Source organism: Melospiza melodia, chromosome 19 (assembly GCF_035770615.1).
Source record: "Melospiza melodia melodia isolate bMelMel2 chromosome 19, bMelMel2.pri, whole genome shotgun sequence".
Taxonomy (NCBI): Eukaryota; Metazoa; Chordata; class Aves; order Passeriformes; family Passerellidae; genus Melospiza; species Melospiza melodia.
Window position 1 is genome coordinate 1,283,646 of NC_086212.1, and position 140,061 is coordinate 1,423,706.

General features: G+C 57.3%; 2 protein-coding genes across 17 annotated transcripts; both read right to left on the reverse strand.

The window, feature by feature from the left end:
• Positions 1-21,728: 21,728 nt before the first annotated feature.
• Positions 21,729-28,728, reverse strand: AAR2 (AAR2 splicing factor). Its single transcript, XM_063172105.1, has 3 exons — positions 27,966-28,728; positions 26,525-26,754; positions 21,729-23,678 (listed from the first exon to the last, which is right to left on the reverse strand). Exons 1-3 carry the CDS (start codon positions 28,711-28,713, stop codon positions 23,511-23,513), a joined length of 1,146 nt encoding a protein of 381 aa, XP_063028175.1. The 5' UTR covers positions 28,714-28,728; the 3' UTR covers positions 21,729-23,510.
• Positions 28,729-30,020: 1,292 nt separating this feature from the next.
• Positions 30,021-96,124, reverse strand: EPB41L1 (erythrocyte membrane protein band 4.1 like 1). Of its 16 annotated transcripts, none has more exons than XM_063172109.1 (26): positions 96,041-96,124; positions 87,505-87,554; positions 58,658-58,848; positions 57,897-58,061; positions 57,079-57,183; positions 56,960-57,002; positions 56,243-56,318; positions 55,543-55,761; positions 55,364-55,451; positions 54,958-55,110; positions 54,166-54,263; positions 53,842-54,017; positions 52,622-52,770; positions 52,073-52,108; positions 50,188-50,379; positions 48,935-49,033; positions 41,515-44,100; positions 40,898-41,005; positions 39,382-39,780; positions 37,968-38,036; positions 37,473-37,559; positions 37,223-37,285; positions 36,228-36,323; positions 34,899-34,979; positions 33,923-34,039; positions 30,021-32,833 (listed from the first exon to the last, which is right to left on the reverse strand). In XM_063172109.1, the coding sequence occupies exons 3-26, from the start codon at positions 58,829-58,831 to the stop codon at positions 32,825-32,827; spliced, it is 5,388 nt and encodes a 1,795-aa protein (XP_063028179.1). In that variant the 5' UTR covers positions 58,832-58,848; positions 87,505-87,554; positions 96,041-96,124; the 3' UTR covers positions 30,021-32,824. The 16 variants fall into 16 exon arrangements, with proteins under 16 accessions (XP_063028179.1, XP_063028177.1, XP_063028180.1 ...); XM_063172107.1 differs by having other exon boundaries at positions 37,944-38,036; XM_063172110.1 differs by lacking the exon at positions 52,073-52,108 and having other exon boundaries at positions 37,944-38,036.
• Positions 96,125-140,061: the final 43,937 nt, after the last annotated feature.

The following is a 140,061-nucleotide window of genomic DNA, read 5'->3' on the forward strand; positions in this document are numbered from 1 at the left end:
CTTTGAAACAATAAACCTTTTATATTCCATATCTTGGTGCTTGGAAAGAGGGCACAGGACTCTGAAGGAGAACACAGAACTCTGGATCTTCCCCACTTGGCCTTGGCTGGCTCCTGCACCAGGAGGGTTTAGGTGGCCAGACCACAGCGTCTGTGGCAGGGCAAGGAGCAGGGGGGTGCAATAAAATGGCCTCAGGCCACTCTGATGCAGGTGACAGCCCCCTGAGTGCCCCTCTGGCACTGCACAGGCTCCACCAACCCCTGGTGTGTCACAGCTCGCACCATGGAGGGAAAGCCTGGCAGCACCAGGAGGAGCAGGAGGAACATCTCCTGCTCATGTAAGAACAAACTCTGCTCTGCAGCAGCTCAGGCTGGGCCACCTGCCCCCGTGCCATGGCTCTGGGGACATCCTGGGGGAACTGGTGCCACTTACAGCCCCTCCTGGGCCTAGGGAGCTTATTGAAAAGAGAGACAGGGTTTTTACAAGGGCAATGGCTTCAGATGGAAACTGAGTAGGTTTAGATACAATACTGGGCAGGAATTGTTCCCTGTGAGCGTGGGCAGCCCTGGCACAGGGTGCCCAGAGCAGCTGTGGCTGCCCCTGGATCCCTGGCAGTGCCCAAGGCCAGGCTGGACAGGGCTGGGAGCAGCCTGGGACAGTGGGAGGTGTCCCTGCCATGGCAGGGTGAACCAGGATGGTCTCCGGGGTCGCCTGCAGCCCAGCTGGGCTCTGGGGCTGTGTCCGTGTGTCCATGTGTCTGTGTGTCCCTGTGTCCGTGTGTCTGTATGTCCGTGTGTCCATGTGCCTGTGTGCCCGTGTGTCCGTGTGTCTGTGTCCGTGTGTCCATGTGCCCGTGTGTCATGTGTCTGTGTGTCCCTGTGTCCGTGTGTCCCTGTGTCCATGCGCCTGTGTGTCTGTGCCTGTGTGTCCGTGTGTCTGTGCCTGTGTGTCCGTGTGCCTGTGTGTCCGTGTGCCTGTGTGTCCGTGTGCCCGTGTGTCTGTGTGTCCGTGTGCCCGTGTGTCCGTGTGTCTGTGTGTCCATGCCCAGCCTGGGCAGCGGCTGCAGCGCTGTGTGGGCTCCAGGCTCTGTGCAGGGGCTGCCGCCCGCCCAGGGAGGGGAGGGTGACCTTGGCCTAGATTTTAAAGGCCACTTCTCATCTCCAGCAAGCAGCCAAAGGAGGGCAGCAGCAGGGAGGAGAGGATGAAGATGCAGCGAGGCACGGCAGGGCTGGCACGGGCTGCCCCAGCCCCGCTCCCCCCTGCCCTGAGCACAGCCCTGGGGGTGGGACAGCCCTGGGTGGGGGTGACCGTGTTCACAGGGGTCCGAGGATGAGAGAAGAGACAGGATCTGACTCCATGTTTCAGAAGGCTGATTTATTATTTTATGATATATATTACATTAAAACTATACTAAAAGAATAGAAGAAAGGATTTCATCAGAAGGCTAGCTAAGAATAGAAAAAGAAAGAATGATAACAAAGGCTTGTGTCTGGGACAGAGAGTCCAAGCCAGCTGACTGTGATTGGCCATTAATTAGAAACAACCCCATGAGACCAATCCCAGATGCACCTGTTGCATTCCACAGCAGCAGATAACCATTGGTTACATTTTGTTCCTGAGCCCTCCAGCTTCTCAGGAGGAAAAATCCTAAGGAAAGGATTTTTCAGAAAATACCACGGCTACAGGTGGGGGTCCCTGAGCTGCTCCCACCAGGGTTGGTGCAGCTCCCCCAACACAGCAGCCACAGCCTTTGGCCTGGCCCTGCCCTGGCTCTCAGCCCCTGGGAGATCCAAACCCTGCCAGGAATGTAAAGCAGGATCCCAGCATGTCCCACAGACATCCTGCACCCTGACCATCCTTATTTCCTCAGGGAAAGGTAAGAATTCTCTGCAAGGGACCCCAGCAGCACCATCACACTCCAGACATGTCCCTCAGCCTGTTCAGAACCTCAGGACACCAATGGAGAAGCCCAAGTCAGCTTTGGCAGGGCAGAAGTGATGGTGGCACACAGAACCTCCCTTGGCGGTGCCAAGGGCCCTCCAGGGCCTGTCCTGTCCCTGTGAGCAGCCCTGGCCCAGGGGGAGCAGGCATTGTCCTTGTCCCTGTCTGTCCAGGCCTGTCTGTCCCATCTGCTGGGGATGGGAGCTCCTCCAGGCATCTTGTGCTGCAGCTGGGAGCTCTCACTTCCCCTCTGGAAAGCAGCTCAGAGATATTCTTCAGCATTTTGCTGCTTCAGGGCTTTAATGACAAGTGCAGGGCTTGGCTGGCAGGAGCTGAAGCTCCCCTCCTCCCCAGGAAGCATTAGCAGAGGAAAGGAAAGCTGTGTGAGGGGCTGATGGCCTCCATGAGGGGCTGATGGCCTCCATGAGGGGCTGTGTGAGGGGCTGATGGCCTCCATGAGGGCCTGCATGAGGGGCTGATGGCCTCCATGAGGGGCTGTGTGAGGGGCTGATGGCCTCCGTGAGGGGCTGTGTGAGGGGCTGATGGCCTCTGTGAGGGGCTGTGTGAGGGGCTGATGGCCTCTGTGAGGGGCTGTGTGAGGGGCTGATGGCCTCCATGAGGGGCTGTGTGAGGGGCTGATGGCCTCTGTGAGGGGCTGTGTGAGGGGCTGATGGCCTCCATGAGGGGCTGATGGCCTCCGTGAGGGGCTGTGTGAGGGGCTGATGGCCTCTGTGAGGGGCTGTGTGAGGGGCTGATGGCCTCCATGAGGGGCTGTGTGAGGGGCTGATGGCCTCCATGAGGGGCTGTGTGAGGGGCTGATGGCCTCCACGAGGGGCTGCATGAGGGGCTGATGGCCTCCATGAGGGGCTGCGTGAGGGGCTGATGGCCTCCACTGCATGAGGGGCTGATGGCCTCCTCGAGGGGCTGCATGAGGGGCTGATGGCCTCCATACAGTCTCCATATTCTGGGAGGAAGGATTGCTCAAGTGCAGCCATTAGGGAGGAAACAGGCCCTGCCTCCCAGCCCTAAAATTGGAAGGTTTGCTCTGGTTAAACAATTCAAGAATTCCTGGGAAAAAAGGCTGAGGTGTCTGCAGAGGAAAGGACGGGAAAGGTCAGAGCAGGGGTGCCAAGGGGACACAATTGTGTCCTTGAATCAGAGGCCAAGCCTTGCTCTGCACACAGGGCTCTGCTACAGCCCAGCCTGGGCTCTGCAGGGCCCTGCCTGCCCCATGTGCAGGTGTGACACAACCTGGCACCGCCAGCCTGGGATGGCACTGCCCTCATCCCCCAGTGCCTCCCTGCCAGCCCCTCACAGAGCCCAGGGTGCCATGGTGTGTGCCTCGGTGGGTGCCACGGTGGGTGCCATGGTGGGTGCCACTGTGGGTGCCATGGTGGATGACACAGTGGGTGCCACCTGTCCCTGTTGGAAGCCTCAAACCCTGGGGATGAGGGTGTGAAAACCACAATTGTTTTTAAAATTTTTAAAAGTTTAATGAGAATAAGATGGTTATAAAAATAGCAATATAATTAGAGTAATAATAATTTGGACAGTTTGGATTAGGATAATATGAGACAATACAAAGAAAGAGTTATGGACAGTCCAGGTACCTTTTCTGGGCAAGATAAGCTCAAAAAAAGACGTCCGTTAACAGAGGATTAACCCTTAAAAACAACAGCCTGTTGCATATTCATACACCTCATCCATGATGCATAAATTACATTCAAATACAGGATTCTGTCTGGGCAGTGTCAGCTTCTTCCTCTGAATCCTGACAGTGTCTTCATGACTGAGCAAGGCAGGAAGAAGTTAATTTCTTCTGGTAATGGAGCAATAAATTCTCTTTCTCTGAAAGATTCAGGTGTCCTGTGGCTGCTATCTCTCTGTGAGTCCTTTCCTTGAAAAAGTATCTTCCATAGCATTGTTTCTATTTTAACATTGTGTTATAACTTAAAACTATATTTAACACACTACTTAAGAAAATTAATCCAGCATAACTTTCTATCACAACACATATAATATTCATTTTAATATTTGCGAAAAGCCAATCATAAAATACACATTTTTCACAAGGGGGATGCTTGGGAATGTTCCCCACACTCCTGGCTGCTGCTCTCAGGTGCAGCAGGGGCTCAGCCCCTGAGGCTGTGGCTGCTCAGAGCTCCAGGCTCCCTGGAGATGCTCTCAGATGTTTTTGCCTCCAACAGTAGGCACAATTTGAAGTAAAAAAAGGAGGTTTTAGACAGATGGGGCTCGGGGTTCTCCCAGTAATGAGTGAGAGGAGAAGAGAAACAGCCTCAAGTTGCAGCAGGGGAAATCTAGGCTGGAAGTTAGGGACAAGTTCTTTCCTGAAGGGGTGGTCAGGCACTGGCACAGCTGCCCAGGGCACGGTGCAGTCACTGTCCCTAGGGGGGTGGCACCTGGGGACAGGGGGCAGTGGTGCCCTTGCAAGTGCTGGGGGAGCAGCTGAACTCCACGATCCTGAAGGCTTTCCCAGCCAAAAGGAGGGGCTCTGTGCCCTTGGTGGCACAGCTCTGGGGTCAGACCCAGGCTCCGTGGCCAGGGTTCAGCTCCTCTGGGGTGAGCTCGGGGCTGCAGCCCATGGATGGTGCCAAAGGTGGGCATGGAGCCTCCCAGCCCTGCTGGTGCTGCTGTGCCAGCCCAGGCTGCACGGGCACTGGGCAGGAACACAGGAGGAAAGGGTTTTATGGTTTTTTTTTTTTTAGGTTTGGATTAAATTGAGAGATGGTATGTTTTGTTTATTTAGATGTTTATTAGTTTTTATTTATATTCTATTATATTATAATATAAATAATATATTGTATTATGATTATTTATTTATTTATTATTATATTATATTCTGGTTTATACTCTATTTCTATATTGTATGATATGATATGATATAATATATATACCAGTCTTCTGAGAACTTGGAGTCAATTCTCATCTCTCACTTCATCCTTGGGACCCTCACAACACCACAACACTCTCTGGTTTCTCAGTCTCAGCAGTGCCTGTGGTGCCCGGGACACAGGCACAGCCCAAAATCCCCCTGTGCCCCCCACAGCCCCAGGGTCACTGCAGAGCAGCAGCCGGGACACTGGCACACACACGACACTGGCACACCTGGGACACTGGCACACATGAGGACACTGGCACACACGGGGGACACCACCACACGTGGGGACACTACCACACATGGGGGACACTGGCACACCTGGGACACTGGCACAGACACAGGGCACTGGCACACACGGGACACCACCACACATGGGGGACACTGGCACACACGGGACACTGGCACACATGGGACACTGGCACACACACAGGGGACACTGGCACACACACAGGACACTGGCACACCTGGGACACTGGCACACACAGGGGACACTGGCACACACGGGGGACACCACCACACATGGGGACACTGGCACACACAGGGGACACTGGCACACACAGGACACTGGCACACACATGGGACACTGGCACACACAGGGGACACTGGCACACACGGGACACCACCACACATGGGGGACACTGGCACACCTGGGACACTGGCACACACAGGACACTGGCACACACAGGGGACACCACCACACATGGGGGACACTGGCACACCTGGGACACTGGCACACACAGGACACTGGCACACACACAGGACACCACCACACATGGGGGACACTGGCACACACGGGACACTGGCACACCTGGGACACTGGCACACACAGGGCACTGGCACACACGGGACACTGGCACACACACGGGACACTGGCACACACAGGGGACACTGGCACACACGGGACACCACCACACATGGGGGACACTGGCACACCTGGGACACTGGCACACACACAGGACACTGGCACACACAGGGGACACCACCACACATGGGGGACACTGGCACACCTGGGACACTGGCACACACACAGGACACTGGCACACACGGGACACTGGCACACACACGGGACACCACCACACATGGGGGACACTGGCACACACGGGACACTGGCACACCTGGGACACTGGCACACACAGGGCACTGGCACACCTGGGACACTGGCACACACAGGGGACACTGGCACACACAGGACACTGGCACACACGGGCTCCCCGAGGGCACACAGACAGACTGACAGCCCTGAGGGCACCGTCCAGGCCGGCTGGGTTCCCTGGCCAGCTGTGGCCATGGCAGGTCCCCTCCGGCCCCGCGGGTGCCCTGCTGTCCCTGCAGCCCGGGCACAGGGGGACACGGAGCCCCGGCCCTGCCCACGGCCCCCGAGGAGCAGTGAGTCAGTGCTGCGGGGCCGCTCGTGCGCCGCGCGGGTGGAGCAGAGCTGCGATTCCTTCCCAGCAGGTCACACTCCGTGCAAAGGCTCCGTGTTTATTTCTCCTTTTGGAACTCAGCAACCGCTGACTCGCCCACTCCCCCGCAGCCGGGGCTGCCACGCGTGGGCAGGGGACACTGCCAGCCTGCAGAGTGCCAGGCTGGCACCACAGCACAGCCACACATGGGCAGGGGACACTCAGAGCCTGCAGAGTGCCAGGCTGGCACCACGGCACAGCCACACATGGGCAGGGGACACTCAGAGCCTGCAGAGTGCCAGGCTGGCACCATGGCACAGCCACACATGGGCAGGGGACACTCAGAGCCTGCAGAGTGCCAGGCTGGCACCACGGCACAGCCACACATAGGCAGGGGACACGCAGAGCCTGCAGAGTGCCAGGCTGGCACCATGGCACAGCCACAGTGTGGGCAGGGGACACTCAGAGCCTGCAGAGTGCCAGGCTGGCACCACAGCACAGCCACACATGGGCAGGGGACACTCAGAGTCTGCAGAGCGCCAGGCTGGCACCATGGCACAGCCACAGTGTGGGCAGGGGACACTCAGAGCCTGCAGAGTGCCAGGCTGGCACCATGGCACAGCCACAGGCTCCCCTGGGACCCATGTGACACGAGGGGTCAGGAAGGGAGCAGCAGCTTCACTGCTGGGCCACAGGACACCTGCAGCCCCACGGGCACCCCCGTCCTGAGTGGGACACGGGGTGTGGCACCCGGCAGTCAGACACAGCAGTGCTGGGACAGAGGCAGGAGGAGCTGGGACGATGCTGGAAGGAGCCTCAGGCTCCTCCTGGCTCTGTGACGGTGTGTGCAAGCTGAGATGGTGACACCCCGTGTCCCCAGAGACATGCAGGTGTAACTCAGTGCCAGCTGCACACAAACAGAGCCTTCAGTGCTGGGGACACTCCACACCACTTCCCAGGTGTAAGAGCCAAAATGAGGGATGTGGGACTCCAGGGGCTCTCCAAAATGCAGTTTGTTGTATCCAAAATGCAGTTTATTGTATCCAAAATGCAGTTTATTGTATCCAAGGTGTTACAGCAACCCAGGGTGGTGGGTGACAGAGCTGTGCCCACAGCTGTCAGCTCCAGCTGCAGGCAGGCCTGGAGACCCTTTGGGTTTGGTTACAATTCATTACAGACTTTTCTTTGCTGAGCATCTTCATACAGTAGAACCAATCTATACCTTAACTATTATCTCTAGCCTATCATAACTACTATAATTACCATATTTATGTTACTGTTCTCCAATCACTAAAAGTCAGTACATTACAATTTAAGGTAGAAGATGTTTTTCAGTTTTCTTGCAGTAGAAAATTCTTTTTTCTACTTGCCACATTTGCTGACTTGTTTGCCCGTACTGTCTTTCCGCTTGGTAAAAACATCTTGTTTGGGGTGGGTTTATCCTTTGCTCTAAGCCATAAAACCCCTTCTAACTAACACACCCTTTGCCTCCTTGGTTATCCAGTAAGACTGGCCCAGCAATTCTTTTCTTCTATATCAAAACTTGCTTCCATCTCTATTCCTTCTTCAGATTCTACATTCAAAAATCTCTCTGCTAAGCACACATACCTGTGAGACTTTCTTGTCAAATTCTCATCCTTCCTAACACCCAGGCACAGCTGCAAGGTCCCTGCTCTGAGCAGAGCCCCGGGGCTGCTGGTGGCCCTGAAGGAGCCCTGTCCCAGCCCGGTCCCAGCCCTGTCCCTGTCCCAGCCCTGCGGGGTGGCCCCACCTCCCCCAGCTCAGCAGCGCTGGGTCCTGCCCTGCCCGGCCCCGGGGCTCAGGGAAATGAGGGAGCTGCTGAAGGGCTGTGCATGGGGAAGCGTTCCTTTAATCTTCATTCCTTTAATGGTTTCATTGCTTTAATTTTCTTTATTACAGCTCTCAGATTAGTCCGTGGTTCAACCTCCAGGTGATGATCCTGTATCCAGAATCTGATGCTCGTTCTCAGCAAAGGAGCTGATTTATCCGTGCTGATTCGTGCTCCTGGTTCTTGAAGGAAATTGCACACAGAGTGGTTAAGTGTGTTAAGTTGAGGAGTGTTTGGGTGACAGAGAAGGAGCTCATCCATATCAGCAAAAGTCCCAACATGGAAGAGGCTGCTGCTGATTTCAGCTGTGAGGGCAGCAGAGAAGGGATAGAGGAGAGAAGGGCTGGGAGAGACTCCCATTGCAGCTTTCCTAAAATAGCAGAGGCATTCTTTGTCAGACGTAGCAAGCCTGCTCCCACTAGCTGGGTTAATAGGAACATGATAAGAAGCCTGAGATAAGTCCAAAGAAATCCTGGGCATCCCTGTGGGCAATATACCACAAAATGTGGTGAGATTTGGGCCCGATATTTTGGAAACAGCACAGAGTTCTTTCCTCTGGAGAGCTGAGAGAAATCCACCACAGGCTGAGCACGAGCCAGGCTGTCCTTTGGGGAGGGGACAGGGCTGGGGACAGCACCCAGCACAGCTCACATTCAAATATCAGAGCTGCCTTCAGTCAGCCTCACCAGAGCTCAGGGCTCCTCTGGGAGCAGCTTCAGGCACTGCAGGGAGAGACAGAAAATCCACCAGACATTGTCCAGGCAGGATGGAAGGAAAGCAGAAGCACTCCAGGAAAGGTCACCGGAAGGAAAAGCTGCTCCTGTTGTCCTCTCCTTGAGCTCTCCTTGCTGAAGGGCTGAAGTGTTCCCAGCCCATGGCCAGCACTGCCTGAGCCTCTGCTGCCCACAGGAGGGCACAGGGCAGCAGCAATGCCCCCTTGTCCTGCCAGGAGGTGCCCCCAGGGCAGCCTGCACCCCCCAGACCCAGCCCGTGGCACTGCTGGGCTGCCCCTGCCCTGCACCCGATTCCTGCCCAGCACAGAGTCCAGGGCAGCAGGAGGTGTCCCCTGGTGTTGAAGATTGCAATGCAAGATGTTTTCCATTGCCATCTGTTTGGCAGATTACCTTTGTCAAGTGGGCAGTTTGCCTTATCTCTCTCTCTGAGTGACCACAATCACACCTCCCTCAGGAGGGGACACTGCTGATAACAGCTATTGAATGTCCCTGCATGGCTGATAAGAACTACAGCATCCCATTGGGAGATGTGAGCCCAGAGGGAGGAGCCAAGCATTCCTACCCAGATATAATCCAGAGGTTTTGAGACACCAGCACGGCTTCTGCACTGGATTCCCCAGAGGAACAGCAGCTGCCTCTCCTTCCCCTGCATCTTCAGAGGAAGAATCCATCCTTCTCTACAGGATCCCTGCTCCAGCAGAACCAGCCCTGACACTGCAGGAGGGCTGAGCCACAATTCCAATGGGACTGCTGCCAACACCCTGACCCACAGGGTGTCAGGTTGGGTTCTGACTCTGGCAGTGTTGTTCTAGTGTACTGCATTGTTTATTTTATCCTTTTATTTTTTTCCCTTTCCCTATGAAAGAACTGTTATTTCCTTCTCCCATATTTTTGCCTGAGAGCCCCTTAATTTAAAATTCATAGCAATTGGGAGGGGTGGGGAGGGTTTACATTCTCCATTTCAGGGGAGGCTCCTGCCTTCCTTAGCAGACTCCTGTCTGTCCAAAACAAGACACCTGGGCAGGGTCACTCCTTACCCACGTGTCACTCCTGCTCACAGCACACCCAGCTGGCACAGGGATGTCCCTGTGGCTCTGCCCCAGCCCTGGCATGGGCTCCCAGCCCCCTCACTCGGTGTGCTCTCCCCATCATCTCCCACCAGCATATTCCTCATCCCAGTGTGGAGCTGGGGCCTCCCCTGGCTCCTGGCCCTGCTGCAGGGACCTTTCCCTGGCTGCTCCCAGCCCTGGTGCTGAGCCTGTCCCAGCACATCCCAGGGAGGAAGAGCTGTGGGGCTGGAGGCAGAGGTCCCCTTGTTCAGCCCTGTCAGGTTTTGCTGTTCTTCCTCATGCCAGACACCCCTGTCTGACCTCTCCCAGATCCCACTGCCCACACAGGACCCCATCCCACCTCACCCCCTCAGACACCCCCCAAAACTGCCTTCCTTGTGTCTCCTTGCTAAATCCAAGCATCTGCATTCCTCAAACCTCCTCCAGCCCACTCCTGCCCCAAGTCCTGGTGCCACCATCCCCATCTGGGGCACTGCTCTGCTCCCCAGAGCCGCAGGGGCTCTGCTCTCCTGGAGATCCCTCTGGGTGTTTCCTTGGCTGCTGGTGCCACACAGGGCTGGGAGGGAGCAGAACACCTCCAGCACCTCCTCAGGCAGCCCTGGTGCCTCTGGTGCTCAGCACTCCCCACACTCACCCCACAGTGAGCCAGGTCTGATGTGTGCCCCCATCCCTGCCTCGGCCTCCATGGGCTCTCCAGGGCAAATTGCCCTTGCAGGGACGCTGTGGCACCAAGCTGGTCACACATCTGTGCCCCATCTCACAGGACAGCCTCCTGGCACCAGGAGTGTGCTGGGGCCAGGTCTCTGCAGCCACCATGCCACTGTCACATTTTCTGGAAAAATCCCCTTGCCCAGGATTCTTCTCTTGGGAAGCTGAGAAGCCTCAGAGAAAAATGAAAACAATATTTTCTCATTTGCTTCTCCCGTGTTTTGCTGCTTTGGAATATGTTTGGAGATTGTTTACCCACAGGTGATTATTTAATTGGTTTCATGTGAGTTGCTTTCACTCTTTGGCCAATCAGGGCCAAGCTGTGTCAGGACTCTGGAAAGAGTAATGAGTTTTCATTGTTATTTTTTAGCTTTCTGTAAGTATCCTTTCTGTATTCTTTAGTATAGTTTAGTATAGCATTCTTTAATATAATATAGTATCTTAAAATAATAAATTAGCCTTCTGAGAACATGGAGTCAGATTCATCATTCCACACTTTGGGAACCCCACAAATCCAAGAGCACCACACCAGCAGGGCCAGTGGATGGGGACAGGTACCTTGGACAGCCTCCGTCTCATTCCTGTTCCAGGCCAGTGGGAAAAAAATGATCCTCACTTCCAAGAGTTTAAAAGGTTTATTAAAACCTAATCAAAAATCACAACAGAGGACTGAATAGAGACAACATTACAGTGCCAGGAGCAGAGGATCTTTCCCACCATGTGCTCACCCACACAATGGAGGTTTCACCTTTTAACCCTTTAGCTCCTCTCCAAGCTCTGTCCATCGACTCCTTTGCTGTCCAGTGGCGGAGATCACTGCCTTAAATCCTGATTGGAGCTCAGGTGCTGCCACAGTGACAAACTGACCCTCCCAAAGGTCCCAAACCCAGGTTACCCCTGAAAATAACACAAGGGGGTAAAACATAACTATAAATCTATAAAACTTGACATGTATACAGGATATTTGCCCTTTAATTGTGCGAGTCAGCCATGGCATTGCTCACCTGTCACACGGGAAGGGGGGGACACACAGAGCTCTCCTGCATCTCCCATCAGGCACAGAGCAGCAGAGGCCAGGATGAGCAGAGAGAGAAACCAGGGCCGTGGGGAGGAGGAGGAGCAGCTTTGGAAGCGGGGCAGCCCCAGAGTATGGGGCACAGCAGCCCCAGGGATGGGGCACAGCAGTGCCCAGGGGATGGGGGCACAGCAGTGGTCAGGGTATGGGGCACAGCAGCCCCAGGTATGGGGGCACAGCAGTGCCCAGGGATGGGGCACAGCAGGGTTCAGGGTATGGGGGCACAGCAGTGCCCAGGGATGGGGCACAGCAGCCCCAGGGATGGGGGCACAGCAGTGCCCAGGGACGGGGGCACAGCAGCCCCAGGGATGGGGGCACAGCAGCCCCAGGGATGGGGCACAGCAGTGCCCAGGGATGGGGGCACAGCAGTGCCCAGGGATGTGGCACAGCAGTGCCAGGGATGGGGGCACAGCAGTGCCCAGGGATGGGGGCACAGCAGTGATCAGGGGATGTGGGCACAGCAGTGCCCAGGGATGGGGGCACAGCAGTGCCCAGGGATGGGGTACAGCAGCCCCAGGGGATGGGGCACAGCAGTGCCCAGGGACGGGGGCACAGCAGCCCCAGGGGATGGGGCACAGCAGTGCCCAGGGACGGGGGCACAGCAGCCCCAGGGATGGGGCACAGCAGTGCCCAGGGATGTGGCACAGCAGTGCCAGGGATGGGGGCACAGCAGTGCTCAGGGTATGGGGCACAGCAGTGCCCAGGGATGGGGCACAGCAGTGCCCAGGGATGGGGGCACAGCAGTGATCAGGGGATGTGGGCACAGCAGTGCCCAGGGATGGGGCACAGCAGGGTTCAGCAGCTGCTGCCCAGGACATCCCGCCCCTGTTCCCTCAGCCGCTCCCTGCAGCACACGCGGGGTCGCTGCTGGTGTCCCTTGGGGCCACAGGGCTCTGTCCCCACGGGCACAGGGAGCTGAGCAGGCGCTGTCCCTGCAGCCTGGCTGGGTGGGTGCTCCAGCCCCGCTCACAGCCTGGGGCAGCGCTGGGCAGGGACACCCGGGCACATCACCCTGAGCCCTGCACAGCTGCTCTCCTTTGGACAGGAATCCCCAGAGCCCTTCCCAGGGATTCCTCTCTCCATCACCTCCCCTTCCACCCTGCAGAGCAGAAACCACTGGAGCCCCTCCTCACCCATGTGAAAAACACGTTCACTCTCCTGTGGAAATGTAAAATGTTCAATAAAGGACAGTGGGAGCCCAGGAGCACAGAGCAAAGGTTATCACAGCCAGGTGCATCTTGGCAGAGCCAGGAGCACCCTGTTACCTTTGGGGTACCCCTGAAATACCTTGAATTACATCAGCCTCTTGCATATTCGTGGAACCTCATGCATAGTAAACCTTTCCCCAAACTAGTTCACATGTTCCAAGAATTGTTTAGCCTGGCTCCTTCTTGGGTTCACCTTTCTAGAGCATGGGCATTCCTTGGGTGTGGTTTGAGTCCATTATCATCCCCTCCAGTTCTGGGCCCTGGCCCTCACTGCCTTCAGGGGTGAGTGCTGATGGTTGGCACATCTGCCCAGGTGTGCTCAGCCTGTGTCCATTGTTGTTTTCCCATCCCAGCAGGCATTGGAACACAGCACACTGATATCAGCTAGTGCACTGAGATCATGAACAACAGAAATAAAAACTGTATCTTTACAGCAAAGTTACTTTAACACTACACAGATACAATCCATTTTAATAGTTGCAAAAAGCCAATATTATAATGTGTATCTATAACATCCACCAGGCACAGGAGGGAGAGGGGAGGTTCTGAGGGCACTGGGCAGAACCAGGGGCGGAAGCTGAGCCCAAACCCCACTGCCTGCCCAGGCCCTCAGCTGAGTGATGCACACACAGGGGCTGCCCTTCCTGATGAGAGGAAGAGCAGATTTGTCTTTACAAACAAGCTGTGGGTCTGCTGGGAGATAAAACCAGCACTGGGAAATAAAAGAAACAATGGGAAGGATTCCACTGATTGATGAATGGAAAAGAGATATTTGCCTTCACAAATAAACTTTAAGTTTGCTGATAAATGAAATTAGACATTGAAAGATGAAAGAAACAGTGAGGAAGAAAAATCCCTAAATTCCATAAGAATTAAAAATGAAAAGGGAGGGTTATACTTTAGAGGGAAATCTCTGGTATCAGGCAATTTGGGAAGTCTGAACCTCTCAAGTACCTCAGCCAATGGGGAAAGAGAGAAGAGAAATGTGGCTGGAAATTGGGATAAAAAGGAGGCTGTGTCCTCCAAATATTGGAGAGATCCCAGGGGAATGCCCCATGGCCTCTCCCTTTATTGGAATAATCTAAAAGGGCTCCTCTGTCTCCTTTTTGCACATAAACCTCTGATGCTTGTGGATTAATTTTCCTGGCTCTGAGCACCTTGGGCTTCAGCTCTGAGGGACCCTCCTGGGTGCACACCTGAAGATGCTTTCACTGTTTTGGAAAATACACCAAGTTTAAATTGTTTTATTTTATAGCTGTAGTCAGTTTTGTTCGTCCTTGGCATGGGGGAAGGGAATTGAACTTTATTTTCAGAGGATTGGTCCAGCAAGGTCTGGTGAGCTTCAAACTCAACAGAGTGGGAGTGGCACAGAAGGTACACAAAGGATAATGACCATTAACAGCCATTAGCGACCATCAACACCAAACATCACCCCTGGCTTGGTCAGAGAGACCTGGTCTGGGAAAAGAGGGATAAAAATGAGAACCTAATTAACATTGAAAGTGAAGAGATTGATAAGCAGTAGGAAACCAAACACTGAGAACTGAGCAACGTGGGACCAATGTACATGGAACCAATGAATTTCTATGGGTTGTGACAGTGTAAGTAAGTAAAAATTCTGGTAAAGTTTATATGTGATGGAATGATTTTCTCTGCACACCTGTGCAATGTGTGGATGCAATGATTTCTGTTGCACATCCTGGCCAGCATGAAGTATAGCCTTGATTCTCTTACACTGAAAATGTTGGAGAGATTTTGTTTTTCCTGCAGCTTTGGTGACAACTGGGTGGTGACCATGGGGGGAAAAATGGTTTATTGCTGATGCATGACAAAACCTTCCATCTCCTTCCATCTCCTTCCACATCCTCCCACTCCTCAGGTGTGGGCAGGCTGATGGTTGAGCCTCACTGGAGCTGGGTGAGGACCCCAGCCACAATCAGAGGAGTTGTCTCATCCTTTGAAGCAGCAATAAATGTTTTGCCACTGAAGAAGAAAAGGGAGAGGAAGGAAAAATAATGTAAATCAAAGGTGGCTTTTCCCTTGGGAGTTTAAAAGAATCTTTGCAGGGAACAGTGGATAATAAGGAAGGTAGAACATCTTTTGCTAATGCAGGAGAGCTCTTGACCTCCCCGATTCTGCTGAGGAATGAAACGAGTGCGAGCCCCGGAGGAACACTGGGTACACTGCTTATGGGGCTTGTTAAGAAATTCAGTGCATTAAATGAGCACTCCTGGGCAGTGAGGAGCTCCAGCAGTGCTGAGCATGCAGAGCCCTCCCCAGCGAGCTGGTGCTAATGAAATGAAGCCATTAGAGCCCCCAAGTGACCAGCAGCACAGCTGGGTGACGTGGCTAACTGCTCCCTGCTGCACTGCCTGCCTGCCAAGGTCTCTCACAAGTCTGTGGAGCTCAGCAGACTCTCAAGTGATGCTTTTTAAATCCTGAAGAGGCTGTCTGACAAACAAAACAAAAATACCCCCAGACAGGAGGCTGTGCTTCACACAAAGGGGAAAATGGAGCCCAAGGGGCTGCCCAGCAATTCTGCCTGACTCTTCTCCCAAAGGTTTGCCAGCTCATCCTGCTCCAGCCCCAGCTGCCAGGAATTCACCCCAGGGACATTTGTGTCTCCCACAGGGGCGCTCAGGCAGTCCCTGTGGCATTGCCCTGCCCTGGAGCTGGGTGGCAGAGCAGGGATCCCATCCCATCCCATGGATGTGTGTGAGCAGCTCACACCCCTCTGGAGGGCCCAAGAACCTTCCCAGAGAAGGATTTCAGCACGGAGTGAATACATATTAATGTGGCCCCATCAAATCCTCCATCAAACCTTATTAAAGGATAATTCACTCCTGTCACTGGGAGCAGCCGGGCTCTGCCTGGAGGGAGCAGCTGACCCAAAATCAGCTTCTGCCAGGGCTGTGGTGCAGAGCCTGCCCTGCTGTTGGATTATACTCCTTTCTGACCCACAGATGGGGCAACTGAGAGGCATTTAAAAACTTTTATTCTATTTTTAGTCTCATGAGGTTTCTTGTATTTTGATGTTGAAATTTCCAATCCAGCATTTTGAGCTCCATTGATGATGCTGTCTTATGATCTCAGGTGTGATCCAACACTCTGGTGCTCCATGGACCAGGCATTCCTGGGGGATTCCTTCCACACCAGCAGGAACTGGGGCATGTGGGAAGAACCAGCTGCCAGCTGGGATAGGACTGGACAGCCCAGGATGTGTCACAGCACTGCCAGGATAATCCTGGGATAACAATTCCTTGGAATGGCTGCAGTGAAACAGCAATCAGGCTGGATAATAATTGATATAGACTTGGGAAGGATGAAAGTTTGACAAGAAAGTCTCACAGATATGTGTGCTTGGCAGAACAATTATTGAATGTAGAACCTGAAGAAGGAATAGAGATGGAAGCAAGTTTTGATATAGAAGAAAAGAATTGCTGGGCCAGTCTTACTGGATAATCAGAGAGGCAAAGGGTGTGTTAGTTAGAAGGGGTTTTTATGGCTTAGAGCAAAGGATAAACCCACCCCAGACAAGAAGATGTTTTTACCAAGCAGAAAGAGAGCACAGGCAAACAAGTCAGCAAATGTGGCAAGTAGGAAAAAGGTCTCAGAATTTTCCACTGCAAGAAAACTGAAAAACAACTTCTAGCTTAAACTGTAATGTACTGACTTTTACTGATTGGAGAATTGTAACATGAATATGGTAATTATAGCAGTTATGATAGGCTAGAGATAAAAGTTAAGGCATAGATTGGTTCTGCTGTATCAAGGTGCTCAGCAAAGTACAGAATGTCTTGTAACCAAAAGAAAAGTCTATGATGCATTGTAACCAAACCCAAAGGGTCTCCAGGCCTGCCTGCAGCTGGAGCTGACAGCTGTGGGCACAGCTCTGTCACCCACCACCCTGGACTGCTGTAACACCTTGGATACAATAAACTGCATTTTGGATACAATAAACTGCATTTTGCAGAGCCCCTGGAGTCCCACATCTCTCATATCAGCTCTTACAATAGACTCCATGTATTACAGAAGGCTGATCAATAATGATAACCTTTATTAAGAAACCCATACTTTTATACCTCAGTTTCCTACAGGTAGACCTAATTGATCCTCCAATCCAAACCCCATCACCATTGGCTAATTAAGAAACCACCCTTTGGTAAACAAATCTCCATAACACATTCACGTGTTCACAATAGCAGGTGCAGCAGGTTAAGATAAGAATTGTTTCTCATTCTTTTCTCTGATCTTCTCACAGCCTCTCCCTGGCATCGTTCTGGGAATGTTTTCTGTTTGTCTCTGTGGCCAGAGAGATGCAGAGGGGTTGTCTCTGCCAGCTGTGCTGGGCAGCACCAGATTCCTGCTGAGCACGGGGACAGAGCAGGAGCACAGAGACGTTCCTGCAGCGCAGATTCACAAATCCCAACATCCACTGCCAAACCCGTGAGGATGGAGCCACCCAGAGGTCCCTCTCCTGCTCTGCCACAGCAGCTCTCCCTCTCTGCAGCCAAATTTCACCAGCCAGGTTGGATCTGCAGCCCCTGAGGATGCTGCTCACGGGAACCCTCCCAAAAGGCAGCACAGACAGCCCCTCCCTCCCTCCCAGCACACACGGAAAGGGATTTTTGGGAACAGGAGGAATTCCCAGCACTGACAGCACTTCTCCTGGGATATTTGAGCTTCTAGCCACTGACTCCTGAGAAACAATCTCTGGGATTCCCACTGGTTAGAATCCCAGGATGGTTTGGGTTGGAGGGACCTTAAAGATCAAACCTGCCATGGCAGGGACACCTCCCACCATCCCAGGGAGCTCCAGCCCATCCAGCCTGGCCCTGGGCACTGCCAGGGATCCAGGGGCAGCCACGGCTGCTCTGGGCACCTGTGCCAGGGCCTGCCCACCCTCATGGGAAGAATCCCTTCCCAGTATCCCATCCATCCCTGCCCTCTGGCACTGGGAAATCATTCCCCCTTGTCCTGTCACTTCATGCCTTTGTTTAAACAAAGATAATTTAATTTAAAAAGAAATTTTAAAAAAGAGGAAAAAAAAACTTGACAGGATGAAACAGGTCAGATTCTCAAGGGAATTCCTGTCCCCCAGAGATCCTTTCCCAACAGACATGGCCACCTTTTTGCTTGCTCAAGTGCAAAGAAAGAATCCCCAGTTCTGTCCGATCAAAAGAAACAGCTCCTGTTTTGTGCATCATCTGAAACCTCCACAAACCCACATCTGCTGGGAAGGGATCTCTTCCAAACCCAGCTTTTTCAATATTATCCATGACATACCTCTTTTCCAAACCTCTGCAGCCTCCTCCACAGCTACACCCAGGTTAAGCTTTCCTGGGGGCTCCAACTGTTCCTTGCACTTCCAGCTGCTCCTCACTGAGGGAGAAATCAGGGATTTTTGAATAAAACCAAAGAAAACTTCCTCTTATTTAATTTATTTATTTATAAGTTTGAAACCTGCTTTTGTACTTACTGTAATGGATAAAAACCACAGCAATCCTCTCTATGCTGCCCTCCCCCGAAAGGGGGCAGAGCCATCACAGCTGAGGGGGGAGAAGCAGCTTTTGCTACTAAAAATCAACAAATGTGGCTAAACCTGCCCTTGGGAGGAGGAAAAATACTAAAAAATGCTAAAAATCCGTTAGCATAGGACAGAACTACACCTGTTCTGGGGAGCCCCCATGTACCAGGAGCAACCAGCTTGTGCAGGACACAGGAGTGTGGTCACCAATTGTTGTGGTGTCAATGTGAGGGTCCCCAGGACGAGGTGAGAGAGGAGAATTTACTCCAAGTTCTCAGAAGGCTGATATGTATAAATATAATATAATATAATATAATATAATATAATATAATATAATATAATATAATATAATATAATATAATATAATATAATATAATATAATATAATATAATATAACATAACATAATATAATATAATATAATATAATATAATATAATATATGATATATTACATTATATCGATATACTAAAACTATACTAAAGAAAGAGAAAGGAGACATCAGAAGGCTTAACAAGAATGAATAATAAAAAAAACTGTGACTGACCAGAGAGTCCTGACACAGCTGGACTGGGATTGGTCATTCATTAGAAATAATTCACATGGAACCAATCAAAGATGCACCTGTTGGTAGCAACCTCCAGACCACATCCCAAGCAATCAGGTAATTATTGTTTACATTTCATTTCTGAGGCTTCTCAGCTTCTCAGGAGGAAAATCCTGGCGAAGGGATTTTTCATAAAACATGACAGTGACATGGGGGCACTGCCCAGGATGGAGCCAGGGAAGGGAGACTTGTTCTGTCCCCTGTCCCCTCCTGCCAGGCAGGGGCTCAGGGTTTGGTTCCCAGTCCATGGGGACAGTGGAGATGCAGGGAAGACGCCAGCCCTGCATAAAATATATACATTAAAATATATACATTAAAAGTGCATATTATATGGCTCTGTGCAGATATTTACTGTATCTATTTTGTTGTATAGATTAGTAGTGCTGCATTAACATTTTAACAGTATGGTAAATGCAGTTTTGTAGTTAAAAGGTAACTTTTGTAGTTAAAATAGGAACTATGTATGTGGGATTTCTTTAAAGAAAGGAATGAGGTACTTGTACCAGATGGCAGCCACAGGACAGTGACATCTTTCAGAGAAAATGAATTTATTCTCCATTATCAGAAGAAACGAACTTCTTCCTGCCTTGCTCAGCCATGAAGACAGTGATAGGATTGAGAGGAAGAAGCTGACACAGACCAGACAGAATGCTGTGTTTGAGTGGAATTTATGCATCATGTATGAGGTGTATGAATATGCAACAGGCTGTTGCTTTTAAGGGTTAATCCTCTGTTAACGTGGGTCCTTTTTCAGGCTTATTTTGCCCAGAAAGAGGTACCCGGACTGTCCATAACTCTTTGTTTGTATTGTCTCATATTGTCCTAAATCAAATTGTCCAAAATTTTTATTATTCTAATTATATTGCTATTTTTATGACCATTTTATTACACTATTAAAATTTTACAAACCAGTGCTTGGCGTTTCTCACGCAGGGCACTCCTGCTGCAGCTGCCCGGGCAGGGCAGGCCCAGGGCAGCCCCGGGGATTTTTCCTGCCATCGACTGACCCACATGGGGCTCATTTGCATGGAGGCTGCCGTGCAGCTCATTAGCGCTGCCCTAATGAGGCCCCTGCAGTGGAGCCTCCTGGGCTCTGTGGATGGAGCATCCCCAGCCCTGATTTGCTGAACCAAACAAACTCCACAACTTGTGAAAGCTGTAAAGCTGCTGTGTTTATTACAGCGCTGGACACAGGTGGGAATTGTTCCCTTAAAATGACACGGGCACCTCTGGGAACTCCAGATCCTTTTTTAATCCCCTCTCAAACACATCTGCATGCAATTTCACAATAGGTTCATAGATATTCATTCTACTGACTTTGTGTGATATTTGCCACTAGTTCTTCTTTATCAGAAAGAATTCCTGGGTCAGGCTGCCCTCTCTCTTTAACAATCTCTGTCTGCTCCCCCTTATCTCTGTCCTTTGGCAGAAGCAGTTTCTCCCAGCATAAGCTTTTTATGAGGACAGGCAGTCAGACTAAACAGCTGTCAGCAAGCTACAGACTTAGCTCAAAGACGTACATTTCACCTAAATCAAAATGGATTTTTACTCTGGATAATTTCTGCTCTGTCTGACCCCAGCCTGGCCGGTGTCCCCTTGTCCCCAGGGCAACTCCCAGACCCAGCAGAGCAGCACAGGAGCTCCTGAGGGAGCAGGGCAGGAAGGAATGGCCAGAGCCAGCACATCCCTCCTGCCCAAGGAGCACTGACAATGCTTGACAATCCCAGCAGTACCAGCAGTAAATGATTTCCCTCTCAGAAAGGGGAATCAAGGAGCTCCACTCCATCTTTTTCCATATTCCAGGAGCTCAGTGCCAGCCAGTCCATCTGCAGCAGCTGGGGCAGGCCCTGTCCAGCTGCCAAGGCACAGCAGATATAAACAGTGCTCCAAACAAAGGTGGTGTGTGTCTGAGAGACCCTGGAAAACCTCTCCCTCCTGGGAGCTGTTGGAGGCACAAATGGATTTCTATTGTGTTATTTCTGAAGAAAAATGAGGGTACAATAACAGCAAACACCAGAAAAACCTAATAAAACCTGAAAATACTGGAACTGGTGCACAGTGGACAGACACAGGCAGGATTGCCACAGCAAAACACTGAGCAAAGAACAGAAATTCAACTTGCCCTTAAACAGGACAAGAGAATGCTCCAAGGAAGAATTGCTGGTTCAAAAAAAATTTAACCCTGAGCTAACTTCAGATTCCAAACCACAGCACTGCCAAGCTTCCTGCACCTTCCCACCTGCTCCCTTCCCCTTCAGTTTGGTTTTGGAGAGCAGGAACCTCCCTGGCTCACACCTGACACCCCACAAACCCCACAAACCCGAGCTGCCACGGGGCTGCACAAACCCAGCCTGGGCTGCAGAAGCACCCCAAGAGAATCCCAGTGCCAGGGTGGAACCAGGGGCACCAACCCACCCCAGAGGGGACACAGGTGCCCTGCCTGGTGCCCTGGCAGGGGGCAGGAGGGGGTGGCACCAACAGGGAAGTCACCATTGGAGTAACAATGGCCCTGCATGCACAGCTCAAACATTGGCCACATTTCTGATGGACTGGGGTGGTTGCCACACTCTTGGAAATCCCCATTCCCTCACAAGTCAGGCAATGGTTGGAAGGACACGCCACACTCTGAAACACATTCTATCTACATCAACAGAAATGGGTAGTGGCCCAAGCAACACCTCAGATGAGGTTGAGCAAAGCTTTCTATGTCTTTAATTTTTTTTATTTCTCTCCATTGTGAGAAATTATACTCACTTTGAAAACATTTAAAAGGTTTATTAAAACCTTATGAAAAATACAACAGAAGATTGAATGGAGACAATATTACAGTGCCAGGAGCAGAGGATCTTCCCCACCATGTGCTCACCCACACAATGGAGGTTTCACCTTTTAACCCTTTAGCTCCTCTCCAAGCTCTGTCCATCGACTCCTTTGCTGTCCAGTGGTGGAGATCACTGCCTTAAATCCTGATTGGAGCTCAGGTGCTGCCATAGTGACAAACTGACCCTCCCAAAGGTCCCAAACCCAGGTGATCCCTGATAACATCACAAGGGGGTAAAACACAACTATAAATCTACAAAACCTTTCTTAACATATACACAGGATGTTTGCCCTTTAATTGTGAGTCAGCCATGACATTGCTCACCTGTCACACCAATACAAAGGGAGTTGTGCCACACTGTAACAGGAGGGCAGCACATTCCTCATGCCTGGATTTGCAGGTGGATGGGACAAGTGGCAGCAATCCATGGTGCAGGACAAGGCAGAGGCCCCACACCAGGAAACTGTCCCTGAGACTGAAAACTCTGATCTGTCCAGCACCAGAGAGCCTGTGGAGCAGGGAGAAGGAATGAAGAGCAGTTTGGGGGTTGGATTCAGTCCGGGATTGTAAGATGTGTGTGTGCTCTACTTGCCATCAGTCAGAGGTCGGGCAGTTATCCTCTGTTCATGGGGCAGTTTTATCTCTCCCACAGTCAACCCTCCCTGCAGGAGATCTCTGCTGTCCATGGCCACTGAGTGTCCCTGCAGGGCTGATCCAATCCCAGCATCCCATGGGGAGCTGCTCCGCCCAGGGGAGGAGCCAAGCATTCCTGCCTGGATCCAATCTGGGCCTGGCACAGCACAGCAGCCTTTGCCCCCTGCACTGCCAGAGGAGCAGCTTTCTGCTGCCCTGCATGGCCAGAGGGAGCCCAGGCCCATCTGCAGCAGCCCTGGAGCTGCAGAGGAAAACTCCCCCCTTGTGCAGGATCCCTGCTGCAGCAGAGCCACAGCTGGCACTGCAGGAGGGCTGAGCCCCCCTGGGATGGGGCTGGGACACCCCCTGACACACAGGGGCCAGGGCCTGTGATCACTCTGTGCTTTGTTTTCTTTTTTTGTACTATTACATTTGTATTTTTAATTTTCCTAGTATAGAACTGTTATTCCTGCTCCCATATCTTTGCCTGAGAGCCCCTTAATTTCAAAATTATAATAATTCAGAGGAAAGGGGTTTACATTTTCCATTTCAGGAGAGGTACCTCCTGCCTTCCTCAGCAGACACCTGGCTGTTCAAACCCAGACACCCCTAAAGCAGAGGTGCTCCCCCAGCAGGGATCAGCTCCAGCCCAGCAGGAGAGGGGAGCAGGGATGAGAGGACAGCTGAGTGCAGGAGGATTGTGGCAGTGTCAGCTTTAGGGTTGAACTCCATGATATCCAAAAGGTCTTTTGGATCTTTAATGACTCTGTGACTTTGTCTGTGGCTTGTGTTCCAGGAGGAGACACTGCAGGAGGGCTGGGAAAGCCCAACCGGTCCAAAGGTGCCACATGGCAACGCTCAAACTCCCCCAACACCTCTGGGCTCCTCACAGAGCTCAGCACCTTCCTGGGTTTCCCACATCTGCTTCTCCAGCAGAGAGAGGATCAGCTTCGGACACAGCCCTCAAGAAGCTGGCAGGGCTGGAGAAGAGAAGGAAAGGTCATTTTAGAAGCTGTTTGCTCCTAAGGGGCCCTTGGCTCAGTCCACCTGCACACCCTCAGGCAGCTCCACCACCACAGGGGCACAGTCCTCAGGCTCTGCCTCAAAGTCCCATCTGAATTTCTTTGTCAGGTGAGCCTTGAACTTCTCAGCCTTGTTCCTCAGAGCCTCATCCACAGCAGAGCTGCAGGTGCAGGAGAACAGCACCTGAAACAAAGAGCAGAGGTCAGGCAGAGCCCAGCCATGGCCCCAGCTGGGCAGCTCCTCCCTGCAGGGACACCAGGCTGGGATCCACACCCTGGCACTCGTGCAGCTCTGGGGGGACCCAGCCCAAGCCCACAGCTCTCACCTCCCAGCCCAAGCCCATGCTGCCTTCCCAGCACCACACACATCTCACTCAGGGCAGAGCTTGGTCTGAGGCAGGAGGTGTTTGTAACTGAATTTGTACTGTGCAATTCTGAAATGGGGCCAAAGGTGAGCTCAGGACAACATCCTGACAGAAGGCATTTAAAAAATTCAAATATGAGTAGGCAAACTTCCAGCAAGTGTCTAAAGGCCAGAAAATACTTGCACCCCTCATTTCCATGGGTAGAGATCTCCCAAAGTATTTCTGTAACAAGGTATTACCAACACTCCAGGACACAGAGGAAACTTAATGAAAATACCTTGAATGTCAGAAAGGAATGGGAGCTCCCTGGAAAAGCTTGGTTATCCTTAGTACAGCCATCCCCCTGTGCACAGGGTGCTGCAGTGTGGGGGAACCCCTGCCTTCCATCCCCAAACACAAATCTACTGCCATGTCACAAACTCAGCCTCTGCTGGACTCAGGGGAAAGCACCTGAGTGTGATGAACAGGGCACTGAGCCCAGAGCCCAGCCCAGCTCTGCTCCTCCTGAGCTGATCCAGAAATAATTGCCATAAAAAGAAATCTCCTCTGGGAAAACACAGCCTCTTATTTACTGGGAGCTGGATAAAGCACTGACAATGAGCAGCAAAGTTCTCTGCTTTGTGGATGAACACTTGCCTTTTTCTTGCTCATTCTACTGGAAAACTGCCTCTTTCTAACAGAATTCTTACACAGAAATGCTGCTGGTAGGGAAAAATTACTAGAAGATTTTACTTCCTACTTCTTCTCAATGAACTGCACATAAAATTAGTTATTTCACCAAGCTGTTTTGTCTTTTCTTTAAGCACTGGTAGGGCTGCAGAGTCACTGGTGGCTGTGCTCCTCTTGCCTTGGCTCAAACCCCAAAAATGAAGCTGCTGCTTCCAGAGCTGAGCAGGAGCTGCAGAGACAATGCCCTCCCCACAGCTCTGCAGTCTGTGTGTGCAGTGGGTAAGGCAAGGCCCAGAGCTTCCCTGGCTCCATTGAGGAAACCCACAGGAGCAGAGCATGGAGAGCTCAGTCTGCAAGGGCAATGTGGTGAGTCCTGCAGGGCCTAGGGGTGATCCTGAACCAGCACAGCTCCTGCTGAGGGGGTGAAACACACACTGAGGGAGCCCAGGCATGGACAAGACTCAGGCAGCCAAAAGGGTTTCCCAAATTCTGGGTACTGCTGGGAACTGACAGCACTGCTCTGATCATGCTGCAAACACAGCTGGGCTGTCCTGTACTAGGATGGAAAAAATCCACCAACAGAAATAAAATGTAAATTAAAACCCTCCTGAGACTTGTAAGAATCACAACTGAAAAATCTGAAAGCCACTTGATTAAAGCAATGCTTCCCAGAACATTTTACCCAGCAATTAAACCCAAATACCTTCACCTTCCCCAGAAGGACAGCAAGGACTTGGGGTCACCAAGGAGAGGAATGGAACCACACCTGCAGCACAGCTTCCTGCTGGGCTGCTTCCCATTGCTCAGCTTTGTCAGTGCCTGATTTGGGCTCTTTTTTGTAAACTAAGCCAGTTTGCTGCACTGCCAGCATGAGCACCAGCAGTGGGTGTTGGGGAGGATGGAACAGGAAAGCCTTATCAATATGATTGCCTGGCAAAAGATTTTGAGAATATGGAAACTGTAAGTGAGATTGAAATGAAAGCAAGCTTTGAGATCCCTCAGTTACTGAACAATGGGAAAACAATGGCGTGGCCAGCTGAAGGTGATCCCCTTTTGATGGAACAACACCCTCTGCTTGCAGACAGGCCCAAGGGTCAGAGCAGACCCTACAGCTTGGCAGAAGGGACCCAAAGAGGAGTTTTTAGGGTTTAAAATGTAACACAGTATCGTAATTTAATGATTCTTATAGGCTGTACGTAAATACTATAAGATTTGTATATTGTACTAGATTGGTTAGTGAGAATTAGAATATTCAGCACAGAAGAAGATTTATTGTATTGTAATGGGAACTTCGCTCTCTTACCCTCTCATCCTCTTTCCCACTCTCAGCCTGCCCTGAGCTGTGTTTGGCAGCTCCCAGCAGGGCCCTGCCCCCAGGCCCTTGGCAATAAACCCCAAGTTCCAGCCCTGGCTGCAGAGATCTCTTGTGTCCGTCTGTCCTGACTGTCCCACCCCCTTTGCTCCTACAGTGGGTAACTGCTGACACTGGGCTGAGGAACACACCTGCCCCACCTGTCCCAGCAGAGGCAGCACCTTTTGCATTTTAGAATAACCATAAATTCCCTCTGGATAAGAACCTGATGGCAGGAAATCCTCAGCTGTGCTAAGCAATGGAAAAGCTTCTTAAACACCATCACTGCCCTTGTCTCAACAAAGCTTTGCTGCAGCTTCCCTGCACACTGAGCAAACCATTCCAAAAATCAGCATCATCAGTCCTTCATGCCAAAGCTTTGTGTGTTGTTTTTTCTTTTGAAAAATGAAAGGCACTTTGGAAAAATTAAACAAACAGATACCCTGGCTGCAGTTGCCCAGCCTCTCTGGTATCTGCTGAGCTGAATTTCTCACTGAATAACAGAGGGAAAAAGTCAAAGTAAAGCCTTGTGTGCTCAAACAGGCTCCCATCTCCCACACAGCTGAACTCCTCTGGCAGCTCCTCCCCAGATTTGCTGATGCCCTCCCTCCCACCCCATTTCCCAGGGAACAGCCCCCAACACACCTGCAAGGTGCTGGTTAAGAAGTTGTCCTGGGAGACAATGTCCACAAAAAAATCTGCTGGGATCTCGTTGAGCTGGTGATAGAGCACGGAAATGAGGTTGATGTAAAGGTCCTGGTACTTGCCCATGGCCTCCTCTGAGCGGCACAGGATGTTCAGGAGCCTCTTCCAGTGCTCAAAGGCATCATACACGTTCCCAATCAGGAAACAGATGAAGGCAAACTGCAACTCAGCTGTGTGGGTTCAGAGAAGGGAAACAAAACAAAACACATAAGACTAACAGATATCCTGGGAATGTGTCCTCCCCAAAGCTCTGCAAACGATTTCTAAACTCTGGTTTGGCTTTTGCATAGGGCATTCATACCTCAAACACTGACCCTGTGCTGCTCTTCAGCTGGAGCAAAGCAGAATGGGGCAGGTCACCTGTAACTGTGGTTATCAGCACTGCAGAGGGACTCTACAAACAGTAAATAACACCAAACAACAAGGCAGAGCCTGCTGTTATTCTGTTATGGGACTGCAAACAGCACTGTCCTGGAATTCTGGGAGAGGCCAGCAGTGCCTCAACGAGTGTGTTTGCCTTGTTGAACTAAGAGCCAGGGTTCATCACACTGGATGCTTGGTATCAGCTGCTTTGCCACCATTCCCTAAGGTTCTCTCTACATCCTACAGTTGTCTTTGGTAATTTTGAAAAAATAATAAGTTGTATAATGTTAATGTACAAAAAAATGAAAGAAAAACAAAGGCTTATTCCAAATCTGGGTTTCAGTTGGGAGGGCTTCTCCCTCCATCCTGCAACAAAACAAAACCCTGCTCCAGGACCTCCACAAACCCAGCACTTATTTGTATCTGTAAGTCCTGGGAGGTTCCTCAAGAGGTTCCCTGAACAGGGAAGGTGCCAGACACCAGGGCCACCTCTGACGGCTGCTTTTGACTTCACCTGGGGCAACCTGGGCTGCAGCAGCATGTTCCCACACCAGAGTCACAGAACAGAATGACAGAATATCCTGAGTCAGGAAGGACCCACAAGAATCACCCAGCCCAGCCCCATTCCCGCACAGACAACCCAAAAACCCCACCCTGGGCATCCCTGGCAGCGCTGTCCAAACCCTCCTGGAGCTCTGGCAGCCTCGGGGCCGTGCCCATTCCCTGGGGAGCCTGGGCAGTGCCAGCACCCTCTGGGGAAGAACCTTTTCCTAATATCCAACCTAAATTTGCCCTGACAGCTCCAGCCGTTCCCTCGGGTGCTCTCCCTGGTCACACAGAAGGGAGATCGCAGCTGCCCCCGGGGAGGAGCTGCAGCTCCGGCCTCAGCCTCCTCCAGGCCACGGGAACAGCCCCTATGGCTGCTATAAACGCCACAAACTCCCGTCCCGCACTGAAGAGGCGCCTCGGCACAGGCTGCACCCCGAGCACAAAACGCCGTTTCCCGGGCGGGGCTCACCGAGCAGGCCCAGGGGCTGGCCGGGGTAGCGCTGCTCCATCACCCGCTGCAGGGCGTAGCTCAGGTCCATGCTGTGCCGGGTGATCTCCTCGGGGCTGGCCCCGTCGGGGAAGGCCTGCCGGGGCAGCTCGGAGAAGCGGATCTGGGTGCCGGCCCGCGGCCGCATGCGGGGCAGCCGGGCCAGGCCCTCGGCGTAGCTGCGGCACTCGGCGCCCAGCGGCGGCCGGCGCTGCCCGGCGCGGTCCCGCGTGTGCCGCCCCGCCGCCTCGGGCAGCACCTCGGCGAAGGCGCAGATCTGGCCGCTCTCGGGCTGCAGCTCCTCGGCCGCCGCCTCGCTGATGAAGTTGCTCAGCGACACCCACTTCTTCAGCGTCTCGTAGGGGTAGGGCCCCAGGAAGGGGTCCAGCTCCCGCAGGCCGTCCCGCAGCGCCTCGCCCTGCTCGGGCGGCTCGGGCCGCACGGCCTCGCCCGCGGGGTCCCAGCGCAGCACCCGCACCTCGCGGCGCCGCAGGCTGAGGAAGCGGCCGGAGCGCGGCCCCGCGTCCCGCCCGCCGCCGCCGGCCGCGCTGCAGTGCACGAAGTGCAGCCCCGGCGGCACCATCTTCACGCCGCGGAACCGCGGCCCCACGGCCCACGCGCTGTAGTCGATGCCGAACTCGGTGCCCTCAGGCACGTCCAGCACCACCACGGTCGCGCCCTCGAAGAAGAGCTGCCGGGCCAGCTCCGGGTCCGAGCGCAGCGCCGCCATGGCACCGAGCACCGAGCGGCCCTGCCCGGATATCCGGGCTCGGCGGTTCCGGGGACGGCGGCGGGAGGAGCCTGTGCCCGGCAGGCCCCGGCACCGCACCCGGGCGGGGCTGGCTGGGCTGCTCGGGCTACGGTGCGGCGGTGCCCGGGCAACAGCGGGAATTGTCCCCGATCGCCCCGGCTCGGTCCCTGCTCGCTCGCTGTCCCCTCCGCTCATCCCCGGCTCGCTCCCCGCTCGCTCGCTGTCCCCTCCGCCCGGACCCAGCCCCGGCCCGGCGCTGCTCCCCTCAGCCTCTCCGTGGCTGGCGGCTGCTCCCCGCTGACCCATTGTCCCCAAATCCGGCCCGCAGTCCCCCCCGGCTGCCTCCTGCCATCCCTCTGGGCCCCGCGCTTCCATCCCCCAGCGGGACAGACGGACAAGAGCCGTGCCTGAGACTGATGGATCGAGAGGGCCCCCCGGACAGACACACGGGACTCTCACTGTGACACACAGACACTGTCCCAGCACCACGTCCTCCCTCCCAGGACAGCAGACGGGCTCGGGGTCCCCAGAGAGGGGCAGTTCCAGCCCTCCCCGCAGCCCGGGCACTCTCACAAGCACCTTCGCTGCCCCGCGCTGTGCCCCAGGCTCAGCCCCTGTCATGAAGCCGCTCCCGGCTCCGGCAGCCGCAGTTCCCGACCTGGCAACATCTTCATCTGCCCTTGGGGCGCTGAGAGCCCACCCGAGAACTGCGCCAGCTCTGGGCTCTGCAGCTCTGCACGGGTGGGGAGATGTTGGAGTCCGGAGGTGCCCGTGGAGATGCTCCGAGGGCTGGAGCCCTCTGCTCTGGGACAGGCTGGGGGTGCTCACCTGGAGGAGGCTCCAGGAAGAGCTCAGAGCCCCTTGCAGGGCCTAAAGGGGCTCCAGGAGAGCTGGAGAGGGACTGGGGACAAGGGGGAATGGCTTCCCAGTGCCAGAGTACAGGGTTAGATGGGATATTGGGCAGGAATTGTTCCCTGTGAGGGTGGGCGGGCCCTGGCACAGGGTGCCCAGAGCAGCTGCGGCTGCCCCTGGATCCCTGGCAGTGCCCAAGGCCAGGCTGGATGGGGCATCCTGGTCTAGCCAAAGGTGTCCCTGGTTATGGCAGGGGATGGAAGAGGATGAGGTTTATATTCCCTTCCAGCCCAAGCCATTCTGGGGTTCTGTGATTTCTATGATCTTCTTTTTACACAAAGCCTGGTATTTCCATGTGCAGTGCTCCCATTGCAAGGTTCTCCCTTCCCTTCTCCATCCTCTCAGTAAGGAAAGAGTCCACCGAGGCCCCTGGGTGATTTAGCATCAAACACATTTATTTCACTTTTATTGAATACAAGAACAGTGAGCACACACGCGTACACCACCGAGCACTGAAAAGAAGTATGACCAAAGGGGGAGAGGGAGAACAAGGGAAGAGAAAAGGAGAGTTAGTGAAGGAACAACAGAGCGTTGCAGTTGGTTGGTAAGGTGCTTCTCAAAGAAAAATAAATATTATTATTATTATTATTATTGTTACTGTTATTATTACTCATGCAATCGCAGGCCAGGTTCAGAATGAATTTGTGGGATTGGGTAAAAACAGGCACTCATGTCTCCCACCCCTTTCCACAGAAAAGGCCCCTGGAAGAAAACAAGCAGTGGCCAGCTATCTGAAACAGTGTGGTGATGGGCAGGCTGGGGCTGAGCAGCAGTAAGCCACACCTTGCCAAGAAAACAAGCAGTGAGCTTTTTTCTTTCCTTTTTTTCTTAATTTAAGGAAAAAAAGGTTTTGACAGTGCCATCCATGAACACGCTGCGGGAGCCAGGGGCTGCTCACTGCAAACAGAACTCGCAGCAGCCCAAGCACAGGGAGCCCCACTCTGTAAAGCTGCTCAATCCCGGGGCAGCCTTCGCTTCCCGGGCTGGGCACCACACTGAGAGCAACTCTGCAGGCTCACAGCAGCCTCGGGTGGGCTGTGGAGGTGCCCCAGCCAGGTGGGCTCTGACCCTGAACTGTGCCATGGTGAACACCCTCCACCACCCCTGGCAGTGCCTCTGTTGGGCACGGCTGGCTTGGGTGCATTGGGAAAACAAAGGAGACAAAAGGAGCCTCTTTGCAGCTGCCCTAAGTGCTGTGAGGCTGGGGCTGTGCTCCCTGGAGGTGTGTGGCTGGCACCTGGGCATGGGCACTGGCAGCAGCCCCTGTGCTCCTGCCTTCCACGCCTCTCTGCCAGAGAACAGAGTCACTGGGGAGCAGCTGCCAGGGAGCAGCTCCCTGCTGGGCAGTGCAGGTGGGAGCAGGGGCTGCCCACGGCATCCTCGCGGCTCAGGAGCTCCTGCTCGGGCATCCTGCGAGCCCTGGCAGGGCCTGGCACAGCACACCCGGTCCTGGGCACAGCCTGTGTCAGGGGTGGGAGACTAAAGGCAAAATGGTGCAGAATCATGGGCCCTTCTGTTTCTGTAGGAGCTAGACATAATTCCAAGAAGGAAACCCATTTCTTTCCTTTCCTTTCTGATTTTGGTTGGGAGCCTACCTGAACTGCCTGTTCACAGTGTTCGGGGCCCTGGGCTTGGCCCACGGTCCCCTTCCAAAGGCAGCCCCGGAGGAGCCTCGGCTGAAGGCTGAGCTGGGAGCAGCTCCACTGACACCTCCTGGGCTCCCCCATCCAGCCTGGCACGCTGGGGACACCGCAGGGATGGGCACAGCACGCTCCCTGCACTGCCCATCCCATGGCAGACAGGGCAGCGCTGCCAGCACTGTCCCCAGCCTTTGCCATCACACCCCTGGCAGTGGGGGAGGCAGGGCACAAGCAGCCCCTCTGCCTCTGACCCTACTACAAAACTCAAGTACGTCCATTATTGGGATCCAGAAACAAAGCAAACCCACCCCACGCAGGGGCAGGGCTCCTGCAGGGGAGCCCCGAGCCCTGCAGCTCCCACCTCGCTCCCAGCCGAGCCCGAGCTCTGGGGCTGGGAGCCCCTCCTGCTGTTGGAGCTGGAGCCTTCCCTGCCCCTCCAGGTGATGCTGCCCCTCCAAACCTCACCACCACACACTGCACATCACCAGCAGGACACTCCTGTCCCTGTCCCTCTCCCCTTCCCCCCCAGCCAGCAGCAGCCAAAACCTTTCCCATTCCTTCCTGCAGGACTCACAGTCCCACGGGTGATCTAAGAGTCTCCAAGTACACCAACCACAGTCAATCCAAGAGTTAACCATTTAAACATGTTGGCATCGTCTGTACCAGCACTGTTGAATTATTTCAGCATTGTTCCCTCCCTCCCCCTCTGTTATATAGAATAATATACAGAACTGAAATGCACATCCATATGAAACCCCACAGGCTGCTCGTCAGAGATGAGAAACCATGTACATATCATTTGCTTTGTTTGAAATGAAACCCATTCCTAAATACCTTCAGAGAACAAGAGGTTGGACAAGTGCACAGAGAAGATAAGGAAGGGAAGGGGAAGAGTTAACAGAACCCCCAAAAAATGCAAAAAACCAGCATGGAATGAGGAGAAGGGCGAAACGACACTTGTGAATTGGAAAATAACTCTAAGGTCATAACTTGAATGTTTTTCTCTCTTCTTTCCAGAGGTGGGGAATGGTTTTGCTTCTGCTTGTGGTTTTTTACTTCAGTTTGCTTACTTGCTTTGTTGCAAAGCAGTTTTCCTTTTCATTCAGTGTGCAACAAATGAACTCATGATTGTGTGTCCTTTCATGTAACATGCAAGATGGTGGCTTATTGTATTGTTACCAAGATTATTGTTATTATTATGACTTTTAAAATCTGATTTGATCACCAATCCAGGAAATTCTTCAATTTATCTGCAGAGGGTTGGCTTTGTTTGTTGGTGGTGTTGTTTGCTATTCGTTTCCAGCATATAGCAGCAGTGCAAGGATGCATTTTGTTTCCTGTTTATATATATATATATATATGTATGTATGTATATATATATATAATATATTTGCTATTCCTTTTTTAAAAATTTTTGTCTCTTGCCATGAACATTGCAGCCAGGATGTCTATGTCTTGCTGATAAATCCAGCATGAAGGCTCCTTCTCCCCTGTTCTCCAGGTTGGAATACAGATGTTGGCTTCCAGGAACATGTTGGTCAAGATTCCTGTGCAAGGCAGATGGAAAGGACCAGGTCATGGAGTGCCAGTCCATGGAGGCTCCTCTCTGGATGAGGGCACTGGATAGAAACTTTGCAAACATTTGGGGCCACGGTTTGCATTTAATTAGCAGGAGCTTTGGTAATTAGCAGGAATTCAGGCACTGGGCTGGTGCTGGTGCATGAAGGACATGAGGGGAGCTGTCACTCCCTCACTTTAAGCCATTCAACTAAAACTGGGTGGATCCTATGGGATGCAGGAATGTCCGGACTCGTTTGTACTGTGGGACAGGGTGAGGCAGCTCCACCAGCCTCTCATGGCCTCCCCAGCTGCACTGCTGGCCACTTTTCCAGGCTTAAAAGCTGCCAATCAGAACCTTCATATGATAAAGAAATGGAAAACCCCAGTTCTGAGGAGCCTCTCCAAAGGCACCTGCAGCCTGGCTCTGCCAGAGCCCCCAGAACTGTTCCCTCTCCTCTGCACCTCTGTCCCCAGTGCTCCCACACAGGGCTCTGGTGGCTGTGCCAGCCCAGGGGAGCTGCATCTCCAGGCTGACAGGGGCAATGGGTTCAAAGGGGGTTCTCTAGGTTCAAGCCCTGGAGAAGTGTCTGGGACTGTGACAGCTTTGGGGTGTCTGCAGGGAGGTGCAAACCTTGTGTGCTGCTGCCTTCACCTGTGTGTGTATAAAAACTAAACCTGGGCATGAGTGGGACTGAAAGCCTGTACGGTTTTTGTAAAGCAAATATAATTTGTGCCAATGTTGTTCTGACATTTTGGCTTTGCATAACCTGTAGCCAAGTGCCTCAGCCTACCCAAAATCCTGAGATCCCTCATTCCCTTCCCACCTCAGGGGGATGAACAGGTCCTTTCCAGGTCCTTTCATTTTTACATCAAATGCCTCTGAGCCCTGTGCTGAGCAGGACAGCAGGGTGACATCCACAGCATTGCTTTCAGTGGCATGGTAGTGACTTCCTGACCACAACCAGGTGGCTGAGCCCAGAGCCACCATGCCACCCTCTGTGGGGACCAGAGACCGTGACCTGTGACACCGCCATCACCAGCAGGAGTAAATCACACCTGGCAGCTTCTCCACCTACCTGAGGTTTCTTGTCCCTTTCCTCTGGAGAGGGCTCTGTTTCTCTGTACACCACAGCTTTGGTTACCAGCATGTCAGGGTGCTGGAGTTTTGCCTCTTTGATTGCTAAAGCCAGTGCCTGGAAAGCAGAAGGGTGAGAGAGAGCATTTATCCTCCCTCTCCTGCAATCAGGCACCCTGACTGCAGCCAGAAAGCAGCTGAGCAGCATTCCAGGGAGCAGAGTGGGATTCCAGGAGGATAGGAATGCAGGGGTTCACAGCTGAACCCACAGCAGCCTGGCAGAAGAGGCTGAAGCCCAGCATGAGAATCCAGCATGATTGGGAATTCATCCATGACTCAGAGCCCCCACAAGCTGCCTTTCTCTGCTGTTTTTCTGTACAGAGGTGCTACTGAAACCTGGGCAGAGGAAAACACTAGAAAAATCTACAGGAATTATCAAATTCATTATTATAATTCTAAAAATTATTTCAGAGCCTTTTAATTACTTTATCTCTTTATTTCTTTTTCTTAAGTAATGAATCCCTGTGAGGCCACAGGGAAGTGACCTTGTGGACCTAAAGACTTGTGTCAGTCTTTGTGATTTCATCCCAAAAGTGTGTCACTTTTGTCCTCTGACACTGAGGCACCGTCACCTGGAGGCTCAATCTGTAGTGAGATAGTGCTGGAAGAGAGAGGTGACCTGGGTCACTCTGGAGTATTTCAACAGAGAAAGGACACGTAGAAATGTGTTTATGACTGTAAGAAAGTGATGCCATCACTCTGTTCTGTACTGGGATGTGGCCTTTGCCATGGCTTCATGGTGGGAGATGGCCCGAGGGTCACTGCACCTGTGGGAACCCGCCCTGCTGGACAGGTCTGGGCCCAGGCAGTCAGGTTTTGGCCAAAAGCAGTAAACAGGCTCAGGCAGAAGCAGAAACATGCAGTGCTGCATCCAGGGACAGCCAGAAGTGGGCAAAGGCAGAGCATCCTGCTCCTACCTGGTCCTGGTCCACATCTTCATCTCCCGTGATGATGATGCGCTTCTCTATCCGGGTCTCGGAGAACCCTCCTTTCACAGTCTGCGTGAGGAGAGGAGAGCTCTCAGCCCTGCCCCAGCAGCCAGCTCCAGGCAGGGGAGGGAACTCTGCCACAGGAGCAGGAACAGCACCAGCATCCCCTCAGAAGTGCCCTGTAATCCAGCAGAGCTCCCACTGCCCCTGGCTCAGGGAGGAGGAAGGCACAGAGCAGCCCCAGGGGAAGGAGAGGGGCTGGGGCAGGTGCCAAACACCCTCCTGCTGCTCAGCTCCTTCACAGAGCTGCTGCTGTCCCTACAGAACCACAGAATCACTGAGGCTGGCAAAGCTCTCTGAGATCACCCAGCCCAACTGTTTCCTAACACTGCCAAAGCCACCACTGACCATGTCCCCACGTGGCACAGCTACACATCTTTGAAACCCCTCCAGAGATGGGACTCCACCACTGTCACAGACATCTTTTATGAAAAATCCTTTCCTTAGGATTTTTTCCTCCTGAGAAGCTAAGAGGCCTCAGGAAAAAAATGTAACCAATGGTTATCTGCTGCTGTGGAATGCAACAGGTGCATCTGTGATTGGTCTCATGTGGTTGTTTCTAATTAATGGCCAGTCACAGCCCAGCTGGCTCAGACTCTCTGTCCCAGACACAAGCCTTTGTTATCATTCTTTCTTTTTCTATTCTTAGCTAGCCTTCTGATGAAATCCTTTCTTCTATTCTTTTAGTATAGTTTTAATGTAATATATACCATAAAATAATAAATCAAGCCTTCTGAAACATGGAGTCAGATCCTCAACTCTTCTCTCATCCTAAGACCCCTGTGAACACTGTCACACACCACTGCCCTGGGCAGCCTGTGCCAGTGCCTGACCACCCTTTCTGTGAGGAAATTTTCCCTTTTATCCAATCTAAACCTCCCCTGGTACAACTTGAGGCCATTTCCTCCCATCCTGTGCCTTGCTCCCTGGAAGAAAAGTGTGTATTTAATCTGGGGATGCAACAGCCATGCGTGAGACCCTCTGCTGCAGCCTTGTCTCCTTCACTTCCCACCCCTGGCCTGTCCCTGGCTGAATGCTCACCCCTGGCTGTGCCTGCCTGCTGTGGTCACACCTGGCTGGATGGCACAGGCAGCACCCAGGGCACACAGCACTCTGTGGGATTGCCATTCCATGGGACAGCACTCAGCTCTTGGCTTGCTGGAAGGAGAGGGGCCCTTTCTGCTGTACCTGGCACAACATAAATCCACCCATCCCCTAATTCCAGTGGCCTTCAGGAAGCCCTGGAGCTGCTCTCACCTTGGTGACGTGGGTGGTGGTGGAGGTGGAGAGTGTTTCTGCAGTGGCACTGAATATGCTGGTGAGCACCTCCTTGCCAGCGGAGCCGCCCGAGATCTGTGGGACACGAACAGGGGACACCATGGTCAGGGGACATCCTGGAGCCTTCTGCTCCTGGGGAGCTCAGCCCAGCCCCAGCCAGCCAGGACCTCCCTCTGGGATGTACCTCCTCAGCCCAGCAGGGAGGGGAGAGCACAGCAAGGGAAAAAGGCAATGAGCTGTGCTTCCAACTGCACCAAGAGCTTCGGGGGACCAGGGAGAGGTTTCCACAGGTATCCAGGCCCACAGCAGCTGCAGAGGGCAGAGGGTATCATGGCTGCTTTTGGCTTTTCTCTACCCACCCTCAGGGCCACTCTAGCACAGAGTTCTCAGGCTGCCTCTGTCTCTGTCCATGCCACTTTGCAAGCCAAAGGGAAGGCTGGGAAGGATGCACTGGTACCTCAGCCCCAGGGCTGCTCTCCCTGCAGCACAAAGGATGAGCCTGGGGCAGCACCTGGTGTTTGGCCAGGCTGCACTCCATCAAAACGAAGGGGTGGAGTAAGAAATCCCTTTCCAGAGGAAAGGCTGTGTTGGGCAGGATGGTTGGTGGCCACCACCTCCACTGGGAGTCAGGAGACTTTGTGGGTGGCCTTGGGTGACCCCACAGGACACCCAGAGCTAAATGCATCTCAGCCCAATGCAGCAGGGACTGGGGTGTTTTTGGGAATTATCCTCCTCAGGCAGATGCTCAAGGTATGGATCTGGCACAGGAAGAACCCCACAGCTTGGGGCCTCCTGACTTCTTGCTCCCCAACCTTCTGAGCATCTTTTTTCCCTTCCCAGTACCAACATATCAGCTGGGTGCCAGTCCTGGGAACACAGCATAGGGCCCAGTGGGACCAATCCCACCCACTTCCAGCCCCACAGGGTTGCCTTTCCCAGCTTGGCCTTGCTGGTGGCACCAGGTCCCCCCTCACCGGTGACAGGGAGCGAAGGTCTGTGGTGGGAGCGGCCCCTTTGCCAGCCTTGGTGCCGTGATCCTGTAAGAAGAGCAGATGGCACGTTGGCTCATGTTGGCATAGGGCAAACATGGCAGGTGCCACTCTCCAAAGACACCCCCAGCGGGGCAGGGTCCCCCCAGCACAGCTGACCCCGGTCACTCCCACAGGAGCAGAGGGACCGCAGGGGACAGTGGCTGCCCCTCCCTCGAGGGCCAGCCCCGCTTACTGAGGTCACCAGCGCTGTCTCTGTGGTGCCAGCCTGGCCAGTGCTGGTGGTGGTGCTGTCCCTGCTGCCCGGGGTGCCTCCGTCCACCTGCCAGGGCAAAGGAAACCAGGTGAGCCTGGAGGTGCCACCAGGGAGTGGGTGACACTTGCAGGGACAATGTGGCCATATCCTGCTGCCAGAGGAAGCCAGGGAGGGCAGTGAAGCTACAGCCAGCTGGTGGCTGTCACCCACTAGGGATGTTCCTGTGTGCCAGCACTGCCCAGCAGCGTGGCAGGTGGGGCCAGGGACCCTCAGACAATATCCCTTTAGCTTGTGTTTTTGGAGGACTTCACCACGCCAAGGGTGAGCAGAGGCCCCCAGCCACCCCACAAAGCCACTGCCCTCCCAGAGCTGCTGCCAGGGACAGGCTTTGGTGGGCTGAGGCTTTGGGGAGCCTCAGGGCTCAGGCTCTCTGGGGAGCCACCGTGTCACCTGGGCCGTGTCTGTGGCGCTGACCCGATGGGGAGCGGAGCCTTCTGCTTCGGGCTTCTTCACAGTCACAGCGTCTGCCTTGGGGGCTGAGGGCTGCAGGAGGAACAGCAGAGAGTCAGCAGAGCCTGGGGCACGATGCCAACAGTCCTGAGTGCTCTGTCCATGGCACAATGCTGGAAAGAGATGACCTTTAAGGTCCCTTCCAGCCCAGCCACTCGAATTCTGTGCTCCTTGTGCAGCAGCCCCTGGCAAAGCATCCCTGCCCTGCTCCTTCGCAGGTGCCACACACACAATGGCACACAATGTTCTATGAGTGTCACACTGAGTCCTGCCTGGGCAAACTGCAGGGCTGGGATGCTGCCCTGGGCAGACAGGCACCACCCACAGTGCCCTGTGACCCACACACCCCAAATCAGCCCTGCTGCTCTGTCCCTGGGATTTTTTGGATAGATTTATAGACACCATGGATAAGGACAAACTAGTCTTCAAAAGCCAAGTGAGAGCCACCAAACCAGTTTCATGCCTATGCTGCAGTCATTTTGTGATCTGTACCAGCTCCTGGTGGCTCTGGGTACACCTGGGGTGGCAGAACCTGGGGGGAATGGACACAGGCTGGCAGCACTGCCCTGCTGCAGGAAACTGGAGCTGCCAAGGGCTCCTGCATGGGAGATGCTTCACCAGTGCTCAGAATTCCTGAGCCAACAGCCCTGGAGTGGATCCCCCACAGCCACAGCTACACACCAGGGTTTCCAGGCTGGCTCAGAGACAGCTCCCTCTAATTCTGCAGCTCCTTCCTGGCTTTAGGTCTGGACTAACCTCGGCAGCTCTGGCCAGCACTGGGGACTTACCTGCAGGGCTGGAGGCTGCCCTAGGTGGGAGGGCCAGAGATGGCCCTGCCCAGCACAGAGACAAGGCCACACAGATGCTGTTCCATCCCCATGAGTGCACTCAGCCCCACACACATGCACATGCAATTTTGTTAGCCCTGCTATGACCCCTCCCAGCACAGAGTGACCCTCCATGAGCTCCAGGGCGGTTCCACGAGGCCAATCCCCCCCAGCCCCAGCCCCAGCATGACCAGAGAGGTTAGCGGGCAGCACATGGCTCTGCACTACACAGACTGGTCACTGGATTCATGCAGGACACGAGGACAGCTCCCATGGTTAGTGCCACGTGCCCTCCCTGTGGCGCACATGCTGCTGTGGGCTGTGCTGGGGCAGCCACACGCAGGGACACAGGTGACAGTGACTTCTCCTGGTTAGCAGATGCACCAAGCACGCGACAGAGCCATGCAACACAGACACAGCGTGCACCGGGCAGGAACGAGGGGTGGCAGCCAGCATGCTCCCCAAAACCAGCCGGGAGCACAACGCAGGCACGAGGGACACGGAGGCACGACGGCACCGGGCCGGTCTCAGTGAATGGTGTCCCTCTGTACCTCTGCCTGGGAGACATCTGGGCTGGGCTGGGAGACCTTATCCCGGCCTTTGACATCCTCTTCCAGTCTGGGAACTACTTTGTCAGCGTGCTGCAAGGAAACCAGGCCTTCATCTTCTGTTTCGCTCTTGTCCTTGTCCAGCTCGGGCAGGCTGCGGGAGATGTCCTCGAAGGCCGTGCCGTGGAAGTCCCCGATGACGGTGAAGTCCACCTCTGCCTCCAGGCTGGAGGTTGAGCTGACGGTGATGCTGGAGCACTTGCGCTCGATGGCCAGGTGGTTGTCCTTCAGGAACACCGAGTCCTTCTCCTGGTCGGGCTCCTCGTCGCCGGTGTCGCTCTCGGGGGCCCTGTGCCGGGGCGGTTTCACCCTCTCCTCGGGGCCCTCCCTCGCCCCCGCTCTCTGAGGGAGACACAATCGTGGAGAGAGAGACGGGGCCGTGAGCACCGCGGGGCAGCGCCGGCGGGACACGGCAGCAGCACGAGGAGGAGGAGGAGGAGGAAGGCTGCAGCAAACATCACAGAGTAGAGTCAAACACAACTCAAGCATGGAGACCGAAACCTTTCTGACAGCAGTGGCTTTGCTGCGGGAGAGAAGGCGACTCCATTGGATTGTGCCAAAAGTTTGTTGGCAATGAATCATCTCAAAAAGGCTCGGTCAGACAAAAAACAAGCTCGGCCAGCTTGGAGGCACTTCAGTGCACCGGTGGAAGCAGATGGATGCAAAACAATGGGTCTGACAGGAGACATTCAGAAAGAGCTCAGACGAAGGGCTATCGGATGTCAGTGACTCAAAAAAAAACAAACAAGGGAAAGAAAGAGAGAAGAGTTTGAAAGGAAAGGGCCCATCGGCCAGGCACGGTGAGGGAGAAGCAAAGGAAGGTGCCAATTCCACTGAGGAGGAATGAGCCAATTCCACTGAGCATCCTGTGAAGCATCACCCTGGGGGGAGGTCCAGCCCAACAGCTGCCCCGGGGTGAGTCTGCCCCACTGACACCACCTGCCCCTCCAGAGGCCTCAGGTGAGTCTCAGGGTGACCTGGTCAGTGTAATTGACAGCACAGCCAGAGCCAAAGGATGACCTCCCTCCATCCACTCTTCTCCAGACACAGACATACCTCTCAACTCTGCCATCGGAGGGGACATGTCCCATTGCCACACTTTGCCATGAAGCCATGGGAAATCTGCACCCAGTTGTCCCTTAGGAACAGCTCTAAGCTCATCGATGCCAGAGGAAACCCCACCTCCTGGCCTCTGCTCCAGGCGTTACAGCCAGGGCCATCCCCCACGGGCCGGGCCTGGCAGCACACCCCTCCCTCGGCACTGTGGGAGGTTGAGAGGTATGGACGACACACAGGGTGTCCAGCAGCACCGGGGAACACGCTGCAGACACGTGTGGGGGTGTGTCTGACCAATACATACAGAGAGCCCTGCAAGGGGAGCGGAGGGGCAGCACAGCCCGGGCTGCGGGGCGAGCGCTCACACTGCCGGGAGAAGCACTTATCAAAACAGCACTGAGACCTGCGAGACCACTGGAACAGCAGCCTTTACATTCTCTTCTTTCAGGCTGGATTTTACTGATGGGTCACATAAATCCTTCTCTTCCCCACTTGGTTGCTGAGATTTGCTCTGGATTAGAGAAAAGGGTTAGTCGGAAGGAAATGAACTCTGCAGGAGCTGCTCAGGCGCTCACGAGAGCGAGGGAAGCTGCTCCATCAGCCGGCCACCAGCTTGCTGAAGGCAGGAAGGGTGGCAGCTAAGCAAGAAGGGGTAATCAACCAACGTAGGAAATGCAGGGGTGAAGCTGGAAGCGTGGGCCGCGTGTCCGTGACAGTCCCAGCTGCTCCAGCCACCCCCCGGCGCCCTGTCCTGCTCCCGGCCACGGAGCTCGGGTGCCCCTCCTGGGTTCAGCATTCTCCAGGGAGCCAAAATGTTGGGGGGCGCAAAACAAAAGCTGATGAACCGACTGGGCAGCGGCTGCGCATGCAGCCAGTGAAGCCTGACCACACACACAGACAGAGAGGACAGGGATGCAAAGCGCCTGCTGCCAGTCAATGGAGTGTGAGGAGCCACTGGACACGGGCAGAGCCACAGAACATGCGCACGAACGGCCCGTCCGGACGGCTCGGTGCGGTTACCACGGCCTCGGCCAGGGTGAGCTCACAGCCGGAGTCGGGCGAGGCCAGATCGGCACTGTCTTCTTCGTGCTCGGGCTCGGCAGAGACTCCTTCCTTCAGGGACTGAGGCTGGGAGGTGCCTCCTGAACCAGCCCCTTGCCTGAGGGCCAAGGAGCCCACGCTGGACACAGGTCCCACTGCAGAGGGTGAGGCGAGGCCGGTGCTCCAAGGCAGATCCTGGGCCACATTTGCCTTCCCCATGGCTGTCACCAATGTCTCAGCTTCAGGCACGTGCTCCTGTCCCTCCTGGCCCGCCCTTCGCTCCGCTTCACCTTGCTCAAACATCTTGATCTTGGAGGCCACGGAAGTTTCCCTGTAGCTCTTGCTGTCCTCCTGGCTTCCTGGGGCCAGGGCAGCATCCCTGTGCTCCTGGGCCACAGCTCCTGCCAGCCCAGCCATGCACACCGACAGCCCAGGCCCTGCTGGATGTGTCTCACCACCTGACTGCCCTGTCCTGCCTTCATTCACCACGGCAGAGAGCTGGGATGCCTCGCTTCCTTGGCACAATCCTGCTGCAGGGGACTGGAAGGGAAGGATGTCAGCAGCTGCTTTAGGGACAGAGTCATCCTGTGGTGGCTGCCCCGGAGCCAGGTCACTGTCCCTGGTGCTTTCTGGGACTCTCCAGCTCCCACCCTGCAGATCTTGTCCAACACTGAACTCTGAGTCCTGCTGTGGCTCTTGTGCTTTGGGATCTGCATTGGGGAGGGGCAAGTCCCTCAGGATTGTCTCAGTCTGCTGTTCTGCTTCTTCTCCCTCGGGGGGCACCTCAGCCATGCCAAGGCTTTTGTCATGGGACAGTTCTTCCATCCCAGAACCTTCATCTCTGGTCGGCTTCCCTGACCCTGAGCCCTGGAAGAGCTCTTTGATCATGGGCTTCTCTCCCTGCACTGGCTCTTCAGTGGCAGGCACGTTGTTGTTCTGCACTGTGTCCATGTCCTGGGCCACCTCGCTGGTGGCCAAGTCTCTGACCTGGACTGACTCTGCTGCAGGGTCTGTGTTTTGGGGTGGTTCTCTTGTAACAGGACTTTTCACCTCACGGGGTTTCCATGAGGCAAATCCCACATTTTGGGATTGCTCTTCAGCTTCAGGATTAGTGCCCATGGGCAATGCCACCTCCTTAGAGGGACTCCCACGCTCGGGCATGGCCACCTCTCTGGCAGGGCTGGTGCCCAGGGACAGGTCTGTGCCCGGAGGCTCCGTACCTGGAGATGGCTCCGTACCTGCAGATGGCTCCACAGGGACTGGCCTGGGTTTCTGGGGAAGGGGTGGAGGGACAGGAGCACTGGGTTTGTCCCTCTCCAGCCCCGCGGTGTGAGTGTGGCCCTGCCAAGACCCAGCTGATGATGGTGGTGACTTGGGCTCTATCTCTTCCATCTGAAGAACCACTCTGGTACTTTCCTCCCTGTCACTGTCTGCTCCAACCCTTCCCGAGAGCCCCTCCAGGGCTGGGCAGATGTCTGGGGACTGTTCTGGGCTCCCTCTGTGCTCCTCAGCCCTGGGGCCATCCCCTGCCAGGCCACATGGCTTCAAGCCTCCCACCGAGCTCTGCAGCTCCATCTCCTCTGGTCCCACCTCCTGGGAACACAGCAGGGCTTCACTTTCCATGGATGCTCCTCCAGGCACCCCAGCACCAGGTGCTTTCTCTGGCTGCAGGGACAGCTCTTCCCACCCTGAGAGGGGATGTCCCTCCAGGCTGGTCCCATCACAGCTCATCCCAGGTGGCTCTGGTGCTCCAGTGGGTTTTTCAGACACTGTCCTGTGTTGGTGACTTGCTGAGGAGGGGGCTTGGAACCCTTCTGCCACAGGTGTGACATGCTCGGATCCCTGCCTGGATGTGTTTACTGGGGCTTCTGGTCTCTCCTCCAAGCCAAGGCACCCACCAGTGTCCAAGACCAGGTGTGCTTTACTGTCCTTCTCCTCCCCCTCTGGATCTCCTAAGTAGATGATCCTCTGGGTTGCAGAAGTCTCTGAGCTGTCGTCACCAGCCTTCACTTTAATTTTCAGGACCTCTGGGGCCGTGGCTGCCACTCTGGCCTCCTGCTTCCTGAAGGCTGCAGAAGCACGGTCCTTGGAGAGCACCTCACCTTCTCCCTGGGGAGGCTCTGGCTCCAAAATCTTGGTCCTTTGCCTCTCTTCAGGCTGCTGACAGGGCTTGGGCAGCCCTGGCTCCCTGGTGGCTGCGCCTCTGCCCAGCTCTTGGGGCTCCCCCTCTGCATTCTCGGCGGGTGGATGTGCCTCCCCTGGGCTGGACTCACCCCTGCTTTCCTTCTCATAGAGCTCATCCTCCCACACAGACTCAAAATCCTCGGGACTAGCAATCATTTTGGCTCTCTTCCTCGTCTCCAAGGCTGCAGCTGCCGGCTCTTCCTGGCCTGCCCCGTCCTTGGCTTTCCCTACTGTCACCACCACTTTGGTCAGGCTGCCACTCGTGCTCCCCTCCGAGGTCCCTGCACGTGCTTCTTCTGTCTTGGCTCTCAGAGTTTTCCTCAGAGCTACAGCTTCCAGCCTAGGGGCTTCTCTCTCTATAAATACCCAGTGCTCCGAGCCCTGCATTGCAATTGGAGCAAGAAGAGTTAAACGCATCAGACACCCGGCCCCGAGTGCTGCTGGCACGACTGGCACAGCTGCTCAGCCTGGCACAGGGCTGCCTACATCATCATCACCATCATCACTGTCGTTATTATTATTATTATCATTATTATTATTATTATTACTATTACTATTGTTCTTATCAAGGCCAGAGTTGAGGCTCTGCACAGAGCCCAGCCGCTCATTGATGGGGAGAGGGGCTGGAAATAAGGGGCTGATGCCACACTGGGGATCAAGCCAGTGTCCTCTCTGGGGACAGTGCTCTGCTCTGGGTGGTGGCCCCCTGACACACCTGCAATACCTGGGGCTCTGCTGGTGGCACAGAGTGGGAGTGGAGCTCCCAGCACACACAAGAACACCACCAGGGTCTCTCTGGAGGCAGGGGAACACAGCTGGCTGCCCCCTTGTTTGCAGCTGGCTCTGGCAACTCCCAGGGGTGAGATTTCATTGGAAGCAAGGCCCTGGGTTCTGGGTAGCTTCACTCTCAGTGTCATCCATGTGCCCTAAGAATTTGTCAGAGTGCCAAGAGCACGAGCAGGGAAAGAAACCACTGCAAGCCATCAGCAAGGCCCTGTCCCTTTCCTACCAGCTGCTGCAGCTCAGATTCCCCAAAAGGCCATCCCTCCTTTCCAGCTCACCAGGGACATCTCCTCAGAACCCAGCCATGCTGAAAACAAGTGTTCAGCAAGTGTCACCTGAGAAAGGCTCCCTGGGAAGTGTAAAAGATCACAGGTTCAGCAGCAGGACCGAGCAAAGGCCACGGAGCATCCTGCAGCACGGCCACAGCGGGAATGTCACCGTGCTGCTGGCAGGGGACACCAGGTCACTGCTGCCAGGGACACCTTGTACATCCATGTGCTCATCCTGCACGTCAGCTGAAGGCCTCATGAGGGCACAGAACAAAGCACTGCTAGAATCCAGCCACTTTTGGAACAGCAGGTAGGAAATAACTCATGGGAAGAGAGTTTCAGGAGAACATCTGCACCATGGGGCAGCTCAGCCACCCCTGGCAGCACATGAGGAGGGCAGTGCTGGGGCTCCCCTGGGGCTGGCACTGCCCATGGCACAGCCTGCAGCAGGGGCAGGGATGGCCCTCGAGGGCACCAGGATGCACTCCAGGCCCAGGGAGGGGCTGCCTGGCCGTGCCCCCTCCAGCCAGGAACAGCTGGAAATGTGAGCCTTGCCCCATGCAGGGCACTGGGGGAATGTTTGGAGCAGTTGCACCAAAATGCAAACCTAGTGACTGATACTGAAGAAAGGGAAAGAGGGGCAGAGGGGAGCAGAGCCAGAGAGAGGAAGGGAAGATAATATTAGAGAGAAAGAAAGGAGGAAAACCAGTTACTAGTGGAAGAGCTCCCACAAGGAAATGAGAAGTCAGTGAAAGCCCCCAGCAGAAGAATGCCATTCCCAGCTGCTCCTTTCTCTGCCAGGTGTCAAAGGAAGCAGAGCTCCCTCGGCACAGTGCTGCAGGCCCTGCCCTTGCCCTCACTGCAGCCCCCCACCTGCCCCTGCCCCAGGCTCTGCCAAGATTCCCTCTGCCCCCAGAAACCCCCAGGAGCCTGCAGGGAAGCACCTGGGGGCTGTGCTGTGGTGCAGCCCATGGGCACCCCAGGAGCACACCCCACCCCTGAGGGCAGGAAAGTACCAACTCCTTGCAGTGCCAGGGCATCCACAGGGATGGGCAGCAAGGCAGCCTCCTCCTCTGGTGCCAGAGGGATCCTTGGCAAGGACTATGCCCTGGCCAGGCAGCCCCAGTGAGCAGCAGGGGCTGCAGGAAACCTGACCCCCAGCCCCCTCCAGCAGGAGCCTCTCCCACAGCCCCTTCCCCTGCACCAGCTGCTCTCCAGCTCCCTTCCTCCACTCCTGCCTCCAGGGCAGCTTTTGTTCCTTCCCAGTCCATGGCACTGGGAACAGAGCCCACCAGTGCCTGCCCCGGGGCTGTTCCCAGCTGGGTGTGACCCATGGCAGCACCATCCCCCCTGCCTGGGAGCTCCCTGGGCTGCCCTGCTGCTCTCTGGCCCTCAGTCCCTGAGTCCCTGTGCTGCTGTGTGACCCTCAGTCCCTGTGCTCTCTCTGTCCCTCAGTCCCTGTGCTCTCTGTCCCTCAGTCTCTGTGCTCTCTCTGTCCCTCAGTCCCTGTGCTGCTCTCTCTGTCCCTCAGTCCCTGTGCTGCTGTGTGACCCTCAGTCCCTGTGCTCTCTCTGTCCCTCAGTCCCTGTGCTCTCTCTGTCCCTCAGTCCCTGTGCTCTCTGTCCCTCAGTCCCTGTGCTCTCTCTGTCCCTCAGTCCCGGTGCTCTCTCTGTCCCTCAGTCCCTGTGCTCTCTCTGTCCCTCAGTCCCTGTGCTGCTCTCTCTGTCCCTCAGTCCCTGTGCTCTCTCTGTCCCTCAGTCCCTGTGCTCTCTCTGTCCCTCAGTCCCTGTGCTCTCTCTGTCCCTCAGTCCCTGTGCTGCTCTCTCTGCCCCTCAGTCCCTGTGCTCTCTCTGTCCCTCAGTCCCGGTGCTCTCTCTGTCCCTCAGTCCCTGTGCTCTCTCTGTCCCTCAGTCCCTGTGCTCTCTCTGTCCCTCAGTCCCGGTGCTCTCTCTGTCCCTCAGTCCCTGTGCACTCCCTGCTGTCCAGCAGCCACGCTCAGTCAGGACACCGCTCACTTTCCTGAGGGTGCAGCAGCTTCTCTCCTGCTCCTGCCCTGCTGTCCCACTGCTGAAAGCATTCTCAGCCAGGACAAGGATAGGCAGCTTGTGGGCACCTGTACAAATCTCCTCAGCAAAGCCCTCTCACCCCTCTTCTCTGGCTTCAAACCAGAGTCCTTCAGAGGAGATCTTCCCTGAGCAAAGGGGATGATTTTCTTCAGGCTCCTCTTCTGAACTAAGGCCCAAGATAAATGTAGATCAAAAAGTCTGACCCCTGGAACATCTTCATCCATGACAGGACCTCTTCACCAGTCAGGAAAACCCCAAAGTTTCAGATTTATTCCCAAACCAGCTTCTTCCCTCTCCCCAGGCTCTCGAGGTGGGCACAGCCCAAGGGGCATCCAGCTCCTCCTTGGTGTGGTGCACACTCTGCTCTGGAGGGCTCTGGCCACAGCCCACAGCTCAGGGCAGCCCTTTTGTGTCCAGAGCCTCAGGGCTCTGGGGGATGCTTGGAGCAAATCCCTGGACCCTGGGGCACATCCCCCAGGGAAGTAGGAGCTCGTGAGGAGCTGTCAGTGGGCTGGGGGATGGAGCCACAGCAAAGCTGCCTCTGAAGGGCTGATGCTGGGAAGGCTCTGTCCAGAGACCAGTCCTGACCTCCCAAGGGATAAGTGACTTTCACATTCCTGCCTTCCCTCCCCGTGCAGCACCTGCTCTAGGGACAGAAGCAACTGGGAAGGGCATTCCCACTGTGGCCTTCAGCACAAGAGACAGAAAGGAAAGAGGAGAGCAGGGAGTAGAGACAGCCTCTGCTGCTGCCAAGGGGGGCCACAGCCTTGGAGAGGCACACGGGGGCTTCTCCCCTGAGCATCCTTCAGTGCCCCTGCTGCCCTTCTCTGCTCTGAGGGAGACCCAGCTCACCTGAGAGGAAAGCACAGCCTCAGGCAAGGATAATGAGGGAATCAGATGTTGGGACAAAACAGGGGGCTGGAGAGGCTCCTGGCACTGCCCAGTCCAGTGTTCTTGCCCTCCAGCAGGAGTGGGGCCAGAGGGCTGGAAGAGACAGACCACCCAACCCCATGGGCACCAGGGGACCTCCTGGCAGTGATGAGAGCTCCAGGCTCTGCAGATGTGCTGTCCTTGTGCCATCACCCCCTTGGGGCCATGACTCTCTCAGGGAGACCTCAGGCTCTGGCCTGTGGGGACACATGGGGACACGTCAGGGCTGTCTCAGTCACAGATGCCTGTAGAGAAACCACTGGTGAGGCACCTCAGCACCTGCACCCCAGCTCAGGCTGGGCACACCGAGGGCAAGACTGACTCAGGAGATGTGTGTGTGCACCTCACACCTGCTGTTTCTGTCCTCCAGCTCCCAAATCCTGGACTGGGGAGGGTGCCAGCATGGACCAGGAGATGCTGCTCCTCCGTTGAAGGTGCCATATCCTTGCTGAAGCCCAGGCTGTGCCCCAGCCCTCCCTGACCCCCATCCTGCCTCCTGGGGATTGCTTCAGCCAGCCCAGGTTCAGGCTCCTGCCCATGCTAGTGACTCTGCATGGTCTAAGGGACATCCACATCGAGCAAGAGTGTGCCCAGCCTGTCCCCCACCCCTCTGCCTCCCCTGGGGTGCTCAGGCAGGACAAGTGTCCCAGCATTGCACATCCCTGGGGCCAACCATGCCAGAACCAAGGCTCAAACCCCAGGCTGCTTTTGCTCAGTGAAGGCACCACTCCCGGCTGTCCCCTAAACCCACACACAGGGGGTGCTGGGAGCTCACAGCCCTCACACTGATGGAGCATGATGTGCACAGGCATGGCTCCAAGGGTGCCCTTTGTCAGGGTGCCTGGGCCTAGGGAACCCCAGCTGCAGCCAGGACAGCCTGAGGCTGCTGGAGCAGCCACCCAGGTGTCCAGGCCATCAGGTCACCCCTGCCTTGGGACCCTCAGTACTGAGCTCCAGCACTGGCAACTCTCTCCAGGAACACAGAGCCCTGCAGGAACAGCCAGGGGAGAGGTCCCACCAACAGCCCTGTCCTGGGAGGGTCCTGCCTATCACCAGGGAGGGCACCCAGCCATGGGCAGCTCTGCGCAGAGGGCACAAGACCCCTTGGCAGGCTGGGGACCCCCATGGTGGGAGTGAGAGGTGGGGGAGAAAGGGGATGGTGACAACCTCAGGAGAGGAGACAAGGCTTTTCTGTGTGAAAGATTCCATGCTTAGGGAAGCTCCATGCTCAGATGCAAAATCCTCTAAGGTGTCCTCTTCCATCGTCTGTGCCAGCACGGAAACCCCAGCACCCACAGGGAGAGAGAGAGAGGGAGACAGAGACAGAGAGACAGAGACAAAGAGAGAGAGAGAGAGAGAGAGAGAGAGAAAGGGAGAATTTGAGAAGGAATGAAGGAACAAAGGGTGAGCAGGTGGGTGAGCTGATGGATGAATGGATGGAAGGATGGATAGATAGATGGACAGAGGTCACAGCAGTGCCAGCTCTAGATGCTCCAATCACATCTCTGCACCTGATAAATTCCATGGTAAAAGCAATGTGGGGGAAAGCCCCCCTTCCTCTGAGCACTGTGAGGGGCCACAGCCCCCCCTGCAGCCCCCATCTCCAGGCAGTGCTGGGGCCCACTGGGAACACAGGCACATCCCAAACTCCCCACAGAGCCCATGGCCTCTCCCTGACAGGGGCAGCCAGGGCAGAGCAGCCCCACGGGTGGCACCCACCCTCCTGGAGCCACGTCCCCTGCTGCGGGCACAGCACACACCGAGGGACAGCAGGCAGGGAAGGTCCCTGGCAGGGACAGGGCATCCAGGCTGGCAGGGGGACACTCCTGTCACATGCTGCCTGCACTGAGCCCAGCAGGGACCCAGGCCACAGAGCTGTGTCACATCCACACCCCTCCAGCACGGGGGCTCTGTCCTGGCACCCCACTCCAGCACTCTCCTGTTGCCCCCCTGGTCCCAGTGCAAAGCCAGTGTGCACAATGCCCAGAAGGGTGGATGTGGCTGTGGGATCCAGCACGGCACCACCCATCTTCCACCTCCTCCCACCACCCAGGTTCCACTGCTGAGAGCACCACAGGGCACCCCTGCACAGGAGCCTGGTCCTGCCCTGCTGGGGACAGCCCTGGGCAGGAGCTGCACTGGCCCTGCCCCACAGGCTGCTCCTGAGAAGAGCAAGCAAAACCCCACCCCATGGACCACCAGAGCCACAGCCCACCTCTCTGGTAGCCCCCAAACCCCTCCAGACAAGGGCTGCTCAGTCTCCTGCAGTGCCCAGGGAGACCCCCCCACCAGCAGTAAAAATGGTTCAAAAACATAGAAACAACACCCATGTCCCCAGCATGCACAGGGCAGCACAGGAGCTGAAGGACTGCTCCCCAACAGATCCTGATCCTCTCTGGAAGAGAAGCAGCAGAACAAACCTCAGTGGCCTTTTCAGGGGTTCCCTTTGGTGTTTCATCCTCGTGCTTGGGTGAGGAAGAGGCTGGTGAGGAAGGCAGCCTCCTGTCCCGGTCCCTGTGAACCAGTTTGCTGTTGGGCTCCTTCAGGGTCCGCTTCAGCTCATTGATGCTGGCCTGGTGCTTCAGCAAAACGTCCTCTGGCTTGTCTAAAAACTTGGGAAGGAGAGAGGAAGAGGGAGATGCAGCAGCAGCCCAGTCCAAAGGGATGAGGAGGGGCACTGGGAGGGCTGGTGTCACACTGGGCTGGACTTGAGGGGCTCAGGTGCCAAATGAAGAGCAGAATGGAGCACCATGGTCTGCAGGTCCCACTGTAGGACAGGGAGCAGCTCCTTCACTGCAGGCAGCAGCACAACGTGGGCAGCAGGTGAAGGGCACAGCATGGCCTGGTGGCATCTCCAGGGCTCTGTGTCCTCCTGGCTGGGGACATGCTAAAGCTTCCTGGAGGGGAGAGCTGGCTCTCCTTTGGGACCAGCAAGGAATGGGGCCCTGCTGGAAACACCAGCAGCCTCTGCTGTTGGCTGGTGCCAGGCACAAGGGAGCCCAGGCTCTCTCACAAAGGCACTTCCAGCAGAGCTCCCCCAGAGCAGGCTCTGACAAAGGGCTGGAGGTCCATGGCTGGGCAGGGATGTCCAGCATGGATCCAAGACTGGATCCCTGTGGATCAGCCCAGGGTGGGGTGAGTCTGATCTGCTCTGGAGAGAGGACAGCTCAGAGTGCTCAGGGAGAAGAGTGTCAGGGCACGGCGCCGGGGTGCCCCCTCATCCTGCCACAGAGGTGGGCAAACCAGGAGGAACCCGGCTTCTGCCTCCAACCCAAACCCAAAGCTCTCCTCAGGTTCAAAAGGAGGCCCCCAAACACCTCCCCAGCACCTTCTGGGCAACAGAGCAGAGACCCGTGAGAGTCCCAGCAAAAGCCCCACTGAATTTTCCAGACCAGAGGGCTCAGCAGCGCTCAGGAAAGTCCCGGCCTGGCCCCGCATGCCCGAGCTGAGGGGGGCTCAGGTGTGCCCACCTCTGGGCTGGGCGCAGCACATGCACATGCAGGGGGCAAGCGATGAGGCGGGCAGGGTCGGGGCGGTGCCCACCCCGCTGGGGCTGCACAGGGAGCCTGGGCGGGGTCAGGGCAGTGCCCACCCCATCCCCTGGCAGTGCTTGCTCCCATTGGCAGCTCCAGCTGGGATCTCTGCTCACAGAGGGGATCCCCCGGGGAGCACCCCTGGATTTGAGGCCAGGATGAATCGTTCCTGACGGGGCCATCACAGGCACAATTTGTGCAGGGAGGGTCCAGCCTCCTTCTCTGCTCAGGCCCCCTCAGGGTGGGCAGGCACAGGGCTGGTGTGAGCGCTGGCCCCCCCAGGCAGCTGAGAGCCTCTTGGCCCCTGTGGGGTGGGATGGCAGCCACAGTGCTTGGGGAGCCCCAGCCCAGCTCTCCGGGGGCTGCAGGAGAGCTGGGCAGGGGGGATGAGGCACTTTGGGTCAGGCAGGAGCAGAGCGTGGGTCGGGTGCCAGCAGGAGGATGGGACCAGCTCCACAGGAGAGGAGACACACGGTGAGGACATGGCAGGGTCAGGAACACGAGCAGAAGCCAAGTCATCCCAACGGGCCAGGGCCTCTCCTGCCCTTGGGAGGGCTCTTGCTCACAGGCACGATCAGGACCCCCTTACTTAGTGGGATAGAAGATGCCACAGCTGATGCCCAGCTGTCTGTTCCTCGGGCTCCTCCAGCACCCAACCCCCGGCCCGGTGCATCTTGTATTCCAGTAAATAGGGGGACAGACGGACTTGTTTTGGGAAGGATGGACAATATGATGCACCAATGAGGACTAAGATACTCCAGAGAGAGAATACCTCCTGCTTGTGCCTGGGGGTTGTTTCGTGCTCCGGCTGGCAGCAAAGAGAGGGTTAAAAGTAACCAGCAGGGTCAGTTGAGGGCACTTGTCACAAACACCACAGTTAAGTTGATAGGCTGGTAGGGACCCCCCTCCCCTCCCAGCATGGGGCTGAAATGGCTGGGACAGCCCAGGGACCAGGGCAGGAGGGGCTGGGCTGTGCCAGGCAGTAGTGGGCACTGATGTGCTCAGCCTGTCCCCATCCCTGTCCCAGAACCTGGCTGCTCCCAGGTCCAGCCCTGCCTGGAGATGAACCTTGAGACCACCTGGAGGGCTCTGGGGAATCCAAGTTAATCTGAACCCCTGTGACAGCTCCACTTCCACTGGTGGGGCCAAGAGTCACATGCCCAGGGCCCCACCAGCCTGGGGCACAGGTGACACCCACAGGGCTGCAGGGACCCTGCCCTGAGGTGACCCTTCCTGCCTGCAGCCCAGCCCTGCTGCCTGTGCCCAGGCCCTGCCTGCCTACCCCTCCACCCCCACCCTCTTCTGCCCACCTCGGCTGTACCTTCAGCTCCTTGATCTTCGTCGGGGTGGTCACCTCCTCATCCTCCGTCTCAGAGCGTCTCCTGCTGCCAAACTCACCGTCCTCATCCTGCTTCTCCCCCTCAGGCCCGGCGTCGTGGTTCTCGCTGACAGAGGCTGGGCGAGAGAACTCTGCCCATGGGGGACAGACAGGTCACTGCAGCCCTGCCACCCTGCTCCTGTCCCAGCCCCCTGCTCCTGCCCCTGCCAGCTCTGCCAGCTGAGTCACTGCAGCCCTGCCACCCTGCTCCTGTCCCTGCTCCCTGCCCCTCCAGCTGGGTCACTGCAGCCCTGCCACCCTGCTCCTGTCCCAGCCCCCTGCTCCTGCCCCTGCCCTGCCACCCTGCTCCTGCCCCAGCCCCCTGCTCCTGCTCCCTGTCCCTGCCACCCTGCTCCTGTCCCTGCTCCCTGTCCCTGCTCCCTGCCCCTCCAGCTGGGTCACTGCAGCCCTGCCACCCTGCTCCTGCCCCAGCCCCAGCCCTGCCACCCTGCCCCTGCTTCTGCCCCTGCCCTGCCACCCTGCTCCTGCCCCAGCCCCAGCCCTGCCACCCTTCTCCTGTCCCAGCCCTGCCACCCTGCTCCTGCCCCAGCCCTACCACCCTGCTCCTGCCCCAGCCCCAGCCCTGCCACCCTGCCCCTGCTTCTGCTCCTGCCCTGCCACCCTTCTCCTGCCCCAGCCCTGCCACCCTGCTCCTGCCCCAGCCCTGCCACCCTGCTCCTGCCCCAGCCCTACCACCCTGCTCCTGCCCCAGCCCCAGCCCTGCCACCCTGCCCCTGCTTCTGCTCCTGCCCTGCCACCCTTCTCCTGCCCCAGCCCTGCCACCCTGCTCCTGCCCCAGCCCTGCCACCCTGCTCCTGCCCCTGCCCCAGCCCTGCCACCCTTCTCCTGTCCCAGCCCTGCCACCCTGCTCCTGCCCCAGCCCCCTGCCCTGCCAGCTCACACCTGGGGCAGGTGGTTCCAGGGGTCCCAGCTCACAGGGGAGGGGGTGATGTGTCCCTGAGCTGCCCGACCCCAGCCCTGCCACGTCCCCCTGTTCATGCAGTCTGAGGTACCCCTCGGGGTGGGCACAGCCCCTGTGCCACGGGGATGAGGCTGGGCACAGCCTCCAGAAGGAAGCCCGACGGTGCTGTGAGCCAGCCCAGCGAGGCCGGGCAGCGTCCCCTGTTGGTGCCAGAGGCGCAGTGTCCCCGTGTGCCGCGTACCTCCGTCCAGGCTGCGGGACATGGTGTAGCGTTTGCTGGAGGAGCGCTCGAAGAAGGGCGCGGGCCGGTCGATGAGGGCGCTGGCCTGGCGCGTCTGTGCCTGCGTGCGCCCGCTGTACCGAAACTTGGAGCCCATCACCAGGAAACCCTTTGGGGGCGGCTCTGGGGACACCAGCCTGGGGGTCACAGGGGTGGGACGGTGTCAGCGAGCCCCAGTCAGGCCCCCGGGCACTGCTCCCCCACGTGTACCCGCCGCAGCAGAAGCAGGAATGTGTCTGCCTCCGGGAAAAGAGGCCTGGAGAAGGCCGAGGGAAGGTGCCTCACCTGAAGAAGGTGTGATGCTCTATGCAGACCTTCCAGAGCCTCTTGGCTGAGCGGTGGTTGGGCAGCTTGAAGCCAATGGTGCTCTCAAACTGTTCGTACTAGGGGGAGACAGAGAGAGGCTGTTACAGACACAGCCTGCCCCAGGGGACATGCCAGGACCTTGCCAAGGTCCTCAGGTTCCCCTGGCAGGAGCGGTGACCATGCAAAAGACCCTCAAAAATCTTCTTCAAATTCATGCTGGGATGGTCCATGCCCAGCACCATGCCCAGCAGAGTGATAGCCCCCACATCTCTGGGCTAAGCACTTTCCTCAGCTGTAAACAGCTTTTCAGTGCAAGAGAAATTCCCTCAAGAAACAAAAAGCTTTTACAGCTGTTTTGGTCTGAGGGCATCACTCCCAGGTGTGCTGTCCTTGCCCTCCAGCCTGCTGGAACACATGGGCAGAAATGCCTTTTCCCACCATAAATGAGTGGAAATAAAGTCTGAAAATAAATGAAAAAACCTTGTGAAGATGTGACAAAAATGGCCCTTAACCCCCATTCCTGGGCAAGCTCCCTGTACTAGCAGGGTCATGATGTCTGTCAGCGATGGGATCCTGGGGTCCCTCAGCTGTTGAAGTCACAAGAGAACATGAAAGAAAATCCATGCCACAGGAAATGTGCTCTCTTGGCCAGTATGGTCACAAATGTGGCATCCTTGGAGCAGAGGCCAGAGCCAGGTGAGGAAATCCTCACCATCAGCTCCAATCCCTCAGGACAGGTACCCAGGGGCTGCATCAGCACCTGGCACCCACCTCCCCCGGGCGGATCTTGATGTAGAAGTTGCTCCTCTTGTAGGAAATCTTGAGGATCTTGGGCCAGGCGAAGCGGTTGATGCGCAGCCGGTCCCTGTAGATGAGGAGGCCGTTGGCACAGACGCCCAGCATGATGTCGATGCCCTCTGAGTCCTGCAGGAGACAAGGGGACAGGAAGGGACAGGTCAGCAGCTTGGCAAGAGCCAGCCTGGCCAGCAGGGCCACATCCCTCCTGCAGAGTGCTGCGGGGGCCCAGCTGGCAGAGGGAACAGCGAACCCCAGGCTGGTGGAGTCTGATCTCTGGAGCTTCTCTGGTGCCACCCAAAGCCACACCAGGAGCCTTCCTTGTGGGAGGAAGGTGGGCAGGAGCGGGCTGGGAAGCGGCAGCGCTCCGGCAGCCCCGTACCTTGGCGTGGTGCAGGTCCACCCCGTACATGGAGAGCTTCTTGGCGTTCTCCAGGAAATGGATCTCTGCTTCCCCGGGGGTCATTCCCCTGCAGGGAGACACAGAGGGGGACACGTGGCTGGGTGCCCCAGGGCCGTGGGGCAGCTGTCCCGCCCGTGCTGTCCCCTCCCGGGGCTCACCGGTAGGTCTTGTGCAGCTCCATGATGCGCTCCTCCAGCTCGCGCGTCTGGTTGGGGGCGAAGCGCAGCTCGCTGACGTAGTTGCCCACGTGCTCCTCGGTGTCGTGGTCCCCCAGCTCGGCCTGCACGGCGTAGGAGCCCAGCAGGGCGTGGGTGACAAAGGAGCAGGGCAGGCGGCCCGTGATGATGTCGGCACGGAGCTGCAGGCACAGGTAGTATCTGCAGGGGGGCAGGCGGTCAGAGCGGGGCAGGGCACCCAGGAACCAAGCTGGTGCCCCCAGGGCAGCCTGGGGCTCGCCTGGAAGGAGAATTGTGCACCCCACAGCAGGCTGGGACTCCCTGGGAATGAATCTGGTGCCCTCTGGAGCAGGCTGGCACTCCCTGGGAAGGAGAACTGTGCACCCCACAGCAGGCTGGGGCTCCCTGGGTAGGAATCTGGTGCCCCCAGGGCAGGCTGGGACTCCCTGGGAAGGAGAATTGTGCACCCCACTGCAGGCTGGGACTCCCTGGGTAGGAATCTGGTGCCCTCTGGAGCAGGCTGGGACTCCCTGGGTAGGAATCTGGTGCCCCCAGGGCAGGCTGGGGGCTCGCCTGGAAGGAGAATTGTGCACCCCACAGCAGGCTGGGGCTCCCTGAGAAAGAATCTGGTGCTCTCTGGAGCAGGCTGGCACTCCCTGGGAAGGAGGCCCTTTCTCCTCACCTGGTGATGTCCTCTGTGAGCTGGGCAGGGTCTGGAGGGTAGAACTTCACAGTGAAGGCAAAGTTCCAGGGCCCGCCTGGGGAGGGGAGAGAGCAGTTCAGGACAGCACCCAGGAGGCTGCACACATGGCACAGGAGCATCTGTGTGCCCACAGAGGATCCTGCTGCTCCCTCCAAGCCTTGCACAGGGCAGGGACAAGGGGGCTCCAGAGGCTGCCAGGGGCACAGCTCTTGGGACTCCAGCACAGCTTTTGGGGAATCCTCCCCAGAGAGCTGGGGACAGCAAAGCATCACAACTGCAGGAGCCACAAGCTCAGCGTCCCTGCAAAAGCCTCCTGTGTCCCAGAAGGTGACACCTTGGGCAACAGCTCTTCTGCCATCCTAGCAAGGCAATACCATGGCAAATGCACCCCAGGACCTGTCCCAGCAAGGACCCCCCCTCTCCCCAACATCCCTGTCCCCCTTGCATGGGCCAGGTGGTGCCCAGGGTGGCACCAAGTGTCAGACAGCTCTCCAGTGGCAGAGTCCTTTGCCCCCTCGCCTCTCATGAGTAAGGGAAGAGGTAGGTAACAAACAGCTGAATGAGCAACAGTGTCCCTGTCCCCAGGCCAGTGGCCAAAGGGGAGGTGACCTGCCACAGGACAGCCACACTGAGCCATCCAGGAGCCCCATGGGACATCCCAGGGCTGAGGAGGATGAACCCTCCCCAGGCACTTACTGCGGATCTGCTTCTTGATCTCTTTGGAGGGGTCCAGCCAGTTCTGCAATGAGGAGACAGCAGGTCAGGGGGGTCCCAACTTTGTATGGGGGGGCTGCAGAGGAACCCCCCATGCTCACCTTCTGGCTGTCTGAATCGCAGAAGGTGAGGCCAAAGTAGTCCTTCTCCAGGAGGTTGAGGTGCTCGCACACCAAGTCAAAGAGCACCTGGCCTCGGGCGTGTTTCTGTCAGAGACATGGAGAGGCTGATGTCAGCTGGTCCCTTGGGCTCCTGGACACCCTCCAGGTGACCATCAGAACATCCTCTCACCCAGCATGGGCTGCAGCACATCCCAGCCCTGCAGCCCCAGGATCACCTGTGTGTCCCTAAAGTGGGGCCAAAGGGTGTCCCAGAGCTGCAGGGATGGGCTCCTGGTGGCAGTGGTGGCTGGATCCCCAAGCACAGCATAACAAGAGCCACCAGGAGCATGTGGAGTGATGGCAAGCACCCTTGGTGAAGCCACTGCCAGGTGTGTGTCCCCTCTGTCCCATCCTGCAGCCACCAACAGGCATGTGTTGCCTCCCTCCCACCCTGCAGACACTGCCATGTGTGTCCCCTCTGTCCCACCCAGCAGCCACGGCCAGGTGCCTGAACTGCCAGGCAGAGCTCTATCCCCAGCCATTAAGCTTCTGACTTAGACACTCTTTTCTCTTATGAGTAGCTGCCAAATTTGGTTTCACTGGGCTGATACCCCTGCAAGGGTCTTTCTTTCCAGACTTTTAACTAATTTTGAAATTTCAACTTCAATGGCTATTTCTGCGTGTGTTTTTCTCTAGGATAGAGGCACTACAAAGCTGTCCTAGGAAGAGTCCTGTCCTTCAGGACCCTCTGGACTGGGCAGGGTCCCAGCAGTGTCCCCTCCTTGGTGCCAGCACAGGCCCCCAAGTCTGGGACTCACCTCCACCTCGCACTCATATTCGGACGCATCGAGCAGGGTCACCCTGCACAGGGCACTCTTCACTTTCTTGGTGGTTTTCTGGGGTGACTTCTGGGTCTTGCTGGGAGTTGTTTTGTCAGAGAGCCCGTCGGTCTCGCTGTAGTCCTTGTCCTCCATGTCTGTGCCCTGGAGCAGGGACACACAGAGGGTGACCTTACCTGGAACCACTGCCAAGGGACACAGGGGCAGAGGGGGAAGGCTCTGCACAGCAGAGAGGGGCAGCTGCTGATGGACAGTGCCCAGCCAAGGCCAGTTCCACCAACCCACAGTGCCAGCACAGCCCAGCTCCCTGGAAAACGGACACCAGGGGTCAGTTCGGCACCCCAATCTCCCTGCCCAACCACCAGGGCAGCGCTCAGCTCCCCACAGCCCCACAGCCAACAGCGGCTGCAGCTGGGGCTCCCAGCCGGGCCCGGGGAGCTCAGTGGGGACACGGCACCCCCGCCCAGAGCCACGGCGGGCCGGCAGGGCCATTCCCAGCCCTGGCACAGCACCGGCCTCACCATCACCGTGCCCGGGCTGCCGGTGCTGCCTGCAGGAGCCGCGCGGGCAGCGGGGGCAGCGGCACAGCCCGGCCGGGCCCGCCTCAGGGGCTCCTCTGGGGCTGCCCCCGAGCGCCGGGCCCGCCTCGCGGCACCACGGCCGGCAGCGGGCGGCGGCACGGCCCCTCCCGTGCTGCTCTGCCCGTCCCCTCCCGCGTTCCCCGGCCGACAGCCACTCACCGGCTCCATATTTCGGGTGTCCGGCTGTGCCCCCAGCTTCTCATTGGGGTCGGTGTCGCGGCCGGCGGGGCTGGGCGCGGCCGTGGGGCCCTGGGCGGCCGCCTCCAGCTGCTGCTGCGGAGCGTCCTCCTGCGCGTTCCTCACCTCAGAGCCCGGGCCTGTCTCCGTTGTCATGACCGCCGGTCACCGCGCTGCCACCGGCACCGGAGAGAGACAGCAGGTGTCACCCGGGGCATGCTGCCCGGGCAGCCGGCTGGGATGCCCTGGCTGCTCGGGGGAGGCGGGGACAGGCTTGGGATGTGCCCATCTCTGCCTCGCACGGATCCACTGCCAGAGCCCTGTCCATGCACAGATCCACTGCCAGAGCCCAGATCCCTGTCCATGCACAGATCCACTGCCAGAGCCCAGATCCCTGTCCACTCACAGATCCACTGACAGAGCCCAGATCCCTGTCCACTCACAGATCCACTGCCAGAGCCCAGATCCCTGTCCATGCACAGATCCACTGCCAGAGCCCAGATCCCTGTCCACTCACAGATCCACTGCCAGAGCCCAGATCCCTGTCCACTCACAGATCCACTGCCAGAGCCCTGTCCATGCACAGATCCACTGCCAGAGCCCAGATCCCTGTCCACTCACAGATCCACTGCCAGAGCCCAGATCCCTGTCCATGCACAGATCCATGCCAGAGCCCTGTCCATGCACAGATCCACTGCCAGAGCCCAGATCCCTGTCCACTCACAGATCCACTGCCAGAGCCCAGATCCCTGTCCACTCACAGATCCACTGCCATATCCCAGATCCCTGTCCACTCACAGATCCACTGCCAGATCCCAGATCCCTGTCCCTGCACAGATCCACTGCCAGATCCCCGTCCCTGCACAGACCCACTGCCAGAGCCCAGATCCCTGTCCCTGCACAGATCCACTGCCAGATCTCAATCCCTGTCTCTGCCAAGAGCTGGCTTTGCAAAGGGCTGGTGGCAGCAGCACAGGACTGGGATTTCATACTCTGAGCTGGAGGACAAGAGCTTCAGTGGGGAGGGACATCGGTGACAGGGACCCGCCATGGCCAGGGATGCACCTGGTGGTGCAGAGCTGCTCTGACCCCCTGCTCCCACACCCTGCACCGGCTGGAGCCCTCCCTCGCTGTTTTCTAGGATGGGAGGAACAGGCAGGCCGTGAGTCAGGGAGGGCTGCAGTGACACAGGAAATGGCAGACACGGACAGTGCACAGCTCTCACATCCGGGCTGGCTGCTCTGCTCCCCTCCGGCCACCCCAGCAGCACGCTGGGTTCCCACGGCCAGCCTGGGACCCTGTGGATTCCTGCCTCCAGCCCCAGCTGCCTGAAAAACAAACCCAGGGCCAGGAACAGGGAGGGGAAGGCACTTTCCATGCCGGGATGCTCAGCAGTGTGGTTTTGGAACCTTTATGGTTTTGATATGCTTTATGCCAACAGAGCATGGGCTAGCAGGGTGTCCTGGGAGGGTCCATACTCCACAGGCCATGGAGCACCCTTTGGACCATCACCCACTCTCCACCAGGCCGTATCCAGTTGAGCAGCACCTGCTGGGATCATGCCCGAGTCCAAGGGCTGTGGCTGCACAAGGTGGCTCACTTGGAGCATCTGTGACCCTGTGGTCACATCACCCACCCTGCCCACAGAGCAGCCACACCTGCAGCCCTGAGTAATGCCTGCAGATCCTGTTCCTGTTCCAAACCCTGCTGTGGGAGGGACACCTTCCACTATCCCAGGGTGCTCCAAGCCCTGCCCAGCCTGGCCTGGGACACCTCCAGGGATCCAGGGGCAGCCACAGCTGCTCTGGGCACCCTGTGCCAGGGCCTGCCCACCCTCACAGGGAAAATCTTCTCCCCAGTATCCCATCTGACCCTGCCTGCTGGGAGTGGGAAGCCATTCCCTGTGTCCTGTCCCTCCATCCTGTGTCCCCAGTCCCTCTCCAGCCCTCCTGGAGCCCCTTCAGGCCCTGGGAGGGGCTCCAAGGTCTCCCTGGAGCTCCCTCTCCTCCAGATGAGCACCCCCAGCTCTGCCAGCCTGTCCCAGAGCAGAGGGCTCCAGCCCTTGGAGCATCTTTGTGGCCTCTCCTGGACTCACTGCAGCAGCTCCACACCCTTCTGGTGCTGGGTCCCCAGGGCTGGGGCAGCTCTGCAGGTGGGGTCTCACCTGGGTGGGCAGAGGGGCAGAATCCCCCCTGACCTCTGCCCACGCTGTGGGATCAGCCAGGGCAGGGTTGGTTCCTGGGCTGCCAGTGCCCATGGCCGGGTCACATCCAGTTGGTCACCAGCAGCACCCCCAAGTCCTTGTCCCAGGGCTGCTCCCCACACAGCCATTCCCAGCCTGACCCAGGGGCAGGACCTGCCCTTGGCCTGGCTGAGCTCCATGAGGTTCACGTGAGCTCCCCCAGCCTGCCCAGGACCCTCTGGGTGCCCCATCCCTGGCAGATCTGGATGCACAGCTCAGGCTCAGCTCAGTGTCACTGAGACTCACAAAGAAACCCATCCCACACCACAGCTCCTGTCCCACTGCTGCCCTTCAGGTGTCCTCAGCCGTGGGAAGATGTGAAACCTTCCCAGGAAAATGACTAAAACTGGCTCTGGGGGTGGAGGGAACGGAGAGGAGGTGATGGAGAAGACAGGGAGTCAAGCCTACGCCTTCCGCCGGATCCGCAGCCAGGAGATCCCGGGAACGCTCCCCTCCCGTGCCTGCGTGCTCACCGAGGGGCCTCAGCTCACAGCCAGGGCCCAGCATGTCACCCCTTGTGCCACAGCCACGTTCTGCTGGCCACGACAGGCCAGACAACCCGCCCTGAACAGCATCAGCTCCTCCTGACACACCCCACGCTCAGCCAAGGCCACCAGGAGCTTCCAGAGGTCACTGCTGGTTTGTTTTTTCCACAGAGGAAACAGAGCTGCTTTTTTCCACTGCAAATTCAAGCAGTTGCTCACTCCAAGGCCTGGTCCCTGTGTGGATCATTCCCAAGCACTTCTGCTTGGATCTCAGTGTGTGAATTTTTAATCAACGTGAAATCTCTAAAATGACAACGCATCACTTTGGGCAAAAAACATGCTGAGTTTCTCAACTTTCTTCCAAACTACTTTTTCCCTGAAGTGATCCCTGAGGAAATGAGGGGGTTTTTAAGTGTAGTAAGCTGGGAATTCATCCCATCTCACTTCTGCATCTTAAGCTCCAGTTCCAACCTTCTGATGGTGCGCCAGGAACCTGATCCCAGGGACTGCCTTCCATCTGAAGCCAGTGAGAGCATGGCACAGCAGTGCCAGGGTGGCAGGGCTCTGCTAAGGGAGCCTGGCAAACCCCCAGGGACCGTGTCCCTGCTCCCAGGGCAGGGAATCCCTCAGTCTCTGGCCTTGCAGCCGTGCTGGGGAGGCTCTGCTCCCTCCACAGGGTCATTGCTGGGGCCAGGAGCTGTTGGAGGGAGCCAGGGCTGGCAGGGGCAGTGGCTGCAGGCACGGCCCCGCTGCAGCTGAGCCCTGCAGCTGCACAGCCCTGACGGAGGGACCACGCTGGCACTGCCACGCTCCCGGGCACAGCCACAAGGGCAGCATTCAGGAGCTGTTCCCAGCCCGCCCTGGGGCTGAAGGGGAAGGCCAGGGCTCCTCCAGCACTGCCACTCACCCCAGTGCTGCTGCAGCCCAGGGTCAGCACCAAGCCCCTGGGGACAGTGGCACCTGCTGTGGGACACTGCCACCCTCCGTGGCAGCCTGGTCACCTGCACTCACCTGCACCCGGGGCTGCAGGAGAGCGACACCAAGGCCCACATGAGCACCCACATGAGCACCCTCTGTGCCCAGCTGGGGGTGCTCAGCACCCTGGGGGCACCTGCAGGCCCTGCAGGGACCTGAGCACACTCACAGTGACACCTGGCTGTCCCAGCCCCCTGTCCCTCTGTTACCCCATGGCCTCCCCATGGCTGCCCTGGGAGCAGCTCTGTGCCATGGGCAGGAGCTGTCCCTGATGGGAGGGGGCAGCACAGCACAGACAGGGAGCAGCAGCCACGGAGCCCTGCCCATCCCACAGCACCTTCCCTGTGCAAATTCAGCTCCTGCTGTCCCAGCACAGACCCCCGAGTGCAGGCCATGGGTTCAGAAAGGACACAGGTCCCAGAGTGCTGCCAAAGGGACAATTCCACTGAAATATCTGCTGTTACAAACCTGTTAAAGAGGTTTACACATGTGCAGTGAACTTGATGGAGTACTAAAGTTATTTCTTTCTAAATACTTCCTACAGCAGGAGCAGGACCCCACCCCTGTGGGCACCAGCCCTCCCAGCACCCAGCCTTGCCCATGGCTGTCCCACTGGAGCAAATCCCATGCTGAGGCTGTTGGAGGCAGTGGGCACAGACCCCCAGAGCCTGCTCTGTGCAGGCAGTGCCCAAAGGGCTCCTCCTGGCACCCACAGGCCCTGGCACCCCATGCCTGGTTTCCAGCAAGGGTGAGCTTTCAGCACAAGCCCAGTTTCCATCAAGGGCTGGCTCGATGCAGCTGCAGCTGGAGCCCAGGGCCGGGGATGCTCCCTCAGGGGACAGGGCTGGAGCCGGATGGAGCCCAGGCTACAGAAACAGGCACGTGGGAACGGTGACTGCAAAGGAAGCCTCAGCAGGACCACAGGCAGACCTGCTCGTCATGCCTGGAATCTCCTCCCATCATCTCCCTGCCTGCTCCTCCTCCCGTTGGTGTTTTCCTCCTCCTTCCCCTTCAAGCTGGAGTGTGGATTTCCCAGCTGCTTTGCCCCAGCACTTTCCCAGCATCTCGCAGCTCCAGGCGCTGCAGCGCTGCTCTGGCAGAGCCTTCCCTTCCCTCCCTGCAGGCTGCTCCCCCTCCGTGCCCAGGCACTGCCGGCTGCAGGGCGGCTCTCCACGGCTGAGCGCTCAAAGGGGGCTCCAGCTCGGGTGGGGAGCACCGGGGTGGGTGACAACCCAGTGACCTCCTCTCCCACCCCTCCGAGTGGGGCTGATGGTGGCAGCAAAGCCCCATCACATTGTGGGGTCACACTGGGGACAGACGGTGCCACACAGACACACGGGCATGGGGGGCACCCTGCGGGGGTGGCAGTGGCTGCAGGGAACGGGCCAGGGGCCGGGCAGAACCGAGATGCTCCCCGGGGCTGTGGCACCCAGCACCCCGACCGGGCAGGGCTGAGCTGGGCACAGCGCTGAGCTGGGCACAGGGCACAGGGGGCAGGGGCACAGGCAGTGCTGTGCAGCCATCCTGCAAACCTGAGGGAGCCCGGCGGGGAGTCCTGGGAATCCTCCATAGAAACAGCAAATAAGGAAAGCAGCCCCAAAGCCCCGACAGCACACAGCACCCTGAGCCCCAGTGCCACCCCCGGGCCCCAGTGCCATCCCTGGGACCTCACCCCCCTGGCACGGGACACACAAATCCCCAAAGAACTCCGCAGTGCAGCCTGAGAGGAGTTCTCCTGCGCTGCTCTGCAGCAGGGCCAGAGGATCATATGAGCTGTTTGTTGTGAAGGGGGGGATCAGAAACACAGGGGATCCCCTGCTCCTGGAGACTGAACCCTGATCTCCTCACGGGGGACTGACAGGGGCAGAGATTGCAGTGCCCCGAGCTGTAAAAGCGCCTCGTCATGGAATCCTAGAAGCAAGTTTGGGAAAGACCTCTGAGATCAAGTCCAAGCGCCCCCGTGGTCCCCGGGCTCCAGGAGCCGCATCCTCCCCATCCTCCCCAGGCAGCCCCCGCTGGCTGAGCCCGGGGCAGCGGCAGCACAGCGGGGCCGAGCATCGCGCCGTGCCCGGGGGGCCCTACCTGGATGCCAGCTGCCCATGGCTCCGGCTCGGCTCGGCCCGGCTCGGCTCGGCCCGGCTCGGCTCATCCCGCCGGGCGGGCGCTGCGGCCGAGGCAGCGCCTTCTGCAGAGCCGCCTCTTCCCACGCCCCGCGCGGTGACGGATGGAAGGAAGGAAGGATGGAAGGATGGATGGATGTGCGCTGCTGCCGCAGCCGGCACGGGATGGGGTGGGATGGGGTGGGATGGGAGCGGGGCTGCCCTCCCGGGCGTGTCCCGGGTGCCGGTGCCGCCCCCATCGCCCCCGGCCCCGCAAACGCCTGACTCATCCCGGGCCGGGCACTCCCGCCGGGATCCTCCCTGCGCACGCCCGGCAGGGCAGCAGAGCTCGGCTGCTCATCTCCATGCCAAGGTAACCTGGCACCGTCCTGCCCTGCCAGCCCTGCCATGGGGCCCGGGGCAGCGAACCCTGCGCTGCCATCCACACCCAGGCTGGGCCGGCGGCTGAACAGAGGCTCCTCTTTCACCGGCCCTGCCCAGGGTGACACCGGCACATCCCTGTCCCCAGGGCGCGGTCCCCTGGCAGGGACAGCCCCGCGGAGCAAACGCGGCCCGGACCCTTGGCAGGGGCTCCCTGCAGCCTGCACTGACCCCGCCGGGCACAGGGACAGCTCCTGCTGGCAGGGGACAGCCAGAGCACGGGCAGGGACACGGCGGGGTCCGGGGGGCAGGCAGGGGCTGGGGGGTCCTGGCCAGGTGTGGGCAGGACCCGCCAGCTTGGGCACACGCTGATGGGAGCCCTGGGCATGCTGAGCCGGCGGGAACACAAGGGGACAAAGCACAAGGCATGGAGACCCCGTCAGGCTCTGGCTGTGGGGTACAGGCACTCACTGTGTGGGTGACCACGCTGGATGCAGAACCCCAGAGTGCCCAGCTGCTCACCAGGACCAGCTCCCCAAGTGGTACCCGTGGGTTGGGATGCTCACGGACTGTTCCCCAGTCATGAACATCAGCCCTGGGGGAAGCAGATGGGCAGGGAAGGGGTTCCAGCCCCCACAGCCCTCCCTGAGGCTGGACACCTTCACAGGCACTCCTGAGCCACTGAACTGGGACAGCCCAGGGGTCCCACTGTGAAACACAGCAGCCTGCAGCCAGGGAGAGCCAGGAATCCCACAGCTACCAGCAAACTCACACTCCAGAATCCTTGCCTGGTCTGCACTCTAACCCCAACCTCAGCAGTGCAATCCCCACAATTCAGGCAGGCCTGCAGTGGGGCCTGCAGCCCCCCTGGGAGCACCCACCGTGCCAAGGCAGCCTCAGCACCCCCGATGGCACTGCCAGCCCTGAACCTCCCCTTCCCAGCCCTCCTGGAGGCTGCAGCCACTGGGGCTTGGGGCTGGGGGCGACCAGTTCTTGGCTGCTCAGCACTGCCCAGGGCTGGGGTCACCCACAGCTGAACAGAGTCCCTGCAGGTTCCATCAGGTATCCTGGGGAAAACAGGGACAGGAGAGACCTTCCCTCCATCCTGGGGAAAACAGGGAATCCTGGGGAAAACAGGGACAGGAGGACAGGAGGGACCTTCCCTCCATCCCTGTCAGGAAGCAATGATGGACCCAGAGAAAGGGACACACACTGCATCCACTACCCACTAACTGCAGAGGGGCCTGTGGAAACTCCTCTGGGCTCCAAAAATCTTGGAAAGGGTGGGCTGGCACTGGCACAGGCCGCCCAGGGCAGTGGTGGAGTCACCATTCCTGGGGGAATTGAAAGGACACTCAGATTTGGGGACATGCCTGAGTGGTGGCCTTGGCAGTGCAGGGATAAGGGTTGGACCTGACACATGCAATTCCTTTCCAGCCTCAGTGGTTCCTGACTGGTGAGACCCCCAAGGTGCCTCCTGGGGGAAGGAGCAGTTTGGGGGTCCCACAGGTGCTCCCCTTGCCCCAGAAGTGCCCCCCCAAGCAAGCACTGAGCTGAGCTCCTGCACAGGCAGTGCTGCTGGAGAGTCCCCCTTGCCCCTCTGACCCCATGGCACCTTTTCCTCACATCCCTGTGATCCCACATGGCACAGCAGGGCATTGCTGCATCCCCCACTGCCACCTGCAGCACGATTTGGTGCCTCAGGCAGAAGCAGAGGCAGCTCCCTCAGACCACAGTGGGACACAGCTCAGGGCTGAGCTGGGCTTTGGTTTCAGTTCAGAGGCCCAGAAGCCCTTAGATCCCAGCAGAGGATGCTGTGGGGGCGGAGGGCATCAGTGCCAGCCCTGCCCCTCACCCTGGCAGAGCTGCCAGCCCTCCTTTGGAGGCATTTGGGAAGCTGCTGATAGAGCCTCTGACTTCAAGCACCAACACGTTCCTCATTAATTGGGTAGCAATAAAGCTGGGGTGGAGGGAGGGGAGGGATGGCCAAGCTGTGCTGGAAAGGCTGAAAAATCAACTGAAAAACCTGCCCTGAACCAGCCCTGGGCACATCCCTACCTGGACATGCCCTCAGGGAAGGAGGGAAGTGTGGGGGCACTGTGGAAGGGGCTGCCCACTGCCCTGCACCCCAGCAGAAAAAGGGCTGGTGCAGCCCAGGCCCCCCTTCCCTGGCCCTGGGGGGCATTAGGGTTAGCCCCCCGTGCTGGGGGCTGGCCCCTGTGCCCAGGGGCACCACGGCTCTCCCTCTGAGGACCAGACTGGCCAAGAGCTGCTGCACTGCCTTCATGCTGGGGGAAAGGACTGTCCACTGTCCTCCCTGTGTCCCCTCCCTGAGCTCACCCAGCCCCGACATGTGGGGCTCAGTCACATCAAGGCACCCCCTGTCCCTTACACAACTAGGGATGGCATTTGGGAGCAGCCTGATCCCATACCCAGCTGGGAATGGGCATTTGGGAGCAGCCTGATCCCATACCCAGCTGGGAATGGGCATTTGGGAGCAGCCTGATCCCATACCCAGCTGGGAATGGGCATTTGGGAGCAGCCTGATCCCATACCCAGCTGGGGGTGGCATTTGGGAGCAGCCTCCTGCCATGCCCAGCTGCCATTTCAGGCCCCATCACCCCTTGAGGGCTTAAATGCAGGTGAGGGCTCCTCATTCCCTGTAACCTCCAGCCAGCAGAGGCACCCTCAGGCACCCAGTGCCAGCCAGCCACAGGCAGACACTGTCCCCACACTGTCCCCACACTGTCCTGCTGCCCTCACAGCCTGAGCAGGGGAAGGGAGGGTTTGGGAGGCCAGGAGCTCTGACATGGCACAGCTGGCCCACACCCACAGCAGTCTTTTCCCCAAACACCCCCCCTGGACCCTCGTCCCTGTCAGTGTCTGCTCAGCTCTGTCCTCAGCTCCTCTCTCAGAGCACTCACTGGAGGGGCTGCTTTTTGAGTATTTGTGGGGTTCAGCCCAGTTCCCCATTGTTGGGACACCTGATTCACACTTTCTGAGCATCTGCAGCCACCAGGGCAGGCTTCCCTCGGGTTCCTCCCCTCTGCCCCTCTCCCAGCCAGGTGTGTCACACAGAGGGACCCTGTGGCTGCTCCGCCCCATTGCCACCACTGACAGACTGGCACAGGACTAGGACCCTGAAAAACCCCAGAGTGTCTCCAAATTGGACTAAATAACACAAACATGTGCAACACAGGCCCCTGTCCACGGCAGGATTCCACACCACACTGAGGAACAGGGACAGGGACACTGACTCTGGGATGCAGCAGGACAGGAACAGCAGGGAGCAGCCTGTCTTTGGCAGCACCCACAGCTCCAAGGAGAAGCTGTAGGGTAGATGAGGAACCTCTGCTGTGCATGGAACCAGCCCCTGGTGCCTTGGCACAGGGAGCCCAGGAGCTGCAGGAAGGACACAGCCCCTCGGGGGGAGCCCAGGCATGGGAAGAAAGAGGATTTTCAGGATTTTCAGCTTTTGCCAAGGCAAGGGCAGCTCAGAGGCCTCAGGGGTGCCCAGGCCTCACAGGCAATTATCAAAGATAAGAGAGAAATGCTTTTAAGGGAAGGGATGCCAGAGGGATCAGAGTGGGGAGAAGGGAGAGCGAGTGAGCTCGGGGCTGCAGCAGGGTGGGAAGCAGCACAAGGGCTCCTTCAGCAGCTCTGACCCTCCTTGTAGGGGACACCCTGGGACAGAGGGACACAGAGGGGACACAGGTGCAGAGGAGGAGGCGCCTCAGTGCTGCCCTGCAGGGAACCCCCCAGTGCTGCCCACACCGGGCTCCTGTCACCTCCCCCTGCCCCAGAGGCAGGACATGCCCCAGGTCCTGTGGGACAGGGAGCCTCCAGGGCCTCCCACCCAGCCAGGCTCACTGACACCCATCCTTGTGTTCCCCAGTTTACCTTGGACAGTCCCCACAAGCCCCGGGGCTTTCAGTGAAGCAAAGCTCCCAGGAGCTGAGACAGGACCAGCACGCAGGGAAGGACCATGGCCAGACATCCCCACAGCAGCCCTGGCAGAGATGGATGGCAAGAGGTCCAGCCTGGAACAACCTTTCTCACCTGCCTTTGCCTCTGTTCTGCTAAGGAAACATTTCCCCAGTCTCACTCCTGTACAAAGGCACAGCAGCAGCATTTGTGTCCCCACAAAGCTGAGGAGAATCCTTTGGTATCCAAGCACTCAGACAGCACAAACAGCCAGGCTGAGAACCCCTCAGTGACTTGCAAAATGCAACCAAAACAGCAAAGCTCCCCCAGCAGCTGTGCTGGACGCAGACCCTGGCAGGTCCCTGTGTGGGGCAGAACCCCCCTCCCCAGCAGCTCCTTGTGCAGGGTAATCCTCGGGGGCACACAGAGGTGCCCAGCCCTACCCACCCTCCACGGAGGGGACAGGGAGGGCCAGGCCATGCCACCAAGCCTGGAGGAGCAGAGTGGAGCTGCCCCATGCCCACCTCCACGGGCCCCACATGCTCCCAGCCCTCCACCATCCCCAGGAGTGGGACCCCTGAGCCCCAGTGCTGCTGCAGGTGGGAAGTGCCCACACCCCGCGGCTTCACTGCCATTGCCTCCTTCATAACACCCTCTAACACCCTCCTGGCTGTGTCTGAGCAGTGCCCAGCCCTGCCCAGCTGCTGTCCCTGTCTGTTTGCAGGGCAGGGTGTATTTATAATGGGGGGGTTATCCCCATTAATGCAGCATCACCACCACACCGTGCCCCTCCTGCACAAACCCCAAAGCTCCGAAGTCCCCAGAGCGCCCACCCTGACCCTGAGGGTTTGAAACTCTGAGTCCTGCAGCACACGTGTGGCTTAGCTGCTTCCAGCTGCTGCAGGGAAACTGGAACTTGGAAATTTCCATCCTCTGAAGCATCTCACAGATACACAAAAGGACTAAAAGGGTGTCAAAGGAGATTGAACAAGAGCCAGGAATAGCAACCAGGGAAGGACCATGGCCAGACATCCCCCTTGAGCCGGCTCACAGCAGCCCTGGCAGAGATGGATGGCAAGAGGTCCAGCCTGGAACAACCTTTCTTGCCTGGCTTTGCCTCTATTCTGCTAAGGAAACATTTCCCCAGTCTCACTCCTGTACAAAGGCACAGCAGCAGCATCTGTGTCCCCACAAAGCTGAGGAGAATCCTTTGGTATCCAAGCACTCAGACAGCACAAACAGCCAGGCTGAGAACCCCTCAGTGACTTGCAAAATGCAACCAACCCCCCCCCCCACGACCAGGATTCAGCTTGGCACAGGGCACCTGCTCTGCAGAATCCTGCAGAAGGAAGGCAGAGGCTGGGAGCACCAGCCTGGCCATGCACTGGGGGTGCACAACAGCCTCTGAGCACACTGTGAGCTGCAGCACCGAGCTGGGCCAAGCCCTGAGAGGACTGAACCTGTGGCTCCAGGTGAGGGCATCTGAGCCCAGAGAGGACGTGGAAAGATGCCCAAGTAAGATTTTTGAAGTGCTTGGGTTGGTGAATGGATTTGAATGGATTTCAGCCTGGAAAAAAAGAAGGTTCTGGGCAGAGCATGGAGCCCTTTGCAGTGCCTGGAGGGGCTCCAGGAGAGCTGGAGAGGGATGGGGACAAGGGATGGAGTGAGAGGACACGAGGGACTGGCTTCCCACTGTCACAGACATTTTATGAAAAATCCTTTTGCTCGGATTTTTCCTCCTGAGAAGCTGAGAGGCCTCAGAAACCAAATGTAAACATTGATTATCTGCTGCTGTGGAATGCAACAGGTGCATCTGTGATTGGCCTCATGTGGTTGGTTTTAATTAATGGCCAATCACAGCCCAGCTGTCTCAGATTCTCTGGTCAGTCACAAGATTTCATTATCATTCCATTCCTTTCTATTCCTTGCTACCCTTCTGATGAAATAATTTCTTCTATTCTTTAGTGAAGCTTTATTATATAATTTTCTTTTAATATAATATATATCATAAAATAATAAATCAGCCTTCTGATACATGGAGTCAAGATTCTCATCTCTTCTCTCATCCTGAGACCTCTGTGAACACCACCACATCCCACTGCCAGAGGGCAGGGTCAGATGGGGTACTGGGAAGAAATTCCTCCCTGGCAGGGTGGGCAGCCCTGGCACAGGTGCCCAGAGCAGCTGTGGCTGCCCCTGGATCCCTGGCAGTGCCCAAGGCCAGGCTGGATGGGTTTGGAGCAGCCTGGGACAGTGGGAGGTGTCCCTGCCATGGCAGGGGGTGGAACAGGATGGGCTTCAAGGTCCCTCCAGCCCAAACCAGTCTGGGATTTCCAGCTGTGCCAGATGTGCTGGAGCTCCCTTGGCAGGCAGAGCACATCTCCCAGCTCAGAGCTGCTGTACCTCAGGCAGGCTCAGGAACCGCTGCTGAGATGAGGGAGGGAAAACATCTCCGGTGGCTCCTCCCGCTGCAGCAGGGGGGCTGGCCCGAGCTGAATCACCAGAGCTGACTCACCCCGGGCAGGACAGGGCTCACAGCCTCTCCTGGGGCTCACAGCCTGCCCTGGGCCCCTGCAGCCTGCTTGGGGGCTCTGCAGCCTGCTCTGGAGCTGCAGCCCCACTGCAGCCCCACACAGTGCCCCCAGAGCTGCTTTAATCCAGCCAGCTCACCACAGGGAGCACCTCCATCATCCATCCATCATCCATCCATCCATCCATCCATCCATCCATCCATCCATCCATCCATCCATCCATCCATCCATCCATCATCCATCCATCCATCCATCCATCCATCATCCATCCATCCATCCATCCATCATCCATCCATCCATCATCCATGGATCCATCCATCCATCCATCCATGCATCCATCCATCCATCATCCATCCATCCATCATCCATCCATCCATCCATCCATCCATCCATCCATCATCCATCCATCCATCCATCCATCATCCATCCATCCATCATCCATGGATCCATCCATCCATCCATCCATGCATCCATCCATCCATCATCCATCCATCCATCATCCATCATCCATCCATCCATCCATCCATCCATCCATCCATCATCCATCCATCCATCCATCATCCACCCATCATCCATCCATCCATCCATCATCCATCCATCATCCATCCATCCATCCATCCATCCATCCATCCATCCATCCATCCATCCATCATCCATCCATCCATAGATCCATCCATCCATCCATCATCCATCCATCCATCCATCCATCCATCCATCCATCCATCCATCCATCATCCATCCATCATCCATCCATCCATCCATCCATCCATCCATCATCCATCCATCCATAGATCCATCCATCCATCCATCATCCATCCATCCATCCATCCATCCATCCATCCATCCATCCATCCATCCATCCATCCATCCATCCATCCATCCCAGTGAGCCCTCAGCACTCTGTGCTGGAGAGGACAGTGGGACAAGGCTCCTCACCCAGGCCCTCAGGGCTGGAGCCCTCTGCTCTGGGACAGGCTGGCAGAGCTGGGGGTGCTCACCTGGACAGGAGAAGGCTCCAGGGAGAGCTCAGAGCCCTGCCAGGGCCTGAGGGCACTGGAAATAGAGAGAGAGAGAGACTTTTTACATGGAGAGGGAGTGACAGGACAAGAGGGAACCATTCCAAACTAGAGATTTAGATCAGATGTTGGGAAGAAATTCTTCCTTGTGAGGGTGGGCAGGCCCTGGCACAGAGCAGCTGTGGCTGCCCCTGGATCCCTGGCAGTGCCCAAGGCCTGGGTGGACAGGGTGGGACAAGATGAGCTTTAGGGTGCCTTCCAACCCAAACCACTCTGGGATTCCATAACTCCTCTCCTGCACCACCACCTGCACCAGGGCTTTATCCTCCTCAGCTTTGAGAGTTGTTCTCCATCTCAGCAAACCTCCCTCCCTTGTAGAGAAGGACATTCAGCCATTTTGTACCTTGTTAGTGAAATACTACAGAACCCATGCCTTGTAAGTCTGTGATACAGGTAAGAAATAATAAACACCTGAGTCTGAACACAAAATACCATCCTGAGTGCTTCAGTCCTGACCTTGACAGAGGCAAAAGCAGGCACTCCCCCTCCAGGGAGGAGCCTGCTGCCCCCAGCCCTCGGCCAGGAGCCTTGGGAAGGAGGTCAGAGAGGAGAGCACCTTGTTCCCTGCCCAGCAGGGTGGGACTGAGCTCAAAAACATCACACTGGGAACATGAAGGGCAGCAGGAAAGGCAGCAATCGATCATTCCCTCTTCACCTCAGCCTGTGACGGGTTTCACAGCAGCCCAGGTGAGCTCTGTCACCTTGTCCTGCCAGCCTGACCTCAGCTGTCCCACCCCATGGCAGCACTGCACCACGAAGCAGCAGCTCCTCATCTGCAGGGCTGTGCCCAGTTCTGGACCCCTCACAAGAGAGACCTTGAGGGGCTGGAGCATGTCCAGAGAAGGGCACAGAGCTGGGGAAGGGGCTCAGCCTGGAGAAAAGGAGGCTCAGGGAGTCCCTGTGGCTCTGCACAGCTCCTGACAGGAGGGGACAGCTGGGGGGATCAGGCTCTGCTCCCAGGGAACAGGGACAGGATGAGAGGGAACAGCCTCAAGTAGCACCAGCAGAGTTTTAAATTGGATATCTGGGAAAATCTCTTCACTGAAAGGGTTGCCAGGCATTGGAAGGGCTGCCCAGGCAGTGGTGGAGCGCCCACCCCTAAAGGTGGTCAGGAAATGACTGGATGTGGCACTCAGTTTAGCTGACAAGGTGGTGATCAGTCACAGGCTGGAGTCCATGACCTTGGAGGTCTTTTCCAGCCTGAATGGTTGTGCAGCTCAGGAAGGGAAGAGCTGAGAGGTCTGAACCTGCTGGGGGAGGAAATCACCAAGGGCTGGCCACAGAGACACTGAGAACACATCCTCTCCTGTCCTGGGGCACCAAGGACAGGTCCAGCCAGAGCCTGCCTGACCAGGGGGCAGCGAGGGCCCCTCCAGGGTGGGTGTACCAGTCCCTTCTTGGGGACAAGCTTTGGAGGGGCAGGAAGGGCTCCTCCAGGCTGCGTGGGCTGGTCCCTTGCTGGGGACAGGGGACAGGGGACAGGCTTTGGGGAGGGCAGGAAGGGCCCCCCCAGCTTCCCCTTGCTGGGGACAGGCCCTGCAGGGCTCTGCTGGCCATTTCAGCCCCTTTGCCCAGGCAGGTGGTGCTGTCCTGTGATGGTGTTCACAGGGGTCTTAGGATGAGGGAAGGGATGTAGATCCCTGACTCTGTATTTCAGAAGGCTGATTTATTATTTTATGATATATAGTACATTAAAACTGTCCTAAAAGAATAGAAGAAAAGGTTTCACCTCAGAAGGCCAGCTAAGCTAAGAATAGAAAGCAAAAGAATGAATAACAAAGGTTTGTGGCTCAGACTCTGAGCCAGCTGACTGTGATTGGCCATTAATTATACACATCCAACATGGGCCAGTCACAGATCCACTTGTTGCATTCCTCAGCAGCAGATAATCATTGTTTACATTTTGTTCCTGAGGCCTCTCAGCTCCTCAGGAGGAGAAAATCCTAAGGAAAGGTGTCACAGACATCTTTTCATTAAAATCCTTTCGTTAGGATTTTTCCTGCTGAAGCTGAGAAGTTTCAGCAACCAAATGTAACCAATGGTTATCTGCTGCTGTGGAATGCAACAGGTGGATCCGTGACTGGTCTCGGGTGGATGTCTGGATTTACTGACCACTCACAGCAGAGCTAGGTCTCACTCTCTGCTGGGACACAGCCCTTTGTTATTCATTCTTTTTTATTCTTAGCTTAGCTAGCCTTCTGAGAACTCTTCCTTCTATTTCTTTTGAGTATATTTATAATGTAATATATATCATAAAATAATAAATCAAGCCTTCTGAACATGAGGTCAACATTCTCGCCTCTCTCTTCATCCTGCAACCCTTGTGACCACTGTAACAGAAAGGATTTTCATGAAAAGATGTGTGTGACACTGTCCTGGCCAGGCAGGCTGGGGCTGTGGAGCTGAGCTGAGCTGAGCTGAGCTGCCCAGGGATGCTGAGCCAGGGCCCAGTGAGGCACCAGGAGCAGCCAGAGCAGAGCAGACGGCAGCTCATCATCACAGAGTGTGACAGCCAGCCTGGAGCTGCCAAGGGAAGAACTGGGTCAAGTGGGGAAAAGCAGGAGAGCAAAGGCACAAGGGTGGGATGATCTCATGGGAACACACAGTGATCCTGGGGGACACCTCCACGAGCTGTGGGATCCACCACCCAAAAGGAGCCTGGGTTTGGGGCTCTCCCAGCTCCCCTGCAGCCAGCCCAGCCCTCCCTGACACGTGTTGAGAGTGTGTTTGGGCAATTATGGATTTACATGATGTCAGCAGCTGCCGGGAGCCCAGACATCTGCTCGCTCATCGTGCCCCAGCCAGGCAGCACAGACATCTGACCCTGCTGACAGGCACCAAAGGCCTCCCTCACACCCTCCCCTGGCACCAGGGCCTGCAGGGCACGGGCAGTGCCCTCCTGCCCCAGGGCCAGCCCCTGAGCTGGGGTTAATGGAGCAGCCTGAGCTTATGGCACAAAAGGACACGCTGGAAGTGGAGATCAGCATCCCTGCGGCTCCAGAGCTGGTGCCACATGTCAAAAATGAATCATGAGAAACTTAGGGAGGGAAAAGAAGCCACCAAAGTGACAGGGAGCCATCCCCCGAGCCAGGCTGGAGCCAGGCAGCCGTGGCAGCTCACCCTGACAGCTGCCAGAGGCAGAGCAGCCAGGGCAGGGCCCATCCGAGACACCAACCCTCTCCAGCCTGCTCTGGCACCAGGAACAAGCAGGGCAGGGGAGCCCAGCTCTGCTGCATCCTGGGGACAGGGCTGAGGTGCCTCCTCCTCCTCTGGGCCCGGCAGGATGCAAAGGCAGCTCCCCCTGCTCCCTCACACAGCCCGGTCCCTCTGCCAGCCCTGGGGCACTCCCAGCAAGGTCCCACTCCCACCCTGCTGGGTGACACCTCCCAGCTGAGCAAACAAGCCCAGGAATGAGTTGCTGTGTCCCCTCAGAAGCCAAGAAACTCCTTCCACAGGCTTATTAACAGCCAAATGAAGATGTCCCAGCTGGAGGGGGACAGCTCTGAGCCAGCCCCTGCGAGCACCCGGTGCCTCTCCAGAGGGAAGCACAGCCCAGACTCCACAGAGCAGGGAGAGGGAAGAGCCAGCAGCCCCCACAGCCCCCAGTCCCCCCTGGTTCCTCCCCTGCTCCCAGCAGAGCAGGATGGGACCAGCAGCACCCCCACAGTCACCGTGTGTCGCCACTGAGCCCTGGTGTCACCCTCGGGGCAGGGCACGTCCTGCTGCTCACAGCTCTGGGGACATTCCTGCTTTCCTTGGCCCCACGGGCCCCTCCCATCCCACCCAGCCATGCCAGGGCCTGGCTGCCCCTGCCCAGCAGCCCCACAGTGCCACAGCAGTGGGGGTGACACGGGGGTGCTGCTATTGCAGAGCTCCCCAGTTCCCTCATCCCTCCCTGGGACACCCACCCAGCAGCACAAGCTGAAGTTTTTATCTCTCAGCAGCGATGAGAAACCATCCTCTGCCCCCTGAGAGCCATCCCTGCTGCCCAGCAGTGCCCTCCCTGCCTGGGCACAGCTCACAGCTGTCACACAGCACAGCACACCCTGCAGCTCCCAGGGACCCCAAAGCTCAGCCCAGAGCACCCCAGGAATGGGCACTTGGGAGCAGGGGGTGCATCAAGGACAGATCCACAGCAACCCCAGCCCAGTGCCTGATCCCTGCCCCAGGGAGGGGCCCTGGCAGCCCCTGGGGCTTCAGGCTGCCCAGCCTGTCCCTTCCATCACTGCAGGCAGCCCCATAAAGGAAGGAATGTGTCTCTTCCAGGGAAACTCTGACCTTTCAAAAAGCAAGGCTTGCACAGTCAGCAGAGTGGGGAACACACCAGGAGTGGAGAGAGGGCAAATTCATGATCGGGTGGCACAGCTGGGGCTTCCAGCTCCTCCAGCAACATCCAGCAAGGGGCATTGGCTGGGCAGGACAAGGCTGGGGATAAAGCAGGTGCTCCACACTGAGCACACAACACCCACCAGTGCCACAGCACATGATGGATCAGCCCTGGGGAGGCACTGCAGGGCTCAAGCCACCCCCACAACACCCTCCCCATCCTCCAGGCACACAGGGCAGGCTCCTTCCACCTGCAGGATGTCACCTGAGCCAAACACCCTCCCAGTGCCCTGCCAGCACCCAGCCTTGGCAAGGGCACACAGGAACAGGAGCCATGGGCACTCAGGAGCCATGGGCACACACAGGAACAGGAGCCATGGGCACACAGGAACCATGGGCACACACAGGAACAGGAGCCATGGGCACACAGGAGCCATGGGCACACAGAGGAACAGGAGCCATGGGCACACAGGAACAGGAGCCATGGGCACACAGGAACAGGAGCCATGGGCACACACAGGAACAGGAGCCAAGGGCACACACAGGAACAGGAGCCATGGGCACACACAGGAACAGGAACCATGGGCACACAGGAGCCATGGGCACACAGAGGAACAGGAGCCAAGGGCACACAGGAACAGGAGCCATGGGCACACACAGGAACCATGGGCACACACAGGAACAGGAGCCATGGGCACACAGGAACAGGAGCCAAGGGCACACACAGGAACAGGAGCCATGGGCACACAGGAACCATGGGCACACACAGGAACAGGAGCCAAGGGCACACACAGGAACAGGAGCCATGGGCACACAGGAACCATGGGCACACACAGGAACCATGGGCACACACAGGAACAGGAGCCATGGGCACACAGGAACCATGGGCACACACAGGAATAGGAGCCAAGGGCACAGCGTGGCCAGGCAGGGCTGGGGGCACCCTGAGGGACCTCCTGTGCCAGCCTGCCTGCCCCTGTCACATCAGCCACACCCAGGCTCCCTGGCACCCCCGTCCCAGAGGGGAAAGCTGCTCCTGCAGCATCCCAGGGCTGCAGGGAGGCTCAGGGTGCTCCTTGGGCCTCCCCTCTTTGGGCTCTGCTTCCCACAGCCAGGCTGGGCGGTGCTGGGGTGGGAATCCCAAGCAAAAGGGCCAACAGAGATTCAAGATATTTTCCTTTCTCAGGGAAAAAGGAGAGGGCAGAGAAACCCCAGATCAGGGTTTGGTGATGCTCTCGTGGCCCAGGACAGGGGGTGGTGGGAAGCAGGGGCTCCCATAGAGCTGTCTGGGAGGATGTGGGGGTGCCAGAACAGACAGGGATCAGGCACGGATCAGGCAGGGCTTAGGCAGGGATGCAGGGATGCAGGAATCAGGCAGGGATGCAGGCAGGGATGCAGGCAGGGATGCAGGAATCAGGCAGGGGTCAGGCAGGGATGCAGGCAGGGATGCAGGGATGCAGGAATCAGGCAGGGATGCAGGCAGGGATGCAGGCAGGGATGCAGGGATGCAGGAATCAGGCAGGGATGCAGGAATCAGGCAGGGATGCAGGAATCAGGCAGGGATGCAGGAATCAGGCAGGGATGCAGGAATCAGGCAGGGATGAAGGAATCAGGCAGGGATCAGGCAGGGATGCAGGCAGGGATGCAGGGGTGCAGGAATCAGGCAGGGATGCAGGCAGGGATGCAGGCAGGGATGCAGGAATCAGGCAGGAATCAGGCAGGGATGCAGGCAGGGATGCAGGCAGGGATGCAGGGGTGCAGGAATCAGGCAGGGATGCAGGAATCAGGCAGGAAGCAGCCCTGGTGCCTGGCAGCCCCCTGCCCATCCCACCATGATGGCTCCACTGGGATGTGCTGCTCTGCCCTGAGCTGCACCCACAGCTCTGCCCCACCCAAAGGGCTCCAGGAAAGGCAGCAGCACCTCCAGATGGGACCCTCCCAGCCCAGGTACAGCTGCTGCCCCCAGAAACTGATAAATGCCATGTGGGGAAGGGAAAGGACACGTGGAAACACCTTCAGCACATCTGAGCCCAGCTCAAGAGCCAGTCCAGCTGACTGGGATCCCAGAATGGTTTGGATGGGGAGGGACAATAAAGCCCATCCAGTGCCACCCCTGCCATGGCAGGGACACCTCCCACTGTCCCAGGCTGCTCCAGCCCATCCAGCCTGGCCCTGGGCACTGCCAGGGATCCAGGGGCAGCCACGGCTGCTCTGGGCACCTGTCACAGACATCTTTCATGAAAAGCCTTTTCTTTAGGATTCTTTCTTCCTGAGAAGCTGAGAGGCCTCAGGAACAAAATGTAAACATTGATTATCTGCTGCTGTGAAATGCAACAGGTAGATCTTTGATTAGCTCATGTTGGATGTTTGTAATTAATGGCCAATCACAGCCCAGCTAGCTCGGACAGAGAGCCAAGCCACAAACCTTTGTTATCATTCTTTATTATTTTATTCTTAGCTAGGCTTCTGATGAAATCCTTTCTTCTATTCTTTTAGCATAATTTTAATGTAATATATATCATAAAATGATAAATCAGCCTTCTGAAACATGGAGTCAGATCCTGTCTCTTCCCTCACCCTCAGACCCCTGTGAACACCATCACAGACACCCTGTGCCAGGGCCTGCCCACCCTCCCAGGGAGCAATTCCTCATTCCCAATCTCCCATCCATCCCTGCCCTCTGGCAGTGGGAGCCATTCCCTGTGTCCTGTCCCTCCAGCCCTTGTCCTCTCCAGCTCTCCTGGAGCCCCTTCAGGCCCTGAATGGGCTCTGAGTCCTCTCTGGAGGTTTCTCTTCTCCAGCTGAACGCCCTCAGCCAACAGAGGCCAACATCCCTCCAAACACCTCAAAATTCATTTGGAAGAAAATGCTACAAGATCACAGGAGAGGAGCAGCAGATCTGTAAGTGAAACAGGCAGGAGCTCAAGGAAGAGAATTGCTCTTGCAAATGTCTTTATGGGCCCTGCCCACAATTTATGCTGCTGTTCATCTCCCTTCTGAGGGAAGACAGATTCCCTGGCTGGAAAGAGGAGCAGGAAACTGCTGCATTAACCATGGAAAACAGCTGGAAAATGGATCTTTGAGGGCTTCCTTAAACTACCCCCAGCACTGGTGTTTGTAGCAGAGTTCTGACCTCTCACAGATCAGGGGCAGGAGGTAAATCCAAGCTTTCCCTTTGACTTGGCACCTGGAAATCTGACTGATCACTGAGCTGCAGGGAAATCAATGCACTCACCAGCACAGGGAGGCTTCCACGAGCTCCCCACCCTGGCACTGCCCCCTTGCACCTGGCACTGCCCCTGGGCACTGCAGGAGCCCCAGAGCTGCACTGGGCTGCTCCCTCAGCCCAGCCAGGGCATCCATTCCTGCTGGCATAGGGATGTGCTGGGCACAGCATCCCACACTGGCTCACCCACCAGCAGCATCAATCCCTGAGGTTTTTCAGGGAAGTGGAGGAGAACATCTTAGGTGGGTTATTTTGGGTTTTTTTAAAAGATATGTTAAGGAGATATTTTCTGCAACAAAATGCCTGTTGCCATAAGGGTTTTAAACCACAAGAAACATCCCCAAAAATCCATTTTCCCGAGTGCAGGTTCAGCAAGGCTCAGGGGCTGGTCACAGCCCCACCAGGAGCCCAAAGGCTGCTCTGCCAAGGCCTGGGAGGTGCAGTTGGCACTGGTTCCTGCCAGAGCCCGAGGTGCTGACACCTCTGCAAGCACTGCCTGCACCCAGCCCTGACACCACAAACCGCCACTGCCCGGGATTGATCCCATTTGCTTTGCATCACTCCCAAGGCCAAAGCTGAAAACTCCTTCTTTGCCCCTCTGAGCTGCAGCTGGAGCCTGGCTCAGCCCAGTGCAGGCAGCAGCAGCTCCACTGCCAGGCTGGGCCCCCTGTGCCCTGGAACCCGTGGGACCCAGGGGTGGCACCAGCTCTGCCACCCTGGGGAGCTGGCACTGCTCCCTGCCCCCTGCTGCATCCAGGCAGCACAGGGAGCTGAGTCACTGAGCAGGGCCAGCCCTGATCAATCCCAGCCACGGCTGCACAAACCCAGCCCAGGGCTCTGGGATCCATCCCCAGCTGAACAAACCCATCCCAGGGGCTCTGGGATCCACCCCAGGGGCTCTGGGATTCATCCCCAGCTGAACAAACCCACCCCAGGGGCTCTGGGATCCATCCCCAGCTGAACAAACCCAACCCAGGGGCTCTGGGATCCATCCCAGCCCACAGAGTCATCCCAGGGCTCTGGGATCCACCCCAGGGGCTCTGGGATCCATCCCCAGCTGAACAAACCCATCCCTGGGGCTCTGGGATCCATCCCTGGGGCTCTGGGATCCATCCCAGCACACAGAGCCATTCCAGGGGCTCTGGGACCCACCCCAGGGGCTCTGGGATCCATCCCAGCCCACAAACCCATCCCTGGGGCTCTGGGATCCATCCCTGGGGCTCTGGGATCCATCCCCAGCTGAACAAACCCAACCCAGGGGCTCTGGGATCCATCCCTGGGGCTCTGGGATCCATCCCAGCCCACAAACCCACCCCAGGGCTCTGGGATCCATTCCCAGCTCCTGCAGCACAGCTGCTCCAGCCCCTGTTCCCCCCCAGCTCCCCCAAGGCCTCAGCACACATGGCACCCCCAGGCCAGCCCTGCCAGGCCCAGGGCAGACATTTTCTGCAGAGCCAACATTGCTGCTTCTCCAGCCCTTCCATTTTACCTCCTGGCCAAACCTGAGCACAGCAGCTGGTTGGTGTTTTTTTTTTTTTTTTTTTTTTTTTCCCTTGCTGTTTAATCTCTCCCCAGCTCCCAGAGGATGTTCTCAGCTACCTCTGATGTGTCTCAAATTCTACCCCCAGGCAGGTGACAAGCATTCAGGGAACTTGGACAATTAAATGACAAGAGAAGGAAGGGCTGCAGGAGAAGCTTAAAAACACAATAATAAATAAATAAAGGGGAAACAAAAAGCAAACCTGAGCAAAGGCTCCCCACCACACCCAAGGGCAGAACCCGAGGGAGGCAGAGCTGGAGAGAATCACCAGAACCTGCTCTGAGAGGAGGGTCCCAGCCCTGGGAGCAGGGACCCCACTGTCACAGCTGCTCTGGGCCCACCACAGCAAATCCCAGCCCTGGGAGCAGGGACCCCACTGTCACAGCTGCTCTGGGCCCACCACAGCAAATCCCAGCACAGCAATTCGTGTCCTGGAGGTCCTGGGCCATGCACCAGCCTGGGCAGAGGCTGGCACAGCCCCTGCCCTCCCAGCTCAACTGAGAAAGCTTCAGGCAGGACCAGCAGCACAAAGCCAGAGGTGGCTCCAGCTCAGCCAGGTCCATCCCAGCCTGAGCGTGGGCTGGCACAGCACCCTGTGCTTCTGCCCACCAGCCCCATGTCACCTCCTGGGACCTGAAGGGGATCTGGGACCCTTCTAGAAGAGAAGAGAAGCCTGGGCTTTTTAAGAGTTGGGGCTGCCCATCTTGGTCAGCATGGAATGAGATGAGGGCTGGCAAGGCCACCCACCCCCAGACAGTATCCCCCTGCTTGGGCTGGCACAGGGGACACACCTGGGCCCTGCTCCATGCCAGGAGCACCCACAGCCACCTGCCCTCCCAGCCTGCCCTGAGCCCAGGGCACCACCCAGGGCAGCCACAGCCACCAGGGAGGGCACTCAGAGCACCAGGGCCTCACATGGCCCAGCACTGTGTGCCCTGCAGCAGCCTCAGGGACTGGCACTGGGGCTGGTGGCAGCACAGGGGGACAACCCAGTCAAGCACTGTCACTGGGGCCATCCCTGGTGGCAGCACAGGGTGACAATGCAGTCAGGAACTGTCACTGGGGCTGTTCCTGGTGGCAGCACAAGGGTGACAATGCAGGCAGGGACTGGCACTGGCCCTGGTGGCAGCACAAGGGTGACAATGCAGGCAGGGACTGGCACTGGCCCTGGTGGCAGCACAGGGTGCCACAATCTTCACATCCTCCACATCCCCAGCTCTGTCTCCCCGGCAACCCGGGCACCTTCTGGCTGGCAGCTGAGCAGCCCTGTGCACAAAGCCCAGCTGAATCCAGAGCAGGATTGGGGCAGCCTCTCCTTCCCTCACCCTCCCAAACCCCTCCAGCCCCAGTTTCCACCCCAAGCCCATCACAAAGCACCAGCTCACAGTGAGGAATGGGAGGTGCAGCTCCCCCTGCCCCCTCACCAGGGGCTCTGCTGCCACCCTGGGGCTGGGGCAGGTGCAGTGACAGCCCTGTCCCTTCACTGGCTGCCTTCAATGGCAGTGTGCACATGGGAGCTGGGCAGGTGACACAGTGGCCACGAGCCCCAGCCTCCCACAGCACCCAGCAAGCCCAGTGACAATCCCTGACAGCTCCTCCACAGTGCAGAGCTCCCTGCACTGCCCACCAAGTGTCCTGCCTGCTGCACAGGGGGCACAATAAAGGAAAGAACAGCAAGGGCTGTGGGAAATGGGCTGGAAGAAGCCAGAGAGGTGCTGCTGGAAGATGATGCCCCAGAGCACACCCACATGGGGCAGGTGCTCTCCTGAACACAGCCCAGCCTCTCTTGTTCCCCTGGGAGCCAGTCCTGCACATCCCCAGCCCACATGGGGCCTGCTGAGATGCTGCCCACAGCTCCACATCCCCTGGGCCCTGCTGTGCCAGAAAAGCTGTAGAAACAACAATCCCAGGTGGCAAATCCTCCTCGGCAGGGATGTGAGAGCAGACAGCTCCTCCCCTGCAGCCAGCCCCACAGGGACCTCAGTGCAGCAGGGCTGAGGCCAGCCCAGCCCGGCCCATCCCAGTCCTGCCCAGCCCAATTCAGCCCATCCCATCCCAGCCCAGCCCGGCCCAGCCTATCCCAGTCCAACGCAGCCCGGCTCAGCCCATCCCATCCCATCCCATCCCATCCCATCCCAGTCCAGCCCAGCTCAGTCCAGTCCTGCCCAGCCCAATTCAGGCCATCCCATCCCAGCCCAGTCCAGCCCAGCCCGGTCCAGCCCAGCCCATCCAGCCCAGTTCAGCCCGGCCCAGCCCATCCCGACCCAGCCCAGCCCGGCCCAGTCCAGCTCAGCCCGGCCCAGTCCAGCCCAGCCCGGCCCAGTCCAGCTCAGCCCAGTCCGGCCCAGCCCAGTCCAGCCCAGTTCAGCCCGGCCCAGTCCGGCCCAGCCCAGCCCATCCAGACCCAGCCCATCCCAGCCCAGCCCAGCCCGGCCCAGTCCGGCCCAGCCCATCCCAGTCCAGCCCAGCCCGGCCCAGTCCAGCTCAGCCCAGCCCAGCCCAGTCCAGTCCAGTCCAGTCCAGTCCAGTCCGGCCCAGCCCAGTCCGGCCCAGCCCAGTCCGGCCCAGTTCAGCCCGGCCCAGCCCAGTCCGGCCCAGTCCGGCTCAGCCCATCCCAGTCCAGCCCATCCAGACCCAGCCCATCCCAGTCCAGCCCAGCCCGGCCCAGCCCACCCCAAAGCCCTGCCCAGGAGGGTGGGCAGGGTGGGACCAGAGCCCCCCATCCCCTGCGAGGCCTTGGCTGAGCACGGGGCCGCTGCCTGCTCCCAGAGAGGGGGCTCCGACAGGGGTGGGCACCCCAGGCTGCCCCGCCATGGCCCAGCTCTGAGTGCTGGGATGCACAAGAGGTGAAGCTCAGCCAAGGCAAGCAGGGGTCTGGCCCTCAGCCAGCCTTTCCCAAGAGTCTGGGGAGCTGGCAGCTCCCCCAGCCTCCAGGGCCCACATTGCCACACACCACAAACCTGTTTGCTCAGCTGGGGCGGCACAGAGCAGGCCTCGCTGACCAAGGCATGTCTTGCAGCCAGGATGGGCCCCAAATCAAGAGGAAAGTGCAGGAGCAGCCCTGGGGCAGGACAGGGCTCTGCCCTGGTGCCCACGGGCGGCACTGCCAGCTCCCAGTGCCTGTGCCAGCCCTGCCAGGGCCCTGCTGCAGCACGGGGTGCAAGGCAGGAGCACAGAGCAGCCTCACCCCCAGCTGCTCCATAAAACACCCAACAACTCCTCTCAGGCCAGAGGGATCTGTGCAGTGCCCTGGGCCAACTCCTCCTACAGGGACCTGATCCTGCCCACGGTGTTCAGGGGGCACTGGGCAGCTGCTCCCTGCTCACCTGAGCTCTGCAGGCACTAAAACCTGTGAGCAGAGCTGTGGGACTGACCCCAGCGACAGCCCCAGAGCCCGGGGGTGTGCCTGGGGGTGGTGCTGGGACCTGGCCCTGCCCTGCCTGGGGCTGGCCCTGCCCTGCTGACCCCCTCACTGCTTTTTGGGTGAGTGTCCTAAAGCTGCCCCAGCCAAGTCAGCCCGGGCAGGGAGCAGGACCAGCAGCCTGCAGCCATCCCTGCCCTCCTCCCTGCCTCACCCAGGGATGGCACCAGAGCCCAGCCCTGCCATGCTGTGGTGCAGCAGGGCAGGGAGGCACAGCCCAAAAGTCCTGGGAGCCCAGTTCAGACCCCACTGCCCACTGTGGGGCACCTGGGCTGCACTCCAGGAGCTGCTGCAGCCCTGGTGGAACAGCCCTCACTCACCCTGCAGGGACTGGCACAGAGCTGCTCCATCCTCCCTGCCCGCAGAGGAAGGCACAGAGCAGGGGTTCAGCTTGTGCTGGGATGTGCAGCCAGGGCAGAGCAGCTGCTCCCTGGGCAGGAACGCAGGGCCAGACAGCCTGGGAAGCTGTGGGTTGGAGGAGGAAGGGAACTGCACCCAGAGCAAGGGAGGGCACCAAAAGGAGCCCAGTCCTGGCACAGGCTCAGCCCTGCCTTCCCCATCTTCTCCCATCCAAAGGAAGGGCAAAGCACTCTCCCCACCATCATCATCCTCTGCTCTGCGCCCCACAAGGCCCTGTCAGGGTCTGCAGTGGTGACAAAGTGACATTTTCCCCAAGGGAAGGTGACACCTTGTGCAGCATTGGGGTGGCTCAGTTGGAAGGACCTGCAGTGACCAGCTGGTGCTGTCCATGTCCTGTGAGCAAGCTGCCCCAGGATCAGCCCCCAGCCAGCCCCAGGGGGAGGGAGCTGCTGGAACCCAGAGACAGGAGGAGCTCATTGCCAGCACAACCCCTGTGCCATGACCAAAGTGTCACCAACCCTCCCCAAGCAGGGGACACCCCCTGGGCACAGAGCTGCAGCTGCCCAGGCCCCAGCACCCAGGAGATAAACGGGCAGCTGTGGAACCAAAGACACCCAAGGGCCCCAGCTGCACCTGGGCCACCAAAGCCACCAGCAAGGCCAGGGGCTGGCTGGCACCAGGGCCACCATGGGGCTGGCACATGTCCTCCTTCCTGCTCCTCATGCCAGCCCAGCATGGGGGACCCCAACAGGGCTTTGCACCCATGCAGGGCCAGAGCTTCCTGGTGGCCTTGCCCAGGAGCAGAACACTCAGAACACTCCCCAGCCCAGGCACAGAGCCCAGGGCACCCTGTCCCACACGTGGGGGACACTGTGGCCATGCAGGAGCACCTGGAACCCACCTGGAACCCACCAGTGACATTGCGCCTGCAGCTCTGCCTGGACCAAGTGCAGACTGCTCACCCCACACCCAAACCCCTGCACACAGAGCAGGACAAGGATCCCTGCCACTGCTGGCTCTCCCTGCACCCCCGGGCACGGGTGGAGTTGGCATCTTGCAAAATGCCTGGAAGAGGACAGCTGGTGAGAAACTGCTCATAAAGCACAGCAGAGACCTGCCCTGCTGGGAGCCAGAGGCAGCTCCAGCCCTGGGAGCCCATCCCAGCCCTCAGCAGGGACCCAGACCCCACACCCACAGACCATAGAGCATCCTGAGCTGGAAGGGACCCACAAGGACCATCCAGCCCAGCCCCCAGCCCTGCACAGACACCCCAACAATCCCCCCTGTGCCTGGGAGTGTTTCCAAACCTTCCTGGAGCTCTGGCAGCCTCGGGGCTGTGCCCATCCCCTGGGCAGTGCCAGCACCTCTGGGTGTGGAACCTCAGATAAAGAACCTGCAGCCATTGCCCTGTGGGGGTGAGGAGCCCCAAGGGCAGCGGGGTCTGAGCCCTGTGGTGCACATTGTCACACACTGCTGTCATCTGGGGCAGAGCCAGGACAGGGGGTGCAGCTCTGGGGCTCCTCACCCCAATTTTCAAATAAGGACACGAGGGCTGTGCTGCAGCTCTGCCCAGGCTCACCTCACTATGCAGCTCAGAGAGCCCCAGCAGGAGCAGGACCTTGTCCCCCCAGTCCTCCCCAGCCCTCAGGGCTCTGGAAGCTGCTCACATCTGGTTCCCATGGCTGTCACTGTGCTGGGAGGCTCTGCAATGGAGCAGTCCAGCAGCTGGAGGGACCCTGGTATTCCTGGTGTCCACAGGCCCTGGACTCTTCCAAGCATCACAGCATTGAATTCTGAAGCTCAACCTTCCCAGGCTGCACCTGAGGCCAGCTGGGAGCCCAGGGAGCACAGCCAGCAAAACCCCAGAGCTGCTTTGCAAACACCTCAGACCCTCCTCACAACAGAGAGCACAGAACCCCAGAGTGGGCAAAGCCAACAGTGAGACCCCAAACCCCTCTGGCAGTGCATGAGGCAGCTGGAGGGTTTCTGTGGGCACAGGGGCTGCTGCCCCAGCCCCAGCCAAGGCAGGAAGTAATCCCAACACAAAGAGAGCCACAACAAGCCCAAGGCCAGCAGGGTTTGGTGGTTTTGGTGGGAGCAGGCCAGATTGCCAGGGGTTCCTGGCAGACAAGGCTCTCCCTGCAGCACCTCTCCGTGCTGAGCAACCTTTTCTGTGCTGTAAAACCCACTCAACCTCATGTGGGATGTGGAGAGGAGAACAAAAGCTTTCAGGATAAACTCACGCTGCTTCCAGGGGCTGCTCTCAGCACTCAGCTCGGGCACGATTTACAACCTGCAAAGAGGAAAGCACACTTGGTTAAAAGGAAGGGAAAAGTCCTGCCCAGAGATGATGACAAGCACTCAGTAGGACACTACAGCTGTCACCAGAGGGTGCCTGCCCAGCTCCAGAGCCGTGTTTGGATTCCATACCACTCTCCCTGCTGGAAATGGGAGCTGTGCATTGCTTCAGACTCCTTCTGCTCTCCTGATGTGCAGCCTCCTGGAGAACAGCAAATATTTACTACAGCAGAGCCCACACACCTCTGAGTGCCACCAGATCCCCTGGGCACGGCCCAGGCTCTCCTTTCAGGCCATCTGTGCCACCTCCTTGTCCCCATGGCTCCAGGGCCAGCAGGGCTTTGCCTGGGGGGCAGTGGGGCAGGAGCTCCCAGCCATGGCAGCTCCAGCAGGGCCAGCCCAGCCTTCAGCAGCCTTGCAGAGCCTCTTTCCATGACAGCTGCACCCAGCCAGGGAGGAGGATCTGCCCAGCAGCAGCACAGGAGCAGGAAGCATGGTCTGGCACAGCAGGGACAGCCCCCACTCCTCCAAGGGTTAAATTTCAAACATCCTCGGACAGGCGAGGCCCAGCCTCCCCCCAGGCAGAAGCAAAGCAGGCCTATGCAAAACTCCCTCCTCTGCCACGGATTCAGCAAAATCCTTTCACTCTGCACAAGCAAACATCAGCTGTGTGCAGCCCAGAGCCCGCCCTGAGCAGCACAAAGGCTGCTCCCAGCCAGAAATCTGATGTGATAAAGCTGTGAGCTTCAGCAAGGAGACAAACCCACCTTAGGGCAGGTGAGCTGCAGGAGAGGTGAGGTGAGGTGAGGTGAGAGGAGGGGGTGGCAGCTGTCCTGTGCCTGTCACCCCGGGGAGGCACAGGCAGGATGTCACCAGGGGCTGGCTCTGGGTGCCCCCCTGCCCAGCGTGGCTGAGCTGTCCTGGCTGAGGGAGCAGGGCTGGTGCCCACACAGGGCAAGGCTGTGCCCAGCTCAGCACTGGTGACACCCAGAGCCCCACAGCACCACTGCCATGGAGCTGGGGGTGTGTCCCAGTGTCACTCAGGGATGCCACTGGTGTCTGGGGGCTGCTGTCATGCCCGCAGTGCTCCATCCCAGAGCCCAGACAAAACTCCCTCCTTCCCCTGCCTGCTCTGCTCAGGAGCTGCTCCTGCTCAGAGGCTCAGGGGGCAGAGCAGCCCAAGCCCCTGTGGGAAGGGCTCTGTCTGTCCATGGGTGCCACCAGGCTGAGCTGATCCACGGGCTGGGCTCCCAGCAGCACAGGGCACACAGGGGATCTGTGGGATTCTCCTCCTGCTCCAGCACAGCTTCCATGGCCCTGCTCATTCTCTGTGGGGCCCAATGATTTCTGTGGGCTCTCCACGCTGCTGCCAGGTTTGTGTGCTTGGATTTTGGATTTCTCTCATCCCAGCTCAAGGGATGGGCAGGCAGGTGCAAGAGCAGCCAGCTTTCCCCAGACCCCCAAGGAGGAGGATGGCACCAGGGCCCCCAGGGCTGCATCCTGAGGGAAGATGGAGGATGCAGCCACCACGGGCAGGGCAGTGGCACTCAGCACTGTGCTGTCACTGCCACACAGAGCCCCTGCCCTCCCCGTGCCCTCCTGCCCTGGGAGAGGCCACCGTGGCTGCTGAGCCAGCTCTGAGCCATGGCCCCATCGGGGTGGGAGCCACTGCACCAATGAGGATCCCATTAATGCAGGGCTCTGGGAATCCTGGCAGTGGCAGCGAGGCCTCCCCCAGCCCGGCTCAATTCTGCCCAGAACACAAACCCACAGCAGCCAGAGCCCTGAGCTCCTGCCCTGCTGCTCCCAGAGCACAAACCCACAGCAGCCTGAGCCCTGAGCTCCTGCCACCCAGCCCTGCTGGTGCCAGGCTGTGTGCACAGCCACAGCCACTGCCCCGGGCTCACAAACATCCACAGTGACCCACATTGTCACCACATTGTCACCACCTCGTCAGCACTGCCTGCCAGCCAGCCCGGCCCTGACTGGTCAGGGTGGCACTGCCTGGGGACAGACACAGGGACAGACACAGGGACAGACACAGGGACACGGATGGAGGCACTGCTGGCCAGGCTTAGGAAGGAGCCCTGCACTCTCCCAGCTCACCCAGATTGAAAGCAGCCCCTGGCACAGCTGCTGATGGGTCACACCGAGGGACAGGGACTCAGTGTCCCCTCCAGCAGGGCAGGGCACACACAGGGCAGGGGGTGCAGCTGGAGAGGAGCCCAGGAGACACAGGGGAGACCATGGACCACCCCAGGGACCGTGGACCACACCACCATGGCCTTCCAGGCCTGCCCAGGCTGAGACTGAGCTCCAAAGCTCCATCAGCAGCATGGAGGTGCCCAGGAGGGCTGAGAGTGCCCCTGTACCCAAAACACAGCATGGGCAGCTGCACCTTCTCTACATCCTGTGGCCCTTCCCTGGGTCACCCCAAGTCAGACAGGTCTTACACCAGACCAAGGGGATGAGCAGGAATTTACTCATCCCATAGAATCCCAGAATGGTTTGGGCTGGAAGGGATCCCAAAGCCCATCTCATTCCATCCTCTGCCATGGGCAGGGACACCTTCCACTGGACCAGGATGCTCCAAGTCCCACCTAGGCTGGCCTTGGACACTTCCAGGCATGTTGTGCTACCATGGCCACCATGCCCTACCAGCAGGAAGCATTCCTTGGTTCCCTGAAGAACAGTCCCAGGGAATCTGCAGAGGTCACAGCCCCTGCCCCCCGAAGGGATGTGCAGAGCCAAGCCAGACCAGCCCTTCCAGGAGGCTTCTCTTGCTCTGGCCACTCCACAGAACCTTCATCTATCAGGACCTGAGTAAATCTGCTACAGGGAAATACTGCTGAGAATTTGGGCTGGAATTTTCCCCTGCCATAGTTCACCATCACCACATAACATCAATCTGTATCCCTGTCAAAACCCTCCCCACAGTGAGCAGCAGCCCCACCATCCAACCACCCCTCTCCCACCTAGAGCCCTTTGCCACGTCCCTCTCAGCATCCCCAGAGCCCCAAAGCTGTGCCAGTACCCTGATCCCCCATGCCCCTGCCAGCACAGACACTGCCAGACCCAGAGTGCACCTCATTACAGCATCCAGCTGCTCCCCAGGGGAGAAAAACCCACAGGAGCCCCGAGCCCTTCCTGTGTGGCCACTGGGGATGGGCTGGGGGAGATGGGCCTGGAGGATGGAGGGGATGGGCCGGGGGAGATGCCCTGGGAGGAGGGAGGGGATGATCCAGTGGAGATGCTCTGGGAGGACAGAGGGAACGGGCCGGTGGAGATGCTCAGGGGAGGAAAGAGGGGATGGGCTGGTGGAGATGCCCCAGGAGGATGGAGGGGATGGGGAGGATGGAGGGGATGGGCTGGGTGAGATGCTCTGGTAGGATGGAGGGGCTGGGCCGGTGGAGATGCTCAAGGGAAGATGGAGGGGATGGATGGTGGAGATGCTCCAGGAGGATGGAGGGGATGGATGGTGGAGATACTCAGGGGAGGATGGAGGGCATGGAGGGGGTGATCCAGTGGAGATGCTCTGGGAGGATGGAGGGGATGATCTGGTGGAGATGCTCTGGGAGGATGGAGGGGTCGGGCTGGGGAGATGCTCCAGAAGGATGGAAGGGATGATCCAATGGAGATGCTCTGGGAGGATGGAGGGGTCGGGCTGGGGAGATGCTCCAGAAGGATGGAGGGGATGATCCAGGGGAGATGCCCCGGGAGGATGGAGGGGATGGACAGTGCAGATGCCCCGGGAGGATGGAGGGGATGGAGGGGATGATCCGGTGGAGATGCCCCGGGAGGATGCAGGGGCCGGGCCGGGCCATCCCCGCCCCCGGCCGGCCAGGGCGCCTCGCTCGCTGCTGGCACGGCCCCAGCCAGGCCGATGAGCTGATTACAAAGGGGAATGTGTCATTTCAAACACACAATCAGATTTCCCGGCCCTTCTGCCCATAACAAAATGTCTCGTGAAATGGCTCGTTCTGTTCTCCCATAGAAACGTGTTTCCCTTCTAAAGCCTGATACGAGGAGCGGAGGGAAAAAAAAAAAAAAAAGAGGAAAAGGCAAAGCTAAAAATATCACCCGAAAGATACCATGACAGCAACAGATTCACAGGAAAATGAGGTGGGAAGGGGGCTGTGAATGTGTTAAGATTCTGTTTAATCTCTCCCCAGCCACCTAAAAAACGCACGGAAGGCAGAAACGATACCTCAACATTTCCTTTGTGCGGAGCTGACTCCACCCTGTGTTTTCCTCTCCATCTGATGCTCGGGAAGGATAGCAGCAGACATCTCTGCTGCCAGGCAGCGAGGGGCCCGGCAGTGGGTTAGTAGGAGCAGAGGGAGGAAGGAGCCGGTGGGAGGAACCTGGCAGCAGGGCTGGGCTGTGAATCCCCATTCAGCATCGCTCAGCCGCAGGATGTGCTTTACTCTGGCACAGCACCTGCTCCTGCTGCCCCCAGGGCTCCAGGGGGCTCGGGGACAGCCCGGCCCAGCCAGGAGCTCCCAGGGCCCAGCACAGCCTGGGGGAGAGGGCTGGGCACCGAGGGGGGATGGAGCACATCCCGGCCTGCGGCCACATTTCGCTGCCACAAAGGGGCCAAGTGGCCGAGCGAAACTGCTGACCCGCTGGCAGGCACAGATCTGCAGCTTCAGCCTCATTTGTCTCGTGTTCTGAGCACAATGGGGTCAGCCCAGCATCCCCTGGCTGTGCTCCTGCAGCCCGGGCTCCGGGCAGCTCCTGCAGGAGGGTCCTGGGCACTGCTGAGCCCCCAGGAGCCTGCTCAGGGCAGGACACAGAACTTCAGTGGGAGGGGGAAAGAAAATCCTCTTCCAGAGAGTATCATCCAGATTTTAAGGCTCTGTCTGCTGCTTCCATTCCATGCCAGGACACTGATAACCCTGAGCTGCATCCAGAGCCCCCTCAGCTGTGTACTGGGACAAGCAGACAGGAATTTGTATCAAATGACCCATCCAGGGCTCTGGTGTGTCTGTCCCATTCCACACAGTCCCATCACTCCCTGCTCAGTGCAAACAGAGCAAACCTTTACTCCTGTCCCAGTCGTAGCAAACTTGAGCCCAACAGCTCTCCTTAGGATTGGATATTAGGGAGAAACCCTTCCCTGCGAGGGTGAGCAGGCCCTGGCAGAGGCTGCCCAGAGGAGCTGTGGCTGGACATGCCCAAGGCCAGGTTGGATGGGGCTTGGAGCAACTGGGATAGCCAAAGGTGTCCCTGCCCATGGCAGGAGGGTTGGACTGAGATGAACTTTAAGGTTCTTTCCAACCCAAACCCGTGATTCTATGGCTCCAACATCCCCTTGGAGCAAGGCAGGACAAAGGGAGCAGCTGCCATCCAAGACAAGGGACATCCATGGTGCCTGGGCCCAGCACCTGCTTTGTGCCAGGGATACTCTCTGTGCACAGGAGCTGCTGCAGGAAGCAGCCACTGCTTCCACCCTGGAAAACATGGCTGCCCAGACTTCCTCCTCTTCCTCTGAAGACACACTTGGGTCCTGGACACCCCACAAGGTTCCCCTCAAGGGCTGGAAGGAGAGGAAGGCTGGATCTGCAGCCACAGGGAGCCTTGCAGCAGGTCCCCATCAGGGACAGTCTCCTCCCTTTGCCACACTTTCCCCCTCCTGTGATCCAGACAGGAGCACCATGAAGGACCAGCCTGGCCAGCAGCAGTGATGATGCTCAGCTCTACAGCCCTGAGTGGCACAGGGCAGGGGATGAAAGGGGTTCCTGAGGGAGGCTGGAGCTTCCTGCAGCTCGCACAGACCCAGCTCCTTCCAGGCTCAAGGGACAGCACGAGCTCCCAGTGCCTCTGAGCCCCGGCTGAGAGCCCACATCCCCTGCACAGGGTCAGGGCCCAGCACCACAGACCTGCACAGGCTGTGACAAACACAAAGCTGCTGACTCAGAGGCACTGGGTGCTCTGAGGAGAACAATGAGCCCCGCAGCCGTGGCTGTCACAGCCCCAGCACGCTTTAGGTGCTGCCAGAGAGTCAGGTGTTCATGGATGCACAAGTTCCCCTGTGCAGGAGCTCCCAGCACCCAGGGACTGCCACTGTTTTGTGTTTCTCCTTTGGCAGAGGGAGCTTCAGGCTCAGCTCAGACCTCCAAGTGACAGGCACCGCATGCAAGTCTACTACAGGCAGGCCTGGCAGCCGCCCACGCCGCTCTGACAGAGCTCAGCCCCGCTCCTCGCGCTCCCATCGGGTCCCAGCTGCCACCCAGCACCACAGCCCCGTGCCCAGGCAGCAGGGAAACGGCCCAAGTGCACAGCCAAGGAGAGCTGAGGCAAAGGACACTCCAGTGGTGGCTGTGAGCCTGAGCAGGAAGCTCAGGGAAGAGCCAAGCCCAACCCCTGCCCTTTAACCGACCGGTCATTGTCAGCAGCTTCCTAATTTAGAAACCCTAATTAGTGATGGGAAAGATTTCTTCTGTTAGGGACAGAATTAGTCAGGCACCTGAGTGGTCTGGAAGGTTCCTGCAGGAAAGCAGAAGTCCCAGCAGTGCTGGACAGAGGGGAAGGCAGGCAGGACGCCCAGAGTGACGGCAGAACCCCGCGGGATGAGGGCTCGGTGCTGCCAGCAGAAATCCTCCATGTAACTCCAGAAACCAGGGAGGGATCCAGCTCCTCACCAGGACCAAGGTCATCACCCAGAGCTCAACAGGGAGCTCAGCTGCCTGGCGGAAGAAAAAGACTTTCCCCATCCTGTGCTGCAGTGACTCCTTCAGCTGAGCCAGCCACAAAGACATCACACATCACCCTGGAAGGTTGTGGTGGGGGTGGCAGGCCAGGGAAGGGGGCCCGGCACGCTCTGTGTCTGCACAGGGAAGGCACCAAAATCTTCGGCACACCAGGAACACTCATACCTCTAGCTCAGAAATCCCATGCTGGACTCCAAAAACCCTTTCTAGATGCTTCCTCCTGACCAAAACATCTCCCCTAAGAGTTCTGGAGAATGCTCATATCTCAAGAATTGATAAAAATCAAAAATTCTAGGCAGTCCTAGGCACAACATCTACAAGCAGCCAAAGCAGCAGGGGAAGAACCCATCTCCTGTCAAAGAGAGCCAAACACAGGCTCTGCACCCCAGGGCTCTGCTGGGAACGGCTGCATGGAGGAGAGCAATCCCCATGGCACAGGGATGGAGGGAAGAGGAGAGGAGATGGAATCCTCCCCTCCCAGAGGGGCTCAGAGCCCACAGGAGACAGCTGCACCCTGCTCCTGGACTCCAAACACAGAGGCCATGCCTGGGTAAGACGGGGAGCTCTGGACCTGCCACAGCTTCCAGAAGATGCCCTGTGTCCCTGCAGGCAGCAGACAGGTCCTGATGGAGAGACCCAGCACCCCGGGGAGTCCCGCAGACGGCGCCGTGCCTGCGAGCCAGACTCTGAACCAACATCATTAGAGTCATTAATGAATTCCCTTCCTGCAAGGACCATCACCCAAAGCCAGGCAGCCTCCCCTCAGCTCCAAACTCACCCCATGGCAACAAGGACACGCAGCTGAAGCCACCAGAGCCGCTCCCCAGCCGTGTCCGAGGGGCCTGGCACAGCCAGGGGATGTGCAGACCCCCGAGGAGCAGAGCAGAGGAACAACGTGCCTCCCCACAGCCCGAGCTTTTCTGGAGTAAAAATCCCTTTGGGCAAGTGCAGCAGGAGAAAGCTGGAGGGAAAGTGGCAGCTGAGTGCGGGAAGGAGATGGAGGCATGGGCTGGTCTCGCTGGGGATGCTGGAGAAGCCACACCTCATGCACAGCAATGGAGAAGGGGCTGATCAGGAGTCACCTCACAGCATCCACAGCTGAATGAAGCACGGCTTTGCCATAGTCTGCAGCACACTGAGACTGCCCAGCCGCACACCCCGACCATTGTCTGCCCACAGGAGGGTCCCCACCGAGACGGGTTGAGGGAACAATACAGAGAAAGCCAGAGAACAGCGACGGGAAATACAGAAACCACTGATGGGGAAAGGGCCACGCAGGTCCTCTAGTACAATCTCCCGGGTAACCAGCCTATGGAGAAAATGCTGAGCTCAAGGATACCTCCAGAGCCCACCTCCTGCCATATGACGGTACTCCAAAAATAACCACAGAAATATGCGAGGACCCATTCCAAGTTGTTCCTGGCTCTCTCCACATTCTCCCTCTAATGTAAATCATCTCCCTCAAATCACAGCCCGGCGGTTCAATGTGCTGCCGCAGCTCGGGGCTCCGGATCCCCGGGGCTCGGGATGCCGGGGGTGGCCGGGTCCGTCCCTCAGGACGCGGCTGGCGCTGCCGCCTGCCCGGAGCCCCCGGGACCGGAGCCCCGCCCGCAGCATCCCGGCGGGACAGGGAGCGGGATGCGCCGCCGCTGAGGGCAGGCCCGGCTCGGGGCAGCGCTCCCGGCCCGGGGCTGAGCCCTGCCCGCCTCTCCCCTCACAGCCCGCGCCGCACCTGGGGCTGCCCGGCCCCGCACCCGCGGCCGCTCACCTCGGCTCTGCCCGCTCGGCTCGGCTCCGTTCCGCCGCCGTGTGCGGGGCGCGGCCGCCGCCGCTGCCCGTCCGTGCCCGCTCCTGCCCCGCCGTGCGGCGGGCGCGGCGCAGCGCGGGGCGGGCCGGGCGCGGTGCGGCGCTGCGGAGGGGCGGGCCCGGGGCTCCCGCACCGCCCGCGCCGCCCCCGCCCCGAGCGCTGCCGGCCCGCGGGGCTGCGGGGGCTGCGGGGCTCCCCCCGGCCCCGGGACACCGAGGGCCCCCCGGCTCCCCACGCACGTCCCGCAGGACGCGCCCCCGGCCACGGGCAGGGTCCGGTACCTTCAGTCTCCTCCCCCGGGCCCCGTCCCTGCTGAGTCTCTTCTGTCACCCGTGCGGGACACGCGGAGGGTCCTGCCCGGCCCTTCGTGGGGCACCCCGGGCTGCCCAGCAGCGGCGTTTGGGGGCACACCCGTGAGCCGGCCCCGGGACATCTCCACAGCAGCAGCTGTCAGACTTGTGCATTTTGGGGTGGTAGGGCAAGCAGCCCCCCCTCCAGGAGATGCAAACGGAAAGGGGAGGCTGTTGCTCTTCAAAATCTGTGTGCATCCGCAGCACCGACACTTGGGATGCATGGGCACACTTGGATGCACAGCAGGGATGCACTGGGGGCACAGGGATGCACTGGGGGCACAGGGATGCACTGGATGCACAGCAGGGATGCAGTGGGGGCACACGGATGCGCTGGATGCACAGCGGGGATGCAGTGGCCACTCTGCTCCCAGTGTAAGCTCTGAGTATGGGGCTGGCTCTCAGACAGGGAGGTGCCCACTCAGCCCTCTCTGCCCCCCTGTGTGGCAGACCTTGAGCAGGGGAGGCTGCAGGGAGGTGCCAGCCCAGCCCTGGGCTCTGGGTTCCCCATTCCCAGGGCTGTGGTTGCTCCCAGCTCAGTTCCTGGTGCCCTCTGCTCACCTGCACCGAGCAGGAGTCCCGACAGCACCCTGAGTGTCCTGCAGGGCCTGCCTTGCTCCCTTACCTGGTGCCACAGCTGCCCTCTCCTATGTGAGGGACAAAAAGGCCTCCAGAGGTGTGAGGGAGGCTGGGGACCCTTCCCAGCAGAGAAGCTCCAGCCTGGAGCCTGTGCCCGTCCTGTGCAGCCAGGCAGTCACAGAGTGTCAGCACATGGTCACCTGCTGGCTGCCCTGGGTGCCAGGGCTCTGTGCCAGCTGCCTCCGGGTGCTGCTCCTCAGCTTTGTCCCCCCAGCCCCAGGGAATCCTGCAGTTCCCAATCCCACAGGCAGCCTGACCCGCAGCACCAGGGCTGGGCTGGGTGCTGGGATGAGGCAGGCTTTGTGTGAATGCTTTAGAAAGTGCCTCCTTTATGAGCCACGCTGAGGCTTTTTCCCTGACAAACCACATACCAGCAGAGAGTACCAGGAACAAAATGAGGCTGCATGGTCCAGTGGTTCGAGCCAAGGCAGCGATGCCAGCGGGATTGTGGGCTCTAATCTCCTGCTGAGCTGTTGACTCACTGTACAAACTCAGGCAGGTCCTGCCCTTTGTGCAGTGGAGAAGCCCAGCTGGAAAGTTGGGTAAATAGCAGGAACCTCTTGGAAAAAAAAAGAAACACCCCCTGCATGGGAGCCAACTTGAGGGAGGGCATTCATTTACAAATAAATATTCCAGCTGGCGGCTGAGATCCCCTGTGCAGGCACAGCTTTCCCTCCCAACCTTCACTGCTGCACATCCTCAGGGGACAGTGCTGAAGAGGGGCTGTGCCTGCTCTGCAAGGGACAGCATTTGCTGCAAGGGACACAACTTGTGTGAATTTGTAGGGAATTTATACAGGAGAAAAGCTGCACTGTGCTGTTGAAAAAAGAAATAATTGCAGTTGTGTGCAAGCTGCTGTGACTGTCTGCATTCATCTTGCAGGCCTTCAAAGGGAAAACAGTGATGGCTGCTCAGGGGGTTCTGTCACACTCCAAAGGAAAGTCTGGGAAATGTAAATGTTACTTCACCCTTTGGAGTGAATTTGGGTCAGATAAGTCAGTGGGTGACTGCACTGGCAGCACTCTGAGCACACATATCCTTAATGTCACTGTCCCCTTGGGATGCAGGATCCCCTTTGGGAGCCAAGGAGCCGGAAGAAGAACTTACAGAACAGATTTCCCCAGTGAATCCTTCACTCCTCGTCTCACACTGCTGCAAACAGCCCAGCCTGTTTTCCCCTGACCACCGAGCCAAAGCCTGAGTCTCTCCCACAGCCCTGAAGGCATGGAAAATGCACCTGCTGAGGAGAGGGAAGGAGCTGCCCTGGCAAAATAATCCCCTGGGAGCTCTCGTGGCCACAGCTGTGATGGGCTCTCCTGGCTGTTCAATACCTGATAAATGAGCTTTCCTGCATCCCTGCCCAATTCCTGCTGCAGTGATGGGAGCAAACACCACACATGGCAGATGGGGTGGGCAGGGAGGGGACAGCAAGACTTCTCTATTCCCCAGAAAACACTAAGGAAGTGTAAATTTTGCAAGTTTTTCAGGAACTTAACTGAAAATTAAAAGGTATTTCAAGAAATGTAAAGACATTTAAGGGAGTTGCCATTTGTTCAGGGTTTTGTTTTCAGATGAATTGAACACATTTCCAGAAATCACAGCTGTTTTAAGCCCCAAATTCAGGCACTCTCAGCTGGTGGATCTGCCCTTCTGCCTGTCCATTGTCCAGTGTCCAGCCTGGATTTCCATGGGTGCACAAGGGAAACCTTGGAGCTTCCTGCAACCTCAGTGTGAGCAGAGGGACCTGTGAGCCCGGGAGCTGCATGGGCAAATCTCCCTCTCTGAGAGTGAGGTAATCCCAGGTGAGGGTGGCCTGACCAGATTCCCACTGTCCAGCAGAATCAGCACAAAAACCCCACAAATAAACCAGGACTGGCACAAATTGCAAAGTGCTGGCAGATGTTTCACAGGTCAGTGTTAGGACAGATTTGGGCACCTGGCTTTTCCCAGATTTTTAGCAGCCCAGGGAGACATCCTGGGGGGATGTGGGCAGAGGTCAGGGGGGATTCTGCCCCTCTGCCCACCCAGGTGAGACCCCACTTGCAGAGCTGCCCCAGCCCTGGGGACCCAGCATCAGAAGGGTGTGGAGCTGCTGCAGTGAGTCCAGGAGAGGCCACAAAGATGCTCCAAGGGCTGGAGCCCTCTGCTCTGGGACGGGCTGGCAGAGCTGGAGGCATTCACCTGGAGGAAAGAAGGCTTCAGGGAGAGCTCAGAGCCCCTTGCAGTGATTTAGGTTTAGAAAAATGAGGGAGAGCAGCTTTTTGCACAGGCAGATGGTGACATGACAAGGGGAAATGGTTTTAAACTAAGAGACCAGATATTTAGATTACTTGTTAGGAAGAAAATGTTCCCTGTGAGGGTGGTGAGGCCCTGGCACAGGTGCCCAGAGCAGCTGTGGCTGCCCCTGCATCCCTGGCAGTGCCCGAGGCCAGGCTGGAGCAGCCTGGGACAGGGGAAGGTGTCCCTGCCATGGAACTGAATGACTTAATGGTCTTCAAGGTCCTTCCAACCCAAGCCAGGCTGGGTCTATGGCTCTATCTCCTTGAGACTCTCCAAGCTCTTTCATTCCAGGAAGTTTTCCCCTCTCAATTTACCTCTGCAGTGACTCTGACCTGGCTGTATGGGAAGGAAAGCCAAGAGGAGCAGCACATCCTCCAGCAGTGCCTCTGGAATGCATTTCTGCATGGAAACCTGCTCTTCTCTGAAGGAGATCGATCAGAGGGGTGCAGCTTGGGGCCCAGCTCCAGGGTGCAGCCATGGAAAAAAACCTCCTGCAAGGAAGAGCACCTTGGAGCTCTTGGAGCTCTTGGAGGCCCAGAGCAAACCTTCATGCAGCCCTCACAGCCCCAGGGCTGGGATGGGCCACGTGCAGCCATCACCAGCCCTGCTGAGGCTGTCCATGGATGCTCCAGGTGCCTCAGGTCAGATGTGGCTGGGGCTGTGTGTTCAATTCCCATCTGTCAGAGGTTATGAACAGCTATCCTCTATCCATTGGGCAGTTTTCTTGATCTCTCCCATACCAACCCTCCCTGCAGGAGATCTCTGCTGTCCATGGCCACTGAGTGTCCCTGCAGGGCTGATCCAATCCCAGCATCCCATGGGGAGATGCTCCGCCCAGGGGAGGAGCCAAGCATTCCTGCCTGGATCCAATCTGAGCCTGGCACAGCACAGCAGCCTCTGCCCCCTGCACTGCCAGAGGAGCAGCTTTCTGCTGCCCTGCATGGCCAGAGGGAGCCCAGGCCCATCTGCAGCAGCCCTGGAGCTGCAGAGGAAAACTCCCCCCTTGTGCAGGATCCCTGCTGCAGCAGAGCCACAGCTGGCACTGCAGGAGGGCTGAGCCCCCCTGGGATGGGGCTGGGACACCGCCCTGACACACAGGGGACAGGGCCTGTGATCACTCTGTGCTTTGTTTTCTTTTTTTGTACTATTACATTTGTATTTTTAATTTTCCTAGTAAAGAGCTGTTATTCCTGCTCCCATATCTTTGCCTGAGAGCCCCTTAATTTCAAAATTGTGACAATTCAGAGGGAGGGAGTTTATATTTTCCATTTCAAGGGAGATTCCTGCCTTCCTCAGCAGACACCTGGCTGTTTAAACCAGCTGACACAGGGATGCAGCAGGAGCTGGAGCAGGGCTGTGTAGAGCTGAAGGAGGCCCTGCCTGGCACAGGGGGACAGAGCTGGGGCTGCAGGGCTCTGCAGAGGGGCTGGGGGCACCCAAAGCCCTCATTCCCCAAATCCCAGCAGCAGGGAAAAGGGGGTGTGTGTATGTCTGTGCCTTTTGGGAATTTTGGGTTATTTTGGGAATCCCTGCCTGAGCTGCTGCTGGTGCTGATGCTCTGCGATAACAACCTTTCATGGCTCTTGCTTGTTTATGCAGGGCATGAAAAGGCCCTTTGTGAGCCTGGGGAGCTGGCTGCCAGCTGGGATCAGTGAGACACTCCCTGTGTGCTCCTCTGCTCCAGCAAAACCCCCCACAGGAGGCTTGGGGTGCCCACGGGCAGGGCTGGCACCCACAGGAGAGGAGCCACAGCTGCTGCAGCTCCTGGGCACCTCCTGCCCTTCATCCTTTGGGTGCTGGGAATGCTGGGCAGCTCAGTCAAACGCTTCCAGCCAAAGAAAACATTTCCAGCTCTTGATGCCATCTTCCTCCAGGCTGTTTGAGTGGGATCCCAGGCTCAAAGAAGTCCCTGGGACAGATGTCGTCAGGGACTGTCACCAGATCTGGCAATCCAGCCCTTATTATCCCTGCATGTCTGCAGCCCTGGAGTCTCAGGGGATGAGCACACATCCCACTGCCTTCATTCCCTGCTTCCCAAGGGCTCCCAAGGACCTTCTCCCCAAATGCTCTTCAGACAGTTGGGATACTGTAGGTAGTTATGCACATGGTGGAAAAATAGGAATAAAAGGGCAGGAAATGCATTTTTAATTAATCAAAGAGATTAATGACCTGTGTCAGAGTTGGGACACATCCCACCTGCTGCCTGGCAGGAGGGAAGCCTGCAGTGGAAGCATTGCAGCACCCCTGGGACAAGGGGAGGAAAGAATATTTGGCCTCAAGACCCAGGGCAGGGTGTGGGGTCCCTGGTGCCACCCAGCAGAGCTGGAACCAGGTGCAAAGAGAGCATTGGTGCTGCAGCAGAGCAAGAGACAGTGACAGTGCTGCCAAGGCGTTCCTGCTGTGCTGTGGGGTGTGAGGGGCAGGGGAAGGGCTGGGCAGGTCCTGCTCCAGCCCCAGCTGTGGCTCCTGAGCCCCTGGATCTGCTCCCTCCATAGCCAGGCTCCCTGCAGGGACCAGCTGGATGCAATCCTGCACCAGCCCTGCAGGGTGGCACTGCCATGCTCTGTGGGGATGCCCAGGCTGTGCCCCAGACTGTGCCAGGCAGAGCAGTGGCTGTCCTGTGATGTCTGCCCATCCTGTGCTGCCCATCCTGAGGCTGCCAGGAAGGTGAAGTTCTCCTGAGGGAGCCCCTGCCATGCTCTGCTTCGAGGGAAGGCTCTGACAGCTCAGTTAACTGCCAGCTTGGAGGTGACAGGGACAGAGCAAAGATGAGGGACAGCAGCCTGTTCCCCTGGAGCAGCTGAGCCCCAGAGGGAGGGCAGGGATGGGTGGAGAGCAAGGTGAGAAGGGAAGAGTGGATGTGGAGAGGTGTGCTGCTTTAACCCACCCTGCCCACATCACCCTCATCCTCCTGCCCAGCTCCTTATCCCTGCTGGTGATGGTGAGGAGGATGGAGGCTCCCTAACCCCGCCTGTCCTGCCTCCCTCAGCTTTGGGGAGCCCTGTGGAACTCACATACTCTGTGAACAGGGAGAGACATCATTCTCTCTCACAGGATTTTTTCTGGGGAAGGCAGTGAGAAAGCTCAGAGAGAGAAGAGAAAACAATTCTTATTTCTACTTACTGCTCCTGTTGTTTGGCACATGTGGAATGTGTTATAGAGATTGTTTAATGAGACTGATTTGTTAATTGCACTCTGCTGAGGGTTGTTGGGATGGGTTGGCCAATTGGGTCAAAGCTGTGTCTGAAAGGGTCACGGGGTTTTCTTTATGTTCCAGATTGCAATGCAAGATGTTTTCCATTCCCATCTGTTTGGCAGATTACCTTTGTCAAGTGGGCAGTTTGCCTTATCTCTCCTTTGAGTGACCACATTCACACCGCCCTGGGAGGGAACATTGCTGATAACAGCTATTGAATGTCCCTGCATGGCTGATAAGAACTACAGCATCCCACTGGGAGATGTGAGCCCAGAGGGAGGAGCCAAGCATTCCTACCCAGATATAATCCAGAGGTTTTGAGACACCAGCACAGCTTCTCCACGGGATTCCCCAGAGGAACAGCAGCTGCCTCTCCTTCCACTGGATCTTCAGAGGAAGAATCCATCCTTCTCTACAGGATCCCTGCTCCAGCAGAACCACCCCTGACACTGCAGGAGGGCTGAACCACAATTCCAATGGGACTGCTGCCAACACCCTGACCCACAGGGTGTCAGGCTGGGTTCTGACTCTGGCACTGTTGTTCTAGTGCACTGCATTGTTTATTTTATCCTTTATTTTTTGCTTCCCTATTAAAGAACTGTTATTTCCTGCTCCCATATTTTTGCCTGAGAGCCCCTTAATTTAAAATTCATAGCAATTGGGAGGGGTGGGGAAGGTTTACATTCTCCATTTCAGGGGAGGCTCCTGCCTTCCTTAGCAGACTCCTGTCTTTCGAAACCAAGACACTTTAGTGTGATATAGTTTTAGTATAGTGTAATTAATATAGTATAGCTTAATAAAGCAATTACTCAGCCTTCTGAATCAGGGAGTTGTTGCAGTTATTCCCTGGCAGGGGAATCCCTGCATGGATGGAGCCCCAGAGGAGGCTGCAGTGCCATTCCCAGCAGGAACCCCAGGCCCCCCTGACCAGTAGAAAGTGGCATTTCTGCCCAAGAGCCTGACTTTGTCCTGCATAACCTTTTCTGTTGCCCAAGCTCTTCCTTCTCAGTGCAAACATCCTGAGACTGTATGGATTTTTTGTATTAAGAGTCACAGGCATGAAGGGAATGCCTAAAAAAAAAAAAAAAAAAAAAAAGAAAAAAAAAAGAAAGAAGCCATCTGTTGTGGGTTTGAGATATCTGAGATGAGCAGCCCCTGGTGTCCCAGCACATGGAGCAGGTGACCATGTGACAATCTTGGCTTCTAACACTGCTGGGCACAGCACCAGAGGTGCCATCCTGCAAGGGTTCAAAAGGTGTGGGAATGTGAGAATGTGGCACCTGGGGACATGGCTTAGTGGTGACCACAGTGGTGCTGGTCACTGGTTGGTCTTGATGATTTTGGAGTCTTTTCCAACCTCAGTGGTTCAATGAAAGGCAGAAAAATTGGAAAGCTAAAAGCTGGAATGGCAGAAGATAAATCAAGAGAGGGTCAATGTTGCTTTGATTATTTAAGATTTTTTCAGCCTTCCGATGTTTACATTTTTGTAATGAACTTTTTTTACATACATTTTGTAAATCACTTATTCTATTATTTTGTAAATAACTTCTTCTACTCTTTCTTATTGTATTCTTTTATAAAAGAAGAGAAATTTGATGGACTGTTAGTTTGTCCAGTATCATTGGAGAGGTGGCACTGTCACCCTCCAATCCACTGTCACTTTCGGAGATCTATAAATGTTAAAGTCAGAAACTAAACTTCCCCTTTTACCTTGAGAACAGCAGTGTGTGAATTATGTTATTTCATGTCCTAAAATAACAGGTCAGGAATGATCTAAGGATCTGCTTATGTGGAAAGTCACCAAACCATGTGGAACTCGTGGATCCTGCCCAGCCCAGCCTGGAGAAATGTCCCCAGAGCCCCAGGGGCTGAGCTGGCTGTGGGGACACTCAGCTGAGCAGTGGTGGTCACCTGGCCACAGCCTGAGGGAGTTAATGACCTCCACTCCAGGAGCAGCATCCCAGCCATCATTTAGCTCTAATTAGCCGCCTAATTAGCGGCTCTGGCTGCAGGTGTCAGGTTACAGAGTGCTCACCCCAGCCTCTTCCCACACCTCTGTGCATTCTCCTGGGGACACGCAGGGTGCTGGAGCTCACCCAGCTGCTGCCAGGCGGGTTCCCCTGCCCAGGCTGGGATGGCAGCTCTCAAGGACCTCTCTCAGCTTCATACCTGATGATTTAAATGTCTGTGGCTTTAAAACACGCTTGAGACTCAGCTTCATACAGGGAGGATTTGGGATCGCTGTAGGAAGAGCAACACTTTCTTCCCCAAGGGTCCCCAGCAGTTTGTGCTTCCTAGCTGGGTTCCACACCTGGGGAGGAGGTGGGGACCCCTCCCCTCTCTGCTGAGGCAGCAGGGATGTGGATCACAACGAGCAGGGGCTGCCTCCAGCATCTCCCGAGCAATCAGTGGATATTGTGGTTGCAATGTGGTTACAGTGTGGTTCCAATCCTCCCTGGGGTGCCTGGTGAATAAAGGGAACCCAGGAAAAGCTTCCCCCCGGATACAACAACAAAACCAGCAAGGCTGAGTGAGGCTGCAAGGATTTGCCAGGTACAAGAAAGAAGACTCTGGTGTGGGATCAGCAAATGGGGAGGGGTTAGTAGCTTACAGAAACCTCTGCTAAAGCCACATTTGGTGCTAAACACTCTGGACTGAGGTCTGGATGTTGCCATGGTGCTTCTGTGTCAGCCTGCAGCATTCATATTGCTCCCATCCCTCACCAAGCACCCCAGAGAACATCAGAAACTCACCCAGAAATGGGGCAGAAACAGATCCCAAGTGCAGCCATAGGGTGGGCCAGCCCTCCCTGAAGGCAAAACCCCTGGGCTTGGAGAAGCTGTCCTGTGTGCTCCCAAGAGCCGCTGCTGGCATCAGTGGGAAGGGATGGGATGGAATGGGTGGGGCAGGCAGGGCAGGGCAGTCTCTCTCCTCGATGGGTGCCCACCTCACTTCCCTCTCAGTGCCAGGTACTCTCCAGGTGCTGCCTCCTGCTCTGTGCCAGCCTTGGCCCCTGTCTGATGGGAACTGGAGCTCTGCAGCCCCCAGGACAGCAGAGCCTGTCCCTGACCCACCCAGCAGGAGAGCCCTGGGTAGGGCAGAGCCAACCCCAGCTGGGTCAGTGCTGTCCCTGTCCCTGCCAGGAGCAGGAGCAGCTCCTGCTCCCTCCATCCCTGCTCCTCCAGGGCAGGCAGGGCAGATGCTGAGGGCTGGCAGCACTGCCCAGCCCTGCCCTCCTGCCAGTCCCTCCCCAGCTGCCTCCAGCCTTGGCAGCAGCCTGGCCCTGCCCTCTCCAAGGCGCTGGTGTCCCCCAGGCTGGCAGGACACTCATCCTGCCCTGAGACACGGGGCTCCTTCCCAAATGCCATAACCCTGATGGGATGGGGGCCCCAGGGCTGTGCTGTGTCTCCCTGTGGGGCCCAGCCTCACCAGCAGCCCCGGGAAGGGGGGTCAGGTCCTCAGCGAGGTTCCAGTGAGGACACAGCACCCCACAGCTGCCATGGGGCAGGAGGAGCATCCACCAGGGCTGCACCCCACTGAGCCAGGGAGCACAAGGCCGGGGCTGAGCTGAGGAGAGAATCAGGCCTGGGGAAACAATCCCTGTTTGTCCCAGACCCCTGCTGCCCTGGGCTCCCAGCAACATCCACTGCAGCCTCTGGCACGAGCCAGCCCTGAGGCTGAGGGCACTGAGGGCACTGAGGGCACCAAGGCAGCGTCCCTGGGGCTGCCAGGCTCAGCCCCCCATGCTCTCAGAGCACTTCCAAAGCTCCACAGCCAATTTCCCTGGCCCAGGCGCCCTGGCAGCAGCACTCAGCGAGATCCCAGCCTTGTTACTGCTCATCACATACAGGGTCATGAATAATATTTGGAAAATAAAGATCAGTGCAGAGCCAGCCCCTGCCAGGCCTGTCCAACACCCAGCTGGAGCCTCTCCCAGCAGCACAGCACCAGGCCTGGCAGTGGGGGCCTCTTTTCAGGGTGTTTATTTGTGGTGCTGAGACCTCCAGCCCCCTGCCAGCTTTGGCTGATGGATGAGTGCAGAAGTGAGGAGGAGGGAAGGGGCAGTGCAGGCTCTGCTCCCTGGCCAGGCTCCTGTGGTCACTGTGCTCTCGTTTGAGCCCTTGCAGGCAGTGCAGGGCTCACCAGAGCTCCCCCAGCCCCAGGGGATGGCAGCTGAGCCCAGGGCAGCACACAGGACCTGGGGGAGCCACGGAACCCCCAGTGCTGGCAGCAGCCAAGGGGTCCCTGGGCAGGGCACTGAGCCTCTGCTGAGCCCAGGCTGCCCCAGAGCCCTGGGGTGGGTGAGGCCAGCCAAGGGAACTTTGTAAAATGGGTTTGCATGTGTTGGGTGTTTTGTGGTGATACCAGCAGTGACACCTTGCATACTGCACTGTGAGCAGCAAAGGATGGACAAAATTATCAAAGAAGTTTTTATTGTACAAGAGAGAGGTGCAGGAAATGGATTCACAGAGAGTTCTCAACATCTCACAGAGATGGTGGATGAAGGTATAGGCATGGAGGAAGGCTTTGAATTAAGGCCTTGGAATGGACGAGACTTATTGGACCAGTAAACAGAAACCAGCACCAGATCTGGCTTGTATCCTTTGGACAGAGCAGATCTTTTACAGCATTAAAGTTGCTGTGGTGTAAAATAGCAATGCTTAAAGAGGTGTCTCAAACAAGCAGATAGAAACACCAATCATGGCAGAGCTGTGCAGGGCAGGGCAGTCAGGGAGTGACAAAGTCAAGGGAGTTTCTCTATGTTTGTACCAGAGCGGGTGGGCACAGAGCCCCGGGCTCAGGGACACTGCAGGCAGTGACACTCAGGGTCACCCTGGGCAGGGATGTGGGTCTGGGGGCTTTGGGGACATCTCCTGCCTGCCTCAGTGGCACAGCTGGAGATGCCCAGTGCCAGTGGCCAGCTGGGGCAGGGGGAACTCTCCATTCTGTGCATACCCCCCAGCAAAGGCAGTGTTTGAGGGATTCCATCCCCTGGGGGTGGCTCAGCCTGGAGGGGCCCTGGCTCAGCCTCAGCAGCCCCAGCACATGGGCTTGGCCATCCTGGATGGAGCCAGGGCCTGTCCCAGGCCTGGCATCAGGGAGCTGGTGGGCAATGCTCACCAGGAGTGGGCAGCACTGCAGACTGGCTGTTGGACTGTGACCTTTTCTGACCCAGAGATGGGGCAACTGAGAGGCATTTTAAAAACATTTATTCTATTTTCAGTCTCATGAGGAGGGTGAGACAATGCAGATGTTATAATTCACACCATCACAATCAGAAGCCATCTATTTCCTAACACACTATTAGGAAATATTTCCATCTATTTCCAAGACACTACTAAGTGTTTCTTGGCCTATCAGCTTTAGCCACACCATGCTGTAGATGCCTTAAAGCAAATAATCTAAAATTACCCTTTGTGGGTCCAACTACAATGCATCTTTCATGGTTCTATTTCTCCAAATTATCCAGTCTTATTTGCAAGGCCATCCTTTGAACCTTGTTTCCAGCTCCATTTCTCTCTCAGCAATGTCTGTCCTGTTCCAGGGCATTTCCAAGTCAGTATTTCCTATCTCAAGGTTTGCATACAGATGCACACACTGTGTGGGCCTTCTGTCAGGCCTGGAGAATTCCCTCCAAACCCATTTCCCACACTGGCACTGGAGGTGCTCACATGGGCAGCTCCAGATGAGTCCTGGGGCAGACAAGAGCACCAGCACAGCCCCCAAGGGCTTCCCCTGGCACAGATTGTAAATCAAAGGTGGCAGAGAGAGTGATGCATCTGACTCCATGGATATCAGGAGGCTGATTAATTACTTTATTAAACTTTGTTATTCTATACATCTAAAACTGAATCTGCCAAGCACTCAACCCTGCACACACTGCTCTGAATCTTGTGGCTGTCACCCAACAGTCCCAACACAGACACCCTGACAGGCCAAGGACACAAAACATCCTCACTTTGGGTGAACAATCTCCATGTTGCATTCTACTGCAGCACAACACAGGCACAGCAAGTGATAAGAATTGTGTTTTCCCTTTCTCTGAGGTTCAGAGGATGTGAATCTCAGAAATCCTTGGGAAGAATTGTGCCTTGCTTATCTCTGTGAAGGGAAATGTGGCAACAACAGAGCCCTGGCCTGCCTTGGGGAGCCGTGGGTTTCTCATCCTGCCCTCAGCCCTGCTGCTTTGCCATGAGGCACACTGGCAGCCCTGCCCCCTGCCAGGCTGTGCTGTGGCCACAGGGGTCACCCAGAGAGAGCAGCCCGGGCTGTGCCCCCCTGCAGCCCCAACTGCTGCCCCTGGCATGGCTGGCACCGCTCCCACCCGCAGGCCTGGCATGGCCTGAACACGGCCTGGGCATGGCCTGGGTAGGCTTGGGCATGGCCTGGGCATGGCCTGGGTATGTCTTGGGCATGGCTTGGGCATGGCTTGGGCACGGCCTGGGCACAGCAGGAAGGGCAGTGCCTGCTGTGGGGAAAGCAGCTGTGCTGGGGCAATGGCTGTGCCATGCTGCAGGCTGGGAATGCTCCTTCCTGCTGGGAAATGTGTCTGCAAGCACTGGGCACACCCTGGGGACACCCAGCAGGTGACACTGCCCCCAGCCGCACCAGACCCAGAGATCAGGCTGCCTGGAATGCAGGGCCCACCTCACTGACACCCCAGAAGGGACATTTTATGGCAAGGGACATTTTCTGGCAAAAGCTCTTTGCAGACATCCTCAGAAATACCCCAGGGAATGCCAGACCTTGGACACAGCCCCAGCTGGCACTGGAGCAGAGCCAGGTGCTGCCACCTGCTCCTGCTGGCACGGAAGGCAGAGGGGTCAGGGGGGCTGCTGAGACACCCAGCCCTGAGGCAGAGGTGGGCCAGGCTGTCCTGGCATCCCTCAGAGCCCTCCCCGTGCCTGGAGGGAGCTGGAGCAGGACTGGGGACAAGGGATGGAGAGACAGCACAAGGGGAATGGCTCCCACTGCCAGAGGGCAGGGATGGGTGGGATATTGGGAATTAGGAATTGTTCCCTGTGAGGGTGGGCAGCCCTGGCACAGGGTGCCCAGAGCAGCTGTGGCTGCCCCTGGATCCCTGGCAGTGCCCAAGGCCAGGCTGGATGGGGCTGGGAGCAGCCTGGGATGGTGGCAGATGTCCCTGTCCATGGCAGGGGTGGCACTGGATGGCTTCAAGGTCCCTTCCAACCCAAACCATTCCATGACTCTGTGATTCCAGGGGAGAGCAGGGCCCAATTTCTGACAGCTGATGAATTTCTGATTTCTCCTCCAAAGGCAGAATTTCTCAGTCAGGATTAGCAGCCATGATCCAGGGAGCCTCTGCTGTCTCTCAGCTCAGAAGTGGATGTTCCCTGATGTTCCCTGGCTGTGAGAGCCCTTTGTGGCTGTAATTGCTGGGATCAATACAAGGCCCTCATTTCTATTACAGAAAGGTTTTAGGACCAGAATTAGCATTATCACTTCTTATCAAACGCTGCTAGCACCCTTTCCCAGGCCAGCCTTTCTCCTTGACAAGGCTCTGAGCAGCACAGCAGCAGCTCCCTGCTGTCACATTTGCAGCCCAGGCCCTGCAGCCCAGGAGCAGCTCAAAGGAACTGAAATCAGCTGGAAAATGACTCTCAACCAGCCTTGCTAAATCGCCATGAAAATTTAACAACCCGAGCCAGAGCTCCTTTGCCTGTTTGCTTTCCCCATCATGGCAGAGGGGATGGGGATCAGGGGCTGTTGTACAGCCCAGCCTGAGGGGACACAGCTCTGGGCCCTGCTGCTGTCCCCAGGGGCCACACAGCCCCTCTGCTCGTGGTGCCAGGGTCACCATGTGCCCATGGCTTGGCACAGGGTCATGGAATGGGCTGGGTGGGAAAGGTCCTTAAAGAGCCTCTGGTTCACTGGTGGCCACCACTGAAACCCTCTCCTGGCTCTGTGTCCTGGTTTAGGACAAATTAGGGGAAATCTCCAAAAGGGAGCCCCCCAAACAAAACAAACCTCCAACCACCCCTCCCCCAACACCGGGTTCGGGAAGGAATTTCTCGGAGGAGCAAAGTGGAAAACAAAACCTATTTATTTACAAGTAACAAAAGAACACTCTCCAACACAAGAAAAGGAAAGAAACAGACTGTGTTGTGAGGGCGCCAAGCTTCTCTCACAAGCTCCGGGTGTCCTGGACGTCTCAGGTCAGGTCCGGAGCCGGTCCAGTATCTTCAGGGGAGGGTAAGAAAGAGGGAACAAAAGAAAAGAAAAAAAACAGCGCAAAAAGCAGAAAGCAAGCAAGCAAAGCGGCTAGCCAAGCCAAGCAGCCAAAAGCCCAAAGCAAAAAGGCCTGGTCAAACACTCCCCACCTCTCTTCCCCGCCCCGCCGCAGCAAGACGGTCGGGGGGGGGGAAGAGAGAAAAGGCACAGCTGCCAGACACAACACACGATATTGGGATAAAGGCTGTCACCCCACGACACTCTGTCACAGCAGAACCTGAACCCCAGGGCAGCAGCTCTGCCTCTGGAGACACCAAGTGCAGGCCTGTGCCCCCCAGCCCAGCTGCCTGCACACTGAGAGTGAGTTTGATCCATGGAAAAGGGCTTGAGGCTCCCTGGGTGCATCAGAGTGCCAGCCCTGCTCCCACTCCCTCTGCCCCTGGAGAAGGACACAGCCAGAGTTCTGATTCCCAGCCCAAAGGGGTCCCTTTCCCCAGCAAGGTCCCTGCAGGACCCCCATCCTCAGCTGAACTCCATCCAGCCCAGCCTCTCCATCTGGGTTGCTGGAGCTTTAGAGGTTTCATTTAAAGTCCAGAATTTTGGAAATGCACTCCCCTAGATCCTAAAGGAAACATTTCCCAAAGGAGTTGTGGATGTTCTGTTTGATTGGATCTCACTGAAAATTCATTTGTGGGTTTGAGCTGCTGTGTGAGGGACGGGCAGCCTGGGCACAAAGGGGTCCTTGCCCATGGCAGGGGTGGGGTGAGATGGTCTTTAAGGTCCTTTCCAACCCAAATCACCCTGTTATTCCATGATTCTGTTATTCCATGATTCTGTCCTCTAAGTGAACCTGGCCCCTGTTCTGCCCTGTGCCACAACTGTGGCTGGAGCTGCCCTGGCACTGGCCGGGCACCTGCACGGTGGGCACTGCTTCACCTGGCACAGAGAGAATTCCCCAGATACCAACTGGCCCTCTTGGCTTTTCTTTAACCAGGAGGTGAGGGAGAATGTTGAAGGGCTCCCTGTTTGCCAGGAGGAAAGCTCCTGAGGTTAACCATTAACTGGGACCTGCAGGGGGGGACAGGAGCAGCCGGGGGGGCTGGAGGCTCTTGGCAGGGTGAAAATCCCACTGAGCCTGTCAGGCTGTGGCACTGCGAGGGACACAGGCAGATGTGGTGGGGCTGAGCCTCAGAGAGGCAGGAGGGGCTGGGGAGGGGGGGCAGCCCCTGCTCACAGACCCCAGCCCAGGGCAGGGAGTGCACCAGGAATGGTTCTGCTCATGGGAAATGCCATGGAACAGGACAGACATTGCTGAGACAGAAATGGAGCTGAAAACAACGTTCAAAGGATGGCCTTGCCAAAATGAGTGGATCATTTGGAGAAACAGAACCGTGAAAGATGCATTGTAGTGGGACCCACAAAGGGTAATTTTAGATGATTTACTGCAGGGCCTCCCATGGCCATGGGTATCACAGGACGGGATTTCCCAGCTCCATTCTCCTGTGAGGCAGCTGAGGAGCCCCAGGAGGACCAGGGCAGCACTGGAGCTATCCCAGCAGGTCCCAGGCCAGCTCAGGGCTCTCTGATGGATGTTCACACGTGCTGCTGTGCAAGAAGGGAATTCAGGGGTGTGGGAGAGGCCATTTGGGCTACACACAAACTCTCTGGCCCTGGAAGGGCTGGGGACAGGGCCAGGTCATGGCTGGCCTCTGCTTGGGCAGGGTCCTGCTGAGACTGGGACACTGGTGAAGAGGAAGACCAAACCCAACCCAATGGTTGCCTGTGTGTTATGAAAATGGGCAAAGATGGCAGAATCTGGCCAAAGGGTAGTCCAGTGCAAAGCTCAAATATTCAGGTTGAAACAGGGTAAAGCTTCCTGAAAGGTCACGGCCAGCAGGGATGGTGCCACCAAGCCTTGGTGCCCAGCTGGTGCCTCTGGTGGCAAAGCAGTGTCTCTGGTGGTGCCTGCAGGGCAGAGAGGCTCTGCTGGCAGAGCAGGACATGCCAGGTGCCCTGGGGGCACACAGCAGCCTAGGCAGGCCAGCAGAGATGCTGATGCTTGGCACAGACCAGGGCATTGTGCTCACAGGGCCTTGTGAAACTGCAGGAGAGAGGCAGCCCCAAAACTGCAGCCCCCAAAACACCCAGATGAGCAGGAGGATGTGGAGACGGCCCCGGGGCAGGAGCAGACTCTGCCAGACCCTGTGGCTGCTCTGAGGGTGTGCAGAGCTGGGCAGGAACCGGCACTGGGGGAGCCTCAGAGCCCAGGGGTGCCCTGGGTGAGCAGAGCCCTGAGGGGAGCAGGGCCCTCGTGAGGGCACAGCCCTGAGGAGGGCACAGCCCGAGGAGGGCACAGCCCTGGTGAGGACACAGCCCTGGTGAGGGCACAGCCCGAGGAGGGCACAGCCCTGAGGAGGGCACAGCCTGAGGGGGGCACAGCCCTGGTGAGGGCACAGCCCTGGTGAGGGCACAGCCCGAGGAGGGCACAGCCCTGGGGAGGGCACAGCCCTGGTGAGGGCACAGCCTGAGGAGGGCACAGCCCTGGTGAGGGCACAGCCCTGAGGAGGGCACAGCCCTGGGGAGGGCACAGCCCTGGTGAGGGCACAGCCTGAGGAGGGCACAGCTCTGGTGAGGGCACAGCCCTGGTGAGGGCACAGCCTGAGGGGGGCACAGCCCTGGGGAGGGCACAGCCCTGGTGAGGGCACAGCCTGAGGAGGGCACAGCCCTGAGGAGGGCACAGCCCTGGGGAGGGCACAGCCCTGGGGAGGGCACAGCCCTGAGGAGGGCACAGCCTGAGGAGGGCACAGCCCTGAGGAGGGCACAGCCTGAGGAGGGCACAGCCCGAGGAGGGCACAGCCTGAGGGGGGCACCGCCCTGAGGAGGGCACAGCCCTGGGGAGGGCACAGCCCTGGTGAGGGCACAGCCTGAGGAGGGCACAGCCTGAGGAGGGCACAGCCCTGGTGAGGGCACAGCCCTGGTGAGGGCACAGCCCGAGGAGGGCACAGCCCTGGGGAGGGCACAGCCTGAGGAGGGCACAGCCCTGGTGAGGGCACAGCCCTGGTGAGGGCACAGCCTTGGTGAGGGCACAGCCCTGAGGAGGGCACAGCCTGAGGAGGGCACAGCCCTGAGGAGGGCACAGCCTGAGGAGGGCACAGCCTGAGGGGGGCACAGCCCTGGTGAGGGCACAGCCTGAGGAGGGCACAGCCCTGGTGAGGGCACAGCCTGAGGAGGGCACAGCCCTGGTGACGGCACAGCCTGAGGGGGGCACAGCCCTGGGGAGGGCACAGCCTTGGTGAGGGCACAGCTCTGGTGAGGGCACAGCCCGAGGAGGGCACAGCCCTGGTGAGGGCACAGCCCTGAGGGGAGCTCAGCCCTGAGGAGGGCACAGCCCTGGGGAGGGCACAGCCCTGGGGAGGGCACAGCCTGAGGGGGGCACAGCCCTGGTGAGGGCACAGCCTGAGGGGGGCACAGCCTGAGGGGGGCACAGCCTGAGGAGGGCACAGCCTGAGGGGGGCACAGCCCTGCTCCCAGAACCCCTGGAAACCCTCTGGGTGCTCCACAGCCAGCAGCCCTTGGGACCCACCCTCACTGTGACCGTGTTCACAGGGGTTTTCAGAAGAGGGAAGAGATGAGGATCTGACTCCATGTTTCAGAAGGCTGATTTATTATTTTATGGTATATATTACATTAAAACTGTACTAAAAGAATAGAAGAAAGGATTTCATTAGAAGGCTAGCTAAGAATAGAATAAGAAAGAATAATAACAAAAGCTTGTGTCTGAGACTCTCTGTCTGAGCCAGCTGGGCTGTGACTGGCCATTAATTAGAAACAATTAACATAGACTAATCAAAGATCTACTTGCTGCATTCCACAGCAGCAGATAATCAACGTTTGCATTTTGTTCTTGAGGCCTCTCAGCTTCTCAAGAGGAAAAACCCTAAAGAAAAGGCTTTTCATAAAAGATGTCTGTGACGCCTCCCCAGAGCTCCCTCCTCACCTGTGCCTTTGCCACGGCGTCCCCAGTTTGCCGGGTGGGATCCACGAGGCTGGGTGGGCACAGGTGGCACAGAGCTGTGTCCTTGGTGCCCTGCAGTGCTCTGGGAATGGTGGTGAGTCCGTGGGGATGTCCCTGGGGAGCCCTGGATGCTCCCTGTCCCTGCCTCTCCGGACAGGGAATGGGGCTGGGCTGGGGACAGCCTGGGGACATGCTGCCATGGCCAGGGAATGGGAATTGGGATTGGGGACAGCCTGGGGACAGCCAGGGGACAGCCAGGGGACAACCTGGGGATACCCTGCCATGGCTAGGGAGTGGCACTGGGATAGGGGACAGCCTGGGGACAGCCTGGGGACAGCCTGGGGACAGCATGGGGACAGCATGGGGACACTCTGTCATGGCCAGGGAATGGGAATGGGACTGGGGACGGCCAGGGGACAGCCAGGGGACAGCCTGGGGATACCCTACCATGGCTAGGGAGTGGCACTGGGATAGGGGACAGCCTGGGGACAGCCTGCCATGGCCAGGAATGGGAATGGGACTGGGGACAGCCTGGGGACAGCCTGGGGACAGCCTGCCATGGCCAGGGAATGGGATTGGGGATACCCTAGGGACAGCAGGGGGACACCCTGCCATGGCCAGGAATGGGAATTGGACTGGGGACAGCCTGGGGACAGCCTGGGGACAGCCTGGGGACAGCATGGGGATAGCTATGGCTAGGGAGTGGCACTGGGATAGGGGATAGCCTGGGGACAGCCTGCCATGGCCAGGGAATGGGACTGGGGATACCCTAGGGACAGCCTGGGGACACCCTGCCATGGCCAGGAATGGGAATTGGACTGGGGACAGCCTGGGGACAGCCTGGGGACAGCCTGCCATGGCCAGGAATAGGAATGGGATTGGGGACATCCTGGGCACACCCTGCCATGGCCAGGGAGTGAGAATGGGACTGGGGACAGCCTGGGCACACCCTGCCATGGCCAGGGAGTGGCACCGGGCTGGGGACAGCGGCACCGTCCCTGTGGCAGCCCCTGGCTCCGCTCCTGCCCGGGATGGAGGCAGGAACGCGATTGAAATGGAAATGCCGAGCTGCTGAATTAAAGAGCGGCTGTGAGACAGAGCGGGGATGAAGAGGGAGAGACTGGAAAGGAGGAGGAGCACAGCTGGAGGGATGGGGGGGATGAAAGATGCGGGAGGGTGCAGCAGAAAGGGGATGACGCAGGAGATGCAAAACACGAGTGGAGAGACGGGAGGGGAGAGGCTGGAGAGGGATGCGGCACAAAGGGGACAAGTGGAGCTCAGGGAGATGATTTCCCAGCTCACAGAAAGCTTCCAGCCTCTGGCACAGGGACCGAGCTCCCTCTGCCAGGGCAGGGGCAGCAGGAGCTGGGGAGGGGCACAGGAGGGACAGGAGGGACAGGAGGGACAGGAGCCCCCACTGCCTCCCCTCCTGCCCCTGCCCCGGGCTCACCAGGGATGTGTCCCCAGCACAGGAGGGTCCCCCGAGGGTGCAGGGCACCCCCAGAGCCCCTGGCACTGCAGGCAGCTGTGGAGCACCTCCATCCCAGGCAGCCTTGGAGGCACCATCATGTGGCACAAGGAAAATCTCCTTGCAATATCAAAATCCACCCTGAATCTCTCCGGATGCAAATTAAACCAATTACTGGAAAAAACACCCTTGGTAGACCTGAGAATAAGTGATCACTAATCCCTTTCTAGTGGTTTTTTGGTTTTTTTGCATTTTAGGAGGCTGTTCTCACATCCCTGCCCAGTTTTCACCCTGCCAGACCCAGATTTTATTTGTTCTTCCCCTTCTTGAAGCTCAAGTCTTTCAAACTTCTAACCAAGCTGGTCAGCATCTCCTCTGGACTTTCACCTGTTTGCTTCCTGCTCCTTGAGATGATCAGCAGAAATCTCTGGCTGTGTACAAAACGGATTTGTAAAGAATTTTTAGAATTTGATAGAAATCTTTCATAGTTTTGTAAGCTTTTTTTTTGGTTTTCTTTTGTGAGTTTGTTTGTTTTGTATATCTGTAAAAACTAAAGAAAGCAACACGGCTGAAATTCCCCCTGGGCCAAGCAGAGCAGCACTGGGGGTGCCCAGAGCAGCTGTGGCTGCCCCTGTGTCCCTGGCAGTGCCCACACCAGGCTGGGCAGGGCTGGAGCAGCCTGGCATGGTGGGAGGTGTCCCTGCCATGGCAGGGGTGGAACAGGATGAGCTTTGTGGTTGCTCCCAACCCAAACCATCCCAGTGTTCCATCCCTGGGGTCACCCCTCTGGCCATGCCCAGGCTGTGCTGGCCCTGCCTGGCAGCAGGAGGTGCCCAGGCACCCCCAGGGTGCCCAGCAGTGCCTCCATCCCCAGCCAGGATCTCTCTATGAGGGTGGTGCATTGCAGGTCGCCTGCTTTGCATTTGTCTTTACTGAGCTGCTGTTACCAATTCCCAGTCATTTCTCAGCAGCTGGGGTTTATTTTACATTCTGCTCATGTCCTTTGAAGCAGTTGCAGCCCTTTGTGATCTGTTTCTAATTCAGCATTTTATGAGCATGATCACTGCTCCATGCACCTGTGGTTGATGAAGATGCTGCCCAGGGCCTGCCCAGGACAGGGCTGCCAGGGCCCCAGCGAGCCCAGCTGGGCTGCCCAGGCTGGGCAGAGCCCTCAGTGCTGTGCCCAGCTGGGACTGAGCCCCTCAGCTGTGTTTCCTGAGGAGCATTCCCATGGCACGCCCCAAAGCCCCATGGAAGCCAAGGCACACCATGGAACATCCCCTGCTCCTGTTCCCAGCTGGGCTGAGTCCCCCTCAGCGCTGGACCCTGCATTGTTCAGTATTTTGTGTGATTGCAAATCCCTGCTGCCTGCTCCTCACCATGCGTTACCCTTGACAGGTTTAGCATATCCCATGGAACAATTCCTTCTGAATCCCTTCAGGACCAAAGCCAGGCTGCCCAGTGGATTTCCCTGCTCCCTTTTAATGCCACAGGCTGTGCTTCCCCCTGCTCCCCTCCACAAGGACCTCACCTGTGCCTGTGCTTTCTGAGGTCAGAGATGCCTGTGACTGGTTTCCCACATATGCCAAGGTGAACTTGATGAGATTTTGACAATTTGAATATTCCCATGCTCTATTCCTCCCCATTATTCTGCTCTTGCTCTGAGCCTCTTGCTGCCAGCTGTAATCTGGGCAGAGCGAGCACTTCTGCACATATTTAAAGCCCAAAGGTTCAGCCATCTCTTGTGTCACCTGGCATTCCCTTCTCTGTCCCACTGCCTCCACCAAGACTTTCCTGGACAGACAGATTTATATTTTCATAGGCTTATCCCTCTGGGCAGAACTCATTTCTTCCTTGGTCTGCCTGATTTTCCTCTCTGCATTTGTGCTTTGCTCTACTTTCATCTTCACACATCCATCTTTGATGTACAGAAATTCTGCACTACTCCCATTTTCCAGGCTCTCCCTTTTTCCATGGCACACCTGGCCTGTGATGTCCTGCTCCATGGGGACATTCCCAGCCCCTCCCTGCTGTCCCCATTGCTGCTGGTGCTGGTCTGTGCCCTGCTCAGGTGTCAGGAGTCTTCACCACACTCCCTCCTTCAGCCCTGTTCGGGCTCCACTGCCCCCTCCCATTCTTCCTGAAGGCTTTTATTAAACTTTCTTATTTCTCCCTCTTGGTTTTTTGCCATCAGTCCTTTCAAATGGACACAAACTTCTCCTCACTGGGCAGGGGCACCGGGTCCTTGGGTGCACTTTCATTCTTCATCAAGAAATCCTGTTCTGCTGGGAGGGAGCCGAGCCTGAGCCTCCCTCCTGCACCTCTTCCACTCCTGGATGGATTTACAGAATCCCAGACTGGCTTGGGCTGGAAGGGACCACAGGCAGGGACACCTTCCACTGTCCCAGGCTGCTCCCAGCCCCGTCCAGCCTGGCCTTGGGCACTGCCAGGGATCCAGGGGCAGCCACAGCTGCTCTGGGCACCCTGTGCCAGGGCCTGCCCACTCTCACAGGGAACAATTCCTCATTCCCAATATCCCATCCATCCCTGCCCTCTGGCAGTGGGAGCCATTCCCTGTGTCCTGTCCCTCCATCCCATGTCCCCAGTCCCTCTGCAGCTCTCTTGGAGCCCCTGTAGGCCCTGGCAGGGCTCTGAGCTCTCCCTGGAGCCTCCTTCATATGAGCATCCCCAGCCCTTCATTGGCCCCAGCAGGGATGTGCCTGGAGCTCAGGGAGTGTCACACACAGGTGCCCAGAACCTTCTGGAACACAGAACCCCCCCCCAGGGCATGGGGCAGGGCAGGGGGGGCAGCTGGGGCTGTGCAGGAGCAACAAAGGCTGGAGCTGAGCAGAGGCACCTTCTCCTTGCCACACAGAATTCCTGCCCTCAGTGCATCCACCCTCCAACGAGGGAGACACCGGGGCTCCCCATGGAGTGGGGCAGGCAAGGAGCCAACAGAGGAGTCCCCTCTGGGAAAGGAGAGCAGGAGGGGTTTGGGTGCACACCCAGCACGTTCTGCCAGCTGGGGCTTGACAAGCACATCCCAAATGTTTGATATGGGTCCGTTCAAAGTGGTGCTCCAGCAGGGCCAGGAATCCCCAGCTCCCTCCTGAAGGCACCTCCTGCCCGTGGGTGTGCCAGGGTGCCAGGCTGAGCTGTGCCCGTCAGGAATGGGGCAGGGCAGAGGGAGGAGCTGCCAGGCGCTGGCAGGTGGCAGCAGGGTCAGGGGAGCCCCGGGCAGAGCCTCCCTGGGGCTGTGAGCAGCTCGGCAGGAGCTGCTGCTCCTCAGGGACTGCGATCCCTCGGGATTTGAGCGTGAGCACACATTGCCCCCGGGCTGCCAGGCCGGGTGTGAGGTGATGTTGTACAGGAGGTTTGAGATCTGCCTGGCACAGGGGAAGGGAAGTGTCCTGGGCTGCCCCCTGGCTGCTGGCACAGCCTGCCCACCTGGCAGGGACCCTGGGGGTGTCTGGGCACCCCAGACTGCGGGCAGGGCAGGACGAGGAGGGAGCACTGATGAGGAGCCCCCCATGCCAACATGCAGCCTGCTTGGCTCACTGTCAGACTGGGGAAAGGCAGGGCAGGGAGCAGCTCTGCTTTCTCTGGGCATCAGGTGAGGCCTGGCACGGGGCTGGCACTGCTCAGTGACGTCTCTGCTCCCCAGAGGCAGCACAGGAGCTGGCAGGGAGCAGCAGGCAGGGGTGGGCAGCAGCCAGCAGTGGTTGATGCTCTCCAGACACAGCTGGCACCCCCAGAACGCTGCAGCCCTGCTGTCCCCGGGGCTGGGGCCACACTGAGGGCTCAGGGGACAGAGGGGCAGTGCCAGGAGGCACTGCTGATGGGGAATGAGCCCCTGTTCCCCCGGCTGTGCGGGGCTGGGTGTGCCCGGGGCACCGTGCGGGGCTGGGTGTGCCCGGGGCACGGTGCGGGGCTGGGTGTGGCAGAGGGCACCGTGCGGGGCTGGGTGTGTCCCATGCGGGGCTGGGTGTGCCCGGGGCACCGTGCGGGGCTGGGTGTGCCCGGGGGCACCGTGCCCCATCACCTGCCAGGGCTCAGGGCTCAGCTGGGTGTGCCCAGCCCCGGGGGCACGGCAGGAGCCCCGAGCCATCCCTGGCAGGGCTGGAGCCTCGCTGGGGCTGGCACAGGCAGCTCCTGCTCTTTCTTTTGCTCTTTTGCAGGTGGCGCTGCCTTTTTGTGTTCCTGACATGATTGCACCGATGGAACAACACTGACGAGGCTTTTTCTGACAGTGCTTCCTGCCGGTGCTGATGGCTCTCCACCCCCTCACTGCAGATGGGTTTGGCTGCTCGGATGCTTGGGAGGAATCCCTGGAAGGGAGGGAAGGGCTGCACTCTGCTTGCTCCCTGCTGCCAGCACAGGTTCCCACAGCCCCTTTGTCCCTGGCACCCCCAGAGTGACCCCATTGCTGCCCCAACCCTCCCTGCCCCTGTCTCTCCCTGCTGCCCCAGTCCTGGTGCCACCCAGCTCTGCCACGTCCTCGTGCTGGGGCTGCGCTCCCTCCATGTGCCTGCTGGGCTGCGCTCACCCAGCACTGAGGTTCCTCAGGGCTGCTGAAGCTCCTCTCAGCTCACCAGGACATTCCCTGATGCACCCCAGAGGTGCAGCAGCTGGAAAAGGGGCTGTGAGCAAGGTGCTCGTGGCACCAGCCCAGGGGTGCAGCACTGAGGGCTGGTGTCCCCTGGGCAGAACCCCTGGCACAGCGTGCCCACACACACTGGGATGTGTTTTCTGCTCCCAGTGGATGACTGGAGCTGTGGGGCAGGAGCAAACCCTCTCCTCACTGCTCAGCCAGGCTGCAAAAGCCCTGGAGATGCCCAGCCTTGTGCCATGGGTGCTGATGGAGCCACAGCAGAGGGGCACAGGGAAGCTCTGCCCGGAGGGGGGCAGGGGAAGGTGCTGCTCCTTCAGGGCTCAGAAAGGCAGGGCAGGGATGGCAGAGAGCAGCTCACAGCTCCAGCCCGGGCTGCACAGGCAGCTCTTGGAGGTTTGGGGACACTCAATGTCCAGCCTGTGTCCAGGTGAGGGGCTCAGCAGCTGGGATGGCAGATGGGTCACTGCTCCTGCAGGCTCCTCCCCAGAGCCACCGGGGCAGGGACAGGCTCAGGGCCATCTGGGGAAAGGTGACACTGTGAGCATGGGCAGGGTGCCAGGAGCTTCTCAGCCCTGCCCAGCTCCTCCCTGTGCTGCCATCCCTGACCCTGCACTGCCCAGACTGGGACCCCACACTGACTCTGCAGCCACTCCACACCAGAGAGCTCCTGTGAGGATGTGGCAGCCTGCTCAGGATGGTGGCACAACATCTGCTGCACACCACATCTGGCTCAGCAGGGCCTGGAACAGGGCATGTGCCCCAGCAGAGCCTTGCCAAGGAGCTGGGCCAGCTCCTGTGGAAACGAGTAAAGATCTGGGTTATGAGAGTGGAGGAAGCAGAATTTGGCTAAAAATTGTCTGCTGCAAAGTTCTAAAGCTCAGGCTAAAATCATAGAATCAAAGAGTGTCCTGAGCTGGAACAGACCCCCAGGGATGATTGAATCCTGCCCAGGGCATCCCAACAATCCCACCCTGAGCCTGGCAGTGCTGATCCTCATCTCATGAGGAAATGAAGAGCTTGGGTGGAGTGAAGCAGCAAATATTGGGGGTTCACTTTGCACCCAGCAAATGACAAAACTTTGAACTTTTAACCCTGGAAGAAGCAGAAAGCTGTTCCCAGCTCCAACTGGAATCTGTAAATGGGATGCAGAGCCAGAATTGAGGTTGTGTGAGTGCTGGCACCTCCACACATCTCTGGGCATGTGGGACTCTGCTTCCAGGAGCCTGAACCTGCTTTTCTCCAGACTCCTGACCCCACACAATGCTCCCCTTCCTGTCCCTCTCCCAGCTTTGCCAGGTTCCCCTTGAATCCTGCTGCTCCTCTCTCACTGCTCCCTCCAATCCTGCCTGGAGCTCCTGGGGTTAACACAGCAATAACAAATGCACCATTTGCTTGTGATTTCTGTGGGTTTAATGTTTAAGCATTTGTTCTATGTGGTGTCTCTTAGTTTGGGTTGCACTTAGCAGTCTTGGTGATAAGATAAAAAAAAACTTTATGTGGGATTTTCTAAGTTTAGAGAAACCCAAACACTACGAGACATGAAAGACAGGCTGAGAGAAGCAGTGCTGGCTTGGCTGGAGGCCTCAGTACTCAGATCCTCTTGTGCTTTCCTTCCTTACCATCCTCCAGCACATCCCTCCTCACTGCCTCTCCTGCTCCCACCTCAGCTCCCCATCCATCCCTTCCCTCCCTGCTTTTCTGCTCTCCCTGTCTCAGGTTTGGCCTGAGCTGGCAGAGAAGGAAAGGTAAATATCAGCCTTGATATCAAAGAGGGGCTTCCTAAAGCTGCAGGGCAATCAAAGGCAGTTTCCTTGGATGTCTGGATCCTCCCTCCTCACTGCAATATCTCCAAGAAATGGTTCCTGGTGTCCCAGCTGAGGCACAGCCAGGGAGGTCCCCCTGTACCCCGGTTCCAGATTGCAATGCAAGATGTTTCCCATTACCATCTGCATGGCAGATTACCTTTGTCAAGTGGGCAGTTTGCCTTATCTCTCTCTCTGAGTGACCACAATCACTCCTCCCTGGGAGGGGACACTGCTGATAACAGCTATTGAATGTCCCTGCATGGCTGATAAGAACTACAGCATCCCATTGGGAGATGTGAGCCCAGAGGGAGGAGCCAAGCATTGCTACCCAGATATAATCCAGAGGTTTTGAGACACCAGCACGGCTTCTCCACTGGATTCCCCAGAGGAACAGCAGCTGCCTCTCCTTCCACTGGATCTTCAGAGGAAGAATTCATCCTTCTCTACAGGATCCCTGCTCCAGCAGAACCACCCCTGACACTGCAGGAGGGCTGAGCCACAATTCCAATGGGACTGCTGCCAAGACCCTGACCCACAGGGTGTCAGGCTGGGTTCTGACTCTGGCAGTGTTGTTTTAGTGTACTGTATTGTTTATTTTATCCTTTCATTTTTTTTCTTTTCCCTATTAAAGAACTGTTATTTCCTGTTCCCATATTCTTTGCCTGAGAGCCCGTTAATTTAAAATTCATAGCAATTGGGAGGGGTGGGGAGGGTTTACATTCTCCATTTCAGGGGAGGCTCCTGCCTTCCTTAGCAGACTCCTGTCCTTCCAAAACAAGACATCTCTGGCTCCTTCCCACTGCTGGTGCCAGCAAACCCTGTGAGACCCAGCAGCCACCAGCCCTCCCTGGGCCACTGTGGTTGGAGCTGCAGGTACCCAGAAATCCCAGCACCCTCAGGAACCTCTGTTCCTCTGTGTGTGTCCCATTCCCTCCCTCAGGTCCCTTCCCACAGCCAAGCACAGGATCCTCTCCAGGTGAAGGAACCTCCTCCTCCTCACCTTCACCTTCTCTCCATACCCTGCTCCCTGCACCATCTCCTTTGGAAGCTCAGTGGTGTACCCCAAAATTTGGTGGAGCCAACCTTTAGGGGCTCAAAGCTTTCCCAATCACTGAGGTCATGGCAGAACCGTGCAGGATCCTCTGGTGAAGTCCAGCAGAAGCTGGGACAAATCCCTCCTGATCAGAGGAGTCAGGCAGGTTCTGCAGGGTGTGGTTGATCTGCTGTGCTTGTTTGAGACACCCTGACATGAAAGGAAAAGCAGCAAGAGTTGCTTTGCTGTCCTTTGGTGCACCTTCCACCCTCAGCACCAGGCTGACCAGGACCAAGGCAGCAGGAGCCTCTGTGGGGCTGAGGAAAACTGTGACGGTGTTCACAGGGGCTCTTGGGTGAGGGAAGAGACGAGGATCTGACTCCATGTTTCAGAAGGATGATTTATTATTTTATGATATATATTATATTAAAACTATACTAAAAGAATAGAAGAAAGGATTTCATCAGAAGGCCGGCTAAGAATAGAAAAAGAAAGAATTATAACAAAGGTTTGTGTCTGGGACAGAGAGTCCGAGCCAGCTGACTGTGATTGGCCATTAATTACAAACAAGCACATGAGACCAATCCCAGATGCACCTGTTGCATTCCACAGCAGCAGATAATCATTGGTTACAGTTTGTTCCTGAGGCCTCTAAGCTTCTCAGGAGGAAAACATCCTGAGGAAAGGATTTTTCATAAAAGATGTCTGTGACAGAAAACCACGGAGCCTGTGGGCAGCCCGGAGCTCTGCAGCCCCCCAGGGTTAGGGCAGGGGGGACCAAAGGGGGCCATTCCAGGCATGGTCCCCTGGGAGCTGCAGGCTGGGAGCACCCCCAGTCTCAGAGGTCTACTGGTGCCCAGTCTGGTGCCCAGCCCGCTCATTAAGGTGGATCCATCTCCTGGGAACCCAGCCCTGCTCCCCAGGCTGTGCCCACAGCCCCTGCAGGATCCCTGTGGTGCTTTCCCTTTTCCCAGTGCCAGGAGCCTGCCCAGCCCTCCCTCCTCCATCAGCCCGGGCAGGGGGAGCACAGATGGCACAGGGACAGCAGCAGCTCAGGGTGCCAGGATGGCTGGGGGAGCAGAGCCCTCAGCAGAGGGGGCAGAGCAGGAAGAGCCCAGGGCAGTGCCAGGGTTGGTGCCCAGCTGGCAGCAGCTGTGCCCAGCACTCGTCTCTGACGTTGGTTCCCAGCTCCTCCAAAGGGTCTGCCTGGGTGAGGGGTTTGTGTTCCAGCCAAGAGAATTCCTGCTGCAGCATCCACTGATTGTAGAGCTGAGGCTGAGCTCGCTTCTCCATCTGTGCTCGGGGGTCTCCAGCAGGAAAAGAGGGCAGGAGACACAACTGTGCGTCCCCTTAAAATCCCCTCTGAGCTGTGCAACCCTGCCTGCATCCCAAGGCAGCAGCACTGGGAAGCGCCTGTTCCCCGGTTGTGTGCCAGAGCGGTGCTGGCCGTGCCTGGGGCCATGGCACTGGTGGCATTCCCAGCTGGAATGCTGGATGGAGCCTGCAGCACCCTCAGAGAAGGCAAACTGGCAGGAAATGACAGGAATTCCAGGAGCAGCCACGTTTGGAGCGTGGCCATGTGTGAGCAGTCTCAAAGCTGTCAGGAAACAGGGAAGAGTGAAAGATGAGCCATGGATGGGAGTCCAGAGGAGATGGGAGGGAGGCAGTGCCAGACAGAGCTGTCAGGGGGTTCCTGTGCCCTGGGAGGGCAGTGCCAGGGCCAGACAGAGACTGAGGGGGTGGCAGGGTCCAGGTGGGAGCCAGGAGGTGCCAGGGCTGGCCAGGCCCTTTGTTCCTTTGTTGGCACCCAGCCATGTCTCAGTGACATTTGCTGGGCTTTTTCCATGGATGCCTGCGTCATTCCACGGATGGGGAGGATGCCCTGGGTGAGAAGCCAAGGAGAGGAAGCTGGGTGAGCTCTGCCCTGGGGTGGACCACGAACCAGGGAGGTGAATCTGGGCTGGGAGGTAAAGGGATTTTGGGGCACAGCCTGTGTGTGCCCTGCAGAGCCCTGAGGGGGAGCAGAGCACGAAGCTTTTTCAGACAGTTGGAGGATTCCAGGCTAAGAGGGTTCCTGTTTGCAGCCATGGGCTTTAACCCCTGTGGGAGCAGCTGGAGGGCAGCACAGCAGGGCACAGCAATCCTGGGAGCCCCTGGAACACTCTGGAAACAATTTCCTTGCACAGCTGGATGAGAACACAAAGAGGGGAAACGCTGTGATGGATCTGATCTGGTGAGGAGCGTGAAGGATGAGGGGCAGCCTCGGCTGGAGAGAGCACAGCTGAGAGTCCTGAGAGAAGGGAAAGGAGCAAAAAGCAGGATCACAAACCTGGGCTCAGGAGAGCAGGCTCAGCCTCCTGAGGGGTCTGCGTGGAAGAGTCCCACAGGATGCAATCCTGGGGAGAAAGGGGGTCCAGGAGCCACAATTCATTGTCAAGGATCGGCTCCTCCACTGCTCCCTGACAGGCAGGGAATGCAGCAAGGGCAGCAGGGAATTGAACAAGGAATCCAAGGACACTGTGTGAAAACAAATCCAGGGGTGCTGGGATGGGGTCAGGACAGCCAAAATGCACCTAGAGCTGGGGCTGGCAGGGAACAAGAAAGGCAGCAGGAAAGGCAGCAAAAAATGCAACAAGAAAGGTTTCTGCAGCTCCACCAGTGGCTGTGAAGGACATGGAGGGACTGGAGCAGCTCTGCTGTGAGGAAAGCTGAGAGAGCTGGGAGTGCTCAGCCTGGATTGTGAGGGATCTTATTGATGGATATAAATAACTGAAGCTGGGTGCAAAGGGGACAGAGCCAGGCTCTTTCCAGTGGTGCCCAGCACGAGGACAAAAGGCAACACACACAGACTGAAATACAGAAAATCCTTCCTAAACATCAGAAAGAGCCATTTTATCATGAGGTGGCTGAACATGGTGGGCTGCTCAGAGGGGCTGCAGAATCTCCATCACTGGAGCTGCTCAAAGTCCAGCTGTAGATGGCCCTGACCAAATGTCTTGGTTTGAACAGAGAGGTGTCTGTTAAGGAAGGCAGGAGCCTCCCTTGACATGGAAAATGCAAACCCCATCCCCCCAAATGGTTATAAGTTTGAAATTAAGGGGCTGTCAGGCAAAGATATGGGAACAGGAATAACAGTTCTTCACTAGTGAAGAAAATAACAAAATAAAAATGCAGCAATACAAACCAACCCTGCCAGAGTCAGAGCAGGCCCTGCCCCCTGTGTGTCAGGGGGTGTCCCAGCCCCATCCCATGGAGGCTCAGCCCTCCTGCAGTGCCAGCTGTGGCTCTGCTGCAGCAGGGGTCCTGTGTTACAGGGCTTGCAAGGGTTGCAGAATGAAGAGAGAGACGAGAATGTTGACCTCATGTTCAGAAGGCTTGGTTTATTATTTTATGGTGTATATATTACTATATTACTATATTACATTGTAACTATGCTAAAAAGAATAGAGAGCAAGTTCTCAGAAGGCTAGCTAAGCTAAGAATAGAAAAGGAATGAATAACAAAGTTCTGTGTCCCGGCAGAACGTGAGAACAGCTCTTCCATGAGTGGTCAATAAATCCAAACATCCACAGGAGACCAATCACGGATCCACCTGTTACATTCCGCAGCAGCCGATAACCATCGTTTATATTTGTTGCTGAGGCCACAGCTTCTCAGAAGGGAGAAAAATGCTAAAGAAAGGATTTTTATGAAAAGATGTCTGTGACAATCCTGCACAAGGGGGGAGTTTTCCTCTGCAGCTCCAGGGCTGCTGCAGATGGGCCTGGGCTCCCTCTGGCCATGCAGGGCAGCAGAAAGCTGCTCCTCTGGCAATGCAGGGGGCAAAGGCTGCTGTGCTGTGCCAGGCTCAGATTGGATCCAGGCAGGAATGCTTGGCTCCTCCCCTGGGCGGAGCATCTCCCCATGGGATGCTGGGATTGGATCAGCCCTGCAGGGACACTCAGTGGCCATGGACAGCAGAGATCTCCTGCAGGGAGGGTTGGTATGGGAGAGATAAAACTGCCCCAGGAACAGAGGATAGCTGTCCATAAACTCTGACAGATGGGGATTGAATCCACAGCCCCAAACCACATTTTACAGCCCAGACACCAACCTGCTCCCTTGGCTGTGCTTTGGGCAGGAGTTTGGATCATGGAATCATTAGGGTTGGAAAAGCCCTCTGAGGTCACTGAGCCCAACCAATACCACAGCACTGCCAAGGTTCCCACTGACCCCTGTCCCCAGGTGCCACATCCACAGGGTTGATAAATCCCCCTGGGAATGGTGACCCCACCACTGTCCTGGGCAGCTGCGCCAGTGCCTGAGCACTCTTTGTTTGAGGAAAGTTTCCATACTCAAGAGTTCCACCATTGCCTCTCCACCCCAGCAGTTCTGTGGATTTTTACTGAATCGAGTGATTGTTTAATATTAGACCCACAAAGAAAGGGCTGTGGATCCCCTGTGGAAGGGGCCACACTGCTGGAGGTGTTCCCAGCTGCTGGTCCATCCCTCCAGCTCTGCTGGTCCGTGGCTGTGCTGTGCAAGATCCCAGGTCTAGCCTGCCCTGGAGAGATGGATCTGTGTCCTGCTGCCAGCACAGACCCAGCCCAGCCATTCCAGGCTATGCCATTCCAGCCAGAACACTCCCCGCTCACACCTTGTCTTGGTTTGGAAAGACAGGAGTCTGCTAAGGAAGGCAGGAGCCTCCTCTGAAATGGAGAATGTAAACCCTCCCCACCCCTCCCAATTGCTATAAATTTTAAATTAAGGGGCTCTCAGGCAAAAATATGGGAGCAGGAAATAACGGTTCTTTAATAGGGAAAGGAAAAAAATGAAAGGATAAAATAAACAAAGCAGTACACTTGAACAACCCTGCCAGAGTCAGAACCCAACCTGACACCCTGTGGGTCAGGGTGTTGGCAGCAGTCCCATTGGAATTGTGGCTCAGCCCTCCTGCAGTGTCAGGGCTGGTTCTGCTGGAGCAGGGATCCTGGAGAAAGGTGCAGTCTCTTCCTCTGAAGATCCAGTGGGAGAGGCAGCTGCTGTTCCTCTGGGGAATCCAGTGGAGAAGCTGTGCTGGTGTTCCAGAACCTCCAGATTATATCCAGGTAGGAACGCTTGGCTCCTCCCTCTGGGCTCACATCTCCCAATGGGATGCTGTAGTTCTTATCAGCCATGCAGGGACATTCAATAGCTGTTATCAGCAATGTCCCCTCCTGAGGGAGGAGTGATTGTGGTCACTCAGAGAGAGAGATAAGGCAAACTGCCCACTTGACAAAGATAATCTGCCATGCAGATGGTAATGGAAAACATCTTGCATTGCAATCTTCAACACACCTGCAGTGGGGTGACACTGAAGGTTCCTTGCAGGGTTTCAGGCTGCTGTCAGCTGAGCATCTCAGGAATTGTTTTCCCTTTCTCCTCCTGCTCCAAGGCCCATTTTTCAGGACTGGAAATGCTCCCAGAACACCCCAGTGAGGCTCAAGTGGTGTGGAGGGAGCCCAGCTCAGATCCATCATACAAGTGACTCATGTTGGATTGAAACAGTACAAGTGTTGAGCTGAGTGGTGCTCAGAGCCCTGGTTGGATGGACAGTGGAACTCTCAGCTGAGGGCACAGAGCCAGCAAGGGGGAAAGGGGCTCTGATGGCTCCTGCACTCGCAGCTGGAGAGATCAGCCTTGGGAGCTGCCCTGAGGCTTGGCAGTGACTCTGCCTGGGCTGATGCTGCCCTGACACAGCAAAGACACCTTGGATGAAGTGGAAAAAACCACAATCAGGCATGGCCAGATGTGCCAGAGCTGCAGGCTGGGAGGAGAGGAAATGTAGAGGTAATTAAGGCCCATAAAAGAACATGGGAAAAGCCAGATCCATCTTACATGAGGGCAGAGGGGGTTAACTGCAGCCATTAAGAGGAGTACTGGAAAGAAAAGCAGGGCACTTTGTCCTCTTCTGATCTCATTTCCGCTCATACCAGAGTTTAAATCAACACTGGGATCTGCTGCCCATCATCCCCTTGTGCCCCACCAGGGGGAAACTGAGGCACAGCAAGGGGCTGGTGCAAGAATTGCTCTCCAGCTCCTGTGGACACGGCTGTCCTCAGGGGCTCAGGGTCAGCAGAAGCAGCTCTGTTACACTGAGGAGGAGCTGCAGAGCTCTGCCCCTGCCAAGGCCCCTCTGTGCAGATGGAGGAGCTGCTCCAGCCCAGGATGGGAACATCTCCCTGTCCTCAAGCCCTGGGCACAGTGCTTGGGAGAGAGGAGTAAAACCAGCATCCAGAACATCCTGACACCCAAAAACTTGGAAGAGCTGTTAAATCCTTGATTTTCTGAGCTGCTGCTTTCCCAGCTGGCTCTCCAAGGCCCAGCCTCAAGCCCTGGGCTGCAATCATGGTGTTTCCAGCCTTCAAGAGTTCCCAAGTCAGAGCCCAGGCTCTCCAAACCACGAGTTATTTTGAACAGAGAAGGCTGAGGACCTTTTTAATTCCTCTTCTCCTTTCTAAGAGTGCAATTTTCAATCTTCCCAGAAGTTCAAGAGCACAAGCACTGGAGAGTTTTGCTAAGCAAAAGCCCTCAAGGTGGAGTTGAGTTCTCTGTTTCTGTGGAAAAACACAGACACCATCACATGGGGACATGGTTCCTCCTCCTCCTTGCCTGGAATTTCACCTGTGTTCACAACAGACCCAGGGCTGGGTCTGAGGGGTGACGTGGGGACAAATCCCCTGTCCTGGGCAAGGCAGCAGGAGCTGGGCTGGTGCCCCCAGGATCCCTGCTCGCCTGGGCAGAGCAGTCCAGCAGGTCAGGGTGGAAGGATGAGAGCCTCTGACAGTGTCCATCAGTCTGGGTGAGGATCCCAGGCTGCCCTGCATGGGAGGGCTGTGAACCCTCCCCAGGATGTGGCTCTTGGGGACAGGGCTTGGTCTGGACCTGTCAGTGCTGGGTCAGTGGTTGGATTTGATCACCTCAGAGGGCTTTTCCAACTTGAATGATTCCATGATCTGATGGGGCTTGAGATCCTTTCTGCTCCAAAACACAGCCCCGGGCACTCGGCACCAAAACCCCTGGAGTTGTGATGTCCCAGAGGAGCGTGTGCTGCTGCAATGTCTAAATCAGCAACCAACAGCCTGAATTCAGGAGTTTTGGGGTTTTGCATCCTTGGGGCTCTCCAGCTCAGGGAAAACCACGAAGGGAACCCCCTCAATGAGGGCTGAGCAATTTGGGGTGCATTGAGAGTAACCCATGGGGCAGGGAAACTTTCATCTTTCATCCTAAGCCAAGGAAGGAAGGGGCCCCCAGGGCCTGGCCGTGCTGCAGGGTGAGGCCAGTGGGTCCCACACAGAGGGCAGTGGCCCAGGCACAGGTGACAATGTCCAGGGGCCATTTCAGCTCTGCAGAGCAGCTGAGCAGTGCAAACGCTGCCCCTCTGCCTGCAGCAGGTGATGAAGAGGAAGGAAGGAGCACACCTGGTTTGCCTTTTTTTAGTTGAATTCTCTCCTGGATCAGAAGCTGGGTGTTACAGCAGAAGACTGGAATGTTCATTTTACAGTGAAATGGGGGAAATTTGGCCATGTTGAAGGCAGTGCACAAAATCCCAGTGCCAGGAAGTGCTCGTGGGGAGGGCTGGGTTAAGGAGGTGTTGTGCATTAAAGGGTTTGGGAGGATGGGCTGCTCTGGAGAGCCAAGTGCTGCTTTTACTCCTTGTGCTTCCCCAGGCAGCAGGGTTGTCACCTGGAGCTGTGCTCAGTGCCAGATCCCAGTGCTGCTCCTGGCTCCAGGGCTGGATGCAGATTTCCCCCAGCAGCTCCTGTGGAGCTTCCCCTGGGGCAGCTGGGGATGGGCAGTGCCAGCATCCTTTCCCTGGGCCCTCCAGAGCAGCACCAGATCTGTGCTGGGGCTCTGGGGAGCTCCCTCAGGGCTCCTCTCACAGCTGGGCACAGCTGGGCACAGCTGGCAGCGCCCCCTGCCCTGCCCAGGGCTGCCAGCCCCCCTCATCCCCCGAGCTCCCATTCCCATGGGTGACAGCAGGGTTAAAGCCAGACTCTATTTCTAAAGCCAGACTGATTTCCTGCTGCTCCCAGAGCTTTCCTGTGCCCTGCCTGGGTGCCAGGCAGGCAATTTGCAGCTGCATGAACAGGGAATGCTGCCTCTGGAGAAAGCAGGCACCTCCAGCCTGTCCTGGCCAACAGGGCTGTGCAGGGGTGCAGGTGTTGCTGTGCAGGGGTGCAGGTGTTGCTGTGCAGGTGTTGCTGTGCAGGGGTGCAGGTGTTGCTGTGCAGGTGTTGCTGTGCAGGGGTGCAGGTGTTGCTGTGCAGGGGTTGTGCAGGGGTGCAGGTGTTGCTGTGCAGGGATGCAGGTGTGGCTGTGCAGGTGTTGCTGTGCAGGTGTTGCAGTGCAGGGGTGCAGGTGTGGCTGTGCAAGGATGCAGGTGTTGCTGTGCAGGGGTGCAGGTGTTGCTGTGCAGGTGTTGCTGTGCAGGGATGCAGGTGTGGCTGTGCAGGGGTGCAGGTGTGGCTGTGCAGGTGTTGCTGTGCAGGGATGCAGGTGTTGCTGTGCAGGGGTGCAGGTGTTGCTGTGCAGGGATGCAGGTGTGGCTGTGCAGGGGTGCAGGTGTGGCTGTGCAGGTGTTGCTGTGCAGGTGTTGCTGTGCAGGGGTGCAGGTGTGGCTGTGCAGGTGTTGCTGTGCAGGTGTGGCTGTGCAGGGGTGCAGGTGTTGCTGTGCAGGTGTGGCTGTGCAGGGGTGCAGGTGTTGCTGTGCAGGTGTTGCTGTGCAGGGGTGCAGGTGTTGCTGTGCAGGTGTGGCTGTGCAGGTGTTGCTGTGCAGGGATGCAGGTGTGGCTGTGCAGGTGTTGCTGTGCAGGGGTGCAGGTGTTGCTGTGCAGGTGTTGCTGTGCAGGGATGCAGGTGTTGCTGTGCAGGTGTGGCTGTGCAAGGATGCAGGTGTGGCTGTGCAGGTGTTGCTGTGCAGGGGTGCAGGTGTGGCTGTGCAGGCTCTGCCCTGTGCCTCAGAGCCAGCCCTGCAGCCTGGCTCACTCCTGGGGAGCTCTGCCCGAGCCCTCAGCCCCTGGGAAATTGGGAAATGCCAGCTGAGAGCTCATCCAGAGGGAAAGCTGGGCAGGAGTGGAGTGACCTGGCCAAGGGATGCCTCAACCTCAAATCAGTGCCCAGAATAATGTGTGGATGTGGCTCTTGGGGGCAGGGCTGAGTGCTGGACCTGTCAGTGCTGGGTTAGTGGTTGGACCTGATCATCTTAGAGTGTGACAGTGTTCACAGGGGTTCTTGGATTGGGAAAGAGACAAAGATCTGACTGCATGTGTTCAGAAGGCTTGATTTATTATTTTATTATATATATTACATTAAAACTATACTAAAAGAATAGAAGAAAAGGTTTCATCAGAATAGAATAGCAAAGAATGATAACAAAAGCTTCTGTCTCAGACAGAGTCCAAGCCAGCTGACTGTGATTGGCCATTAATTAGAAACAAGCACATGAGACCAATCACAGATGCCCCTGTTGCATTCCACAGCAGCAGATAATCATTGTTTACATTTTGTTCCTGAGGCCTCTCAGCTTCTCAGGAGGAAAAATCCTAAGGAAAGGATTTTTCATCAAAATTAGAGGGCTTTTCTAACTGGAACAATTCCATGATTTGATGGGGTGTGAGTTCCTTTCTGGCCCAGCTGCCCAGAACACAGCCCCTGGCACTCAGCATTAGCCACACTGTGCAGCAGAGCCCCCTCATCTGGCTCTCCTCCCTGACAGGCCAGAGGAAAGGAATCCCTGGGAGCCCTGGAAGGAGCAAACACCACAAGCAAACCCTGGTTGTTCAGATGTGGGGTTTGCTGTGTTTCTCTCAGTGTGGAGGGATTAGCATCAGCCAAGGCACTTCCAGCCAGGGTGGTTTCAGACCATCCAGCCCCTCTCTGCAGCACCCCCAAAAACACCAAGAGAGGAGGGGCAGGAAGAAGCTGCTGTCAGAGTGTTCATTGCACAAAGAGTGGCTGTCCTGTGACACTGCCAGAGCCCCAGGGCTGTGTCCCCATGTCACCCGGGAGTGCTGCCAGCAGGATGGCACTGCCAGAGCTGCTCAGGGCTGCCAGGCACGCACAGAGCAGGGCCCTGCCCTGGCACCCTGGGCACACGGGGCAGGATGGCTCAGACACACAACAGCCTCAGCTCTGGCCATGAGCTGCTGAGGTGTGAACACTGCTCAGCTCTCAGCTGGGACAGGGCTCCTTTCCCAGGGATGCTGCTCCTGTCTCCAGGGCTCTCAGCAGCCTTTCCAACCTGTCTCTGCCACAGCAAGGCTGGGGGGGCTATTTTGGGTGAAAGCCAAGCTGTTCAGCAGCTTCAGGATCAGAATCTGGAATGGCTTGGGTGAGAAGGGATTTCACAGATGATCTTGTTCCACACCTCTTGCCATGGCAGGGACCCCTTCCACTGTCCCACTGTGCTGGGTTGTCAGATGTGGCTGGGGCTGTGGATTCTATTGCATCTGTTAAAGGTGGGGCAGTTATCTTCTGCAAATTGGGCCAGCTGTTAAAACCAGGTGGGGCAGTTTTCTTTATCTCTTCCACAACCAATCTTCCCCCCAGGAGATCTCTTCTCTTCATGGGCCATTAATTATTAATTATTAATTATCTGTTGTCCATGGCCACTGAGTGTCCCTGCAGGGCTGATCCAATCCCAGCATCCCATGGGGAGATGCTCCGCCCAGGGGAGGAGCCAAGCATTCCTGCCTGGATGCAATCTGGGCCTGGCACAGCACAGCAGCCTTTGCCCCCTGCATTCAGTCTCCACTACCTCACAAGTACCAACCACACAGAGTCTGTGTCCCTAAAGCAAACTGACAGGCCCATGAATCATGAGTGGTGGAGGAATTCATAATCTGCGTCAGAAATAGGCTGATGCTTTTCCTTTAATTTTTTTTTAACAGAAAAGGGGGAGGTGTTGTATTGCCCTAAATAGTTTATTTAGTTGTTGTTTTGCACTGGGTGATTGGAGATTTTCACTGAGTGGTCCTTATGTTGCACTGAATAGTTGATGCTACATTACATGGTTTTTCTCCCCCACACACCCCTGTCCCCAGTACCCCCTGGTGGTCTCTGCCCCGGGCAGTCCCTCCCTGTTGGGGAAGATGAAACAGGAAAGCCTTATAAATATGATTGTCTGGCAAAAGATTTTGAGAATATAGAAACTATAAGTGAGATTGAAATGAAAGCAAGCTCTGAGATACCTCAGTTACTGAACAACTGGAAAACAATGGCGTGGCTGGCTGAAGGTGATCCCCTTTTGATGGAACAACACCCTCTGCTTGCAGACAGGCCCAAGGGTCAGAGCAGACCCTACAGCTTGGCAGAAGGGGCCCAAAGAGGAGTTTTTAGGGTTTCAAATGTAACACAGGATGGTAATGTAATGATTCTTATAGGCTGTATGTAAATGCTATAGGATTTGTATGTTGTACTAGATGGGTTAGTGAGAATTAGAGTATTCAACACAGAAGAAAATTTATTGTATTGTAACGGGAACCTCGCTCTCTGACCCTCTCATCCTCTCTCCCCCTCTCCTCTCTCAGCCTGCTCTGAGCTGTGTTTGGCAGCTCCCAGCAGGGCCCTGCCCCCAGGCCCTTTGCAATAAACCACAAGTTCCAGCCCTGGCTGCAGAGATCTCTTGTCTCCATCCATCCCGACTGTCCTACCCCTGTCACGCCTACCCCTCCCCTGGCCCCTCCTCACTCCTATCCCCCTGGCTGTTCCCCCTTTCCTCTTACCCCTTCCCCCAGCTCAAAATCCCCCCCGTGGGAAGGCAATGCTCTCTTTCCCATCTGGGGTGTCACCTGATCCGGTGTCTCCTATCAAGTCAATTAAAAGGACATTTGTCCCCACGTGGAGAAGAGCTCTTCTCATCTTTTGCCTTTTGTCCATGTGAGATTGTGTGGGCTGGGGTCCAGAGCTGGATTGGACCTGAACAGTGAGCTCTGGGCAGGGCTGGGATTCCCACAGGGATCAGGGAGAGCAGCCAGGCAGAAAGTGGGAATTGCTCTGGGTGCACAGGGCAGGAGGAGCTGGGGTGATGCCCCTTCCCCTGCTCCTCTCAGAGCTCCCTGGGGCTGGCCCAGCCCAGCCTGGGAGCTCCTGCAGGAGCCACATCCCCACACACAGCACAGGCTGCCAGGGCTGCTCCGGGCAAGCTGAATTGGTCAGGATGGGGCACCAAGGGCTCCTCTCTGTTTCTCCAGCTTGCAGCTGCTGCTGTGAAGAGCAGGAGCATCCCTGGGATGGGGAGAGGCAGGAGGGAGGGAGGGAGGTGACACCAGGGACCATGAGCAGGGACAGAGGGGGGTCCAGGGGCAGAGTGGATGCCAGCTCTGCCCACGGCTGTGCCCCTCCTGCTGCAGGATCACAGGATAACCCCGGGCTGGGGTGCCCTGCCAGCCCCAGGGCAAGGCCAGTGCCCCTTGTCCCATCTGTGGGGTTACCCAGGCTCCTGCGGGAAAATGAGCAACCCAAGAGCCTCTGAGCCCCTCTTGGGCTGTCTGTGCCCATCCTCAGTGCTGCAGGCTGCCAGGGGCTCGTGAATGTGTGACAGAGGTTAACCCTGTCCTTTCCCTTCTTTCCTTTCTCCTTTCCCTTCCTTCAGCATCCTCCCTTTGTGTTGTCCGTACAGCCTGGGCAGCTGTGGGGTTTCCAGTGCAGACAAACCCCAGACAAACCCCAGCTGCCTCCCTGGGGTTGGCTCTGGGCTTCTCCAGAGGCTTCCAGGGATTTCCCTGCTCTCACTGACTTTGCAGCCCCTTGGCTGCAAACAAAGGCAAGACTCATTGTCCCTGTTTTACAGCAAAGGGGCCTCAGCTGGGTCCCCAAACTAAACCTGGCTGCAGTCTCCTACCCTGCCTCTTCATCAGTGTCAGAAAAACCTGGCACAGCCCAGCTGGGATTGTACCTGCCCAAAGCAAAACAGAGACTGCAGATGCTCCAATCCATCATCCAGAGCCCGTCCCTGCAGGGACCAGCTCCTCTGAGGGCCACAATAAATGCTGAGGGCTGGGGAGGGAGTTCAGGCAGGAAAGAAATCAATAAAATAATTTTTAAATTGTCATTTTGTCAAATGACAATAAATTGTCATTTTAAATTGTCGTTTTTAAAGTAAGTCACAGTGGGATAAGCTTCCTCATCATTTGGGCCCAGCAGGACAAGAAAGACACCGTGGGGCTGGAGTGTGTCCGGAGAAGGGAAGGGAGCTGGGGAAGGGGCTGGAGAACCAGGAGCAGCTGAGGGAGCTGGGGGGGCTCAGCCTGGAGGAAAGGAGGCTCAGGGGGCACCTTCTTGCTCTCTACAACTCCCTGGGACAGGAAACTGCAGCCAGGTGAGGGTCAGGCTCTGCTCCCAGGGAACAAGGGACAGGAGAAGAGGAAACAGCCCCAAGTGCCAAAAGGGCTGTTAGATTGGACATTAGGGAAAATTTCTTCATTCTTCTTCACGGGAATGGTGATCAGGCGCTGGTCAGTCACAGTCCCTAGAAATGTTCAAAAGCTGTGTGGATGTGGCACGTGGGGACATGGTTTGGTGGTGGGCTTGGCAGTGCTGGGTTAATGGTTGGACTCCTTGACCTTGGAGGGCTTTTCCAACCAAAATGATCCTGTGAGTTACTCAGGACTTGGTGCCTTAGGTGAGGTGCTCCCAGAGATTCCAATGGCTCTTCAGATTGGTCGATGGATGATGACCTCTCTCCAAGGAGCTGCACAGACCCTTCCCTTCCCTTCCCTTCCCTTCCCTTCCCTTCCCTTCCCTTCCCTTCCCTTCCCTTCCCTTCCCTTCCCTTCCCTTCCCTTCCCTTCCCTTCCCTTCCCTTCCCTTCCCTTCCCTTCCCTTCCCTTCCCTTCCCTTCCCTTCCCTTCCCTTCCCTTCCCTTCCCTTCCCGGCATTTTTCACACACACGATGGACACTGGAGGGGACAGAGGGGACACCTGCCACGAGGCCCAGGAGCTGCAGAGAACCTGCCAAGAGCTCTGTGGAACTGCCCAAAGGAGGGGACAGTCTGGGTATCTCTTTCTGGACAAAATAAGCACAAAAAAGGACCCACATTAACAGAGGATTAACCCTTAAAAACAACAGCCTGTTGCATATTCATGCACCTCATACATGATGCATAAATTCCATTCAAATACAGGATTCTGTCTGGGCAGTGTCAGCTTCTTCCTCTGAATCCTAACAGTGTCTTCATGGCTGAGCAAGGCAGGAAGAAGTTCATTTCTTCTGATAAGGGAGCAATAAATTATTTTTCTCTGAAAGATTTCGATGTCCTTTGGCTGCTATCTGGTGTGAGTACCTCATTCCTTTCTTAAAAAATATCTCACATACATAGTTTCTATTTTAACATTATGTTATAACCTAAAACTATATTTAACACACTACTTAAGAAAATTAATCCAGCATGACTTTCTAACATAACAAATATAATATTCATTTTAATATTTGTGAAAAGCCAATCATAAAATACACATTTTTCACAACCAGAACATCCAACCTGTGCACAGGGATCGGTCACAGGCACCCCTGGAAACCACACAAAGAAAAGCTCAGGTATTTCCCACCCAGAGCCCCGGGAGGGAGGGAAGCAGGACCACCATTTTCCAGAAAATTCTGGCATTTTGAAATTCTTCCAAAGGCATATGGGTAAAAGGGGAAAAAAAGGCACATTCATCTTTTCATCCCAAAAAAATAATTTTGGAAGTGTGTATCCTAAAAAAGTTGGTACATTTTCTTCTGATACTTTAAAATGTTACACCGTTATATAAGACACAATAGAAAATATGCTCTTGGAATAAAAATGTCCTTGAAAGGAAGGATTTTCAAAGAACTTTTCTCCAAAGCAGAAGTCACTGACATGGACAATTCATAAAGTGTGATTTCAGTGGAGCAGGTGGCAGAGGGATGTGCTGGAGGAAGGAATTCACTGCCCTGTGTGGGCTGGGCTGCCTCAGCCCGAGGGGCCCGGGGGTCTCCTGTGCCCCCTGCAGCTCTGCCATTCCTTCATTTCCCACTCAGTTCTTCCCAAACCAGCCCTTCTCTCTGCTCGGCACGGCAGGGCCTTTGGTCCCACTGCAGGGTGGGAAACACCAGGGAAAGGGGCTGCAGCTCCTGGGGGAAGTGCTGAGAGGAGATCACAGCCCATGGAGTGTCCTGAGCTGGAGAGACCCAGAGGGACCATCCAGGGCAGCCCCAGCCCTGCCCAGACCCCCAACAGCCCCACCCTGGGCATCCCCAGAGCTCCGGCACCCTCGGGCCGTGCCCATTCCCTGGGGAGCCTGGGCAGTGCCAGCACCCTCGGGGAGGAACCTTTCCCTGATGTCCCACCCAAACCCCCTGACAGCTCCAGCATTCCCTCCAGTCTGTCCCTGAACATGTGGGAGGATGGCTTGAGGCAGAGGGACAACAGAGCCTGGGGTTGCCTGGCAGCAGCAGCAGTGACAGCAGGGACAGCAGGGACAGCAGGGACAGCAGGGACAGCAGGGACAGCCACAGCGGTGGCAGTGGTGGCAGCGGTGGCAATGGTGACAGTCACAGCATCTGCCACAGCTCATGGTCAGCAAAGCAGTCTGGAAGTGATGTAATTACTGTCATTTTTTTCCATCTCCTCATGCAAATAAAGAAGCAAATCTGGATTTTGTGAGCTCTAAATCTGCACCTGCCAGGGGAGGAGGGGCAGAGGTTTGGGGGCTCTGTACGAGGGGCTGGGGGGCAGAGGAGGGGCTGGGCACGGGGGGCAGCTGCCCTGGCACTCCGGGGCAGGGAGGGCAGGGTGGCCCTGCCTCGGGGCAAGGAGCAGCTCTGCCATGTCCCCATGCCCAGCAGCAGTGGCACCCTGGGCAGGGAGGGGACCCCAGGACAGGAGGGTCCCAGCCTGTGTTCACCTGCACCAAGAAACAGGCAGGTTTGCTCCTCTTTATTGAACAGGTTTGCTCCTCTTTATTTCCCATTAAAATGCTGAGGGCTCGTGGCTCTTTCAGGAAATGTGTCAGGCAACAGGGAATGAATGAGGGGTTCCTGCACAGCCCCAGCTGGATGCCACAGCAGGGACAGCCCAGCTCCTCTGAGCACAGCACCACCGTGGGCAGCCCAGCAGGTGAGCACTGGCCTGTTAAAACACAAAGGAACAGCAAAATCCTTCAGCTCCACACCCCAAACCTCAGCTCCAAAGGGTCTTGAAGGCTTAGAGACAGCAGAAAGGAGAAACCCAGCCTGACACTGTGATCCTCTTCTAAACTGTATCATATCCCTGGGTATTACAGAATGTTTCACCACCCCTGGAAGTGTTCACCAAACCCTGGAAGTGGTCAAAAGGTGTGTGGATGGGGATGTGGGCACATGGTTTAGTGGTGAACACAGCAGTGCTGGGGTAATGGTTGGTCTTGAT

Excerpts from the sequence above, each read along its gene's own strand:
- AAR2 (XM_063172105.1), bottom strand. The coding sequence starts at position 28,713 with ATGGCGGCGCTGCGCTCGGACCCGGAGCTGGCCCGGCAGCTCTTCTTC. Across the intron at positions 26,755-27,965 it reads CCAGCCCCTGGGCCTGCTCG|CTGAGTTGCAGTTTGCCTTC; the intron begins GTGAGCCCCGCC and ends GAACCCACACAG. Across the intron at positions 23,679-26,524 it reads TCTTAACCAGCACCTTGCAG|GTGCTGTTCTCCTGCACCTG; the intron begins GTGTGTTGGGGG and ends TCTTTGTTTCAG.
- EPB41L1 (XM_063172107.1), bottom strand. The coding sequence starts at position 58,831 with ATGACAACGGAGACAGGCCCGGGCTCTGAGGTGAGGAACGCGCAGGAG. Across the intron at positions 57,003-57,078 it reads GCGATTCAGACAGCCAGAAG|AACTGGCTGGACCCCTCCAA; the intron begins GTGAGCATGGGG and ends TCCTCATTGCAG. Across the intron at positions 55,762-56,242 it reads CTCACAGAGGACATCACCAG|ATACTACCTGTGCCTGCAGC; the intron begins GTGAGGAGAAAG and ends GCCCCCCTGCAG.